This window comes from Onychomys torridus, chromosome 8 (genome assembly GCF_903995425.1).
Source record: "Onychomys torridus chromosome 8, mOncTor1.1, whole genome shotgun sequence".
Lineage (NCBI taxonomy): Eukaryota > Metazoa > Chordata > Mammalia > Rodentia > Cricetidae > Onychomys > Onychomys torridus.
In genome coordinates this window covers 32,105,650-32,249,828 of record NC_050450.1, presented here as the reverse complement: position 1 = coordinate 32,249,828, position 144,179 = coordinate 32,105,650, and the positions used below count along the sequence as shown (strand labels likewise).

Below are 144,179 nucleotides of genomic sequence, written 5' to 3'. Positions count from 1 at the left end.
ATGTATAAAGAGAAATAAGAAGAGAGGAAAGAGAACGATGGGGTGGGGGGGGGCATTCAGAGAGCAAGTCAGCCTGGATAAAGAGCCCATGAGATTATCGGCATGGCTCTAAAATCATATCCAAATGAAAGAGAAATGCATCATCACAATGTACACTTAAGGGTTCATGAAGAAGCGCTAAATTTGGAAACACTTGGTGGTTTCTGGTTCTGCAAGGTTGGACAGTTCTTGAGGAAGGAGTGCAATGCCACTTCTGTCACCAATAACACAGAGAACTGTTTCATTCTGTGAAACCGTGGGCATGTAACACTTAAATTAGGCTTGAGTTTTAAACATGGCATCTCACCTGTTAGGTTAACACGTATTTAAAAGGCTGTGGAAAGCTAGCAAATGCGAGCTAATGGAAATCAGCACTGTCATCCCACCACTGCTCTGGGTTAGTCCAGGAAATATTTAAGGGCAATTTCACAATATTGACAGAAACCAAAGACATCCATGGGTGGTGAACTAACATTACCTTACCTAGAGAACTATTATGTAAGAGGGAACACAAATATATTATCGTAGTTTTATAATTATCCACCACACAACACATGTAGAAGCAAAGCACATTTTTATAAACTTAAACTGCATTGTTCAAAATAAATAGCTCAATCTATTATCATGCATAATTTATATCTAATACAAAGGCAGTAAGCTCTATTGACTTGTTTGGAAATACCTCCATGATGTATTAAATAGAAAACTTAAAAGCATTAATAAAGGGGGCTGAAGATTTTGCTCATTGGAAAGAGTGCCTGCCTACCATGCAAGAGGCCCTGGGTTTGATACCCAGCACTGTATAAACCAGGCAGGGGGAGCAGGAGTAGCAGGTGTCCAAGGTAATCCTCAGCTATATAGCAAGTTTGAGACTGGGTTAGAAACTCAGCCTCCAAAAAGAAGCATTAATACAAAGATCAAACATCTACAAATCCCACATACATTTATATAAACATAGGAAAGTTACTGACTACTATATGTACCATGAATGCTTAACTCACCACTACTGTTGAATGGGCGTGGAAGATTACGAATGAATGACCAATAGGATGTTTTAATCACTGTTGATGGTCATATTTCAATGTACTAAAACATCTAACGGAACAGTAGTTTAAAAACACAACACTTTAAGGGCGAAGTATCAAAAGGCTTAGATATTTCTCCCACTAATGAATATAACTACATATTTGATCATGTAGAGGAATCAGAAAATGGGCACAAGGAAAGATGTTCTTTGTGTAACTTCTGGTTCTAAATCTACCAAAGATCCTCTGGAGGAAATTAGACCTGTGCAGGAGGCTAGGGGCTGGAACATTGTGTGCTGGAATCCCAATCTGGCCAATATCTACCCACTGTAACTACTTACTAGGGTACAGTTTAAGAATTAGCCATAGGTGCTGTTGCATGGCAAGAACACATTCCTCATTGCAACAATCTGGTCTGGAACTCTGGGGCCCTAGACCAAGCTTTCGGACTCCCAATACAAGATGACAGGTTGTGCTGTTTTCTGTTTCATGCACTGTCACCATGTCTGATTAGAGCCAAGATCAGTCTGAACTTGGAAAATATTAGCCTAAGAGATTAACTGGAGATATATGCATTTAACTTTGCCATTAGGAAATGAACTCCACTGCGTGTAACATAAATGGGTATTATTAAAAAGAACACAGGTCATACCTCAGAATCCAGCTGAAATGCAATAATAATAATACAGTGCGAAGAGACATGGGTTGTACTACAAATGTATAAGATATTTTTAAATCCATTAAATTTTCTGTTCGCTGCTTCCACCTTTAACTTGGGTTATCAACTAGGGTTGCCACACTTGAATGGAAAATGCCTTTTTCAACTGAGCCATCTCACTAGCCCCTATTAAATCATGTGTTGGTAAACCACATAGACTTTCAAAGAAAGGGATTATTGTATAATTGTAAAATACCTCTGGCTAGAGTGCTTATGGCTCATGTGTAACTCCAGTCCCAGGGGATCTGACTTTCTCCTCTGACTCCTTAGGCACCTGACGTGCACACACCCACATACTGATGATATACATGCATACTCACTTTCAAAACTCCTAGCAATTGTTTTAACTATTAACAGTTATTAAAACAAGTTGAGAAATGCAGATAGTAGTTAGCTGGTGAACAGTGTGGTTTACAGTCTAAAAATAGACAACTAATTATTTAAAACAAACAGGATGTTATATTGACTTCACTTAGTTTAAACATAAGTGAAAATCAGCATATTGTGGAATAAACTAAAATATCTTCTATACAATTTGATTTTTACTCTAACCTGAAAGAATAGTTGTTATTCCAATAAAATTATGATGACACTACACATTCTACAAGATAGCATCCCCTTGGCTCTCCTTATCAATGGAAGGGCAACACTTCTCTACATCCTCACAGATGCAATTGTTTCAGTGTCTAAATGTTGGAGTATTGGAGAAAAGGCAAATCACAGAGACTCCTATTCCTGCCCCAGACAGAAGTCAGTGATGTCAGTAAAACAGCAACCTGAGGATCTCCTCTAGATAATGCCACTGTGTAGGACCCTCCTCTTAGGGCCTGCCTAAAATCTGAGCCGCTTATTCAGAGCGGGGTAAAACTATCTCACAGATGATGACAAAACTGGCAGACAGGAAGATTCAATTAGTCAGAAAACATTGTTATCCTCGGAAGTATCACAAAAGAACCTCTGTGTGTGTGTTAATTATACTATCCACATATAAAAGGCTCTACCATTTGCAAAGTAAAACGTGAATAAAATTACAATGGGTCAAATGCAATATGGGAGTACTCAACATACTGAAAACAGAAATGCTGGAGATTCCAGGCAATTACTTGGCAAAAGCATGTCTTTTCTAGTTCTTGGAAGTCTTCTGCACAGTTGTGAGGAAATAAGGGTGGAATAAGACCCTAGAAAGAATAAGTAATAACTCTATTTGGAAGAAGCTGTGGACTAAACCTCTGCAGAGGGTACATTTGTTGCACTTTTCAAGATGGCCACCACCTGGAGCAGATGCTTGTTTGGTACTTGCTTTCGAAGAGGCCGTTTCTGTTGTTGACATGGGAAGAAGAGGTCCCAGTGTTGCCAAGCTGACCTCAGACTTGCACAGTCCTCCTGTGCTAGTCTCCTGAGTAGCTAGGACTACCGTTGTGCAACACTGTTCCTGGATTAAATATAAACCACATTCTTGAGGTTGTATAGGAAGACTCAGTTTTAAAGAAATCTATTCTCTCCTACCTAATCTGTTAAATGTGGTGCAAATGAAACTAAATGTGCATTTTTTTCCAACTTCACAAATAATTGTAAGCATCAGCTCTGTGGAAAAATGTGACAAGACACAGGGGCTATTTTATGAAAACCCTGAGATGAAGCCAATGTCACTTCCACCAGTCTATTTGTATCCATGTAGGAGTGTCCCCCAACACTCCATTTCCTGAGTTAGTCCAACAGCAGCCACAAAAAGGTCTTTATAAACATAAAATAATGTCTTCAAAGACGCCTTACAAACTATCACTTATTACTTTGTTCGTTTCATTTATTGATTGTAGAGATGTCTACCATATGTCTAGCCAGCAGACATATCGGAATCAATTTCCTAAAAGCACATCAGTTTTGTTTAGACCGCCACACAACCTCTGATGAAGTGATGATAGCCACTGATTTCAGGGTGTGCACCGATGCTCAAATGTCTCTTGCCAGTGATAGGTGAGAAGAAGCACATGGCCCAGCTCTGATCAGGGAGACACAGGAAGACATTTGTGTTTGGGATCCTATTTCCTATGAAATATTTCTTTATTCCAAATAGAGTCCTAAGGGAAACATCCTGCCTATCCCACTTCAGACTGATGTATCTAAAAGCCACACCCTGGACTCACGTGCACATCTTGATGCCAGCTAAGGGTGGGCAGCTGAAGCTCAGGATTACAAAATAGAAACAGAGGGGGGGCCAGGCTCCGTGTGTGTGTGTGTGTGTGTGTGTGTGTGTGTGTGTGTGTGTGTGCGCGCATGGCAGAGGGTAGGCATGCATGTGCCACAGCACACGTGTGATGCTCAGAGACTAGCCTCAGGAGTTTGTGTTCACCTTCTAATTTATTTAAAATTGATTTTCTTTGTTGTTGGCCACTGTGTATACCAGGCTAGCCGACCCGCAAGCATCCAGACATCTCTGGTCTTACTTCCTGTCTTGCTGTAGGAGTACTAGGACTGCAGCTACAATGACCCCACTGCACCAAGGTTTATATGGGTTGTGGAGATTTGAACTTGGGTCCTCTCAAGTACTTCATCCCTAAGCCATCGCTCCAACTCAGACTCAAGTTCTTAAGAACTTCACTGAGACACCAACTTAACCAACCCTAGAGACAGCTTCTTCTTCAGTCTCTGCTCACACAAAGTCGCCACACTTGCATTTTAAAGTCACTTTGAATAGGAGGTTTGACTGCAGCCAAAAGCAGCCTAAATTAGATGATGCTGGGTGGTGGTCACTGCACTTGGGACTCTACAGACATTCTTCCTTAACCTTTGTGACAATTGTGTGAGATTGGGAGCATGCTAGCCCCATTCTATATGGGGCAAATCTATAGTCACACTGCCCTGAGCATACCCCATCTCCTCTACACTTGGGGTTGGTGGGGAGGGGGGACACACAAAGCTTGAAGAGATTAAATAATTTGCTCTGAATCTACTGGGAAATTGTGGAAATGAGGTTGAAAACTGAAACAGAATGGCTCTAGGGCCTGCACCCTTAGCCTCCATCCTGTATTGTCCCCAAAAAGTAAAAAACCTTGTTCCAAAAAGCACTATAAGTCAATGTCATCTGAAAGCTGAAAAGAAGATGCAGTGTTCCTTTGATGCTCCTGTGACAATGATCTCAGCTTGTCACCCCCTGGGCCATAACCTAAGCATCCCTTCTCATGAGACACAGAGCTGGCCCTAACTGGTTCGGCCCATTCTGCAGTCACTGCCCTATGCCCTTCCTTTTTCTCTGTGCCCATCTTCCCACTACCATCTCTTCCATGTCTGCCTCTGCAGCTCATTCACTGACTTTGTGAAACTCGTTGACAGACATGTCACTCTTTCTGGAGAGCCCCCTGCAGGTTGAGCACTCTGCCAGTGGGAAGTTCTCACCAGCAAGAAAGTCAGACTGTCTGCTGGGGCCGGGAAGAGAAGCTGGCAGGTTTCCCATGCTAATTGGCTTTGGTCTTGACTCAGCAGGTCTCCTGAGCTGGCCAACAGACTGCCCAATGGTCTCAAACATAGAAAGAAGGCAAGTGGAGGCCTAGTTGCCAGAAGCTCCACCCTGGACACCTCACATGCCTTGGGGTGTGACTGAGTGAGGCGACAGACTGATGTTGGTACTATCACCATGCTAATACGACAAAAAGCATGGGGTGATCACCTTGCGTTGTGGGGTTCACAAGATAGGAAGAACGTTATGGGGGCTTATAATTGAGACATGGCTCATGTCTTCTTCCAGTCCAGCTATTTGCTAGACGATACATGCAGAACAGTGAATAACAAGGCCAAAGAGATGGCACCATTATGAAAACATGAGGACCTGAATTATATCCTCAGAACCTGTATAAAAATACCAGCATAGTAGTACATGGCTTGTAATCTCAGTGCTGGGGAGGCTGAGACAAACAGATCTAGGATTCTAGGCCCAAAAATCTCTCCTAAGTGGTGAGCTCCAGACCAGTGGCAGACCCTGTCTCAAAGGATATGGATAGCATTCCTAAAAATGACACCTAAAAGTGTCTTCTGGCCCACATGTATGTGTGTGCGCATGTGTGTGTGCGCGCACGCACGCGCGCGCACACACACACACACACACACACACACTCGGACTTCTCTAAATCTACTTCTTTCTCTGTAAGAGCGACGTGGGGATACAGCTCAGTTGGTAGATGGCATTCCTAGCATGTAGGAAGCCCGTCTGCATAAACCAGTGTAGTGGTGCATGTCTGCAATCCCTGCATTAAGAAAATGATGGCAGAAGGATCAGAAATTCAAGGTTGTCCTCAGCTATATAGTTAATTAGGGTCCAGCCTGGGGTATACGAGGCCCTGTCTCAAAAGAAAAGGAATAACAATTATAGGAGTAGTAAGATGGTAAATATTAACTGTGACAAACATACTAGACACAGCAATGTGCAGGGTCTTCAAAGACAACAGTGTTGACTGAATGATGAGAAAGACAAAGGTGTGGGGGGGTAGTAATGATGGTGATTGATGGTGGTAGTGGTCCTGATGGTGGTGGTGGTCATGGTGGTCATGGTGGTGGTAAATTTAATAGACAGAAAAACTTGTGATAGTTTTCACAGACCAAGTTTCTTTTTCGTAGCAACTCAGAGCAAGTCTCGGCCTCGTTAGAAGAGACTCTGTCTCTAATTTGTCCCTTGGCCCATGCTTCTTCCCTCCTTAATGAAAACAAAATTCAACACATAAACTTACCCCGAAAAATCAAATGTCCCCTCTGTGGTTGCCTGCAAAGATAATTCCCCATTGTGTCAAGCTGAGATAATGATGAATACCCACCACTGCTCAATGGGCCGATCAGTCAGCTGATGAGCCAACGCAGATATGGCTCATTTCAAGAGACCATGTTACTAACAGGCAAACCAAGCCAAGCATTCACAGGCTTTCTGAACCAAAGTGTTCAACGATATTCTGATGATGTTGTCAAGTTCATGGGGAAAAGATTTGGCCTATCTTCTTCAGACATTCTCCCCGCCAGGATTTCACAGATATGTGTCCCTGAGTTGGTATGGTCCTTAAAGGAAAAAAATATGTGTGTCTTATTTAACATGAATTTGAGAGAAATTTGCATGCAGATTTATAAGTCTACTGATAGATCGAAGTCCATGTTCCAACTATCATTTGAGCACTGTACATATTGAGTAGCTTTGATCCTCACTGTGTAGAACTGGGATGTTTAGAAAAAGCCATCTAGCATAGTTATCCCCATCCTCCAGGGAGCCCTCGGGGCTTGGCATAGGTACCAACAAGTATTTGGGAGCTCAGGAGCAGTGGGGCTAATTCTAACATTTCCACTCTTCACAGCAACAAGCATGTCTATTTCTATCTTCCAAACTGAACGTTCAAATCATTCTCCTTACAACTTTTAAAGGTTTGGAAATCACTGTCCTAATGAAACACACTAATTTCTTGGGAGAAGAGACTACACCCCAGAGGAATCAACTAATCTGCCCAAGATTACACAGCTAGACACAAATCAAGTCAGGGCTAGAACCTCAGATTTCAAGATCAGCACACTTGCCTAAGAAAAGCTACTGGAGGGTTGACAAGATGGCTCAGAGAGCAGAGATGCTTGCCACCAAGCCTGACTACCTGAGTTCGATCCCTGTAATCCACAGAGTGGAAAGAGAGCACTGATTCCCACAAGTTGTCCTCTGAACTCCACATATGGCCGTGATATGCATGCCCACATATAGACAGACAGACAGACATAAAAAATAAAAGGAAATGCTATTAAACTTTTCTCCTTTAACACATACACTTACAGCCTTCATCACTTCCCATTGTCAGTATGGGACACTGCATTTTACCCTTGAGGGTGAGAGCAGTATCAGAGAAAACTTCCTAGGACAACTGGTGTACCAGAAAGAATTTGTATGTGGCGTGTGTGAGTCCATCAGATAGAAGGGAGAAGACAAAAAATGGAGCAGTCTAGACACGAGAACTTTTTGCTGTTGAGAACTACAATGCAGATGGGTATTGTTTTTCACCAAATTAGGATGTATAGCAGCGTGTACTCAGGAAACTAGAACCATATGGGGAATTTCAAGTGGAGGGGACTTGTTCCAAGTAACTGGTTGCAAAGTCTTGAACATAAAGACGGGGGAGCAAGAACCAGAGACTAGGATGCCCAGAATGCAGCCACCCCTCAGGGCTGGAACAAACATAAGAAGATGCCATTATCCAAGCCCAGGGGCACAATGCATGTCAGAAGGGAAGACAGAGAAGCAAGTCAGGACAGAGCCCAACATGGGTGGTTTCTCAGACCAGCACCGAGTTCTTGTGGCTAACATTGAAATTATCAGTCAGTCACTCCCAGAGCCCACACAGGGGACAGCAGCACAGAAAGAGTGACTTCTCTCTCCATCCAGTCTTCTGCCTGCAGGGATCTGTGATTGATAGTAATCTGGGACTCAAGACAGCACAAAACATGGAAAGTAAGAAAGACACTGGAAATAAGTAAGCAGCTAGGCAACACATCCATATTTTCTAAATGAAATCTTCTTCCCTAGTTCATTCTCTGGAGTTTTCAGATTCAAGGCCTGATTTCCATTTCATCTCACAATTGCACATCAATATACAAAATGCCCATAATTACAAGTCCAGAACAACCCAGAAGTGAGCATGTGAAGTTTGCAGTCTGTCCAGTACTTAAAGCACTTGGGCATCTGGGGAGATTTTTCCACCATACAAAGATTACCTTCTGCAATAGTGGTTCCCAACCATCCTAATGCTGTGACCCTTTAATACAGGTCCTCATGCTGTGGTAACCCCCCAACCATAAAATTATTTTCTTTGCTACTTCATAGCTGTAATTTTGCTACTATTATTTATAATTATTTATGAATTATTTATAATTCATATCTGATATTCAAGATATTTGTTATGTGACCTCTGTGAAAGGGTCATCGACACCCCCAGAGTTGTGACCCACAGGTTGAGAACTTTTGCTCGGAGTCTTGCTTTCTTGAAGCCAGGAGATAGCACATCACCTATGTTCCACTAATCAGGCACATCTGTTCCTGGACTTGGAATCAGAATCTAGTTACCAAAAGAAGCAGAGACAGGGAAGTTCCATCCAAAGAGAGAAATCATACCCAGTTTCTTAGGACTTCAGTGATGGTCACTCCAGTGGCTCCATCTGGAGCTCAGCAATACACAAGTTCTAGGTCTATGAAAGTTTCACATGCTGGCTCTCTTTGTGAACTGGCTTTTGTTCTCTAATTTTCCCAGTGATAAGAATTTCAACAATCTCATCTTCTGTCTAAATCATGGAGAACTGTGTATTATTTACAACCAAGAGCCTTGGTGAGCATGAAATCTTTGTTTAAGACCACAGATCTTGCATCTTGAAGCTGAATTTGTTGTTACCTAAGGGATTATGAAGGTTCATCTCCAATCTAGCAAAGAGAAATAAGCAATAGAAGATAAATAGGTACTGCCACGGAAGTTCCAGAGGTTTTGAGATATGGGCATGGGCTGGTTTCTTAAAGCATCCAGGGGTCCAGGAGCATGCTGTTTCAGCTGTGACCATGTGGAAGGGTGCTTACTTATGACCTTGAGGGTCAACTCAAAACCTAATGGCACTCTGTCCAGTAGACACCAGGAATAAATAGGCAGCTAGGCAACACCTTCATATTTTGGCATTCTGAATTGTCTTCCTGTCTAGCTCACAAGGATTTGACCCACCTAGAAATTTCTTAGCTATACTCCTGCCTCTTCCAGACCCTATCTAGCCACAAACTAATCTTTGCAAACTCTGAACCCCAAACTCCTTCCAATATCAACCAGGGATTGTTTAAAGAACAAGAACCTTTCCCCACATTCCTGTTGCAAGCCATCATCTATTAAATAGATCCTTTGTAGCTGTACAACAAGTCACCCCAAAACTCAATGATGTACAGCAGTAGTTCTTTATCATTGCTGATGGTGTCTAGGGATCAGGAAGTCATCTATGGCCCTATGGAGATAATCTGTCTCCAACCCATATATGATACTTTGAGGTTTCAAGAAGAAACTCAAGGACTGGAGGCTGCACTCACATACAGCTCGTTCATTTATATGTCCAATAGTTGGAACTGTCTGTTAGCCAGAGGCCTGGCTGAACCCAGCCACTGAAACACCCACATATAACTCCCGGATTCTCTCTACAAGATGGCTACTGGCTTCCAGGAGCCAAGAGAAACTGTATTAACTTTCACAGTCTACCCTCAGAAGCCATGTAATGCCGCTTCTACAGTTAGTCAGATCAGGTGCAAAGATCTGCCCTACTAAAGAGAAGACAATGAAGATGCCTGCCTCTCTAGCAGAGTGCAATGTCAACATGATGAAAACCAAGCCTGTGGAGTGGGAGACATTCAATGCAACCACCTTGGATAGGTATTTCTGCCACAGTCACTTTTAGTAATCTCCAGGCTAAAGAGACCATTTTGGACTCACTGTCCTTGGGGGATGTGACAACTCTGTCTTACCTGCCCCTGCATATGCACCCCACTACCTGAGTACAGAATCCCTGACACCTACTCACCTTCCAAAGGGGTGTCTGCTTGGTGAAATTCAGATGGTCTCCTGGCTTCTTCTTCCAAAGAAAAACAAATAAATGTTATAAAGCAAATGTCATTTCAAAGGGCTCTCTGCTACAAGCATTAGCTCAACAATACTCATTTCAATAACCCTCTGAGCCATACACTGCTTTATAGTTCATACAGCACTTCAGCTTGTCTAGGCCCCTTCAATCAATAAGTGCCAAGATGGCTTTTCTGATGAAAAGGTAAATAAATAAAAATGCATGCAGTGTTAAGTACAACTAAGGCTCAATAATTGCTCACACTATATTTCCTCTGCTCAACTTCTGCCTTCCTGGGTTGAATTCATTAAGACCCAATCCCTCAGGAGCAGGCACCCCAGCATGAACAGTTCCAACAACTCTGCTGAGAAGAGAGGCGGGATCCAGGTGAAAAGGTGGCTTCTACCCTCACAAAGGGGTTTGGCCATACTGCAGTCAATGCTCCTGAGCTAAGAACCCTGCAGGAACTAGATAAGTTGAAGGTGGAAAAGCACCAGATAAACTGACTTCTCTGTTAGCCCTCAGGGGAACATCAGTGATTCATTGCTTAGGGTTTTCAGAACCCTCTCTTGCGGCCTTACACCCTCAGTCCTGAGGCTGCAGGCCAGGCCTGCCTCCCTGGGAGACGAGGGCAAAGCTGTGTTCAGGGCAACCAGAACTAGGTCCAAATGCCAGACTACCCACCCAGTGTAGACACACCAGGTCCCAATTATGTGAGGAAGAGCAGCTTTGGGTCTCGCTTACTTGCCTAAGAGCTTAAATATTTGAAGGAGATTTCTGTGGTAAACAAAAATAGTGTTCCTTGAGCACACTTGGGGCAGGTCCATCACTGAGCTCAAGGCTTCGCAAGCAAGCACTATTTGTTCTGAGAAAAATTAATTAAGCAAACACATGTCTTTGTATAACTACCAGGATGATTATTTGATGCAATTAGAGATCTGACTGAGAAGCAGCTGTGTGAGGTTCCAGAGGTAAGCACAGCCACAGAATCCCATGGTGGTGACCCTAGCATCTTCGGTGATGGTGCCAACTGTCCAAGGGTCGACATTTGCACTGCAGGATTCAGCAGGCCAAGCTAAGAGTTTAGTACGTGTCTTGGTAAACTGTGGATTAACTGGAAGGAGGAAAACGGGGAGGCTTGAATGGGTCCAAGCTATGCAGAGCCTCATCGGGCCTGGGCTTTGCATCCAGCTCTACTACTTCCTACCTGTGTGGCCTTGGGTGAGTTACTTCACCTCTCTGGAAAGAAGGAATAAAATGGTGAGTTCATGAGCTCACTTGAACTTCTGGCCCATGGGAAGTAGATACTCAATGCCTAATGAGGATGAAGAGGAGGAGGTTGGGAGGGGTTACTCCAAGGGGTGTCCGAACCTGGAAATTCAAAGTTGCTAACTGAAAGCAAACAGTACCTGTCTTTGTGTCTCTTCCTAGTGCTGTAATGAAACCCCCTGACAAAAGCAGCTAGGGGAGAAAGGCTCTTTTTAGTTCTTAGTCCCATGACAGTGGGGAAAATCGAGGCAGAAGAGGCTTGCAGCAGTTAGTCACACTACGTCTGCAGTCAGAAGAGAACAATGAATATAAGCTGCTGCCCAAGACCTTTCTCCATATAGACAGTTCAGGATCCCAGTCAGGGAATGACTTCACCCATAGTGGGCAGCTCTTCCCACAACAATTAACATAATCATGGTAACCCTCACAGGCATGCCCAGAGGTCCATCTTCCCGATGGTGCTAGGCCCTGTCAAGCTAACAATTCATACTAATTGTCACAGCCTCCAACTTCAGCAATGCTTTACTTTATAGGAGTATGGAACGAAACCAGCTCGGTAGAAACTGTGCTGACTTTTCTGACTTTTCATCATTTCCTGGGATGGTGATATGCAATCCAATAATCTCTTGGTGCTCTGCCGTTGAGTTAGCCAGAGCTTGGTTGCCATGTATCAAGAGGGGAAGCTACTGGTCTTCTACACATGTCCTGTTGCTAAGTGACGGTGGTCCATAGATTACATGTATCAGACACATTTCCACTTATGATGGTTGCAACTTAGAATTGGTTTCTCAGGATGCAACCCCACCATAAAATGTGGAGTATCTTTTTACTACAAAACAAAATGGGAATCGAGACACATGGGCCAACGCCTCACAAGTAGAGACTAAGCATTATACAAAGCCAGGAAAATTTGATATCAAATGTCAAGGAAGATGCAGTTCATCAATTCATTCATTCATCTATCCATCAATTTATTCAGTAAATATTTCCCAGGCCCTTGCTCTATACAAGAAGATGCCCCATTCTACTCAATAGAGGTCAGAGACATTGCTATCTAAGGAAAGTTGGCAGAGTGACAGTTAGCACAACTGCAATTCCAGAAGGAAGCTTCTGGGAATACCAGTCCAGAGATTTGGAGGCTGTTCTGATGGGTCTGAAAGCAGTCTAGGGACTAGCAAGTTCCTACAGTTCTAATACTACAGCATGCATCAAATCTGCACTTGGAAAAGGGACTTTAAGAGGCCACGTGGACTGGATTAGAAAGGGAACTCTGGATGACCTGTCCAAACTGTCCCAAATAAACCCAATCACTCTTGGACCCAATTATATGGGAATCATACCAGCCTTTCACATAGCATAAGCAGATAATATCCTATGACCACAATTGGCCAGCTGCACATTGCTGAGCTACCAGTGACCTCCTTACCACCACCAGACATCATACTCGATAGACACATGCCCATTGAATAGCTCTGCTCACAGATACAAAGTGCCTGCTTTGCTCCAGCTCTGATGCAGGACGCAAGATACAACCTTAAACCATCAAACAAGACCCCTGCTATCTGAGGTTCGTGCACTGGCCTGGGAAAACCAACAACTAAGAGCCTACAACCTTTCTTTCATCTGCAGGCCTTGTTGCCAGTTGTTTGGGAGAAGATAAAGTATTTTTTTCTGGTCTTAGAGAGATGCTGTCTGACATGTTCAACACTATATCCTGTGTGCCACCCTGCAGCACCTGGGCCAGCACTGCAGTGTCAGATGTGTTAACAGTTCTGTAGCTGTGCATGTAAATATTGACACCGCAAGAAGTAAATTAAGAAAGCAGAGAGTTTCACATCTATCAAGGTACAGATTTTGCTACAAAAAAAAAAAAAAAACTGCAAATAGATAGCTTGGAGAGATAGCTCAGTTGGTAAAGTGCTTGCCTTGCAAGTATGAGGATCTGAGTTCAAAACCCCAGAACACATGTAGAATCAAGTGAGGCAGATGGTAAGCAGAGACAGGATGATCTCTGGAAGTGCTTGAGCCCAATGGCCTGGCCTATGTGACAAAGTCCCTTTCCAATGAGAGACCCTGTCTCAAACTGAGAGTGAAGGGAGCCTGAGAAAAAACACCCAAGGTTGTCCTCTGACAATGTGTACACACCCATATCCACAGGTATGACACACACACATGAATGCACATGTGTACACATCCAAAACATGAAATTTTATATTCATGTTATATTCATATTTTTAACATCTTACTTTCAAGGTGTTTGGGATTTCTTGGAATTGTGGAGAGCAGCTGTAAACAAGATAATTTTAGATAGTGGTAAAAGGAGATAATATGAGAAGGTAACATGAAGTGGAACTAGAAGTATTCATTCAAAGCACCACGCAGCACCCTTCATACATGTGGTCCCCTCATGTCACCCTTCCAGATGCCTAGAAGCTAATGAGGTCACTGTCAACTTGCAAACTCAGAGACAGAGAGCTGGTACCACTCAGGATCTCATTCTGGGTCAGCATTCCTACGCCTCTATCAAACAAGTACCCCATGACACAATTATATGCAGCTCTTTGCTGGTCCCCAAAATTCCCCTTTACGATCTAAGGAGGGAAGAAAGAGAATTGAATAGAGTGGGGAAGGGATCTGCAGAGGGCGGTGGGGGAGAGAGGAACAACATACAACGACACATATGTGTGATGATGCTGTGACAAAACCCATTACTTTGTACCCTAAAATGTTTAACTCGCTTTTAAATTCAATCTTTTTTAACTTACATTCATTTTTAAAGGAAATATTATGAAAAGAAATGTCACAAACAGAAAGATAGCATCTTTGCAAAAACACACACACAAAATCTTGTAAAACTCTTCAGTCCCTCAGTCTGCACAGCCTCGGTGATATCTATGCACACCATGAGAACTCCAGGCACGGGCCCGAAAGTGGATTGAAGCCCATGAGTCACTCTTTTGGACCAACGTGAGTCTAATGTCACAAAGCCAGCCATGCTCCAAACCGTGCAACACCACACCATACCCTACGCTGCTTCCTTCCCATCCATCCTCTCCCCACACCAGCCTGGCTTGCTAAGCAGATCACAGACAGGGAAGCCCCAGGCAGGGCTGGTCCAAGGCATTCTTCTGCCTCTGCTTCTCACTTAAGGAAGCCAGTCATACAGGGGTCTCAGCAGCTGCTATATATGATTTTCTGCCTCTAAAGTTCTAGTGACAACTACTTGACACCCTGACACCACCATAACCCTATTAGCCACCTGGTATCCTGTGAACACAGACAGCAGAAAGGAAACCAAGGGTCAGAGACAGAAAAGAGACAAGGAGACTGTTGAGACAGCCATTAGTCTCTGCCGCATTCCCTCATACTGTTAAAAACTACAAGTACTGAATTTCAAAGGGCGTACATGTGTGTGTCTGTGTGTGTGTGTGTGTGTGTGTGTGTGTGTGTGTGTGTGTGTGTGTGTGTGTGTGTGAGAGAGAGAGAGAGAGAGAGAGAGAGAGAGAGAGAGAGAGCGCATCTAATTGCCAACAATACTCCCTAGTAATATTTTTGTAACTTAGGGAATAGACTGAGAATATAGAATGTGTGCAACTTCTAACAAAATGACTTTGAACATGTTGGGCTTTTTAGGTGTTTATTATTTTAAAATACTAATCATTGGTCATTGACAAGGTATTAGTCACTTTCTAAGGACTTTACTTGTATTATCCCATATCATCCTAGAGAGTAGGGTAGATACCCAGGAGAAGATCATTCTGAGGATTAAGGATAGCCTCAGTTTACACACCTAGAGCAATAAGGTGAATAGGTTTAGGCTCAAATGCCTGCTACAGTTAAAACTGGCAGGAAACTGGAGGGCTGAATGAGAAAGATGCCAAGACCAAGCCTGGACTAACAGGGAAAAGTGGTGTGATTGATGGGCCATGCCTGTCATAGTACTGCAGGCAAAAGTGTCACTACATGAAACAAGGATTTGCCATCTTAACCAAAGAACTGATCCATCTTCCAGACGCCTAGGGATGCCCACACAGGCTTTACTCTGCACAGTGTTAGTGGATACCATTCATACAGATCTTGACATCTATGGGAATTCCTGGACTTGCATAGCTGAATATCTACACAGCTGCACATGACAGTCCTACTTTCATGATACCTCGTGAAAATTAAACCTGGCCTAGGAGATGATGATAAACTGGGCTATAGAGATGAGCTCTTAAAGGAGTGTTTCCCAAGCTGTGGGTCAAGACCCCGTGGGGGTCCAATAACTCTTTCATGGGTGTTGCCTAAGACCATTGGAAAACAGACATTTACATTGTGATTTATAGCAGTAGCAAACCTACAGTTATGAAGTAGCAAGAAAAATGTTATGGTTTGGGGGTTGAAGCATTAGGAAGGTTGGTAACCATTGCCTTAAAGGGACATGCTCAGTGCAAAAAGCATCAAATGAAAACTGCAGAACCCTTGCCCCTGTTCAGTGTGTTCTCTGTCTTCTAGAAAGTTCCTTCCCCTTTATGGACCTCAATTTTATAGGCTGTGAAATTAGTTATTTAGAATGCGGTGTCCTCAGAGTTGCTGCCAAATATGTATGCAGTGAACTTTGATCTTGGGTTTGCAATTGCACATCCCTATCCGGTGGCATCATATGCCTCTGTGCTCGGGGATCTGACCTCTCCACCCTCAGCTTTTAAGCTTCCTCCCAGTGCTGACCATGTGACTGAGCTAGACCAAGCAGTGTGACTCACCCACCCTTGACCACAAAGACTCTCAGAGCCAGACCCACAGCCCAGTCAGGCCCACTGTGTATAAAGAAGTCTGGGGATTTTCTTAAAAGAAGGTTGGCTTGAGATCTTAGAGGATGTCACCCCCAAGAAGTGTGGGCAGTGCTTCAGGTGAGAGTGAAGGGAAAATTTAAAAATAGGACCCTTACCAAAAAGTTGTGACCCACAAATAGAGAGACCTTACCGTGGCCATGCCATGTGAGCTCTGTCCCCAGCTTCGCCTGCACCAGGCAGTCTCTAACATGAGCCTATTCAGTCAGCCCTTTCGCTTCATCAGTTTGGGATGCTATGTATGCAGGTATGATCTAAAGAGTGAATTTCTAACTCTGGATGAAATGTGACCTTGCTGTCACTGACAAGAGCCACACAGAGGAAAAGTCTGTGAGGTGTTTGCTCTGCGCCACCCCAGACACATCTCAGATCTTCTTGTGGCATGTAATGAGGCTGGGGATGAAATCCCTATATATCGAGACTTTCATTTCCAAATGCCATCAAAGTAGTCACTGGGAAGGGGACTATGAATTTCAATTTTCTTATCACACATGCTTCCAGTACTCTTTTGAAGGCCTTCAGACCTAGTCTGCAGAACCTGCCAATAAGACTCCAGATCAAAAGCCAAGCATGGTGATGCATGCTTATAATCCCAAGGCGGGGAGAGTAATGACTGGTGGATCCCTGGGGCTTCCTCGACAGCCAGTTTAGCCTAATTGCTGAACTCCAGACCATAGGGCGACCCTTCTCAAACACAAAGTGTGCAGCTCCTGAGGATCCAAGGTCACCTGCCCTCTAACACATGTGCACACTAGCATATACACACACTCACAGAGAAGTCCCTAAACCAGAATTACAGCCAACCCTTATGACTACCTTTTAGGTGAAAGGGGCTATTACAGACACCAGGAGCTGGGCAGGGAGAAGAGGTGCCCTCTGTCCACACAGTTGACTGGTCTATACAGCCATCCCTAGGTCCAACAGGCTTAGCCAATAAATACCTTGAGTTTGTACACAGACTTCCATGGGAATGTGGGAAAATGAGGTAGGCTTTTGGTGTCTCCTTCCATGCTGAGGTGTCCAAGTTGGGGCATTCTGTCATCTTCAATCTCAACACATGAACCAGGGAAGGTTTTATTCTGTACCATGAAACAAGAGACAGAGACAAAGAATGTATGTGAGGTTTACTAAGGGCCTGCCCAGAATCACAGGCCCCTATGATAAGGAAGCCCAGCTTTGTAATAGCCTTCAAAGTGCACATTATACTCAGTTGGCCTGGAATAAATTCTGACCTACAGGAAAGCATCAAGTCCTTTAGAACCCTACCTTACCTCCTCGAACATGATTTCAGTTGATACACTCACCCATGCATCACTTAGAGGTGCAAATTTGTTCTGATAAATGCACCATCTGATAACTTAGTTATCTGATAATTTAGTTATTGTGTGAGAATCATAGAGGTCTAGCCTGTTACCCCATATGGGCTATTTAGTGTTGTCTATTGCTCCTAGGCTACAAACCTGTACAGCATGTGGCTCCCTGAATACAATAATGTATTGTAACAAAATGATAAGTGTTTGTGTATCCAAATGTGCAGAAGAGAGTTTTTAAAAACACTCGACAGTAGAGTTTTTTAGTTCTCTGGTAACCCTATGGGACTGCTCTCCTCTATCACTGACCTAAAGAACACAAGAGGCAGGCAGATACTTTTATACAAACATGCATTTACATAAACGCCTCTTGAAAGCATCTAAATATTTATGTTTTATTTAGGTAGATTTTTAACTATTCATATGACTTAATATGTTTTTTTCTACTTTACATTATTTTATTTACACAATGACACTAAACATGAACTCTGGTGTGATTTTTTTTCATCATCAACTTAAATAAATAATGGATGGAATTCTCTGCAGGGATGTATGAGACTGGGTGTTTTAGGCAGTTCCCTACAAGTGAGCATGCTATGCAGCCTGCTGTCAGTTCTATTAGGAGTATAGAGTGCTGCAGTTCTTTTGTATCAAAACTCTGAGAAGTAACACTGTATACAGGTTTACATTTTTTTATTCATGTGATTTGGTGTTTTGCCTGCATGTATATCTGTATGAAGATGTCAGATCCACTGGAACTTGAGTTACAGACAGTTGTGAAGTGCCATGTAGGTGCTGGGAATTGAACCTGAGTCCTCTGGAAGAGAAGCCAGTGCTTTTAACCACTAACCATCTCTATAAGATTTGTTTTACATAATTGTGTGTGTGTGTGTGTGCATGTGTGTGTGCATGTGTATATATGTGTGCGTGCATGAGCATGTGTGTGTGTGTGTGTGTGTGTGTGTGTGTGTGTGTGTGTGTGTGTATGTGTACATGCGTGCAGACACCTGTGAGAGGCCTCAGCTCCCCTGGAGCTGCAGTTCGTGATGGTTGTAAGCTGCCCGACATGGATGCTGGCAACCAACCCAGATCTTCAGCAAGAGCAGTATGCACTCTGAACTGCAAAGCTGTCCCTCCAGCCTGTGCGTTTGCATTTTTGAGGACAAGTCCAAGAAGTTGGATTTCTGTATCAAAAGGGGTGTTTTGAGTCCTTTTCCTACTCTTTACAGATTACATCTCATCCCTTCTCTCTGCGTAGTGAGCTGAAAAGCCCAGGCATCTTTGGTGTGTGGTTGGCATCTGCTTTACTGCCTTACTGCTTTTATGTAACCATGGATATTTTTCACATTTTTGTTTGGGTGTTTATTCACTTTCTCATGATTGACCTCTAAGGATATTTCTAATATCATAATATTAGTTGTCTGTGACTCATGCATGCTCAAGATATACTTTATATATCCTTTGTGTTTTAACTTGGTAACATGGAAGTTTTGAAATAGGAGTTTTATATTTTATTCATATTTTTAAGTCTTATTTTATGTTTATGTGTGCATGTATGTCTGTGCACTACCTTCATGCAGAGCCCCCTGGAGGACAGAAGAGGGCATCTGATGCCTTGTAACTGGAATTACACTATTTTGACCCATGATACGGGTGCTGGGAACTGAACCTAGGTCCTCTTGCAAGCGCAAGCCCATACTCTTTAACTGTTGAGCCATCTCTCCAGCCACAATACATTTTTATTTATATTATCACTTGTTTTAATGGTTATTCCTGGTTGGTACCATTGTAAACACACACACACACACACACACACACACACACACACACACACAGACACACACGTAGATTTTTCTGAATTTTGAAAGCACTATACTTTCCTACTTTTATGATTTATATGCTTATATTTAAATCTAATTTATATGAATATGTATACAACTGTATATGGGGATTGAAGCCAGGATCATGTGCATGTTTGTTAAGCGTTATTACTGAAAAACACACATAGCCTAGGCATCATAGTTTGTGCAAAGTAGGAAGTAGGTAGGGCTTTGACTTTAGTCTTTTCAAACATCCAGAATCATTATTGCTGTAACAAATAGATGTTACCTGTATACCCACATTAAGTCTCACCAACAGCCAGACATTGAGATAGACAGTCCATTCCGGGCTAGCCTCAGTCAGTACTACTGTCTCATCCCAGTCACATAATCAAGATTCTAATCCAGTAGGATATTCCCTCTCTAGCCCCCTTTTTTTCAAATTTTATGATCTCTCTTTAAGCACTTATTGCAGAAGAATTTTAGAATCATTTTTCTAAGTTCCTTCCAAATCCTTCTGATATTTCCTAAGGAGCTGCAGTAAATGGATAAATTGAATTGTAGGCCATTGACATCTTCTCAATACTTCCAGAAGCGTAGTGTATCTTTTCATTTGTTCACGCCTTCTTTTATGCCTGTCAGTAAAGTTTTATCATACAGGTCCTTCGGGTCCATTATTAAGATTATTTCTGTATATTTTATATCTATAGCTACTATTGTGTTCAGTTTTATAGTGAATCCATGCCGGTATATATAGCAAGCCAATTGACACACACTGCTATATACATGTCTGGTGGGGCAAGAGTCATGGAGGTGATGAAGCTGGACCAGAATAGTCCAAGGCAGAGAAAGAAAGAGGAGGGGGAAGAGGAAAATGAGGATGAGGACTGGGACAAAGAAAGTTTCACATCTCTTGTTCCCCCACCCCATGTCCACTCCCCCTCACTCCCTGCTACACCTCCACTGAGAACCCAGCTGGAAGCTGATGAGGAGACAACAGAGTTATAGATAGCCTCAGAAATGTAAGCAAGGGCAGCCATGGAACAGACCTGGGACAGACACAGAGTCACCTCATGATGTCCTCAAGGCACCTGACACCTCTAAAGATCATGCTTTCTCTCCAAGCCCATGCTGTCGCCACCACAATATCTACTGGAATGTGCACCGATTTGAGAACATGAAAAGGTGCATAACTGAATGATGAAGGAAAGCTTATCATCTCCAACAGGAAACTTGCCTCTGGGTGCATTTATGATTCTTCTTAGGTAGAAACAGAAATGTAGAGTTATTTACTGTGTAAAGTGAATGTCACTCCAAGAGTCTCCCAAGGACCAGGATCCACAGATGCCTTATTCTGGAAGAACCCAGTGAATCTGACTTCCCTCCTCTCCACTCTAGAGTAACAGGGTCACATTCCTCAGAGGATAAAGTAGGGGGACTTCTCAACAGGAGCACCCCCATACACTCACCCTAGACATCCAGACAAACCACAAAAAACCCAGCAGGATCGATACTATTTTCAAAGTCTTTCTGAATACCATTGTAAACTGGTAAACTTCTAAGATGTAGTTTCAATACTATATGATGCAGCCACCTACATTACATTGACAAAGACCTCCCCCCATCAAAGCCTTCCAAAAGGCTTCATGGGAATTTCAAAATCAGCTCAGCTCTTCTTTGTATCAGAAATAAATACTCAAAGAATATGCATGGTGGCAGATAACACAGTTTCAAAATGAGAGAAATGATAGACATTTTCATCAAAGATGATATATAAATGACCAACATTGAAAAGATGCTCACTATCACTAATCATCAGGAAATGTGGATCAAAGCCATGAGATATTACTACACACCCATCAGAGAAGCCATCATAATGATGAAAAGGTAATTTTTCAATGCCAAAAAATTGATAAAGCACTTGCCATGCAAGCCTGAGGAGCTGAGTTCAGTCTCCAAAACCTAGATTAAAAAAAAAAAAATCTGAGTGCTGGGACTAGTGAGCTGACTCAGTGGTTAAGAGCACTTGCTCTTACCAAGGACCTAGGTTTAGCACCCACATGATGGTTCACAACTATCTGTAAACCCAGTTCCACAAGTCCAGCCTTCTTCTGACCTTTGTGGACACTGCACAACTGTGATTCACAAACACACATGCAAGTAAAACACCTATATACATAAAGTAAAATGAAAATGAATAAATGTTTTTCTTAATCTGAGTGTGCTGGCATACACTTGTGATGTCAGCACTGTGAAAGTAAAGAAAGACAAATCCCGGCGGTCACTGACCAGACATCCTAGCTAAATCAGTGAGTTCTAGGCTAGTGAGAAGCCATGTTGCAAATGACAATATGAACAGTATCCTCAGAAACAACAGGGTTGACTTTCTGGCCTCCAATAACATACACATACATGTGTACATGTACATCCCACACAAAAATAGATAGATAGATAGATAGATAGATAGATAGATAGATAGATAGATAGATAGAGATAGATGGATAGATGGATAGGTGGATAGGTGGATAGGTGGATAGGTGGATAGGTGGGTGGATGGGTGGATGGGTGGATGGGTGGATGGGTGGATGGGTGGATGGGTGGGTGGGTGGGTGGGAGGGTGGGTGGGTGGGTGGATGGATGGATGGATAGATGGATGGATAGATAGATAGATAGATAGGTAGGTAGGTAGATAAGCCCCCAGGGGGAATAAAACAGAAAATGACAGTGTCAGTGAGGATGTAGGAAGACAAGAATCCCTCTGCAGTGACAGTGGGGTTGTAACTAACAGCACCAATGCTGTTGAACACACCGTAGAAGTTCCTCAAAGAAGCTGAAATGATCATAAAAGCCAGCACCACATCCTCTGGGTACAACCCGGAAGAGCTGGAGGCAAGATCTCAGAGCGCTATTTACACTATCGTCTTTACAACAGCCAAGTCGTGGAAGCCACCCAAGTGTGTATCCATGCATAGATGGAGAAAGGCAAGCTCGTGCTTACCTACAATTGAATATTACTGGTCCTTTGGAAAGGAGATCCTGTTGGATGACATGAAGGGTATGAATCTCAAGAGTGTTGTGTTCAGTATATCATGCCACTGCAAAAAAAAAAAAAATGATAAATATCATATGATCTACTTACATGAGGCATTTAAAGCAGGTGAGGTCACAGACACAGGAATGGAAAATGGAGAATCCTGCTGACCGGTGGAAGAACATAGCAAAAATTGCTTAATAGGAGCAGCGTTTCCTTCAAGTCAGATGGGACATACAGGTCACAAGACTACTGGGCCCGTTGATAAATTAAGAGGGTAATTTTGTGCTATGAGCTTTTACTACAATGAAGAAGATGAGGTGGGGGTGAAAGAGTGTAGAGGAGGAAAGGGAGGCAGAGGAAGAGAAGGGAGGGAGAAGGAAGAATAATGTCTGTAGTAAAGTTGAAGTATTCAATCATGAACCACCAACAGGCCCACTATTGGGGCCTGCACCTTCCATGACAGTCCCCTGTGGACGCATCTTATTCCTTCCCACTCAGTCAGCAGCACTGTTGACGGTTCAGTCTGTGTTTTGCTTGTTGGTACCTGCCACGCAGTCTAACTCTGTACCTGGCACAAAGCCACTATTCCATCAATGTTGTTGAAACTAATAATAATAAAATAAAGGAGTTATTAGAATGGGGGCCTCAGCTTCTCCATCTATAGAAGGAGTCTAAAACACCTGCCTTTTTAAAAGTCTCTGTGCTGGAGACATCCCTTCAGGTCGCCTTTGATCATGGGAAGTGAGGATGTGGGGGATATCCTTCCTCCCACACCACCAGCTTCCATGTGTCTGCTTCCATCCTGATGAGTCACCTGGGACCAGACACTGTCTCTCTTGGACAGAGCACGTCAAATAGCTGCTGGGAGCAGCAGGCACATAAATCTCAACTATGCCCCCCCACACTGTTACCTAGGGAACACCCAGACACAGCCAAAAGGGAAGTTCTCAGACACAGCGGGCTCTGGCGAGTGTCTCAGCCCTCTCCCTGGACAGCTGGACAGTCGCTTCCTCCTTCCACACTAGTCAGAGTCCTGTCCCAGTGGAAGGCTTTTAAAAGAAGACCCCAGCCAAGAGGCCCTGAAAAGTGCCAAGGTCTCTATTCCAAAAGCTGAAAGAGGCAAAAAAAAAAACAATCAGCAAAATGATGGTACCAGGAATCAGGGCTGTCAGGGTCTTGTTCTACCTGTCCATCTTCCATCAGAACACAGAGGCAGGCACTCTCTCTTCCATACTTCATGGGTGTGGAAATTAAGTGGAACATTTATAAACTACTTGGCATAAGTCCTGACATATAGTAAGTAGTTAATAGACATAGCTATAAATTTAATTGTTTCAGTTGTTCATAGTCATAGCAATAATAGTAAACACATATTACCCTTTCTATACTCTCTCAAGCATTGTCCCATTTACAGATGAACTAGGATCAGAGAGGTTAAGCAATTTTCTCAAGGGCCTTCAGCTAAGAATAAGATCTAGTAATAAAAACCAGCTAGCTGCTTTAAAGGATTGAAGTTATTCTGATAACGCCCATGGGAATGAGTGGGAAAAAACAGCCAGAGTCTCCCAATGCGCTCAGTTCCACTCACCCAAATGGGCCCCCACCCTGTAGAACACCTCCAGACCCTGATTCCAACACACCTTTTTATTTTCAAATTCTTCATTAAAAGAGTCTTGGGTACTGGTGAGCTCGAGGTGGGCCATGTGTCCACCCCTGAGCCTAACAGAAAGGTCAGTGACCCAGAGAACAGCCCAAACAGTGTGTGTGTGTGTGTGTGTGTGTGTGTGTGTGTGTGTGTGTGTGAGAGAGAGAGAGAGAGAGAGAGAGTATGTGTGTCTATGTGTATATATGAGTGCGTGTGAGTTTATGAGTGAATGTGTGTACATTTGTGAGTGTGTGTAGGTGTATAAGTGTGTGGGAATGTGGGAGTATGGTTGTATATGAGTGTGTGTGAGTGTCTATATGAGTGTGTGTGTATGAGTGTGTGAGACTGTTGTGAATGAATGTGTGTGTGTGTGCGCGTGCGTGTGTGTGTGTGTGTGTGTGTGTGCGCGTGCGTGCGTGCGTGTGCGTGTGTGTGTGTGTGTGTGTGTGTGTGTAAAGCCTAGAAAACATCTTCTAAAAAATTAACAGTGGTATTGTCTGAGTGGAGGATGAAGTCTACCTATTGGCCTTCCATGACTTTCTACAGTCCACCATCTGCCTTATATGTGCCTTTGTATATGCCTTATACATGTCTTTCCACAGTTCACTATCTGCCACAGTACAATATGCCTTGATAAATCTGCTGTTATCCATTTAGTGTTTACATAATGAGAATAATATGTGGTTAATTTGAATACATTTATTTTCATGATTCCCAGAGGACATCAAAACCTCTGCCTCTGGGTGACCATGGTCAAGTTTCCTTGCCTGTGACATAAGGGAAGGACCACATGACTTCTGCACTCCTCACCAGCTGTGATTCTGAACACTTCTTGCCTATATACACTCAAGCAAAGTAAAAAGCATAGATAAGAAATCAGTCCTGAATGTAAATGGGCTCATTTGCGAGCCCAGAAGATTTCATCAGAAGTTGAATATGCTCCGCAGAACTCAGAGAGATTACTTCTCTGGAAGAACAGCTAACCATTCAATCCAGGAAATCTCTCCATTCCTTTTACAGGAAGGAAGAATTAACAATACTGAGCAGGCCTACTGTGTGTTAGGCCTGGCACAAGGGTCATTACCCACACTCTAACCTAATTTATAGCACTCACTATCACCGTTGTTTGGCATGGAATTCATGAGTAAAGTCTCTTGAAGTGTCCAGTACATATGTTCAGGTCACCAGAATCCTGAAATCATTGTTTCTTGAGCTCTATAGCCAAGGATTTGACACTCTTATGGGTGCACATAGCTAATTTAGGAAGAATAATTACAGTTCAAATTCAAAGGTAAGAAAGAGGAGCAACAGAAAAATGCTGTCTCTCACTGGCAAGAATCTTACCCTGTAAGGTGTTCCTGACACTTCCGAGCCTCGAGGAAACAGGATGTGAGGCTGGCCGACTTTGTCGGGGAGAAGGTGAGAAAGGGTCACTATCTAAGAGTTGCTAAAGACAGCAATGGGACCTTCGGGTTCACTGGGTTCTTGGAAATGACAGAAGAAAGGTTACAGAGGGCAAGCAAAACTGATTCCCAACACAAAATTTCCCCCACAGATACACAAATTTTATATAGAGTTGAGCTAAGCAAGCCTTCTCCTGCCCAACTTTACATTTAGCAAACGTTGGTTTTAGAAATGGGGTACACAGGTAGCAACAAAGTACTGGCCCAGAAAAAAGACCCACAACTTCAAAAAAATCTGTACATGGGGGCTGGAGAGATCACTCAGTGTTTAAAAGTCCTTGCTGCTCTTCCAGACAACCTGGGTTCAGTTCCCGGAAACTAAATGGCAGCTCACAACCATCTGTAACTCAAGTTCCAGGACACCCAAGAGAACCAGGCATATGCATGGTGCATAGACATACGTGCAGACACATATACAAACTCATAAAGTAAATCTTTAAAAATAGCCACACACAGCTGGGCATGGTGGCTCACATCCGTAGTCTCCTCAGTTAGGGGGCTGAGGGTTTGGGCAACATAAATTTGAGGCCAATCTTGGTTGTATTGTGAGATCTAGGACAGACTATGTTAGTTACAGTATGAGACAGTGCCTCCAGAGAAGTCCAAAAAGTGGACTGAGGATATCTCAGGAGATAGAGTGCTTGCCTGGGATACTGGAAACTCTGGAGTTTGATCCTCAGCATGGTATAAACCAGACGGTGGAAAACAATTGTAATCCCAGCATTCAGAAGGTGGAGGCAGGAAGGTCACAGGTTCAAGGTCATTCTCAGCAGCATCATGAGTTAGAAGAAGGCTAAGATACATGAGACCTTGCCTCAAAAAATAATTAATTAATTAAATAGGGGGGAATAAGAGCACCAACAAAATCACTTGTAAGTGGGATGCCACAGGAAGTCAAAGCTTTCACGCACCTCTCGATCATTTTGACTCTCAGTTAAGGCTGCTGTCAACCTCACTTGGAGCCTGAGTCTAGGAAGAAGGGTAGATGATGCACAAATAAACGCAGGGAAGTGTGTGGCTACAGAGCAAGGCCAGTGCCACAAGCTACAAGCTACGATAGATGCAGAAACCTCTCCTCTCCTGGAATCAGGAGGGAAAGCCAACCATAGGACTGTCATAGTTGGGGGCAGGGCATCATAAAACACAAGGTGAACTATTGGAGGGAGGGCAAGAACCAGGAGAGAGGACCACAGAAGTACGGAAGGGCCAGGAGAGATGGCTCCACAGGTAAAGATGATTGCTACCCAGTCTGACACCTGAGTTCAAGCTCCAGGTGGTGGATGGAGAGAACCAACTCCTGAAAGTTGTCCTCTGACCTACACACACACACACACACACACACACACACACACACACACACACACACACGCACACACACACACATACATACAATTAATTTTACAATGTTTAAAGTAATGGGTCAGTAAATATGAGCTAAGTACAATGATAAAAATGCATGACAATGGCATAGTGAAAACTAGTATTTCATGCGCTAACATTTTCAATTAAAATTTTTTTAAGTAGAAAACAAAAAGAAGTAGCCATGCCTGAGAAAGTGAACTGTAATCTGGGGTATGATGAAGGTGGGGTGTGTGGCAGGAGTAAAGCATAGCAAGTGGGGGGCAAGGCCATTGGTCATGAGCCCCACCAAGACAAGAAGACTGGGACTGTCAATCAGATAGCCTGGGTTGAAGACCTTGGTCCTTCAAAAAACCCTGTGTCTAAGACCCCCAGCTAAGTCATTTGTACTTTCTAGGCTCTTATTTGATTATCTGTGAAATGGGCACAATGAACTAAATGATGTGTCCCAAACATAGTCTGCCAGTCTATTGTAAAAAGAACCACTTAGGTTACCTGTGCAAAACACAAGCTCCTAGACCCACATCAGAGTCACAGTGTCAGCAGGCCCAGGAGTCTGAGTGTAGGCCTCACTGACGGTGACTTCCCCAGCTTGACCAGAGAATTCTACTCAGGCCCTGGAATTAAACTGAAAATGCATATCCTTCAGCATTTATCTCCTGCTTTCTGGGCCCTTCTCTTTGTTCCCTTCCATTTCAAGATCCTAGCCCTCTCAAGGTCTGGGATCAGGGAGGGTCTACATGGGCATCCTCTTCCCTTTCCTTCCTCATGCTCACAGGGTGTGAATGGTCTCCCTGACTGAAGGGTTATTATCTATCAGCCTTGTTGGCCTGATACACAAGGAAAATTCCTACTGACATAATTGTTCCAGTGGCCAAGAATCACAAGCCACGAGCTTGCTGCCCTGCTTGTGGAGTTCAGCTCTTTCTCTCTGCACAGCAAACTCCATTGGGCCAACTGCCCACCATACTCCACTCCCTGAGATCGCCAACACCCACACCAGCTTTGCCTCCAACCCAAGAAAGACAGAATGATGGCCATGTGAAAAGTCAAGGCAGATAGGTTGTTTCTGTGGACCTGGTAGGATTCTTGTGTTAAAATGAGAGAATGTGGGCTGGGAAGAGAGTTCAGCTGGTAATATATCTGCCTTGCAAAGCCTAGGACCTGAGTTCAATCCCCTATACCCACATAAAATATATGGTTGTGGTGGCACATGCCACCCAGTACTGGCAATCTAGACATGGACAGATACCTGGGGCTCACTGGCCAGACAGCCTTACCTAATCAGTGAACCCCCAGACCCCAGGAAGAGATCTTGTCTCAAAAAAAAAAAAAAGCAAAGCAAGGTTGGTGGTACCTAAAGAGGAATACTGTCAGAGATTGTCCTTGACAGACATACACACCATTGCACATGTGAATACGCACACATGCACTGACCTACACAACACATAAAGAGGGTAATCTTTGCAAAGCATGCAACATATGTATCCTGGGATACAACAAGTTCTCTACAAATGTTCTCTATTGCCTGTGTTCTTGTTTCTGCATGGAATTTATCACAGGGGAAAAAAATAAACAAAAGTAAAGAATCCATTGGTTATGTCAATTGTCAATCAAGAATTAGAAGGACAGATGAGAGGCTGGCTCAGCAAGCGTGTATTTAAATCATCCAGGACTGAGAAATCTGTTGTGTACTTTTAAGATTATACAAAAGTATCAACAACAACTAACATTTGTTGAGCGCTTTCTAGGTTCCAGGCAGAGTTCCATTTAATCCTCTCAACGACTTGATGTGGTAAATATTATTAAAAACCCCCATTTTGTAGACAAACAGATGGGAGGTTAAACAAATGAAGGAGCTTTTCCAGATCACAAAGCCCAGAAGAGGCAAGAGCGAAAATATGATCTGTCCAGATGAAACCACTCTGCTGTGTAGCCAGCTATTTCCTTAAGGCTAACTGGTGCCTCATGCTGTCACGGGGGTCCATATCTACGCCACCACCTGGCTCCTGCTCGCACACTCTCATCCACTCACTCTTGCTCTAGCAATGGCTCACTAGCAACATAGAACCAGCAACCTTTACAGTCCTTAAAAGGACAGTTGTTCAGTGCTGGAGAGATGGCTCAGAGGTTGAGAGCACCGACTGCTCTTCCAAAGGACCCAGGTTCAGTTCCCAGCACCACACATGGCAGCTCACAGCTATCTGTAACTCCAAGATCTGACACCCTCACACAGACATACATGCAAGGCAAAACATCAATGACATAAAATAAAAACAAACAAATAAATAAATGGCAATTATTTAGTTGGGTTTCTATATTAGTAAGAGTTCTTTGGATAAACAGCACTGATAGAATGAATATCTATATATGTATATAGATATATATTAAAGGGGCATTTGTTAGACTGACTTACAAAACAGGGCTTGGGTATTCCAACAATGGTTATCTCACATCAGAAAGTCTAATAAGCTGGTAGTTGGTCAGTCCACTAGGCTAGGTATCTCAGCAGTCCCAATCTGGTACAGAAGGCTTGGAGGATACTTGGAGAGTTGCTGGTCCTCAATCTATATTGGAAACCAGGAAAAGTTGGTTCTAATTCCAGTAGCAGCAACATGATAGATGAACTTGCCAGTAAGAGTGAGGGTAAGCAGGCAAAGGAAGTTTCCTACTTGTGGATCCTTTTGTCTAGGCTGCCACCAGAAGGTGCCACACACATTTAGGGTGGGTTTTCCCACATCAAATAATCTCATCAAGAGAGTCTCTCCCAGGGGTTCACAGTGGCTTCTGTTTGGGTTGATTCTAGATTCCTGTCAAGTTGACAACCAAAATTAGCCACCACAGCCTCCCATACTTCTTGAAGAAGTTGAGGTAGGGGCCTGATATAAGCTCACTTGAGATGCCCAGAAAGAGTAAAAGAATGTTTTTAAAGAAACAGATGATATTTGTGGGACACAATGTGATAATCTGTGGCAAATACACACATACATGACAGCTAGCATTTCTACCTCCTGGATCAGCTGTCTTATTCTGTGTTGGAAGACTCTCCTAGCTGTGTTCAAATAATCATATATTGGTAGCCGGACAAACTCTACTCTTCCCCTAGAATTACTTCCTCCTACTTCAGCTCCTGGTACCCAGACTCCCGTCGCCCTTCCTGGTCTCTAGTGACTTCTCTGCTGCTCTCCTCTCCCTCAAAATTGACATTTATAAATTCCACAGATGAGTGATATCATTGCTTTCCCTTTTTTATGCCTGGCTTAGTTTGCTTAACATGAAGTCATCCAGCTCTGTCTATATTACCCATAAAATGAGATTTCAAATTTCTTTATAATTGTTTTTTAATTACTTGTTTATTTTAATTCTGTTTGAGAGTTTTTCCTTTGTGTATGTGCACTGAGTGTGTGCCTACTTCCCACAGAGACCAAAAAAGGGGGGCAACAGATCCCCTGAAGTTTGTTACCCTCATATGCCACCACGTGGGTGCTGGGAACCAAACCCAGGCCCTCTACAAAAGCATCACGTACACTGAATGACTGAGCCATCTTTTCTATGCCAGATTTCAGATTTCAATTTTTTATTCACTTATCTTTGTTCTTGTTATTGTTTGTATTCCGGGCTGGCCTCTAACTTGCAATGTAGTAGAGGCAAGTCTTGAACTCCTCACCTTCTTACCTCCTCCTCCTGAGTGCTGGAATTACTGGCATGCATCACCACACTTGGCCCAAGATTTCAACTTTTATGGCCAAAAGCATTTCGTTTGTATATATAACACATTTTCTTTATAGGAAGAGAGATTTCAGCCTTGGGTCCTACAGAGCAGGGCCTACATTTGTACTTTACTGTAACACAACCCCAAACACTTCTGCTTCCATAGATCTGTGTTCCTGATCTACTGAGACTTGCCCAGAACTTTCTGTAGTGTTTTTGCTGTTGATGTTTTTGTTTTTTTTGTTGTTGTTGTTTTTTTGCAGCAGTAACAGCAGCAATATCAAACTATAGCCAAATGTAGGGTACCCAAGAGATGAAGAGTATCAGCTTTCTTATCAGATGACCTCTATTCCAATTCCATGTTTACATAATTCCAGGCAAGTTACCAAACCTTGCCCATCCTCAGTTTCCTTACCTATAAAACAGAGCCAACAATATCTGTCACACACACACACACACATAAAGTGTTGTTGGGGGGTTAGACTAGGTGACTCACGTGGGTGGCCTTGGCATATGCTGGTGCTTATATGAACAAAAAAATCATAGTTAAGTGTAAATGGAGCCAAAGGAAGAAGGCGAAGTCCACCACCAAGTACTTCACACTTCTGCAGGAGCAGGAGATAGACGAGGCCCTCCTGGGAATGTGCATCATGTATTTAACTTTCATTATCCCAGATTTCTCTTGTTTAGAAGTTTCCAAAACATTTTCTGCTCACCAGCACAGTCCCCATAAGAAGCAGAGAGACCAGGAAGCCTCCTCTTCCTCCCCTCACTTTTAAAGACTCCCTAGGCAAGCTTCCAAGTCTTTTAATTTGGTGTCCAGTAAACAGCTGAGAATCTCCGGGCACTTCCTGTCTCATCCTTACTCGGTGCTCTACTGAGATGAGCAGAGAACACTGCCTCTTCTCACCCTCCTCACCCTCCCTCACCAGGTCCCTGGTGTGCCCAAAGTGATGCCCCACACAACTGACAAGCTTGCCTGGATTCATCTCAGGACATTTCTGCCCAAGAATGAAGACAAGAAAGCAGAAACCAGTCTGGGCTCACTCCTCTGCCTTGCTCCCCTGGGGCCTGGTTTGTCCCCTCCAAAGTGAGGCACTTTGTCCAGATACAATTTTTAGATGCCCCCAAGGAAAAGACTCCCACCACTTCCTTCAGAACTCTTTGAACTCAGTGACCATCGCAAGTGAAAATCCCCCAAAAGGCTTGTGTGGTTTGGATCAGAAAGTGCAAAAGAGGAAGAAGAGAAGGGATAAGGAAACTGGAGCTTTGTATCTGGTATTTCCGCCTTTGCTTTTTTAACTCACATCCTTGTTCAGGGTGGGACCCAGTTCTCTGACTCCCCAATGTTTATTTCAGACCATGAAGTCCGAGAGGACCAGGGAGTCCCGCATCAATTCATCAAAGTAGAAGAGAGAGGGAGGGAGACAGAGAATAGGAGAGACTCAGACAGATGTAAGTAAGAGAATAGAAATAAATTGGTTAAGGGTTCTAACAAGAATTTGACCCTGAGGAAGCCACAAGGAATTAAGGAAAATCATAGGACAAAGCAATAGATACATACATACATATATATATACATGACAGGTAAATACATACATGCATAGACACATATACATGATAGATACACACATGATAGGTAATTGACAGATAAATGATAACTACATAGATGCATAGGTGACTATGATGATACACATACGTGCTGCATACCTAGGTTATAAATATAAAATTATTAATATAATAACAGTGGCAGCCCTTTGTTGAGAGTTTTTATAGCCAGCTTCCAGCCTAAGCATTAAAGACCAGAACGCCTACTACATGCATTGTCTCAAGGAATCGAAAGCGTTATCCCTAGAGTACAAGCAAGTTAAAGAACTGAAACAGCTTACATAGCTTGTCCAAAGGTCACACAGCCGAGCTACTAAAACCGTGTTCAAACTCAGAGCCTGTGGCATGATGCAGAAACGTGATACCCGTGGCAACTGAGTTCCGAGCATGGAGTCACATCTCTTGGCGACTAACACTGGCTCTGCCTCAGGCCAGCCCATCCTCTTCCAGGGCCTTTGTGTCCCCACATGTAAAACAGGAAAGTCAGACTCAATTAAGACTTTTCTACAACGTTTCAGATAGTAACTATTCTCGGCTGTATAGGCCAGATGACCCAGATGTTACAACTACTCGGCTTTGACACTCTAGGGTGAAAACTGCCATAGTATGTACATAAACAAAATGGGCATGGCTGTGTTTCAATGAAACTTTCTTTATTAAAAAATATAATAAATAATAAATAGGCACACAGGCTGATTTAATTCATAGGCTATAGTTTGAAAGCCCTGAACTAGATGATCTTTAGGGTTTGGGATATTGGTGTTGGTGGTATTGCTGCTGGTGATGATGATGATGATGGTGCTGCTGAAGCTGCTGTTGTTGCTGCTGCTGCTGCTGCTGCTGCTGATGATGATGATGATAATGATGCTGAAGCTGCTGATGCTGATGCTGATGCTGATGCTGTTGCTCCAACATGTTAGGAGTTCCTGGTCCTGGCTTGTAGTGGTAGAGCTCAGAGTAGCCAGGGCAGTGAAGAGGCAGCTGTAAGGAGCCTGTCGCCGTAAGCTTTGATGGCCACAGCATGTGTTGTTAGAGTGACTTTGGCATTGTTTTCTAGTACAGTGGCTAGCTGGCATAAAAGACTCGGTCTCCAAACCTATAGAGAGAACTGTCGGATTCTATGCACAGGCACCCTTGGGCCTGCACCCTGGGCTCCCAGGCTCTTCTCTAATGTGGGATGTGAATTCAGCCCCTGGATGACTTGGCAGTTAATCTTCATCAGCTTGCTGCAGAGGGATGTTGTGGAGCCTCTCTACTCACAGGATGGGGATCGTGCACCAGATTAGGAGAATCCAAGCTCATCAAAGTTTATCACAGACAAAAGCCATTCTGCACAGAGAGATTGGAGATTCCTCACTCTTGGGGGCCTCTGGCATGTATGCTGTCTTCAGAAGTAGCAGATATGTCTGCTGCAGTCAGCATCCCATGCCCAGAAGAAAGGACAGGCCCCTTCTTGTCCCTCTAACCTAGAGGTTCAGAGGAAAAATATTTCTCCTTTGAGAGCCCACAGGGTACCTCATGGAGTAGACATCTCACACCATCAGTGCTTTTTTTCTTTTTCACCTCATTTATGGGGTGCTTTGTACCCTGCTATACTCTCTGCCAGTCCTATTGCCTCAGGCAGGTCACTTAACACTGAACCTCAGTTTCCCTATCCACCCAAAGTCCACAATAGCAGCATCTACCTAATATCATTGTCACGATTAAATAAGATACATTATGTCAAGCATTTTGGCCCCGTGCCAAGTACTTACTGAATGCCTTGCAATCCCTGGCTGATAGATGTTACCATCATCTTGCATTGGCACTTTTTACCCAATGTCACACTCAGTCTTCAATGTGGCCTTGCAAAGCAGAAACTATGGAGATCTTCATCTCCCTGGCACAGAAGCTGGGAGTCCAAGGTGGTTATGTGATTTACCCAAGATCACCAATTTTGAAAGTGGGGCACAAACACAGTCAGCTAGATGCCAAGCTTCTGCCTCTCAATACTTTATTCTCCCCCCACCCAAAGCCACATTAGTTGCTCTTACAGGGTGGAGCAGGGTGACGATGAATCCAAGACAGCCTTCAACTTCCTTGGCAGATGGAGTACAGGGAGGGTGGGGCAGGCTGGCCTGAGGAAGGCCTCTGCAGACCCTTCTCTGGAAGATGGTTCTGCTGTCCTCCTCCCTGACCACTGCTCACAAGGGACCCTGGCTACACTAGGTTTTCTGCTGTCATTTCCTTTAGGCTGACATGGAGCCTTCAGCTGCATTTTTTTAAAATCTCAGTCTAGTGCAGAGAGAAGGTTGCATTGCAGCTTTGAAGGCAGATAAGGATGCTAGGAATACTGAGGCTGACTGCTCACTGTAGAGCCTGAGTCATGTCCAGAACCTTGTTGTGCCTCAGTGTCCTCATTTGTAAAATGGGCATAAGTTGAACTGTGGAACTGTTGTGAGAAGTGCCTGGTACATGGAAGGTTGTCTCTAAAAGGTGTTTTTCCATCATTCCTCATGCTTAGTGGATGGTGAGTGCTAGGGTACTATTTGCTTAGTTAACTCATCTTTGATTCACCAACAGCACTTAGTGTCATGCCTCGCTTTACAAAGCTTAAGTCAATATCCAATTGGATTGAAACTGGAGAGAGCAAGACAGAATAAACCATAGATAAAATAACTGTATGATTCCAGGAGGGAGATCACCTCCCATAAATGCTCTAAGTAAAACACTGCCAGCCTCAGTTTCCCCTCCATTCAGATTCAGTGACAGTTTCTCATAGAGGGCTCACAGAAATGAAAGTTTGCAACATCAGAGGTTTCTAATGTAATAAGATGGGTAATGAAAAGATTCTTCTGCCCCAAGCCCTCGAGTGAGTCAGAGCTCTGTGCTTGGCTTTGCCCCAGGGAGTACCGAGAAAATGAAATATCGCCTGTATCCTCATGATACCTAAACAATTCCATGGGTCAAAACTAAGCCAGAAGGGCGAAGAGGCATCTCCAGTGAGGCTGAGGACAGAGGAGACCAAAGAAGTGACCATCAGCAGGGCTTGATGAGTGGGGGCCCAGCCTCCTGTCTCCTATTAAGGCTGCTACCTGTTTGCTTGGTGATGGGACATGTTTGTTTTGCCTGTGTGAAACACAGTGGTAAATGACAGCATGTCAGAAATCTGCAAGGATATCTAACTTCCTTCTCTGCCTCAATAATCTCTTCCACATCCTGACATGTGAATAGAGACACAAGTCATCACCTAGACAATAAACTATTCTCTTTGGTAATAAAGATAAGCCAACTTTGAATCTCAGATTTGTTCTTTATGGGTGTGTGTGTGTGTGTGTGTGTGTGTGTGTGTGTGTGTGTACATGTGACACTGGGCTTGTACATTGCATTGTTTGTTGAGCCTATGTAGAAACAGCCTCAATGGATTCTGCCGTGTTCTGTTTACTGTTTAGTAGCTTCGAAAAGTAATGCCCCAGGAAGTGAGAAATGGACGACCACAGTCAAAATGTGGACTGGGACCTTGTTCTTCACTCTGCCTCTCCCTTCCTGTCCCCACATCCCTGACTTTGTACAAATCAGTTTTGCCCCAGCTCATCAGTATTCTCTTCCTACCCCACATCACCCTGAGAAGAAACAGCTCCAGGAAAGCTCTGTCCTCCCAACCCTCAGGATATGTAGGAAACTGGGATGATATCCCACTGCCACCTCCCAGAGGAGAGGCAATAAAGGGAGGGCAGAATGGTGGATTTGGGGGCTAGTCTGTTCAGCCAGCACACAGCATATCTCAAAAGGTCATCTGGACTAGGCCTCTGTCTCCATACACAATCATACCAGAGCCATCCAAAACCAAACATCCTCATTAAGATCCCTGGCAGATGGCTGCAGACATTGTCCTGGTCCACACCCCACTGTGGAAGTCAAGAGTGGCCGTTGGTGGCTTTTCTCTGCACCAGGAGAAGCCCCGTTCTGTGAACCAGAGAAAAGGGTCAATGCCCTGGCTACCTATGGGAACTGGCCAGTGCCCTTTGCCTCTACACCATCTCCATGATTGCAAAACGGGTGAGCTAAGGTCCTGGGAGCCTCTACAGATCCACATTACCACAAGCCTAGGCGTCTCATTATTTTTAATCTCTAAAGACAATTTAGGTCAGATAATTGAAATGGGGTGTCTATTTTCAAGAATGTCTGCATCACAATTGGATTTTTTGTTAGATAGATAGATAGATAGATAGATAGATAGATAGATAGATAGATAGATAAATTTTAACCTCAGAGAAACTCCTTGAAATTGTATATTTTGTGTAACTGGAGAGCCTGTGTGTTATCGTGGGAGAAGATTCAGACTTTAAATGTATAGTGATACATGCTGGTAACATCAGCCCTTAAGAAGCTGGGACAAAAGAAAGATTACGATGAATTTGTGGTCATCCTGGGCTAACAATGAGTTCTAGACCAGCCTGGGCCACAAGTAAGACCATCTCTCAAACAAACTATCAAGAGCTGAGAGGTGGCTTGTCAGTCAAGAGTGTTTGTTGCTCTTGCAGAGGACTCAGATTCAGCTCCCACCACCTACATGGTAACTCACAGCCATCCCAACTCTAGTTCCAGGGGATCCCATGCCTTCATGGGCACCAGGCATGAATGTAGTGTGTAGCACACAGATGTTCATGTGGGTAAAACATTCATACACACAAAATAATACAATAAACCACTGGGCAGCGGTGGCTCACACCTTTAATCCCAGCACTCGGGAGGCAGAGCCAGGTGGATCTCTGTGAGTTCGAGGCCAGCCTTGTCTCAAGAGCGAGATCCAGGACAGACACCAAAACTGCATGGAGAAACCCTGTCTCAAAAAATAATACAATAAATCTAAAAAGCACAAACGAGCAAATAAATAAAAACCTTAATCCTCTCCAAAAAGTACAAAAAGAAAGAGATGAGGAATCCAACTTCAGGTCGAAGAACTTGCATGTAAATCACCTTGAATCAGGCCTGCTTCCTCACTCCTTAATCAAAATGCAGTGATTATCAAAAGCAGAAATGAGAAGTTTGGGATGTAGCTTGTGGACTGGAGGAAAGAGGTATCAGGTGTCTCCTTTCAGTTCAACAGCCAGTACCCTGCACCCTGCTTTATGTCACCAGCATATGACTCTCTAGTCCACTGTTTTCTTATGTGTCCATGGAGAGCAGTTATGTTTCTCTCAAAGACCTGTTAAAGAAGAAAGAAAATAAAAGCAAGCTGGGTGTGGTGGCTCATGCCTGTAATTTTAACCCTGGGGAGGCTGAGGCCAGAGGATTTTGGAGTTTGGGGCCATCTTTGTCTACATAGTGAGTTCAAGGTCAGGGTGGGCTACACAGCAAGACCCAGTCAAAAAGAGCAAAGAAGAAAGAGGGGAGGGAAGTGGAGGGAAATAAGTCTATGTTTGACTATCAGCAGGAGCTCAACAAATGTGAGTCCCTTGCCAGCAGCAGAATCTTGGGCCCCAAAATGAGCCATTTAAAAAGAGTTCCATCTACAACACTGTCCCCTACTTTGCCTCTATAGGAACAGTGTGAATCTGCAGCTAAATGCTCGGCACTGAATTAGGGAGATCCAGCAATGGGGTTCAACTCCAACTCACAGCTCCTCTCCTCGATGGGTGTGTGTACTTGAACAGAGTTCAACTTCCCTAGGAGCTGGAGTCCCACCATCAAAACAGAAACCAGAATGAGATTAGCTCTTCTCCCGTTGGGTCATGAGAAAAGGCAGAATGAACGTAGCGCACAAGCTAGGACCTATGTGTTGAGTTAACCGACACTGGAAGATGGAGAGATAAGGAACTTGAGTTTAGAACCAACCTGGGGTATATAGGGAGAACTTGTTTCAAAAAAACTAACAAGGAAACGCTTCCTTGATTTGCCTTTATTTTTCCCTTGTTGTAATTACAGACCATTACCCACCTCTGAAAAGAGGCCTTGTAGCTTAATGTCCAACATGAATATAAGACATACAAGAAAAGAGCCAACAGAGAACCAAGGTCCCCCAAGCCCCTACCTCAGAGTTTGGCGGACATACTCCCACGGGGCAACTAGCTCCCTCCTTCCTTGCCCTCCACCCCCTGCTCAACCATCTCTTTAGTGACATTCCAAGCACCTACTTAAATGTCAAGTTCAGACTGCAGATGCTGCTCAGTTGGGAGAATGTGTGCTTGCCTAGTATGCCTGAGGCCCTAGGTCCTATCCCCAGTATTGCATAAACTGGCTGTGGTGGTGCATACCTGTAATTCCAGCCACCTCACCCCACCCCTCTGGGAGGTAGAGATAGGAAAACCAAGAGTTCAAAGCGATCCTTATGCTACAGAGTGAGCTGGAGGGCAACCTGACTGTCTTTAAAAAACAACGCCAACTTCCGATTCTTTTCCTCCACCCCCTGGTTGCATGTGCTAGTCTTAGGTTAGTCTTCTTCTTAACGCCTGCCATCAGATGGCATACCTCAAATTTTGCTTGTTTGTTTCTTTTGTCTGGTCTCACTAAAATGGAAGCTCTGGCCTACAGGTCAGGAATCTGGCTAACCCCTGCAGTTGTTGAAGAACAGTGCCCAGAACCAAACCATTGTCTGGAGGTGAACACTAACAACATTGTGCAGAAATAAATAAATGAATGAATGAATGAATGAATGAACAGAAGCCTCTAGGTTTTATCAAGGCCAAAGAGGTTACAAGGGGGGAATAAACTACATGGCTGGTCTCAGATGTGACTCAGGTCCCCACCACCTGGCTAACCCTAGGATTTTCTCCCTTTTGTAGAAGCCGGCCAAGTTGCACATCCCTCTGAGCCCATGGCTTGACTCCAGGAGCCCCCCTTGGAGGTAAGCATGCCCCCGCCCACCTTTTAACTGAAGCATGAACAGGAGGGAAAATATACCCAGCGGGCCCCCTGGGGTGTATGAACCGGGATGCCCACACCCGGATCCCTACCCCATCCCTACAGAGGGAACTGTGCCGGGCGCGACTGGTCTCCTGGCCGACCCGGTTGGCGGCGGCGTCGGGGCTGCGCGCCTTGGCTGGACCCGCATTGCCCCCTAGTGCCGCACAGAGTCAGGGCGCCCGGGCTTCCCCGCCTGATGTCACCGCCGTGCAGTCAGCCCAGAGGCGGCTCATTGAAAGCAGACCCTCCTCGCGATCGCTGGGCGGAGAAGGCACCGCGGTCCGCAGACCCGCCGCGGGCCGGGCACAGCCGGGCACCCCCGGCCCGGCGCCCGCTCCTCCCCACGCTCCCGCGCCAGCCCGGCCAGGCGCGCCTGACGTGGACCATTAAACTTGGAGCTGCCGCCTCGTCCCCTCTCTCCTCCTCCTCCTCCCTCTGACAGGCGAGCGAGCGGCTGGGTGCAGGCAGGCGACGTGCTGCCGGGCTGGGCTGCCCGGGGGAGATGACTTCTTGCCAGGAAGACGCCTCTGGAAAGAAGACCACAGAGGGAGCAAAGTTTCAGGGCAGCTGAGGAGCCTTGGTCGCAGCCCTTCCGAGCCCAATCTCCTCCCTGGCTATGGAGGGCGGACTCTAAAATGAATCCCGATCTGGACACCGGCCACAACACATCAGCACCTGCCCACTGGGGAGAGTTGAAAGATGCCAACTTCACTGGCCCCAACCAGACCTCGAGCAACTCCACACTGCCCCAGCTGGACGTCACCAGGGCCATCTCTGTGGGCCTGGTGCTGGGCGCCTTCATCCTCTTTGCCATCGTGGGCAACATCCTGGTCATCCTGTCAGTGGCCTGCAATCGGCACCTGCGGACGCCCACCAACTACTTCATTGTCAACCTGGCCATTGCTGACCTGCTCTTGAGTTTCACAGTTCTGCCCTTCTCCGCTACCCTGGAAGTGCTTGGCTACTGGGTGCTGGGACGCATCTTCTGTGACATCTGGGCAGCGGTGGATGTCCTGTGCTGCACGGCCTCCATCCTGAGCCTATGTGCCATCTCCATTGATCGCTACATTGGGGTGCGCTACTCTCTGCAGTACCCCACGCTGGTCACCCGCAGGAAGGCCATCTTGGCACTCCTCAGTGTGTGGGTCTTGTCCACGGTCATCTCCATCGGGCCTCTCCTCGGCTGGAAAGAACCTGCGCCCAATGATGACAAGGAATGCGGGGTCACCGAAGAACCCTTCTACGCCCTCTTTTCCTCTCTGGGCTCCTTCTACATCCCACTAGCGGTCATTCTGGTCATGTACTGCCGGGTCTACATTGTGGCCAAGAGGACCACCAAGAATCTGGAGGCGGGAGTCATGAAGGAGATGTCCAACTCCAAGGAGCTGACCCTGAGGATCCATTCCAAGAACTTTCATGAGGACACCCTCAGCAGTACCAAGGCCAAGGGCCATAACCCCAGGAGTTCCATCGCTGTCAAACTTTTTAAGTTCTCCAGGGAAAAGAAAGCAGCCAAAACCTTGGGCATTGTAGTCGGAATGTTCATCTTGTGTTGGCTCCCTTTCTTCATCGCTCTTCCACTTGGTAAGTTGGGGACTGGAAGAGGGGAGATCAACCTTTTCCTTGGGTTTCCTGATGGTCTCGCCCTAAAGTTTCTGTGTGGGTTTGGCTATTCTTATTCAATCAATGTGAGTCTGGGGATTGGATGATATTGTTTGTTCTGCAAGGGCTTTGCAGATTGGGGAATTGGCTAAGAACCAACTCAGGTGTTGGTGAAAAAAAGCTAAGGTACTAAACACTTGAAATAGAAGCATGGGAGGAGAATCTGGGATGTGGAGTGACTCACTTGCTGACCTCAGTTTAATAATTAAAAAGGACACTGGGCTCCAACATCACACCAGTGTTATTTCGGTAGTAACGATGTGTCTGAGAAGGCAGCGTCACTAACGCAGCATACCAAATAGTTTGTAGTTACTGCAGACGCGGCATTGGGGAAGCAGGGAGGCGGCTCCTACAGAGAGAGGCAGTGTTCATTCAATATTTGCAGGGACCACGTTTCTCAGCCTTGCAGTGGCTGCGGCCTCCCCCCTCCCCCTCACTGCTGCCTCGCCTCTTTCTGCACTGTCGTCCTTACCAGATATTACAGCATTTTACAGCCACACAGCTTTCAGGGGCCTTTAAGTTTCTGAAGCTTGGGATTTCAAAGAGAAACAGTCTCAGTTTTCACCTCCCAAAATGCTCCCAACTCTGGTGATTTATGAAATGTTCAGAATTTAATTATAGCTGCCCCTCACCTTTGGCTATAAGAAGTCAAAACTAAGCAAGATGGAATTCAGTGTGTCTATCATTTTTGGCTTGGTGGTCCTAGTAAGTAAATGGTTTAAAAAAAAAAAAAAAAAGCCGAGGTCTAGCTAAAATAAACAGAGAGGAGATGCCGTGGCATGCTGTCCACATGGCTTGGGAAATCCTTGCTCCTTCTCTGCTTTGATTTCTTCTCCTATCCCTGATGAGAAGTGGAGGAAATGGAATGGAAGGCATGCTCAGGGCATGGTACCAGAAGAGGGAACAGCTACTGCATGCTACAGACCTCATACACTAGTCATACCTGCAGGATCTCAAGGGTAACCAAACCCCTCCAGCAGCTATGACTCCAGAGTCACGCTGCTTCTGCAAGAAAAAGGTGAATGAAAAGCAAGTCAATGGTTACCAAGAGTTTCCTTTTTTTTTTTTTTTTTTTTTTAAGGAAAAAAATCTATGTAACATACTGTCTCTGTGATCTTTCCTAAGGAAGTCTGGCAGACTAATGCCGTTCCAAAATATTTCCCAATGGTGTTAAATAGAAAGAGCTTGAAATTCTGCCCCAGGAGTGATGGCATCCCACTGCAGAGGAGAATGATTCTCCTTCTCAAGGTCTTGGGACCTTTGGCAGGCTTGTTTGGTTAACAGTGGGTTAGCTTGAACTGCATTGGACCATCACTAAGATCGTGGTTCTGTGTTGGTGTGATTTGGTCTCATATCAGCCATATGACCTTGGAGTAATCACTGCACCTGTGTGAGCCTCAGTTTCTTCATCTACAAAATGGGACTAATTAGTATTTACTCCAAAGGGATTGTGTTGATATAAGGAAAAGACAGAATAGAATCTGAACCTCAACAAGAATTTAATCCAAGTTAGGTATCAGTACTCTAAACCAAGCCCCAGTCACTCTACTGGAGGTAGCAGTGGGTTTCCCCTGTACAGCTTTGCCAATCCAGTACCTGTTACTTCTTCCCGGATCTACCACCAACATACAGAGGCTATGACCAGGATAAGTAGAGTAGGACTCAGAAAATATCACCTGTGCAATCCTTGGCTCTGAGATTCAAGGGGAATGGGAGCTTCCAACAAGTTGAAATGGAAATAGTAGATTCAGGTGGTATAGGATGCTCGGATTCAATAAATCAGATGGATATAGAATCTACATGTTTAATCAGAGGCCCAGGAAATTCTGAAGGGGTGTATCACAGCTCAGACTTTGAAAGTCATTGGCCAGAGCATCTCTCAGTAACTTTTAGAGCCCAGCATCCTCAAGTGCTGCAAGCTTGGGCCTTCCCCAGCCACACAGTGGTATGAGATGACATGGCTTCTCTCTGATCCTATGCTTCAAGTTTCCAGGCTTTCATTTGGTGTTTTCCTTTGCTTTCTACTCATACCTACTGAGACCCTGTTTTTCTAATGTTTGGGGTCCTTAGTGTCCATGCAATAGCAGTGAAAGGTCATCCACTTCCCCAGCCTGTGGTGCCCTCAGAGCTTGTTCTCCTCTCCTGTCAGTAAAAACTCTGATTGTCCATGCCAATGATCACCTGGGAACCCTCCAATGTGTTGTCTCTGAGTGGGCCCAATGAGCATCCTTCATCCATGGAAACCCAACAGTTGAGGTCATCCATGTAGAGATGAGTTGTGGGTTTGTAATGGCTGCCAAAAAGTAGTCAAGAACTCAAACAGATGATTGCTTTCTTAATAATCTAAGAACATTACAACAAGATGGAGCTGTAGGTTCCTACTTCCTCCAGGTAGAACAACATCCAGTGAGAAGTAGCATGTTGGACAATAGGAGCAATTTTGGAATCTGAAGAAGGTTCCAAATTCTAAATTTTCCATCAAGGACATTTTCCTGAGAGGAGGCAGAAGCAGATGTGAGGAAGTCTCTACTTGACATGCAGGGAAGTACAGGTAGGAATAATTTCCAGTCCAGCTAGACTTGCAGGTGCCTGGAAGGCATGAGATTTCCATAGTTGTGTTTGTTTTCTCCATAGGAGAGAAGGATTGGGATTCCTTCTACAAGGAGGGAAAATAGACATGGCCCTACAGGACCCCGCTCTGGGGCCCCATTTGTTTTTCTTCCTCCCTTATTTTTATTTTTGGGATCAAGGTTGGGCCACCTGCAGGGAAGTCTCCTGTGGAGCCCCCCCCCCACCTGCCCTACCCCACTCATCTCTCCCCACCCTTTCCCTGTGGCCTCAGACCAAGTTGCATCAGGGACCAGTGCTCACTTATTCAGGATCAGGGATGCACTTCATCAAACAAGGACCTCTTTCTTTGGCCCCTGGAATTGGGCCAGGGAGTGACAGAGAATCTGGACTAGAATATAGTAGTATTTCTGTCCCATGGACCATGCACGATGTCCAAAAGAAGCTCCAGCTGCTTGATATGACAATGAAGTCCCACTCCCACCAGAGGGGAGCCAGCCTGGTCAAGGCCTGATGCAGTGGCAGGACTCTTGAGGGAGTGTATATTTCAGTATGGATGTGAGGGTGAGTGGTCAGGAGTGCCAGGCAGCCAACCAGCGGCCGGGTCTAGTGGGCTGTTTAGAAAACACTGGAAACTTGCCTTACTCCAAATCTTTCTTCTGCCTCTTAAAATGCTGAAAGGCACCGGGAAGCCATTATTGAGCTAACTGCTCTCCCCTCCAAATAAATGAAGGTCAATTTGAAAGAGACAGTTGTGCTCCATATAGTACTGGAACCGAATAGCAGCCCCTCCCCCACTGATTTGTCCCTCTTCTCATTCAAATGAGGGCTGAGGAGTTTATGAACTATCAGCACAAGTGAGAATGAGGGTCTCAGACATAACAGAGCCGCCCACAAGCATGTGTGTGAATCCTCCAGTTCAGCCTTTGAAAGTCCCCAAGTGAGGAGAAAAAAAAATTTATAAACAGGGAACCTTCTTAGAAGAGGGAGATGTTGCTGAGCTAAAATACATTTGGCCATTTATTAAATATTTAACCAAAAACTTCCTAAAGTGCCTCCTGTGTCCTTGGTTCTGTACTAGAAGTTGGATTGTTGAACCAAAACTAAGCATGGTCTCCCTGCCTACTCAACATATGGCTATTGAATACATACCTTGTACAGACATCCTACTGGGCTTCCTACAGTATTATCCCATGAACTCTCACAGAGATGCCCTGTGGGGTAACTGCTACCTCTTCATGGATGAATATACCAAAGCTCAACACAGTCAGACTCTTAACCAGGGTCACACAGCATGTCAGTGTTAGGACCAAGGACTGAGTCCAGCTCTGTCAGAACAGGTCACTACCTGTCCCACTGCACCTGGCCTTTCTGTCCACTGATGACAACCTGCTATCATAGCAAATGTTCTCCAGAAAACTGCAAACCACCGTGTCACCACCCTGTCAGAAGATAGGAAGGACACTGTCATTGTAAAATCCTGCCCAACCCCAAGGGAGGAAAAAAAAGACCAACTAATGAAGTGTCAGGGCATGTCCAAACTTAAAGCTAGATTTTCTCCAGAGCTCCTGCAATGTGGGTGCTTAAGCATCCACAAGGCTCTTGTCAGTCAGCCAGCCAAGCAGCAGGGGAAAGTGGGAGGGAACTTGCTTCCTCCTAGGAATGTGGGTCACATCTTCAATCATGCATTCGTTCACTGAGTTAATATGAATTTACCAAAGGGGTACTGCGTCCAGGAACTTTCCAAGAGAAACTATGGTAAGTAAAATAATGAAGTATCATAGAACTTACTTCTAGTGAGGTACACAGGTATTTGAAAAAAACACAAAAAGAAGCACAAAGGTATCTGTGAGGAGAGACCAAAAGTATTAAAAAGGGATAAGTGTATGACAAGCTCCCAGGGAAGTAACATGGAGGCATTAGACTGAACAGTTTAGAGCGGCTACTTCAATAATGTTTGTGGAAGAGAGATGCGTGCAGCAGGAAGGTCTCCTGGAGCAGGAAATGAGGGCAAGCTCCCAGAACTTAGGATAGGAACAAGCATGGGTAAGACCGCAGGCATGGGCAGAAGCCCAGTTATGCTGGGACTTTGGGGCCATATTCTGGAATTTAAAGAGATGGTTCCGCCGCTGCTTTTGCAAAGAACCACAGTATGGCTGCCAGCACCCACCTACATTGAGCAGCTCAGAACCACCTGTAACTAAATATTCATATTTGAGCTTGGGTTTTTCATTTTAGATGGTGGTGGTTTTGCTTTTTGTTTTTGCTTTTGTTTTTGTTTTTTGTTTTTGTTTTGTTTTGATACAGGGTCTCAGGTAGCCCATTCTGGCCAAAACCTGGCTATGTAGCCAAGGATGACTTCAAACTTCTGATCCTCCTGCTTTTACTTCCCAAGCACTGACATTGTACATATGCACCACAGTGCCTATTTATGCACAGCTTGGGGTGGAACTTGAGGATCTGTGAACATCAGGCAGACACCAAACTGAGCTACATCTCTAGCCCTAGATGTTTTTCTTAACTGTTATCTATGTTGGCCACTATGGAAAAAGTTGAAGCACACCAAAGAGTCTATCCAAATACTGTCTCTAAAATGGTGTGGGGCTGGAGAAATGGTTCAGCTGCTGTTCTTGCAGAGGACCACAGTTTGGTTCCCAGCACCCACCCACATGGGACAGTTCAGAACCACCTGTAACTCAGCCATGTAATCTGATATGCCCTCTTCTGGCCTCCAAGGACACCTACACTCATATGCACAGATACACACATACCATATACACACAAAGCTTTCAGAAAAGGTCACTCTGGCCAACATACAGAGTAGACTAGATATGGGAACAGTAAATGTGCTGTGAGAGGAAACAGTGACTTAGGCCATGCAGGTGACAATGGAAATAGCAAGAGGCAGACAGATTTGAGGACTTGGTGTGGGATGGCATAGGAAGGTTAGTGAAAGAAGTGTATCCAGAATAATCCTGATATTGGCAGAGAACCATCTGTGTATTACCTGTTGAGCTGAGGAAGACAGGATTTGGGACTGCCTGAGCACAGGCAAGGATTTCTTCCAGGGTCTTCTCCAGACATCCTCCAGGACTCATAAAACATCACAGTGGGCAGGATCTACTAGATGTTACTATGATTTGAGCAAAGAACATCTAACCTAAGGCCAAAAGCCCCCGGTGAGCATCTAACAGAAGCAGTTTTGACAGCCCAGGCCTTTGGGCCCCACCATAAACCTATTATACCAGAATCTCTTGTGAGACCAAGAACCTTCAGCCCTTACCAAGTTTTCCTGGGTGAATTCTCATGTGTCCAGCACAACTTAGTCTTCCTTACCCCTAGGCAGCCCTGGATGGGATGCCCCATGAAAATCCAAGAAAATGTAATCAAGCTTTTCACTGCACAGCCAAAAGTATCCTCAGCCTACCCAGGCCTTTGGTCCAGTCCATGGCGGGGGAAGCAGGAGGGATGATGGTGTCTTTGAACTCAAATTCCCCAAATACAAAAATAGAAGGAGCACCATGGAAGCATCCTCACCACACAAGACATACTGTGTAGAGTTGGGACCCTGCAGGCAAGTCACAACATCCCCCTCTCCTGAGATGAGGACACCAAGTTCAGAGAGACTCAATCACTTGCCCAAGGTCACACACCTAGTAAATGGTAAATCCATCAGACTTGGTACTCAATAAACATCCATTGTATTATCCCTATTGTTAGTATACTGCTTCCCCAAAATTGTCAGAGATCTGATGCCCAAAGTTTCCACTGGCTCATGACAAAATGAGGAAAACATTGTGTTCTTTTAAAAATGAAATGTATTCAATCTAAATGACTGTCCTTTCAAACTGAAGACTACATCCTTTCTATTTTAAGACACCAAAATAAGCATTTTAGATGGAACAATGATAATGAATAGTAACAGTTGTATGTAGTGTGTGTGTGTGTGTGTGTGTGTGTGTGTGTGTGTGTGTTGTAATGTCCTACTTGATAACATTAAAAAAAAAAAAAAAAAAAAAAAAACTGGCAACCATGTCAGTTGCCTTTAAAAATAGTCTGAAATTTGAGTTTCCTAAGGTCTTGAAATCACAGACAATACATAAAGATTAATAGGGAAAAGAAGGAAGGGAAGAAGAGAGAAAGAAAGAAGAGAGGGCTGGAGAAATGAGCCAGCCTCAGCCTTCTGGTGAAACCAAGTGGGATGGGTGGGACAGAGGAGCAGGAGGGAGGGTGGACTGTGCGGAAGGATGGGTCGCATACATAGGCCAGGAGCCAATGGTGGACGTGAACACATCTGCTGGGGCACAGAGGGCCACATGAGTACTGAGGGTCATCAGGGGCCCTATGAAGGCTTTTCTTATTTAGTATGTATCAAGCTGTAGAAATAATGGATGGCTGCCAACCTCCGTCTGGAAATTGCTTTCTCCCACATCTGCTGGCCTTGTCTGCAGCCACTGCAGCCTTGACCACCTCAGATAACGACTCCTATACATTATATCTTGCCACTTAGTGCTAAGGGTGAGGGCTACCCCCATAGCCCCTGACCTGTCCTCTCCTTGGGTTGGTAAGGTGGCCACTGAAATGATCCCTCGTGCGCAGTTATGGGTGTGACCTCAGCGGAGATGGGGAGCTTTGCCTAGAACCAGCTGATGAAGAGCTGACCATCAGTTCAAATCCAAGCCATCAGATGGGCTTGTCATTAAAGAAGTCTTGGGTGGAAATTTATGACAAAACTCAGGAAACCTCTATTCTTAGAAGGAGGCAAGGAAGGGCAGATGGCCACTGATCACAACCTCAAAAGGATATAAAGAACACAAATGTAACTATGTCATTCTGCTGGCAAGATGAACCAAAACCTCTCTTTTATTGTTGACACTTTTGGAAGACTTTTCAACTTCCTGGTCTATTGCTGCTAATGACGAGCACATTTGATCAGATTTCCATCAAACCAGGGGAAAGAAATATTTAGAAAGCTTTTCCCCGGTGCTGTTTCTAGCTTCCTTACATTTGAGACTGGATCTGCCTCCTCCACCAACCTCCAAATGATGCCAACACCACAGGACACTTTTCCATCACAGGTCATCCTATGTCCTTCCCTTGATGTCACAGGCCAGGCAGGCTGGCATTATGGAAGAGAGTATTTCTAGACACTGTGTTCCTCAGCGACTGGCTACTGATGACCTAGCTATGCAGAAAGAAAAGCCTATGAACTACATACACGGAGTGGAGAGAATTGCAATGGAACAGGATGTAGTTTAACTCCACTCACTTCCCCAGATTCTAATGGCCCCTGTAACAACACCTGCCAGGGGGAAGGGAAAGCGGGGAAAGCAATCACTCAGCAGGACAGAGTCATGGACGTAGAGAGGTGTCCCTGTTGACATTGGCTAACAGGCCTTACTCTGGAAAACTATGTCATGGCCTTGGACCCCTGGGGTTTCTTCCTGGGGTTTCGAAAATCCATGAAGAAAAGAGCCTGTCACCTGGGCAGATGGGTCTGTGGATAAGGCACTTGCTGTACAACCATGAGGACCTGAGATTGGGTCCACAGAACCCACAGTAAGTGGGACTCAGTTGCATTCATCTATAATCCAAGAAGGCAGAGGAGCAGGGATGCAGCTGACCATCTGTGGGTTTCATGGGAGGCAGAGGTTAGTTGAACCCTTGGTAGGAAATTTTCAAATCAAGCATCCCTCATTTAATTTGCTTGCTCCAACTCTACGAGTGAGTGCCTGAGCTAGGGCAGGGATGCACAATGGGCTTACTGGCCCTAAATACTTACAGACCAAGAGAGTGAATGGAAGAAATGGATCTCTTCCAGAAGCAGATGAAGAGAATGTTGCAAACAGTGAAAGCCTACAGATTATAGAAGGGATAGAGAAAAGGGTGGGCTGGAAGGAGAAAGAAATCTAGTTGTGTAATTAGGACCTTGTAGGGCTGGAGTGTCTGTTGGGGAGGGGTCCTCAGGCCATCTGTCAGCCTCACCTAGCCTCTGGCAAGGCACAGCATGAGTCAGGCCAGGTACTATAGGATCCAAGCCCCCTGGAAGCCTGTCCCCTTAAGGTGGTCAACATTCTCAGCCACACCCACCCACAAGATATCTGAGCTCTCCCTCACACATGGTGTTTAAAAGTTGCACAAGTGAGCAAGTCAAGCCACATCATTCAGAAACATAGTGAGTGTTCTAGCTCAAGCAGACCATTCTTCAAAGAACCTCCATTGCACTTTCCAATGGGGTATCTACCTACAGTCTCCCTTCCCTAAGCTTTCCCTCTGGCCTGAGGGGATGAATTGGGGCGGGGGGCGTGCTTGGCTTAACACTTTGCTGCAAGGCTAATGAGTGTGTTGGAGGCTGAGCCCCAGAAGGAGGTCAGAATGAGATCAATGGTGGGGGTGGGGCGCTCACTGTCACCCTGGAGTTCACAGGATCAGCATAGGGCAGCAGATGCAGGAAAGTGTCTGGGTGAGGAGGAAGATCCACCAATGAACAACAAAAATGTTGTAGAATATTATTTTAAGGTGTGTTACTTTTGTTTATGTTGCATTTGTCTAAATCTGTGAAGCTGTGTTACTGTGCCTGTCTAAAACACCTGATGGTCTAATAAAGAACTGGCCAATAGCAAGGCAGGAGACAGGGTAGGCGGGGCTGGCAGGCAGAGAGGGTATATAGAAGGAGAAAACGGGGAGGAGAGATCTAAGATCTAAGCAGCCAGAGAAGGAGAAGGACTTCAGGGGCCAGCTGCCCAGATACACAGCAAGCCAAGGAGTAAGAGTAAGATACAGAAGTAAGAGAACAGCAAAAGCTGAGAAGAAAAGGTAGATGGGATAATTTAAGATAAGGAAAGATGGCTAGAAACTAAGCCAAGCTAAGGCTGGATATTTCATAATTAAAAATAAGCCTCCATGTATGAATTTACTTGGGAGCTGGGTGGCGGGCCCCCAAAAGAGCAAAAATCCAACAACAACACAAAAGCTTAATATCTCTTCATATATTCAGACTATATGTAGTCCCCTAGCATGAGAGAAGACAGAAGGCCCTTTCTCCAAAAATCCATTTGCACCCAGCTCTTCAGAATTTACTTGAACACAAGTGTTCTCGGGAGGTGGGGAGGGTGCTACGGGGGGGGGGGGGGGGCAGGTATTGTTATACTTCCATAACTAGTTTGGCAATCAAATAAAGCCCCTCCTCAGAGTAAACACATAGAAGAGGCAAGAAGTCAAAGCTTACCAATTATACTAAAATGCAGTTATTATTATGTTGAAAAGCAAATTGATTGTAGAGCAGAAAAGGTGCTTCTTAGCATATTAAATGAACAAGGTCTGGCAGCCAGTCAAATAAGCAAGCACTGTAATTTTGAAGTGGTGATAAGAGGAAATGTTTCATGAGCTCTGCAACAAACGGAGCAGGTTAGTGTAGACCTGACTTCTTCTGGCAACAACCCCTGCACAGTCCTCTGTGACCCCTGGCCTGCATTCCCGTCGAGCAAAGGCAAACTGACAGCCAAAAGGTTAGTTTGGTTTGCTTTGCTTTGTTGAAATATTTTTCCTTCCCATTCAAATTCATAGACTCCTCAAACCCTAGGCTAAGGACCTCTCCTTAGGAATTCACAAGAATTGGATATGAGATTTCTAGACTCTGGTTTACAAAACAAAAACAAAATATATAAATAAATGTGTGTGTGTGTGTGTGTGTGTGTGTGTGTGTGTGTGTGTGTATCTTAAACTACTGTCTTAGGACCACAGCATGTTTAGTCTATGTCATTGAACTTTCTCTTTTGTATAAATGCTTTTAGCAATTGGTTTGTATAAACTGCTTTATGTTTTTAATTTTGACTAAGTCAGAAGAAAAAGAAAAATGGAACCTGCTTCTTCCAGGGCTAGAGTTCGCATACATCCAGTACACTATCTTTCCAGCAGTAAAGTCACTGGTAAATTACTACTAGTATTTAATTTCTGTTATGTTCAGTTTTAGTAAGCAATCAATTTAAGTATAGGAAAATGTAATGTGATGTTACAAACAAGTTGGTTAAATATAGGTCTATTAATCTATCAGGATTTAGGAATGTCCATGATATCTGCACAAGAAAGGCAAGCCTTTGGATAATATGCAGTCTTATTTTTATTTTAATTTTTATTACATTTTACTTATTTTGTGTGGTAGGACACATGTGACAGAGAGGAGAGGTTAGAGGACAATGACAGAAGTCAGTAGCTCTTGCCTTCCACCACTTGGGCCACAGGGATGGAACTCAAGCAGTTAGGCTTCCTGGAGACATCTCTACCCATTGAGCCATCTTGCCAACTAGCAATCCCACTTTCAAAAGCACTGAATTGGTCTTCAGAGAAAGCTCAGTGGACGAGGTACTTGCTGCAGATGTATGAGAGGCTGAGTTTGGAACCTGAGAACCATGTAGAGCCAGGTTCAGTAGCCCCTGCCTGTAATCCCAGGGTTAGTGCCTCAAGGTGGGAAGTGGAGACAAAGAAATCATGGACTAGCTAGTCTGGTGTACACAGTGCTTAACAAAGAGACTGTCTCAAACAAGACAGAGAGAGACCATACCTAAGGTTGTTTTCAGACCTACACACCACATACACACACACACACACACACACACACACACACACACATGAACATACACACACTTGTGCAAAACAAAAGTTAAAGCTTTAAGCTTACCCATTTTCAGGGTCAACTTTAATGAGTAGGAGTAGACTATTAGCTTTTTCTCCCCTCTTCTGAGTTCACATACTGCCAAAAGAAGCCGGGCGGTGGTGGCGCACGCCTGTAATCCCAGCACTCGGGAGGCAGAGCCAAGCGGATCTCTGTGAGTTCGAGGCCAGCCTGGTCTACTGAGCGAGTTCCAAGAAAGGCGCAAAGCTACACAGAGAAACCCTGTCTCGAAAAACCAAAAAGAAAAAAAAATACTGCCAAAAGAAAATACTCCATTTGTAATTAAAGATATGAAATTGAGAACATTAACAGAATCGAAAATGGGTTTTAACAGAGTTATTGTTTAGACTTCCATCCTGTTTAATGAATTCAGAGGAAAGACTGTCAAAAGAAGAAGTATCTATCCTTGGTCATTTAATCTATGTGCATGAGTGTGTTCACATTACACCTTGTTTGAGACCAGGTCGATCTTGTTGTTCACTTTGGTGTACTCAGGTTATCTGGCCCTCCAGTTTCCCAGGACTCACCTCTCTCCATCTCCTACCTTGCTGTGGGAGCGTTGTGATAGTAGCTGCCCCACTCAGCTTTGTATGGGTTCTGAGGATTTGAACTCAGCTCCTCCCACTTGGGCAGCAAACTTTAGCTCATAATTTCTACTGTAATTTTACCCATATCTTGATCTCTGCTCCTCAGCTGTGGGAACACTTACAAATTCTCCTGGTTCTCCCTGATTCTGCCACAGCCCTGGCCACTCTTCCATTCAAAAACACAGCAGGTAATTTGATTTTTTTTCCCTTTTGTGTTCTCTTCAAAATAAGAATCCTTCCTACTATTCTCAACAGCAAGAAGCCATTCATACATACATACTATCATAAATGAAAAAGACAGGAAAGGTAGACTCGCTCATAAAATGTCTCAGCCTGTGGTGATTAATAAGCAATGGGAATTTATTGCTCACAGTTCTGGGGGCTGGAGAGTCGAAGGTCAAGACTGTGACAGATTCACACCCAGCCCTCACAGACAGCACCTTCCATGAAGGACAGTACCAGTGAGCTCTGCCAAGCCTCTTCCATGAGGATACTAACCCCAGCTATAAAGGCTCTGTTCCTGTGACCTCCTCTTCCCAGACACCCCTCTCCCAATGCCACAGACAGGGATTTTTAACATGCAAATACAAGAATACAAATCTAGAGTACAGCACCATCTATAATATCATGCTTGGTTTTTTTCCTATGGACTATCCAGGGAGAGAGAGAGAGAGAGAGAGAGAGAGAGAGAGAGAGAGAGAATGAACTTAGATCACCCAGGCTTTTTTCAAAACTCATCAAACACAGACTTCTTGCTCTACCAATAAATCCTCAATCTTCTCATCTTCTTTCTTTTTGTTTTTCCATCTCTTCAGTGTGCTGTTGAATTCTATAATAAAAGATACAATAATGTGCCTAACCAACCCCATTATGTAAGCAGCCCATTTAAATAAGTAGGCAATGCACTCGTGAGGCCACCCACTCACAAGGTACAAGTTTACCCAAAAAGTATGTCCTTCTCATATTCTGGTCATCCCTTTCCTCCTTGGAGACAACAACTGTCACCAGTTCTTGGTATAACTTTTCAGAAATATTCTGTGTGTGTGTGTGTGTGTGTGTGTGTGTGTGTGTGTGTGTGTGTAGGTGTATGATTATATGTTAGTGTATTCATTTACTCCTTTCCATGGAAATAGCATACTATAAATAATATGTCACATTTGCATCCTCATTGTACAATGTATAAGGAAGACCTTTCTGCTCCAGTATAAATAGAACATCCTTGTTCATTTTCAGTGCTGCATAGTATTCCCTTTTCTCCAAATAGAATTCTGTGGAAGGGCATTTAGATACTTATAAAGTTTTTGTTTTTACTTGACAAGCAGCTGAGCTTCTGATCCTCACACCTCTACCTCCTGAGCACTGAGATTACAGGTGTGTGCCACCTGACAGGTTTATGCAGTGCTGGGGATGGAGCCTGGGGCTTTGTGCGTGAAGGGCACTCTACCACCTCAGCTGCATCCTGAGCCCAAAGCTGCTTTTTAACGGAGAGCTCCTTGCTACTCAGGGCTCAGGAAATTTCAGGTGTCAAATTAACAAGTCAGCTTCCTCCCTGGGGCTCCCAGACAGCTTGGGTACCTCAGTTCCTCCCAGCTAAGCCAGGTCAGCTTCCCAGAGTTCAAGCAGGGCTTAGTGCCGCCCTCTTGGAATGAAGCAGCCATCTGCCAGAGGAAGCAGAAGCCTGGAATGTGCATATCACCCAAAAGCTGGGAATGAAAAATAGCCGCCTATGGTGTAAACTAGATTCAATCTTTCACTTGGCAGCCAAGCCCATCATGGTCCACATTGGTGGCTCCAGGCTCCAGAAGTGATATCCCAGTTTTAAAACATGAAGAAATAAAAGAAAATGCTGGCACTAGGCTGGTGCTGTGCCTCAGTTGGTAGAGTGTTTGCCTAGCATACCCAGCACCCTGGGGTCCATCCCAGCAACAAATGAACCAAGAGAGGTGGTGCACGTCTATACTCCCAATACCAGTGAAGTGGCGGCAGGGGGACCAGATGTTCAAGATCATCCTCAGCTATATAGGGAGTCTGAAGTCAGCCTGGTCTGGAGACTTTGTCACAGAATAAGAAAATGTCGTATCTGTAGCCCCCAGCACCAAGGAGCTGTTAATAAGAAAAGACTCCTCAGGCATCCAAACCTAGTCCACCCCACTGTGAGGGCCTCGGTGGCTGGGATGCAGTGGACAATCTATATTTAGGCAGGAGGATGACATGCTCTCCACTTTTTGTTTTAGTATTCAAGCCATCCCCTGAAGAGCTCAGCCTCACATGCTGAGCACTCACTCGAACCCCACTCTGCACCTTGTAAGGGGGCTTTTCATCAAGCAGATGGGCTCTGGCTGGGCAAGGGTTGTAACTCAATCTTGACCTTGAACTGCTGATCTGGAAAGAGAGGCAGGGTTATTTTCAGACTGTACTAAATCTGGGGCTGTTGGGACCAGCCGCTAGACAGACGGAGAAGAGATAAACTTTGACACACTTCCACAAGACCCGGATTTCAAGGGGACAGTGCAAAGGCAAGACCTCAGCCAGCGGAGTCTCAGACCCAGACTGGGAAGGACTTCCTGTCATCTGCCATTATTGCTGCCTTGACATTCCTTATCTTGGTGGAGGGGGCAGTGCTCGGCACCTCAGAGATATTCTCGTGTGTTCTTCAGGGTTCCTGGCTTCCTAGAGTACTAGAAGGAATAGAGATGCTAAAGTCAAACAAATCCAGGTTTTTGGTTTTTGGTTGGTTGGTTTAGTTTAATGAGACAGGGTTTCTCTGTGTAGCTTTGGAGCCTTTCCAGGAACTACTCACTCTATAGCCCAGGCTGGCCTCGAACTCACAGAGATCCCCCTAGCTCTGCTTCCGGAGTGCTGGGATTAAAGGTGCGAGCCACGGCCGCCCGGCACTAATCCAGGTCTTTAGTCCCGGCTCCCCCCATCTCACTGAGAGCCTTAATTCGTTATCTATTAAGGGGGACTGAATCTTCCCCTAGTAGAAGTGTAGTGAAGAATTGGTAAGAAATACACAGGAAGGATTCAGCCAGGTCGCAAACACTAGAGAGTAGTCCATAGGCCTCAGTTACTAACACATGAAAACGAATTCAGCCTTGACCTAGGAACGATGATCACCACCTATCCATGTCGTCATGATCAGTTCATTGTCATGAACTCTAAGAAAGGAATACGTCTTTGAACAACGACAAAACAGTAATGTTTCAAGCCTGTAATTCCGGCACTAGAGGTCTGACAAGTAAAGGCACCAAGTTCCAACCAACCCCCGGACCTACATCGTGGAAAGAGAGGACCTGTAAGTTGCCCTCTGATCTCAACATGTGCATTTTGGCACATGCACACGCACACACACACATACACACACACACACACACACACACACACACACACACACACACACACAATTAACTCATTAATTTTTAAAAGAAACAAAGCCCTTAATGCCATGTTAGTCTAATCTGTCTGAAATACTTCACTCTTACTCTCTGGCTGATTGATCAGCCAGGGGATCCTTCTCAGCAAAGAAGGGCAGAAATCCAGCACTGTTTCTTCTACGTACTTAGGGTTTATTTTATTTGGTAAATCAAAGAAGCCTTGCCTAAAATCATCAGATTGCAGGCTAATAGAGTAACTGGAAGCTTTTCCTCAACGCCTGTCTGCTTCTGACTCTCTGGCAAGAGGAACTGTATCATCACTTTTAGCCTCAGAATTGGTTCATTGAAACCACAAGTATCCCTCCATCCCAAATGAGCCCAGGGTCTGGCATGGTCATATGTAAGTAAATAAGGCATCTTAATTAAGTCAACTTCTTGGCTCCTGCTCTCAGGGCCTGACTTCCAGTGGCTCGGGGAGCCTGATCAGTGAGGTAGAAAATGGGGAGGAGGAAAGAATGGACCCAGCTCCTCTAATTTACCCCAGGCTTTGGGGGACCTAGAATATTCTGCCTGTGACTGTCCTGGGAATACTAGCTCTGAACGATCCCCCCTGAGATTCAACAGCATCTCCAGTAACGTGTTCCAGTGGTGGTTACTGAGGCCCACCCCAGAGCAACTGAGTCAGGACAGCAGGTGCAGCCAAGGATATCTGGGTTCCCATCCTCTGGCTATGCTGATACAGGCTCCAGTTCAAGAATCAACAGAGGAGTGAGGTAGGACCACGCTCCCTGAATCAGTTCCTGTTCACACTAATCCAACACAGTTCAGAAGCTGAGGGACCATGTTCTTGGTGTTACAGCGGGCACATACCCCTTTACTGTCACAGCAAGAATATTAAGTTCTTTGGGAGGAGGGGAAACCACTGTTTAGCATTGAAACAGTGCTCCCAGAGCCATCCCTACAGAAAATGACTAGGAGCTGGGCCTGAGTTGGACCAGCCAGATACTAAATTCTGCCTTCTTAAGATTAATAGCCCCCTGCCCAGCAATATTGAAAAGATGAAAAGTGAGTGCCCTAGTTAGGGTTACTATTGCTATGATGAAACCATGACCAAAACCAAGTTGGGGAGGAAAGGATTTATTTGGCTTACACTTCCACATCATAGTCCATCATTGAAGGAAATCAGGACCAGAAATGAACCTGGAGGCAGGAGCTGATACTGAGGCCATCCAGGGTGCTGCAGTGGCTTGGTTGCTCAGCCTGCTTTCTTATGGAACCCAGGACACCAACCCAGAAGTGGCACCACCCACAATGGGATGGACCCTCCCACATCAATCACAAATTAAGAAAATTCTCTACAGACTTGCCTACAGTCCATTTTTATGGAGGTAGCATCTCAATTGAGGCTCTCTTCTTTCTGAGAACTCTACCATGTATCCAGTTGACATAAAACAAGCCAGCACAGTAAGCCAATGGGATGTCTCACTGGGTGATGGCACTTACCATCAATTTTGAGGACCTGAGTTCAATTCTCATGACCCACATGATAGAAGGAAAGAAGTGATTCTTGCAAGTTGCCCTCTGACCTCTACATATATATTATGGCACACACACACATGTTGGGGCACACTCATGTGTTTACACACACACACACACACACACACACACACACACACACACACACGGTGGGAGGAAGAACACAAATCAGCACTCCCCAAGGGCCAAACTGTGAGCCTCATCATCATTTAGTGTTCCTTGGTCACTTGTCCTGAGATTTTCCTGGGGTCCCATTTCTCATCTATAAGCCAATAATAATAATGCATTCATATCAAGCTTATTGTGAGAGTTAATCAGGATACCAATACAAACAGCTCTGACCCGGTCCCTGCAGCACAGTAAAGACTAATGGGCTGTTGGTTTTCTTCTTTCTCCTCCACTATCAAAACCACCCCATCCAGGACTGATTCTCTGCAAGTCTTGTTTATTGACCAATTAGCTAATATGATGAGTTAATCCTTGCGGAGGTGTGAATTTATGATAATGGTTTTCTGTGTTAGCCTCCAAAATACCATTTGCCTCACAACCTGGGGCCTTGTAGTTTCACCCTTAAGGTATGATTAGGATGGAAATAAAGGGGGAGGGGCCAATGCTGAGAGATTCACACACACACACACACACACACACAGCCTTTCTCCACTTCTTATCACTAACCATCATATCACCAGAGCCAGAGTGAGAGGACCCTAAGGAATTAGCAACCAGACAAGAAAGGGAATGTGCCTTTAAAGCTGCAAGTGGCTGTTAGAAAAAGGAGGAGGAGGAGGAGGAGGAGGAGGAGGAGGAGGAGGAGGAGGAGGAGGAGGAGGAGGAAAGAAAGGAACCTCAGGCATCTGAATCTCAGGATAGGATAGGTGTGAACAACACCAGATAGAAATCAAAGACTGATGGGTCATCTGCCAACATTTAATACAATTGCTTGGGATCTGTGGAGTTGAATGTAATAAAGCTTCATTAAAAAGTAGTTATAACAACTAATAAGACCCTAATTAAATTAGCTTTCACTGGGCAAGCTGCTTGTGCGGTCCTAATTAGGTTATTTGCTGCCATTGGCTGTGCCTGAAGACAAAGGATGACTGTGTTGTGCCTTCAGTGATGCTTGGAAAGCTGGGCCTCAGGCCGTGCAAGACACAGTAAGAAAGCCAACATTGGCTGGGAATATGGCTCAGTTTGTAGAGGGCTTGCTTAGCATGCATGAAGTCCTGGGCTTTATCCCCAGTACTACATAAACCTGGCATGGTGATGCATACCTATAATCCCAGCACTCCAGAGGCAAAGGCAAGAAAGATCAGAAGTTCATGGCCATCCTCAGCTATGTAAGGAGTTTGAAGCCAGCTTGAGCTACATGAGGCCCTCTTCCAAAATGGATGAATAAATAAAGACACATAAAGAAGCTATGTGTTTGGGGACAACCAAGCCTCATCATCTAGCCTTAGCTCCCCCCAAATTGTGATGCTCGGCTGGAGTGAACCTTAATAGGTCTCATTACTCTGAGAGCCAATTATAAAGAAGGAAGGTGTAGTTACAGGAAAATGCCAGGAATTCATGCCTAGATAAGGAAAGTAAGCTTGTGTGAGATGAGAATCTCCTTCTGTCCTGTCTTCTGGAACTAGAACAGAGTTCAGGACTTCCATGCTGATTTCCAGTTGGGAAATGAGAAAGAAGAAAGAAGGGCTAGACTCTCAGAGGCCCTGGCTGGTTGGTTGGATGGATGGATGGGTGGGTGAGTGGGTGGGTGGGTGGATGGATGGATGGATGGATGGATGGATGGATGGATGGATGGATGGATGGATGGGCAGATGGATAGATAGTTGGCTGGATGGCTGGTTCATTGGCTGGTTGGTTGGTTGGTTGGTTGGTTGGTTGGTTGGTTGGTTTTAAATAGAATAGTGTGTGTGTGTGTGTGTGTGTGTGTGTGTGTGTGTGTGTGTGTGTGTGTGAGTTGTAGGTCAGTAAAAGATAAATTACTGAGTTGCTTAAAAGCAGTCTACTCACTGCTGCCACAGCACCTTTCCTAGGACATAACTCGGGCCAAGCTGGCACCCTGAGGAGCTCCTGCAGTTGGCTGCTAAAGTTCTGCAAGTGCAGAACTAGCTCTCCACATTTGTGGTCTAACCTACTCTATCACTTACTTTTCTTATTGCTATGATTCACACACACACACACACACACACACACACACACACACACACACACACACTGAGAAAATTGGCTTAAAGAAGGTTTGTTTGACTTGCAGTTTGAGGATGCATCCATTGTGGTGGGAAAGGCATGGCAGTGGAAGCTTGAGATACCCACAGCTAGAAAACAGCAGTGAACACTGGTGCTCAGCTTGCTTTTTCCCCATTCAGCTAGGACTCCAGGCCACTGGATCACCCACATGGACAGTGCATCTTCCAAGCTCAGCTAATCTAGCCTAGAAAACCTCTCACATAGCTGCCCAAAGACATATCTTCTAGGTGATACAAGAGCTTGTCCAGCTGACTGACAAAATGAACCATCACACCTACTTCATCTCCCCAGATTTTGTGCTTTATCCCTCCTGAGCCGTGCAACCTTGGGCACATTACTTAATCTCTCTCAGCTTTCACTTGCTGCCTATCAAAAGGGTAGCACTTTATTTTCACACTGTGTCAATAAGAATTTAAGATTTGAAGTCAGGTAACCTATGAGTGGCCCACACTTATACTCTTCCAGACAGAGTAGCAATGACCTCCCCTGATCAGACATACCCTAAGCCTATATACCTGGGGCCCATAATACTCTTCCCCCTCTATAGCATACATTCTACTTTTATTTACTTGTGATTTTTGAAGGCACATGGTATCATGTATCCCAGGCTTACTTCAAATGTGCTATGTAGCCAAGGTTGGCCTGGAACTCAAAATTCTCCTACCTCCACCTCCTGCAAGCTGGCATCACGAGCATGCACCTCCACACCCAGCTCTGCACTGTGAGTTCTTCCAGCTCAAATGTGGATTCTCCTTTGCAAATCTGCCTCAGTGCCCCAAGGAGGAGCCATTACCTCTCTTGTGCTTTCTCTGTTCAATGCCATCTCTACTTTGTCACTAAGGACTCAGATGAGCTTAGATGTCTATCTGCCTCAGGAGACAGGGTCTCACCTCACAGAGGCCTGGCCCACAGTAAGGACTCATAACATGAAAAAGAATGAAATCAAAGGAACTGTAAGGAAGGGGTGAGATTGGTCCCAACAGCTGTCCTGTAGCACGAACCTTAAAAGGTCTTATTAATAAAAATAAACCCAGAGCCAGGTATTGGGGTGAACACTGAATGATCAGAGAAACAGAACAAGCCACAGCCAACCTCACCTTGCCAATCCCTCAGCTGATCTTGTTTCCTCAGACTGGAAGCCTCCGAATCCTCATCCAAATGGATCTCAGCTGAGCAGCTGCTAAAAGCTAAAAGCTTGAAAAGGCTCTAGTTCCTGGTCCTCACTCCTTATGTACTGTTCTGCTTCCTGCCATCATTTCCTGGGATTAAAGGCATGTGTCACCATGTCTGGCTTTGAACTCATAGAGATCCAGATGGATCCCTGCCTTCTGAATGCTAGGATTAAAGGCATGTGCTACCACTGCCTAAACCTATGTTTAATATAGTGGCCGTTCTGTTCTCTGACCCCCAGATAAGTTTACTAGGGTGCACAATATATTGGGGGACACAATGTCACCACACTGTCCAGCTTTGGAGCCAGCTGCAGTATAGACACAGGGTATTTTGAGAGATCCTTATGGATCAAATTTCAGTCAGTCTCCTAGACCTTCTCTTAGATTGACCTTGGCACTTCCTTGTGCAGTCCAGTTTTAGCAAGAATCGGGTTAATCTGGGTAGAAGTAAACTCCACCCCACTCTCAGTCTTTGCCTAATCAGGCATCCATCCCCCACCAGCCCCCAAGGACTATGGTCTGTCTTCAACAGGCATCCTATATAGATGAGTGCAGCACCACCCCCTCCACCTGTCATTTCCTCCTGATACTTTTCTCCCACTGACCCCTCCCCCCTTCACCTTGGCCATATATTCCCACTTGTTCATACTGAATTTGGAAGTATGCCATCTCTCTCCTCACTGCAAAATCTCATTGCTACCATTTCTGCTCCTGTCAAGATGGTCCTGGGTGAAGATGGTCCTGGATAAAGTCTCCTGTACCATGCTTTAACAATGTCATTGGATTTTTTTTCCTTTAATGATGAAATAATATATACAAGAATACATAGCACATGTGGTAGCCTCTATGGTGGTTTTTATTCTCCTCTCATGCTTCTCAGTCAATCATGTGTATTGATTTTATAGTAAGAAACAAAACAGCAAAAACAGTCATTTAAGCAGGTGAGCTAGGGCTGGCAGGATGGCTCGGCCAGTAAAGGCCATGAAAGCCTTGTGACCTGAGTTTGATCCTGGAACCCATCTAAACGGTGAAAGGAGAAAATTGACTCCACAGAGCTGTCCTCTGACTTGCACATGTATACTGTGGCATGCACATACCCCCCCACACACACACACACCATAACACGCATACAATAGTAGTAGTCGTAGTAGTAGTAGTAGTAGTAGTAGTAGTAGTAGTAGTAGTAGTAACAATAATAGTAATTAATGCCTTAAAGGAGAATAGACAGGCAAGTTCCCGGGAGCTACACAGCATGCCAAATTTGCCAGACATATCTGTGCTGAATCTCACACAGTGTGGCTCCAGTTGGAGGCCTGACAGCCTCTGGATTTCTCTCACATGACATCAGCAGTCAAAGCTTCTTTTCAGCTGCAAAGTTCATGTGGCAAAGCTGGCTGTTATCTTCATGGTGACCTCTTTGGTAGCTGCAAGTGTTACAAACATGTGAGAGTCGGCAATGTGTCACCTAAAACACAAGCTACTGCCATGGAATTAAAGGACACAGGTCAAGGAATGCCATCTTCATTTAAAAAAATCGATTGATTACATGTATAATTAACACCTCAAGGCTTTTTTACTAGAGTAAAAATATTAGTTGGATCACCTCTGGGGCAGGAATATAATACAGAAATTTTAAAGAACTAAGCTGACCGGCAGGGAGAGGTAAAGCGTGGGCCTGACCAGAGGAGCAACCGGGAACAGAAGCACTGCATTTCAGCTCAGTTACTTAGGGCTTCCCCTAATTGCTTCCCTCTCTTGGGGACAAATCCTTAACCTGTAAGGATTGTCAAGCATGGCCAGGAGGCAGGCGGGCTTGGGGTTGGAGAGAAATGGGAACTGAGTGTTCTCCTGGGGTACAGCCTGCAGATGTAAAGGAAGTCACTGAGAAGGATGTACAGCCTCTTGTGATTGGCAGAGGAATGAGTGAGGCCTTGAAGGTGTCTCCATCCACTGTGGAATACCTCCAGAAACCAGGCATTGATGTGCGGGTCCTCCGGACAAAGCAGGCAGTGAAGGAGTAAGAATAGGAGGTGTCTTCCACTCCATCTGCTGATGGGACCCACAGGGGAGAATAAAGCACTAAGCAACAACAAAAAAGAAAAAGAAAAAAGTACCTAAGCAATCTCAGTTACTTCCATTGGTTAGCTGAGGATTTCCCTCAAAAAAAAAAAAAAACAAAAAACAAAAACAAAAACATAGCCCAAGCTGGCCTTGAACTCACTATGTAGCCCAGATTGACTCAGAAGTGGCAACCCTCTGCCTCTGCTTCCCAACTGCTGGGACCTCGGATGCGAACCACTGTGCCTGGTTTCAAACTGAACTCTCTAGACCTGAGAACACACCCACAGGGAGATTGCTCTGGTTAAGACTTTGCAGGAGGAGCCCTGACACAAACAGCTCTAATTCCCCAACTCCAGGTACGCAAGGTATTGAGTTAGGCTTTGATTTCCTGCCCATGATGTCCAACATCACCTTTCCCTAACCAGATTGCCTTGTAGCCCCTGTCTCCAGATTTTTTGCTTGTTTGTTTCTGGTATCCTGAACTCTGTGAGAGGATTAGGGCTTTCTCTTTTTTGTGGCTGCAGAGAGGAAGAGACCTGCTTGTCATTTGATTTGTCATCTGTTTTTCCCCCCAATCTTTTCTTCTATCATAAGAAGAAAAAAGAATATTTCCACAGGAACACAGTGGACGACTTGCTTGTGTAGCTAAAACCCCGCTGCGGTTTTCTTGCAGCATGGACAGCTAACTGACTACCACAGCTGACCCTCATCCGTATCCCCTCTCTTTCCTCCACTCCTCTTCTCCTTGATTCTCATTCCTTCTTTGATCCCGCAGCTTCTCTCCTCCTTTCAAGTCAATCACTCTCTGTTTTTGCTAACCTTTTTCAGGTTCACATGGGCTGTTTGTTCCTGGAGCTTCCTAAGTAACTAACATCCTAACTGATATGAGACACGGTGTGAGTTACTTCTCACAGGAAGACACAACTTATGGGACGGAGGGCTTGCTTTGGCTTATGGTTTGAGGGGACCATTGGTCATGGAGAGGAAGACATAGGGACAGGAGGCTCCATGGCGAGTGTGTGCTACTGTGTGTGTGTGTGTGTGTGTGTGTGTGTGTGTGTGTGTGTGAGAGAGAGAGAGAGAGAGAGAGAGAGAGAGAGAGAGAGAGAGAGAGAGTTAGAGTTGGGGGTGTACAAGCATGCCACAGCATGCATGAGTCAGAGGACAACTTTCAGGACTCAGTTCTCTTCCTCCACCATATGTGTTCCAGGATTGAACTCAGGTCTTCAGGCTTGGTGGCGAGCTCCCTTACCACTGAGCCAGTTCTAAGGCCCTTGAGTCTTTACCCAAGACTTCCTGGTTTACTTCAACATCTTTCAATGTGCACTTTTACCTTTGCAAACTCACATTTGTGTAGGAGTCAGGTCCTGTCCATTTCTGACTCTCTCAAGCAAATTTTGTTTTGTTTTGTTTTTTTGTTAATAGAACATTTCTATAGACACCAACTTACTTAAGATGTCCCAGAACAAAAAGCCCTGTTCATTCCAGCTTTGTCTCTGAACTACCTTATGGTTGCCATCTCTTAGACAGGGGGTCGTGCCTCCATTGCATCTCCTAGACAGAAGGTGCTTCTGTTGTTACATGCATGACCACAGTAAGACATGCTGGGCTACTTATCCTTCCACATCCAGATCCCCTGTCTTCTGAACAATGATCCCAAGTAGCAGAAGGCCTCTATTCATCAACTATTATACATCACACAGTACCACATTGTGCCTAACACCTAGCCAAGGAAACATCAGAATAATGCTGAGAAATCTAGTCTCTCCACAGGCCATGTTACCATTTTGTCAAAATGCCCTTAATAACACATGATTTCAAGCTTGTGATAGCTGAATTAGAAAGTGCCTGGCAGATGTAAGTCTACCAAAGGCTCACAGTTAGCACCACAGGCACATGGCCCCACTCTGTGCCTAGGAGCTCATCCACATTATCGCCTTTAATCTTCATAAGAACCCTGGGGGTGTGGGAGAGACTTGTCATCAGCCTTGTTTTCCAGATGTGGAAGGTGAAGTTCAGAGAGTGAGAGGCGTGTGAGGATCTCACAGTCAGATCTTCCAGGCACCATCTATGTACCAGATGTTAAGAGGTGCTGCAGATATGGGAATGAGCAAAGCCCCCCAACACACACACACACACACACACACACACACACACACACACACACACACTTTGATTTAGTAACATCTCAGACAGACAAATATTAGTGCTTATAAGCCTACATGAGGAAACTAAGTGAACTGGTGAGCTAGAGGAGACGTGTGGGGGAAGCACTCCATGTCCATAGACTGATATTCAGTCCGTAGACTGACTTGGAGCTGCCCTGCAGTGATCTCGGAGACCACTAATGCAAAGGTCCTAAGGTGAATTTGTATTTCAGGTGGCTGTCACATAAAATGGCAGCAGAGTGGAAAGAAGGAGAGGTGACAGATGGTGTCAGATAGGGTATCTTGTAATGTTCAATGCCATGATGAAGAGGTTTGAGTTTTCTCTACGGGAAGGAAAAAAGTTGCTGGAGGGCTCTGAGAAGGGAAAATAATGTGATCTGGCTTCTGTTCATAAAGACCTCATTGGACTAGGCATGGCTATTGCCTATGATCCCAGTATTTGGGATATGGAGGCAGGAGGCTCCAGGCCCACCCATATTAACCCATTTCCTCTAATAAGCCTCCACTTCCTAAAGTTTCCACAAGCATACAAAACAATAACACTAGATGGGTGTTCAAACACATGTGCTTTTGAGGGGCATTTTACATTCAAGCCACAATAGACCTGTTATAAAAAAAAAAAAAAATTAAAATGTGGGAACCAGAGATGAAGCTCAGTTGGTGGTGAAGTGTTTGTGTAGCACAGACAAAGCCTTGGGTTTGATCCTCAACCTACATAAACCAGATGTGTTGGTGCACATCTGTGATTCTAGCACCCAAGAGATAGAAGCAGGAATATAAGAAACTGAAGATCATCTTTGACTACATAGTGTGTTGTTTTGGTTTTTTGTTTTGTTTTGTTTTGTTTTGCTCTTTTGAGAGGCCTACCACCTGGCTCCCAAATAAATCACACAGAGAGACTTATTCTTACTTATACATGTCCGGCCTTAGCTTGGCTTGTTTCTTGCCAGCTTTTCTTGAATTAGCCCATCTATCTTTGGCCTCAGGACTTTTTAATCTTTCTCTATTCCTTTTTCTTTCCTTCTTACTCTGTGTCTGGCTATGTGACTGGGTGGCTGGCCCCTGAAGTTGAAGGCCAGACTCACCTACCTGATGAGACAAAATTCTGGAGATCCAGTAGGAAGCCTTGTCTAGAAGAATAACCAATAACCAGGAACTCCAACAGCATGGGAAGTGAGCCTGAGATCCATGAGCTTGTAATGCAGAATGAGGATAGGATTTCAGAACTCTCTAAAGATGACAAGATGTGGGTAGGAAACTAATATTTACAGAGCCCTTATTACATCTTCAGAACTGTTTATCTGTGTTATCTAATTGTCACAGCCCTTTGAGGCTGATCCATTGGACCACTAAGAAAACCATGGTTTGGAAAGGAAAAATCATGGCCCTGAGTTCTTGGGTCTCGCAAACAGCAAAGCTTGCAACTGGCTTTGTGGGTCCCACAAATCATTCATCCCCAAATCAAGCCACCTCTTGTGTGTTTTGTCCTTTGATCTGCACTATACAGACTGGAAATGTGGGTCTCAATATTCAGTGGCCGCAATGAGCTCCATTTTCTCCAATGGTTTTCATTTTCACTCTTTTTCATACATTGACTTTCCAATTAACAGCAGAGCCATTCACAAATGCAGTAGGGAACCCTGGCTGTGACTTTGCTTCCTTTGAGAGAGCAATGGCTCTTTAAGGCTGATGAAGTCTAATGCTTGCCATAAATCCAGGAAAGAAATGAATGAGCACTATTTAAATTGCCCAAGCCTGGACTCAGATCATGGGAGAGACGCAGGAGCTACCTAGACAGTATCATAATATCTGTCACTGACAAGGGAGCCAGCAGTTAGCCAGGCAATCTAGACTGACCACAGTACCATCTCAGAGAGAAGGAGTCATGATGATTTTTGGTTACCTGGAAGCTGGTGCAAGCTGTTGCTGAATTCTTTGGTTTTGTGTCATGAAAGAAACTGATTTGATCAACGACACTGCTGTCAAATTAGCAAGCATAGCCACCCTCCTGCATCAGTTCCACAGAGATTAAACTTGAAATCCTGGCTGCAGACCAGTGTTTGGTGCCAAATGCTGCAGTCCCTAATATCCTCATTCCATACCAAGTTCCCTAGGGTCAACCACAATGGACAATGGCTCTGTAGCCCAGAGCTGGAGGTGACTTTTCAAATATCCAACTAGTTGGGCAATTGCTTGGATTCTAATGGCTCCCTCAGGGGAGGGAGGGAGAAGGTGTGGTGTCAACGACACAGACACTGGGAGTTGGTTGAAGGCAAATAAAAAACTCATTTATTCAATAACAGGGAAGGCCTTATATATCCTCCCAGCACCCAGTCTGTGTGTCCATCTCTCATTGACTGGGCATGATCAGGAACTCCAGCAGTGACAGCGACTAGGAAGTCTGACAGTGACCGTTGCTAGGTCCTCGGGTAGACTCTGCATAATAAGGAACTCTGACAGCGACCAGGAACTCTGACAGCTCCTTTTGCTAGGCCCTCAGGTAGACTGCAGGTTGGCTCTTAAGAAGTATGTTATGTGCAAGCCTTGGCAACTGGTCTGAGGCAATTTCCTCAACCCTATGGGCCTGTTCTACTACATTGGGCCTCTAGAATACATGGCTCACAAACCAGATGGCTTTGTGACAGCCCTGAAGGTGAAGGAGTCTCCCTTCCCCATAAGTGCCACCTACCACCTGAACATTTTTGCCCTTCTTGTTTGTAACCCCAGCACTCTGGAGGTTGAGGCTCCAGAGAATTGAGAATTGAGGGTTCAATTGCCCATCCTAGGCAATCAGCAAAACAGTGTCTCAAGAACATAATACAAAATAACAAAATTCATTTGTATTTCCCACATTCTCAACAAGAAAAGAAGGCACAGCTCTCATTTTGTTTGTTTGTTTGCTTGCATGCGTGCGTGCGTGCGTGCGTGTGTGTGCACCCACATGCACATGCTTACACATGTGTGAGTATGAAAGTGAAGAACCTTGGGGGTTGTTCCTCAGGGCACCATCCACTTTTTTTCCCCTTCTGACAGGATTTCTCCTTGGCCTCTAACTTACCGAGCAAGCTAAAATGGCTGGCCGGTAAGCCCATGGATTCTAGTTGCAAGCGTACATCACCATGCCTAGATATATTTTACATAAGTTCTAAGGATTAAACTTGCTTTGGGGCTTGCAAAGCAAGAATATTACTGATTGAGCTATCTCCTCCAGCTCCTTAGTTTTGGTTACTTGTTAATCATGTGTGCATACATGCAGGCATGTGTGTGGAGGTCAGAGGACAACCTTGGGTGCTGGTCCTCACCTTCATCCTTGTCTGGTGTCTTTCTTTTGTTGTGTGATATTTTGTTTGTGTTCTAACAAATAAAGCTTGCTTGGAGTCAGAGGTGGAGCTAGCCACTAGTTAACCATAAAGGTTTGGAAGACTGTAGAAAGGGACAGGAAGTTATAAGGCAGAGCTGATACAAGATCTCAGCCCCTTTGGACTGGAGGAATGGAAGAGGAAGGAAGCGACTGTGGCTGCTCTCCTGCTTCTCTAATCTTTCAGATTTTTACTCCAATATCTGACTAATAGTTTTTATTGATAAGGCTAATTAGATTTACACTTCATTCTTTTCTTTTTGGAGGATGCTAAGTATTTAAACCACGGCCTCAAGTCTGCTAGGCAAGCACTCTAACCACTGAGCCCTGGACAAAAATCATCTACTGTTTGAGAGAGTCTCTTATTACTTGCTGCTTTATATATTAGGCTAGCTAGACCAAGAGCTTGGAGGATTCTTCTGTGTCAACCTCCAATCTCACATAGGAGCACTACTATTACAGATCATCATGCCCTATGCCCAGCTTTTATGTGAGTTTGGGGGATTCGAAGTCAGGTGCTCAGATTGAACAAAAAGCACTTCTGCCCACTGAACATGGCTGTGGTTTCTTGAGACAGGCTCTTATTGAGTCCAGGTTGAACTCAAACTTGCATGACCTTGAGTTCCTGGATCCTCCTGTCTCCCCTCCTGAGTACTGGAATTATAGGCATGTGCCATTCTGCCTGGCTACAAATTTTCAATTTCCAGCTAGGCATGGCTTCACACACATTGTATTCCAACATTCAGGATGCAGAGACAGGAAGATCTCTGTGAGTTCTGGGCCATTCAGAACTATGCAATGAGACCCTCTCTCAAAAGCAAACAGACAACAAACAAAAAAACTTTCATTTTCTTCATAAAAAAGGAATCTGTCCCAAAGTGGTCAAAGTCACAGCACATTTCTCAACAGTGATTCATCATTGTTTTTTCACGAAATGATTTTATTAAGTTAGCTTATTGCAAAAAGCTACATGTGTTCATTGAAAAAAATTTAGAAGATACAGGAAAGCAGAAAGATTATAAAAACCCATGCCCCGGGCTGGAGAGATGGCTCGGAGGATAAGAGCACCGACTGCTCTACCAGAGGTCTTGAGTTCAATTCCCAGCACCCACATGGTGGCTCACAACCATCTGTAATGAGATCTGGCACCCTCTTCTATGTACATAATAAATAAATAAATCTTTAAAAAAACAAAAACAAAAACTCATGCCCCAAGCAAAGCCACTGAGAAGCCTAGAACATTTACTGAGCCATTTTTCTGTGGGATATCATACGTGCTGCCTTCTAATCTCTCCAGTGTCTTTCCATACCACAAACATTTTAATATAATATTTTATTAATGCAATTAACTGAGAATTTCATACAAGGTATTTTTATCATATTCACCTGTGACTCCTTCCCCTAACTCCTCTCAGATCAGCCCCTCCCAATTTCATTGTCTTTTTAAATTTTATTTTTTAATAACACACCAGTTCTAACTTGTGGTGCTCATATATTCATAAATGTAGGGTCCACCGGTGTGTGGTTGACCTAAGGTGACCACACCCTTCAAGAAAACCGAATCTCCCTCCTCCAGAGGCTATCTGTTACCAATAGCTCCTCACAGAGGGGTGAGGACTCATGAGCCCCTCCACCTCTGTGCTAGAATATTGACTGGCTGAATCTTATTCGAGTCATATGCAAGCAACCACACTGTTGAATTCATCAATACAGTAGTCCTGTCATGTACAGAAGACACTGTTGAACTATAGTCCTCTCTGGCCGCTGGTTCTTACCATCTGTCTTCTCTCTCTTATTGAGCCTTTGTGGTGGAGGATGTCCCATTTGAGGTTGAGTGTGCCACTGACACACAGTCTCTACACTTTGATTAGCAGTGAGTTCCTGCACTGCTCACCTCCCACTGAACAAAGAATCTTCTCTAATGAGATCTGAGAGGTGCACTGATTGGGGAGTATAGAGCTATAACTATAAAAGGTTGTACATTTAGTAAAATAATAGAAGGTTCACCTCTGGCACCTATAAGTTCCCCGACCGTGACTTCTTGGCCAGATTTGCAGTACCAGGCACAGATTTCCTCCTGTGTAATGGACTTTCATTCAGAAAGCATCTGATTCCCTTTGGAACTTGTATGTCATGGTTACACCCATGGCACGTCTTGACACACTGGTCATTATTGCAATACACGGGGTTCATAGATAGAGAAGACTGTTGATAACTTTTCCCCCAGCTGCCTACATAGAACCTTCTAGCACTGTGATAACTAGCCAGTGAATAGGAAACTTCCTAGTAAATATCAACTCAATTGTTTTCCATGCCAAGTGAGCCATGTATGTGGTGTCTTCAGCAACAAGATTTTATCAAATTCTGGTTGGCAACTAAGACCAGTGGTGAATACCTATATTGTTTGGAGGGTCTCCAGGATATCCTGAGCAACAATTTGAGGTGAGACTGGGCTTTTGCTTAGCAACCTATGGCTTCCGTGAGAAGGATTATTTATTGTATGAATAAATATACATATGCATATGTGTGTATATGTATGTGTGTATACATATATAGAAAACTTATAAATTATATACATACTTTTTTGATCATACTCACTTTATTAATCTTAACTGGTTAAATGCCATATATCATTAGGCCAATTACTTATGTCACAGTTTTGAAGTTGGTTCCAATTTTAATCATTATAAATAATATGGCTATCAAATTTTTTGCATACAAATAGTAACCAATATTTATTGATTCTCTCCCTCCACTGTGTGGGTCCCAGGTATTGAACTCAGGTCATCGGCCTTGGCAACAAGTGCTTTTACCCATACTTGCTGAGTTTTGATGCTTTGGATGACATACTACATGTTTCCCATGTATGTTTTCACTTAACCCTCCAAAGAGCTTCATGGATAAATAATATCTCCATTTCATAGATGAGGAATATGTAGCTTACAGAGATAGACTCCCCCACAGAGATAAAGACAATAACTCTAAATTTTAACCTGTCAGTCTAACTCCAGAGTTAACAACAGTAGCTGCTAAGATACATTCTCAGAACTGCAATTCCAGAGAAGTCGAATACATAATACTTTAAAGCTTTTCAGTCATCTCTCTCAATTTCCCTCCAGAAATCATGAACCAATTTATACTCCCACAATCAGTGCATGCTATTCTGTTCCACTTGCATCCTCACCAACACTATTAGCTTCGAATTGTTCGTTAGAGAGATGGAGCCCATTCTTCTTAGTGCTTGGTCCTGCGTGTGGACAAGCCAGCTCTTGATTGAAATCGTGATTTTCTTTAAATCAATGGTCCTTATCCCTTTTTTTAGTACAGAGCTCTTTAGAAAACCTGATGGAAGCTAGGAAACAGTTATAAAGAAATTGTACATCCAAGCATCAGGCAACCCTTTCTTCTCAGTGGTTCACAGACACCATTTTTAGAGGCTTGATGCATTAACAACATTGAAAGTAAAACAGAAAGTGGAACTAATAAACCCTGACTTCAAATGCTGGTTTTACCAGATTGTCCCTTTTCTTTGAACAAATCCATAGGGGAAGGATGCAGATCAAGAGAGACTAGGATAAAGCACCCAGCTCGACAAAGGGAGCTGACTAGCCACGCAGAGGCAGGTGGCCAGGTCAAGACTATCTCCTAAGGTTACTCTGTCCTCTCCTAAGCCAGCAAGAGCTCAGAGCAGATGGGCTAGCCTGCCTCCATTCATGCATGTCAGCAACCTCGGAAGAAGGAGTCTGAGATGTTTTTGCCAAATGTGTGTATTCACATGCTGGACTTGCACATGGCCTCTCCTTGCATCCTACCCTTTTGGTATTCGCAAAACCCAGAGTGGTCAGAGACTGCATCAGCTCTCCTGATGCCCTCCTGGAACATCAGTGGGTTAGAGCAAGGGGAAAGGCACAAAGGAAGATGAAGACCAGAGTCCAGCTGGTCACCTCTTCTCACTGCTACTGAACCAGGTGGATTTTTCTTTATTCCCTCATTCTAAGCATGCGCCTCTGGGAGAAATAGGGCGATTTGTCAGAATGAGCCACTGAGGCTCAATGCCATTGTCAGCTTTAGGGTTGAACATCAGATTGAGACTACAAGGAAGGAAGTAGACGAAAGTATTAGCAAGCCTGAGGAATCCCTTTGGGGCGACCCAGAGCAGAACTGTGTTACATTGGAACAGGAAGGCCACCAGGAAACAGAAAAAATATAGCAGCTTCTCAGACTAGAATCCAAACTGCCCTGGCCTGACCACCCAATCACAGCCACCGTTAGGGTCTTATTGTGCACAAGCCCCTTTCATCCTAGTCAAAGATAAGAGAAGGTGACAGGAGCAAGGATTTGGGGGTCCTTTTAACACTGGCTTAATTCTGTTTTCACCTTTCTTTGCTTTCTCCATTCTCTGGACACCCCTTTTACTGTCCTCTGGTTCTTTCTAGGTATTGCCCATCTACAGATCGCAGGAAGATCTGTGACTTAAGATCGCTCCTCACTCCACCTTCTTATGAGCCTTGGTCTGGGAGGTCTGGATATAGGGAAAGATGATTTTTCAATTCTAAATAGTTTCTTTCAATTTCCCTGAGAAGAAAGGTCATCTAAAACCTAATGCTTTCATATTCCTAACGTGCTTTTTCCTCTCTTCTTTAGATGTGTTCCCTTGTGAATTCTGTTCTACGTTTGATTTGGTTCTAGTTTGCTTTTGTTTGAGATAGGGTCATGTAGCCTAAGCTTACCTCAAACTCCTGATCCTCCTGCCTCCACCTCCAAAATGCCGACAATTCCATGTTCACCTTGCTCTACTTTCTTTTTGTTTTGTTTTCTCCATGTTCTAAGTGTGTGGTGTCTTCAACAATACACTTTTACCAAAAAGTTCCAGTGGACAGCCCAGAGCAGTGGTTGTCTTGGGGAATCTACAGGGCACTCCTGACCAACTCAAGAGGAGGCATACCACATCTGACACGGGACTTTTTCTTTGGCATCCTTTGTCTCTGGAAGGAGTATTCTCCTCTGGGTAGAGTACCTCCATTTCAACTCTTTTATGCAAATATGAATTTGTGGAAAGGAAGGGAGAGGGTGAGCTTATACAATAGGCAACTTCCATTTGGCTTTTTCAGACATCCTTAGTGTGAGTTATCCCTCCCCTGGTCCCTTCCTCTACACTCCTCTCCCATCCTTCCCCCCCACTTAAACCTCCCTCTGCATTATTCCCCTTTTCCTCCATGTCACAAGTGTTCTACCACACCCCTCCCTTAAGCTCATTTGTCCTCATCTCCACCAGTGGCCCCTTTGTTACTTCCTTTGATTCAACACACACTCCAGGTAAACACACAAACCCAAAGATTCCATGCTAGAATCCTCACATGAGGGACAGCATGCAATGTTTGTCTTTCTGGATCTGGGGGGCCTCATTCAGTACAATGTTTTCTAGTTCTATCCATTTACCTACACATTTCACAATTTTATTTTTCTAGGCTGCTGAATATGATTTCACTGTGTATAGGTAGCACATTTCAATTACCTGTTCCTCAGCTGATGGGCAACCATGCTGTTTCCATGTCCTAGATATTGTGAAAATGGCTATGAACATGTGTCTCTATCAGAAAGTAGAGTCCTTTGGGTCTATGCCCCGGAAAGGTATAGCTTAGTTACCAGGCGGTGGTGGTGCATGCCTTTAATCCCAGCACTCAGGAAGCAGAGGCAGGTGGATCTCTGTGAGTTCGGGGCCAGCATGGTCTACAGAGCAAGATCCAGGACAGGCACCAAAACTACACAGAGAAACCCTGTCTCAAAAAAACAAAAAAAAAAAAGGGGGGGGGGGGTATAGCTTAGTCATACAATTCACCTATTTCTAGTGTTCTGAGGAAATTCCACACTGATTTCCACAGTGTTTGCACCTATTTACACTGCTTTTTTAAACTTCTTTGGGGAACCTGCTATTTTGGTTTTTGCATATTATTAAAACCACAGAAGATAGTAACCCAAGAACTCCCAGTTGGCTCTGAGAAATTACTTCTCTACTAAATCTCCACTTTAACATCTGTGAACCGTGCTGAACCTGGTGACATAGGTGTAGCATCCTTGCTAGCCAGGAAGCTGAGGCTTGGGGGTTGCAAATTCGAGGGCAGCCTGGACAACTTGGTAAGACCTTGTCTCAAACTAAAAGGTGAAACTAGGGCTGGGGATATAGCCGAGTGGTAGAATGTCTACCTAGCATGCATGAAGCCCTAAGTTCAAACCCTGATACTACAAACAAACAACAAAAAAAAAAAAAAAATCTGTGAAATAGGGACAATGGTAGCTCCTACATATAACTGTTGGGTTCTGAACAGAATGGTGCATGCACCATAGGGGTTAGCTAGTTGATGGTAACTGATCTTATTGTTTGTTAATTATGTCAGATCGCCATCTTCACATCCCAAAGACTGTATCAGTTACTCATCTCATTACCCCGACAGGAGCAATTGAAGGAAGGAGCCATTTGTTTGGGCTCACAGTTCCAGCACAGTTGATTATGACACCAATGGCCCCAGGAGCTTGAGGCAGCTTCATCGGCCACATCCACAGTAAGGAAGCAGAGAGTGATGGATGCTATGCTCAGCTGCTTTCTCTGTTTTATTCAGTCCAGAACTCAAGGGTAATGTTGCCCCCAGTGAGGGAAGGTCTTCCCACGAGTGGACATAATCTAGGTAACCCCTCATGGGCATGCCCAGAGGCTGATTTCCTCTGTGATTCTAAGTCCTATCGAGTGGATAATCATCAATATTAACCATCACAAAGGCTGAGTCCCTTTCTAACTACAGTGAGAGTCTGAACCTGTTCTCTACCTCTGAAGTCAGAAAGTTGGACACCCTTCAGGAGCTAAATAGCATCCCCACTCTAGGCTTTTCTGAAACATTTATTCGGTTGCTCTCATACCCACCATTCCAATCTATCTCCTCAATGTTTTCAAAGATGGGACATTTTCTTAAAGCAATAATGTCAAATAATGCTTCCTTCTTAAACAATCTCCTACAAGTCTCTCCCTCCCTGTATATAACCAGCACCTCTGGTCTTCTTCCAGACACCCCCATACCAAATGATCCACGGGGCGTACAAGTCTCTAGGCTAAGAGTCAGCAGTAGAAAGGAGATCAGCTTTGGGGGGCAGGCCTAGAACTGAATCTCATTTTTGCCACTGTGCAGTTTTGAACAATTTGCTTAATAACTGAGCTGTTGTTTTCTGTTGTTGTTGTTGTTGAACATATAAATGGCACATTATTATTCTACTCACCTCCTAAGCTTGGGGATGCTGAACAAAATAATCAGTGAAATCTCCTTGATTCCAGGATCAATATTAATCTGCTTGATTAAATGCTCAACCAGCTGCAGGCATCTGGAGATGTTCGACTGAGGCTCACTGCAAAGTGGAGCAAGGCTTGGGGACTTCCTGCTGACACCAACAATCTAAAACCCTGTATCCAGAAAGCCCATTTAGGATAGAATCCCAGTGCTTATAGGGGTGGAGGCAGGAAGATCAGAAGTTCAAGGCAATCCTTAGCCACCAAAGAGAGTTTGAGGCTAGCCTGGGCTACATGGCTCAAAAATCATAATAATTCAGATCTCCCAGAGTCACCAAAAGAACAGAGATGAGAGGGGATGAGCAGGAGGTCAGGGAGCCCAGCATCCAGCATTTTCTCTCCACATTTGATGTCTTAGTCACCTCAGACTGCTCCAAGAAAGAGCAGCTACTAGGTTGCTCTATTTTCAGTGCAGATGGGCTTTTGTTTCTCTTCTTAATTATTAATTTTATTGTATGAGTGTTTGTATGTACACATGTGTATCACATGTGTGCCTGGTGCCTGTCGGGGTCAGAAAAGGGCATCAGATCCCTTGGACCTGAAGTTATAGAAAGTTATAAGCCACCCTGTGAATACTGAGAACTGAACCTGGGTCCTCTGCAAAAGCAACAAGCGCTCCTAACCACTGCGCCATCTCCCCAACCAGTGCTTTTTAGTTTATCAGCACAGTTCGGTTCTTTTGATAGCCTCTTCCAGATTTCAGGCTGACCTGTCTTCATGTGGAGGACAAAGAGTAAGAGAGCTTTGAGACTCCACGTTGTTGTTTTGCTGGGGATGGAAGCCAGGATGTTATACATACTAAGCAAGGACTCTCCTACCCCTCTAGAGCCCCATTGATAAGGGCACTAGTCTTATTTTTGAGGATTCCACCCTCAAGACTGAATCCCCAAAGGCCCCACCTCTCCATTCCATTACATCGGAAGTTTGGGTTCTAAGCTATGAAGTTCAGGACTCATACACTGCACACGGTGTGACAGGTTGTTCTCTCATAGGACTATTGCTACATGGGATGCAAGCACAGGGATCATCAAGGGACTGGAAAACAAGAGGCAGGAGAGGCCACACTGAGGTCAGACACCCCCCAGGAATCCAGACACTCCAAGGGAGGGCTTTGAATTTGAAAGGCTGTGGGGAAGTGACTAGGAGACATCTCACCTACTTTCTGGAAGAGCACCCCACCCCCATCATGTCTGAGTAGCACATACATAAGTGACACAGGGACAAATACATTCAGAATTTCTCATGTGCCCACAGCGAACCCACCCATCTCTGTATCTGTCCTACAGCGGTCTGCCAGCTGATCAAGGAATCGTTTCCCAGACCCTTCCTTCCAAACACTCCCTCCTATGAGCAGTTTTTAAGCTGTGACAAAAAGCAGGAATTTCAGGGGCTCTTTAAATGATTTTTTTCAATGATACATAAAAACATAAAGTACATAGTAATGGAATACCATGTGATGTTTTGATACAGTTATACATTACATAATCTCTAAATTGAAGTGAACATATATAGCTCCTCAGACACTAAATTGATCATTTCTCTCTCCTTCCTCTCTTGCATATTTTATATTACTTTTTTTTAAAGATTTATTTATTTAGTATGTATACAGAAGAGGGCGCCAGATCTCATTACAGATGGTTGTGAGCCACCATGTGGTTGCTGGGAATTGAACTCAGGACCTCTTGAAGAGCAGTCGGTGCTCTTAACCTCTGAGCCATCTCTCCAGCCCTACTTTTATTTTTTAGATATCAGTGTTTTGCTAAAGTATATTACATGCACTACATGCATGCCTGGTACCCATGGATACCAAATATGCTGTATCTCTTGGAACTGGATTTACAAATGGTTGTGAGCCACCTTGTGGGTGCTGGAAACAGAATCTAGGTCCTTTGAAGGAGCAGCAAGTGCTCTGCACTGATGAGCCATCTCTCCGTATCTCAATCTCTTCCTACTTTTGAGATAGAGTCTCAGTAAGTATGCCTGCTGATCTAGAATTCAGAAGTCCACATGCTTGCTTCTGCCCCCAGACTAGTGGAATTACAAACATAAGACACCATGTATGATTTTGATCATTTCTTTATGGTTAAAAAAAAAAAAAAAAAAAAAAAAAAAACTTTTGAAAACTCCTTTCTTCCAGCTTTTTGAAGTGCACCATGCCTTCTTATTGTCCACAGTCATGACTCGGTGGAGCAGCACCCAAAATTTCTTGCTCCTATCTGACTGTCGCAGCACCCAGGGTCATTTTAGGGCATGCTCACAGACGTAGCCTAAGAGCTAGGATGAACGCCATGTTTCTAGAACCTAGAGAATGACTGCCAGTCAGCAGCAAAGAACAGTCATTTCATCATACCAAATTTCCCAATGCCAGGCAATGTGGTTGGCTCTCGGGACACAAGAAGGCAAGAGGGGGCCTCTGGTGAGGAGACAGGATACCCAGGAGCTGGCGACTGGCATCATTCACACTGCAGTCAAGGACCATGAAGGGCTCCAGATGACAAAGACAGCCTCTGAGGGAACATTGTGTCCCAGATGGGACCAAACAGGTGGAAGGGAGGAGATACACAGAGCCATCCGGGGGTCCAGAGCCAAGCTAAACATGGAAGACTAGTTTGGAGATAGGAAAAGTTTGATTCCCACCAGTCAAAGGATGGAACAAAGGGATGAGTCAGAAAGAAAACTCAAATGAGCCAACAGCTGCTAGGAGACAGGATGAAAGGAATCTTGTGGAGCCTAATGGCCTAAGTGGTCCAATCTGGCTGGTTTCCCATCTGGCTCCCCGAGGCCGGTAATTGTCCCTGCTCTGTCGTGGAGTCTTTCATCTGAGACACCTAGGCCTTTCTGCCCGCTGACAGGCTCATCTACCACCTTGGAAGGAAGAAGGCCTGGGCTCAAAGAAACTCAGGCCAAAGAGACCACGTCCTCTCCTCTAACTTCAGGCCCATTTCAAAATGGTGAGCACAAGGCTTAGGGCCAGAGGGAGAAGAGACCCTGAGAGTTCTTTGGTCCCTTGCTTCAGACCCTATCTGCTTGGACTGGAAAGGCCAAGGCCAGGCCTCAGTGTCCACCAGATAGTCTGTGTAGACTTCCCCCTGACCCTGTATTGTCAACCTACCCCTCCCATACACACTCCAGCTGGTTTATTACACACACACACACACAAAAAAAAAAAAAAAAAAAAAAAATAGATGCAAAGTGAAAATTTTCATACAACCCATCCTTTAGAAGAGGTAAACACTGTCAACACTTCAGTCTTTACTCATTCAGACTGCTTTTGCTATTAATATAATAGTCTACACAGAGAGAAAGAGTGTTATAAAAACCAGATTGTTGGGCCTCTAGACAGCCATGAAGAAGACTGGTTTTTCTTGCAGCGGATCCGAGTTCCATTCCCAGCACCCACATGGCTGCTTGTGAGCCTCTGTAACTCCAGTTCCAGGGGATCCAGTGCCATCTTTGGGGCTCAATGGGCAGCAGGCATGCACGCAGTATACACACATAGAGGCAAAACGTTTATTTATTGATAAAATAAAATCGATAAATCCTTTACAAAGTAGGATGTAGTCATGAGCTCCTGAAATTTGCTCTTTCTTTTTAATACTGTTACATAAGTCACTGTAGACCAAACTTACCATCTTAGTAAATACATGGTTTTTTCACGGCATGAATGCTGCATGGTTTATTTTACAATCCCCTATTGTTGGCAATCTAGGTTATTTCTCAGTTTGGGGGAGCACTGCTTTGGTTCCCTACTCTTTTCATCTTGCTCTCTTTCAAGAACACTTCTAGAGGACAAGTTCCTGGGTGTCATACATAAATGGAAAACCTTGCTCATTTTGATCTTATTAGAGAATACCACTTTGCCATCCCAAACTCTCACCCTCCATGAAAGCACACAAAAATGTCTTCTCTCCTGTTCCCTTGGCAAACAGAACATCAGCACTTTTTCCCTCTAAGGTGTGCGTGTATGTGTGTGTGTGTGTGTGTGTGTGTGTGTGTGTGTGTGTGTACCTAATGAGTCCAGAAGAGGGTATTAGATTTCCCTGGAGCTGGAGTTTCAGCTGATTGTCAGCCACCCTGTTGCTCTGGTCCTCTGTATGAACAGCAAACACTCAGGTCTGCTAATCATCTCTCCAAGCCTCACAGCACTTGTTAAGCTGTCTTCTCAACTGTTAGCTCTCCAATGCTTTGTGCTCTTATTTTGCGTTGTTTATTTGTAGAAGAATTTTACTTTTCACCAAGTCTGTTGTTGACCACTGTCCTTACCTTACTTGCTTATCCAGCTGATTTGCTTGGTTTCTCTACTGACTTGTTTTTCTCTGGTTGATTTCAAAAAGAGATTTGCTGCATCAGAGATGCCATTCCTTTTACTCTCTTGGGCTGGAGATGTAGCTCAATGGTAGAGTGTTTGTCTCACATTCACAAAGCCCTGGGTTCAACCCCAACACCTCAAAACAAATTAGTATTTCCCTCAATTCTTCTTACATCTTTGCTTTCAAGTTTGCAGTCTTTGGGATAGAGATGTAGTTCAGTTAGTAGAGTGTTTGTCCAGCAAGCATGAAGTCCCAGTTCAATGCCACTTAAACCCTATGTGGTTATGTATGTGTAGTGGGTAGCCATCCCAGCATTGGCCTGGAAGTTCCAACCCCCATTGAGGCTTTGGTAATGGTCACGGCCACAAGGCGGGGCGGGGGAAGGAAACGAAGACCCAGGATCCAGAGGAGGTCTCTCTTGGTTCTGGAACCCTGGACGCTGGAGGCAGACTGAGAGAGTTCTCCAGAGAACACCGCCGGACTGCGCCATACCTTTGCCAGACCCTACCACCTATCCTTTCATTTGTAAGTTACCCCACAAAATAAACCTCCCTTTTAACTACGTGAAGTGGCCTTAATAATTTCACCAATATGTATGCCTGTGATCTAAGAACTCAAAGAGATGGAAGCAGGGGGATCAGAAGTTCAAAGCCATCCTTGGCTATGTAGAAAGTTCAAGGCCCTATCTTGTCCCCCAAAATAAGTAAATAAATAAACAAATAAAATCTGAGGCCTTACAGACATATCTCAACAAGTTCATCTATATTTCTTCCTTACCAGTCCTGAAATTCTGCCACACATTAAAATACTCCTTTTATCAAAACCATAAAAATATTTATGTATATTCTCTTCTGATTTATTTTTTCAATACTGAGGACTGAACTAGGGCCTCATGAACCCTAGGCAAGCACTCTGCCTCTGAGTTATATCTCCAGTCCTATGATGACTTTTTCTTTTTGTTGTTGATGTTTTCCTTTTTGAGACAGGGTCTCCCTAAATTACCTAGGCTGGAATTGGACTCTCGGTCTCTCGGTAAGCCCGGGTAGACCTACAACTTGTGACCCTACTCCTTAGTGCCCAAGATTACAGATCTTAGCCACTAGGCCCTCAGCTCTCATCTAATATTTTAATGGGGTTTTTGAATATTTAAAATATTGAATTGTTACAAGTCTATTTCTGTATAAGAAGTAGATAAAGAGCCAGGCGTGGTGGCACATGCTTTTAATCCCAGCACTCGGGAGGCAGAGGTAGGCAGATCTCTGTGAGTTTGAGGCCAGCCTGGTCTACAGAGCAAGTTTCAGGATGGCCAGGGCTACACAGAGAAGCTCTGTCTTGAGAAGCCAAAAATAAAAAAATTTAAAAAAATAAATAGATGAAATAAGAATCCAGCCTCATTCTTTTCTAATTGTCCCAACATCGGTTATAAATAATCTATTTTTCCCAAAAGCATTGAACTGACACATAAAACTTCATGGGCATTTGGTTTGTCATCTAAACCATATAACTTTATGGATTTTTCTACCTTTTCCCGTATTTCCTGCCCTAATATTTTATTACAGAGTTAATATACACAGAAATGAGCTAGCTCATTTTCCCCCTATTCACCCCATCATTCCTCTTCATTTTTTTTTTCAAATTTCCTGGACATTTTCTCATAATTACCCTTCTATATTTCATAGTCATGCATAGGCTTGATTTTGGATTTAAAAAAAAAAAAAAAAAAACCTACTCCAAAATACTTGTTGGGGTTTTAATAAGGTGATTTTGAACTTTCAGAGGAATCTGGGGAGAAACGGATTTATGTTGGATAGGAACTTCTGTACAACAGCAAGCTATATCTCTCCATTTATGCATGTCTTCTTTTTATGCCCCTTTATAAAATTCTGTAGCTGCCTTCCCATAAGTTTCACCAATGCTCAGTTTGTGAAAACCTTCCTACAGGGAAAATCGCTATTTCCCACACGGTCAAAGCGCAGAAGCTTGCAAAATGCCTTTCCTCCTCACTTTGGGCTGATGCCAGCAGGTGGATCTTAGTTCCATCAATTAGTCAACAGTTAATTAATAGGTGTTGTCTGTATGTCCAAACCCATGCTAGCAGTATGAAACATAGACCCCATCTAAAAAGAGTTTCTATGCCCAAAGCTATAGCAATGGAGTCCTTTGTGGACCTGTGTGCTATGGGCTCTGCTTGGTGAGAAACGAGAAAGTTGCCTGGAGCAGTCAGGGAAGGTCTCAAGGCAGAGGTGAGAACTGAGCTGGGTAAGGTAAAAAAAAGAGTAAAGCTAAGAGGAAGGAAGCCAGATGTGATGGCGCATGCCTGTGACTCCAGTACTCAGGAGGCTGAGGCAGGCAAACTGTCATGAGTTCAAGAACAACCTGGACTATATAGTAATAGCCAAGACATCCTGGAGCTATAGAGGGAGATCGTGTCTCAAAAGAACAGAGAGGTGGGTCTAGAGAGGTGTCTTAGTGTTTAACAGCATTTGTTGCTCTTCCAGAGGACCCAAGTTCAATTCCCAGATGTACATGGCAGCTCCCAGCAATCTGTAACTCCAGCTCCAGGGCATCTGATGCCTCTGGCCTCCAAGAATACTTGCAGTCAAGTGTATGTGCCCACATACGGAAACAGCAGATAGTCTTAATTGGGAGACTCAGTGTTTCCTGGGTAATCAAAGAGGAGACTCAGTGGGCCTGTGGGTCCCTAAAACCATATGATGTGAAGTTATCTGCTTAACCAGTATTGCTAACTGAAAAGAATCCACAGAACTCTTGGCTTCTAGATATATGCACAGGTTTTAATGGCTAAATAAATAACTATAATAAATAAATAAATAATAAAAACTATAATGACCACATCATTAAAGAGACATAAGTAAACAATGCTGCCTTTCCCTCATCCCAGAAATGTGCTAAAGTAGAGAAATGATTACTGTGTGTTATGGAAGCTGGTCCAGCTTTGAGGCCAGAGATATGTGAGTTTGAGTTTTAGCTTTATCACTTAAGAGCTGTTTGTGATATCAGACGAGTCCCATATGCACAGTGTACCAGTGTAAATTGAGACTACCGAGCCCATCCCTCCTGCCTGACTGCGGCCAGCACCACCCAGATTTTAGCAGAGCCTCTCTGTGTGTTTGTTCCTTGCTCTGTTTTCACACCCCAGAGGAAAGAAGTTGTAAGAAGGAGGACGCTGAGCCAGGTCTGGAAAGGAGAGGGAGGAAGGGAGACCCATCTCAGGCCAGTGGACAGTGAGCACTCAGAGAAGGAAAGCGGCCAGAAAAGCCAGCGCGTGTTGCTGAGGATCAGCTCACTGCAGCCAAGTTCAATGGGTCTGAAATTCCAGCCCCAGCAGTTTGAACTTTATCCTACTAACTATTGGAGCCACATGAGAACTGAGGACAAGGGAACCAATCCTGTGCTTTTCCCTGAGTACCAAGAAATACAAGAAAACAAATATTAAGAATAAATGTGTGTGCCTGGGGCTGGAGCCCAGTTGGTAGAGTGCTTGTCTAGTATGCGTGAAAACCATCTCAGTAGACACAAACAGGTGTGGTCTGCCTACCTATAATCCAGGACTCAGGAGGTGGAGGAAGAGGGGTCAAAAGTTCAAGGTAATCTTCAGCTACATACTAAAGGGGGGAGGGATTGTTGTTGCTGCTGCTGTTGAAATAATGGTTTTTAATTATCTGTCGGTTTCATACATTTATACAATATATATTGATCGTATCTATCCACTGCCACCTCCCTCCAACTTCCTCTAGGCACCTCCCACCCAATCTTCCTCGCAGTTTCATGTTCTTCTTTAATTTTTTGTTTACATATTGAGTTCAAAGCCAGCCTGGACTACACGAGGCTCTGCCTTAAAAATGAAAAAACTGGGTGCAGAGGAAATGGCTCAGTCAGTAAAGCACTCGCCGTGCAAGCATAAGATCCTTAGTTTGATTCCTAGCACCCACATTAGAACATCAGGTGTGGTGGCATGTGCTTGCTGGGGGAGGCAGAGAGAGAGAGAGGACCCCTGGAGCTTGCTGCCCGGGCAGTCTAGTCTAAAAGCAGGTCCCAGTGAGAGATCTCACCTCAAAACATTGAGTGGATGACTCCTGTGAGTGACACCTGGAACTGACCTTGAGTCTCCACAATTGAATGTACATGTGTACTCTCACACACGAGTTCAAACAAATAAGTACAACAGTGTGGCATGGGATAATATGTTTCACCTCAGAGTCCTGTTCAGAAGCAGATCTGATGCACTGGATCAAAGATTCTGTGTTCCTTTTTATTCCTCTATATGTGTGTGTGTGTGTGTGTGTGTGTCTGTCTGTCTGTCTGTCTGTCTGCTGTCAGTCAGTCTGTGTGTTGCATATGGGCATGGGCACACATATGTGTGGTTAAGCATGCATGTGTGTACAAGGACATGTAGAGATATAAGGCTGGTGCTGGGAATCATCCTCCATTGCTCTTCTGCCTTATTCATTGAGGCGATGTGCCTTAATCAAGCCCTTAGCTCACCTGTGGCTAGTCTCACAGGCCAGTTTACTCTAAGCATACCCTCTCCCCATCTTCCAGGCAGGTCACAATGCCCACCCAGCATGTATGTGGATTTCGGGATTAGAACTCCCATCCTCACGGCTGCACGAGCATTTCAACTACTGAGGCGTCTCCCAGCCCAGCTATCACATTTCTAACACAGGCCTAGATATTACTTACCCGGAAGTTTCACTTTGAATGACTATTCACATATTCCTATTTTAGTACTTTTATCTCTACTATTATTTGCGTAATGTCGGTTAGTTAAGAGCCCATCATAACCTGCCAGGCCCTTTGCTAGGCTCTGGACAGAGAGAGAAGAGTCAAGCCTAAACTCTTTTCTAGACGTTCACAGTCTAATCAGAGATGAGGCATAGACCAAAGAACTGAAATGCAAGGCAAAGAGTGACAGAGGACACATTTTGGGGGTACAGAAAAAGCACTTGGAACGCTCTGGGTGGTGAGAAACTCTTAGATAAGGGGGTGGGGACTACCTGGTGTTTAAGGACATGATCGGGAGCACTCTTCTCTTCTTACCAGTCAATGAGCAAGAACTCAGGCATCAGAGATGGGTTTTCAGTCCTAGCCCATCCTTCCTGGGCATGGCACCCTGTTGGCCACTTACACCTCTGTGTCCTCCTTTATGGTGGAATGCTGAGTCACCAGGAGGATGGCCATAGAGGATGTCTGCAAACATGCTGTTGGCGATTACTTTAGGAACCACTTACTGTAAACAGCTACTCTGCCGACGATTATTTCCAGTTTGTTTTACAGCTTAACATGGATCTGTGGGCCCTGAAGACATTTCATTTGTCAGACAAGTTTATGATCTCGTTCCAGGGTTAAACAGCAAATGAAAATGGAAAAACCTCGAAGGGAGTTTCCAAATCCAGGAAGGCTTCCTTTCACAGAGCCAACGCTGAAAGAATTAGCAAGTGTTTTATATTTTTCTAGTTTTTATTGGGCCAGACTGTTTCAGCTAGGGAGACACGGCTTGGCTGAAGGTGTAGCCAAATACTGCTAACAAGAGCATTGGGGAAAAAAAATAAAAAATAAAGCCCCACTCAATTTAGAAGTTGATCAAGACGGTTTCACCTCCCAATGGCTCCCCTGAGATCATGGGTTTGCCTGGTGCTAACTGTGAAATAAGTCAAATAAGTTATAATCCAGAGCCCCTGAATGCCAGAGCCCAGAGGGATACCCGATATTGGTGCTCTGCACACCAGATAAACAATGCCACCAGCTCTGGTGCCTCCCCATGGCAGTGTGCAAGCATGCTCACTGGTCCAGTCCGTGTGCCACTGTTAGGTGACAGCCTCTGGGTATGCACAGCAAGGAGTGTGTGAAAACTAAAGAGATTCCCCATTTGTCCCTGCGGTGAGAGAATAAGGTCAGAGGGGTACAGGCACACTGGGGACTAACAGAGTTCCTGGGGCTAGCACTGAAAGGTTCCCTTCAAGGTCTCTGTCCCTCCTGTTCAGGGGCCTTGGTAGAGCATTTTATCTGTGACACTGTGGCCTCATCTTTAACACAGGGACAGTCCTATCTTGGTCATCAAGCTGTTGTGGGAATTACATAAAATAGATCATTTTTTTTAAAAAAAAATGTCTAACCTTAACAAGGAGGTGATTAAACATCGTATCTTTTGGCTTATTTTGATTTTTTTTTTTTTTTTTTTTTTTTTTTTTTTTTTTTTTTTAGTTTTTAAGTGATATTCACTGAGTTTTAACTGATTTCATAATTAGTTGGTATGGAGGCAGGGTTTGGAAAACACCAAAAAGAACCAAAAGGAAAATTCACCTATAATTCCCCCCACTAGGGGGGTAAGCAGTGTTGATAGATTTCATTGTCCGTTCTTCCAGTCCGTATATCTATCAGCACATATATTCTGTTCCCTCTGCGCTGTTCTGCTGGTTAAGAGCTTTCGTTTGAGACTGCCTGGATTCAAAGACTCAAATTCTAAACTCAACTTCCCACCTACTCTCTGACCTCTGGGAACTTATTTGTGGAATCCAGACTTGTTTATGTCAGCACGGAATAACCATGGCCTATATTTCCAGAAATGCAGGCTGGGGTATACACAGTACCCGAGTGGGGCTGTCCTGAGAATAAGGATGGTAAAATGAGATATCTAGTCTAGTTTTTTTACCCAGTTGTTGTATATGCTGACAAAAGTGACTTAGTGGGGAAGCGGGGGAGTTGTTTCAGTTCACAGTTCTGGGCTCCAGTCCATCAGTCAAGAAGTCAAAGTATCAGGAACAGTCAAGAGCAGCGGGAGAATGAATGCATGCATGCTTGTGCTCAGCTGCTTTCTCCACGCTTGCACAGTTCAGAAGCCCCTACCAAGGGAACTGTGACACCCACCGGGGACCCATCTCAACTAACGTAATCAAGACAATCCTGCAGCGATAGGCTCATAGACCAACCTGCTCTAGACAAGCCCTCATTGAGGCTCTCTTCCTGACTGCATCAAGTTGACAATGAAAACTAACTGCCACACTGGCCAAAAGCGGCCCTGCTTTTAGCCCAGGGCTAAGTGCTAACAGAGAATTTTGTTAAATCCGTGCTATAACTCTACAAACGTGCACTATGGCCACAACAAGTGTTCACTCACAGGAGGTTGAGAGCATGGTTGTTCAGTGTTTACTCTTCCAAGCTGTGGAATAGACCCTTCAGGATGACCTCCTTGGAACACGTCCAACCAACAAATGCTTCTCTCTGTCCAGGTCCAGTTGGGTGTTAGCCTTTGATCCTTCCACTTTACAATCCCCATAAACCACTCAGGCTCCTAAGAGCCAATTGACGTAGGTGGGCTTGCAAGAACATCTGTTCCCCGACTTTATCCCTCCTCATCCAAGTCTTACCTCCTTCTCCTCCTCCTAGTGCCTAATAGAAGGTAGAGGAAAATAAAAGAAATGTCTTAGGCAAGTGGTGAGGTCTCACCCCTCAGCCCTTTCAGAAGGGCTGTCTCATTAGATCCACTTAATAAGCCTGATCCCAAAGCTGCCAAGTAAATCAGTGTGGGGCCATGGGGCCACCAGCACAGTGCTTCCCAGGGATATCTCAGCTGCTGGTCAAAACAGATCCAATATATGTTTGAGTGGTCTATTCGATGGCTTCAAATGACAGCTATCAATGGCAGAGGAACTTCTCAATTACATACTCAGTCACTGATCAAATATTTACATACCATCCACTATGTGGCAGGAACTGAGCTCCTAAAGGAGAAAGGGATTCTCAGGTCACATCTTTCAATACTTTAGGTCCCTCAAAAAGGAATACCTTTCACCTTAGGATCAAAATGTCAACTCATCTCTACTTGCCCTAACCTCTCTTCTCTGAGGAAGAGAGATCAGGCCCAAAGGCCTGCCAGTCTGGAACAATCCAAAAGGTACTGAAAGTGTTGTATTTCAATCTTACACTTCTTAACCAGGGCTTTTCATTAATAGCAAGTGATATAGCTTTTCAACTAGTAATGAAAGCTTCTCTCAAGACCCTTGATTCCTTTTTGAGGGACCTTGAGTCCAGAATACAGTTCTGGGCTGGGGAGATGGTTCAGTAGGTAAGAGTGCTTGTGCATGAAGACCTGAGTTCAAATCCCCAGCAGCCACATAAAAAGTCAGACCTGGTCCCACACACCTGTAAACCCACCCCTTGAAGGGCTGGGCAAAGAAAGTAAGAGGTGACCAGGGCTGGGGCTCTCTGGTCACCAGCCTCATCCCGAGTTCACTGAGAAATGCTGACTTGGTGGAATAAGGTAGAAAGTGACCAAACAGGACACCAGATAGCCTTGACATACATTCACGCTGATGTACATACACCATACACAATACACACACAAGAGCATGCTTTATGGATTTATGATCATTAAAGTAATGATTAAACACAAATGTTTAATCGGACATATCTTTTGTATGCATCTATCAGACAGTATATTTTTAATTATCCTACAAAGGAATAGGTTTCATTGTAGAAATTTTGTACAATTTGTTTTCATTAATCTTCCTCCCTCCTCCTTCTCCATCTCCCTGCCCCTCCACCTTGAACTCTATAGTTTAGGTACCAAATGTGAATGGATTTAAAGGAAAGCATCAAATAAATGGTGTCTCAGCTGACAGTAATAAGCTCAGTCTTGAGGGCAAGAGTCTTGGCCTTTGGAGGACTCCTGCTCTGTTTACAACCATGGCGACAACTATAGACTGTTTCCTAAGGGGGGCTGGGGGGGGGGGACGACACAAGAAGGTTTCATGCAGTTCCGGTAGCTCAGAGACCACTTGGACCCAGCTTTGAGCCCAAATAGAAAAAAAGCATTAGAGTGAGAGCCCTTGCCTGTCGACAGTGGCCACTGTCGCCTTTCTGGTGGCAGCCCCACTGCTGCCAGAGCAGAGCAGAAGCTGTGTCTCAATGTGCTCACAGCAGCCATGAGAGCCGAACGTACAGAGAGCCTTCAGTATGCCCAGCCTTCATCCCTGCAGAAGAGAACACTCAGTTTCCAGGCTTCTGAGCCCCACACTCCCAAGATGCCTTTCCCATACCCCATCCCTGAGAATGCAGATCTGCCTACCTTTGACTTTCCCCAACTCCACTCCTCCATAAACACGTTGGATCCAATCTACAGAAACAGGGACAGGTCCTAATGACTATCTGCTATTCACCAGGCTGAGTGACCTTGAATGAGTCACTCTCCTCCACTTAGCAGACATACTTAGGAGACTTGCCAAGGCCCAGCAATCTAAGGTGCAGGGCCTGAAGCACTGGGATTGTTTCACTAGCCAGAAAAAACGGAGCCAGGCACAGAGACCAGGGATGTTCACATCGAGTTAGTTACATTGCCAAGAGCCCTCTGCAGCCTGACGCCCAGAACAGATCACCTGCCTTCCAGGAACCCACTTTTCCTGTTGCCTTTATTCCTATCTCCTGGCAGCCAACAGGATCTGTTTGAGTGCCCAGGGGAAAAGATTAGCATGGCCCATCTTCTATCATGCCAAAGAGGCTTAGCACCTTCTCCAGTTAACTATGGCTTTCTGGATCCTACCAGGGAATGGGCTGGTCCGGCAAGTAGAGCCTTAATCCTCCTGTGCTGGGGTGGAGGTGGAGAGTGGGACTTGGGGGCGGAGAGCGTGAGGGAAGAAGCCAAAATATTCCTGGAATCTGTACCGGAGGACCAAACAGTCCCTGGCTCACAGTGCCCCCGTGTGGTGGGCTAAGGGAAGCTCATCTCCACTCCACCCGCAACAAGGAGACGGATGTGCCTTTACAGACACTGAACTCAGCTGAAAAGTACTCAGCTCAAGCTACTAAATCAAAGAAGGGAAACTGAGGCCCCAGATGGGAAAGTAATTAACCCAAGATGATATGTAAAGTTATCAAACACAGGTCCCAAGTGTTTTTTTAAATGACATTCCCTGACCCATCAGTACAGGAATAATTACTATGTGGTAAATGTCTATTACTTTGGAGGTTGATTGTAGGGCAGAGACCTGGTTCACAGAGCTCACCTACAGACTTAGCAGGTTGCATTTTGCTTAATCCTAAACAACAGTGGGTGTGGTGGCTGCTACTTACTCCATCTGACTCCATCAGGAGAACCTGAACTTCCGAAGGACAGTATGAAATTTGCCCCACCACAAGGCTGCAGGCAGGATATTCAGGGGTCTGCTCATGAACAACTCCAACCCAACTCCTCAGAAGTCTCAGAGGATGCCGGGTGTGGTGGCACCCGCCTGGAATCCCAGCCCGCACAAGGTAAACATAGGAGGATCCCAAATTCAAGGTCACCCTCAGTTACATAATGAGCTTGTGCTCCATGAGACTCTGTCTTTAAAACATTAACAAACAGTAAATGAAATCACTGAAGGACCCCAGCATGCTGGCAAATGCCTGTAAAGTCTCCACTGTGGATCCTGAAAAATCTTGAATTTAAAGCTAGTCTATATGCTTCCTAGCAAGTTGGAAGACAGCCAGGGTCGAATAGTGAACATGCTGTCACAGAAGTGTTTACTGGAGAGCAGGGCGGGGTCACGCTAAGGTCTGAAGGACTAGCAAATAAAACGGCACACAAAAGGGACAAGAAAGATCAAAAAGCCTATAGCCAATCCGGCTAGCTGTCAGTGCTGAAGGTGCAGTTGCCCCGTGATTCTTCACAGGGGAATTCAGCCTACAGAAACAAACGTGGGCAGAGTAAGTACCTGAGGCTTTCTATCGCGAGGTTTGTAACAGCTTGATATTGGAAATCAATCACCCGCTTGACTGGCATTAGGGAACGTGTTAAATAAATTACTATGCATCCAGATCAAAATATGATGTGGCATTGGAGCAGGTGGCATAGCTGTGTAGACCCAGGCAAGGGGAAATATCTGAGCAAAGCAATTTAGGAAAAGGTACATGTAGTATGACCCCATTTTTAAAAATCCCAGAAGAAAAACACAGCTGTTAACTCTAGTTCTCTGCACTTGACTGGAGAAAAAATTTTATTTGTTTATAGTTTGTTTTTGTTTTTGTTTTTTGTTTTTTGGTAACAGGTAACCTTTAACTCAGCATATCATTTTTATAATAAAATATATTTCATCTGGGATGAAAATAACGTTTCCTATCCAGAAGGAATTTACAATCTAGGTAGTGAAGAAGGACTCAGCCAGACCTGGGACACAGCGTGACGATATGAACAAACAAGCAATGAAATGGTGACATGAAATCCGCCTGGCTGTGTTCAGAGGTGTGCAGAATAAAGAAATCACACTAACTTAGCTGGGGAGTTCCGAGCAGAGTTGCTGGTGCAGGCTGAAGGCTGGACAGGATGTTTTGGTCCTCTGTATCCTCTAGTTCTGCATCCAAGAGGTTAACCAACTTGGTTCAGTGGGTGAAGGGGCTTGCCACTGAGCCTGATGACCTGAGTTCAGTGCCCCAGATCCACATGGAAGATAGCTAACTCCACAAAGATGTCTTATGAGATCTATGCCCACTCCATGGCATGTGTCCGCCTAACACAAAGTTAAATAAATAAATAAATAATTGACATATATTTGAGGGTAAAAATTGCAATTGTACTCAAGACGTACAGCCTTCTTTTTTTCTTGCTATTCCACAAACACTGTAGTATAACAGACACTTGTATGTCATTTGTATTGTACTGGGTGTCATTAGTTGTTGATTTCTGACCATTCTCTGAAGGATAACGCAAAGTGCAAGGAGACTGGAGGGAGGTCACATGCAAATCTTGCAACATTTTACAAAAGCAACCTGAGCAGCCACCAAATTTTATGTTTATAGGAGGTCCTGGAACCACACTGGTGCTGATGCAGAGGCATGTGTGCATTTCAAAATAACCCTCATTTGTTATTATTTTTAAGGTGCCAGATCATTTGTCAAGGATTTAATGTGAATATTTTCTTTCTTTCTCTTTTCTCCTTTATTTCTTCCTCTTTCTTCATTTTTTTTCATTTCTGTTTTGTTTTGGTTTTGGTTTTGGTTTTTGGGGTGTTTTGTTTTGTTTTGTTTTGTTTTGTTTTGTTTTGTTTTGTTTTCTGTGTTTTGTTTTGTTTTGTTTTGTTTTGTTTGTTTTGGTTTGGTTTTGGTTTTGGTTTGGTTTTTCCAGACAGGGTTTCTGTGTGTAGCTTTGAGCCTTTCCTGGATCTCACTCTGTAGACCAGGCTGGCCTCGAACTCACAGAGATCCGCCTGGCTCTGCCTCCTGAGTGCTGGGATTAAAGGCGTGCACCACCACTGCCTGGAATGTTTTTGTTTTTTGAGACCGAGATTCTTGTGGTCCAGGCTGACCTTGAGACTGAATTCATAGTCGACAATAACCTTGAGCTCCTAATCCACCTCTCAAGTGCTTGAAGTTTAGATGCGTGTCACCACGCCCCATGTGCATAGATAGTTTCATGGACTCAAAAAATTCTATGACACAATTATTGTTCCTACTTTAAAGATGAGAAACTGAGAGGACTAATTGACACTTCTAAAGTCCAGCAGTCAACTCCCCACACTGGGCTGGGTCATTTGAATTCTGCGTTCAGTCACCCCTCACTCTGCCCAAACTGTCAGAGAGCAAAGAATGCCTTCTACTCACAGGACTGAATAGCGTAAAGCTACAGATTCTCATGAGGAAAACAGCCATCAGCCCTCTGCCTGGACTTTGCCAGGCCATGGCCGTAGAAGGGCACTTTGTAAGAAGGTTTTAGCACAGGCCTCGAACACAACACACAGTGCAGATGGTGGCTTGGATGAACACTAGCCATTGGCATTGTTGTGATTTGGGTAGTTATTCAATTCACTGCCATGCTCAACAAGTTGGACACCAGGCCAAGTTACAAAGTTTATCCTCAGCAAATGGGCTGGCTCTCTTGCTCCAGATCCTTCCCACCACTGGTCACATCGTGTCCAGAGCCACCATACTGGTTCCCATAGGCCCCCATGCAAAGGAGTAGACTGGCTGGCTTTGTGCTCATCAGCATGTACCTCCCATGGTGGTGCATAAGGCTTCCAAGATTCATCATTCTTGTTCCTTTTTCTATTCTGTCAAAACCTTTTTCCTGGACCCTCAGACTCTGTTACGGAAGCAAGCCCATAGCCTATGACATACAGCACAGTCCCATCACAGGACACTGTATGTTCACATACTCTAAGCTATATTTCAGTAGGGGTCTTCTGTACAGTGTCTCAATCCAAAGATGTGTCTTTGGATTAAGCAATGTGACCACAAGCCTTTTGCTGTAGTATTTGTCAGAATTAGAACATGAAGCAGCACCCTTGTCTGTCTCCACTCCACAAACCTGGACTGCAGCCCACTTCCATGTTCCCCTGAGTTTACAGACAAGGTCCCTTAATAGACACACAGGTAGCACTCTTTCCAGGTATAAACTCCTGGCCGGCTTAGGCCTGCTCCAGGAGCCCAACCAGTCACACAAGAGCCACCACCCCTGGACCGCCACACGGAGAAGAATTGGAACTCTCCAGTACAATAAGACAAACCTCAAATGACCAAGAAGGTGAAGTGTCCCCATAGAGGAATGCAAGGGTAACCCAGGATCAAAGACGGGGATTCTTTTTAAATGCATTGTGTTTATTTGTTCGTTTGGGTAGGGGCACATAGCATGCAAGTGGAAGCCATAGGCCAGCTTTCAGGACAGGGATTCTAGAAGCATCCACACCACTTGGAAATGCTCTATCCATTCATCGAGTTAGATTTAACAATCTACAGGTCAGGCTCATATGTGTGACAGGGTACATGAGACAGAACATGAAAATCTATATACCACAGGTAGAGTAAGAGCGTGGTTTGAAAGTACAAAATGTGTAAAGTATAGTCCTGCTGTTTTAAATATGTAAATAAGTAAATACAACAGGAAAACCTGGAAATGGATCATAAAGAGGATTGCAATCCAGCCTGCTACATACCTAGATCTTATCTCAAAAATAATGTTTAAATGTGATCTTTCTGCATTATAAGGTTTTGCTTGTTTTTAAAGTAGGTATCTTTTCATTGCTTTTTTTTTCATATCTCTTCTTTTTCTAAAAAGAACATTTATGGTCGAATCTTTTTATTTAAAAACATATTTTATATTCAGATAGAATTTAGTTTCAGGGCCTGCTAAATTACAGACATGTTGTGTAACCAGGGGCAAACCACTTAACCACTCCAGGTCTCAGTTACCTCATATTTAAAATAGAAATTGTTTTTAATTTGACATTGACGTAAAATGATTTAGGGTCTCAAATTCTGAGAGTAAGCTAACCATGTTTGTGAATCATAGCATCTCCTCATCATCAGTCTGTGCCAAGCTCTCTCTTATTTTATTGATTTATTGCCTTTTATCCCCATTTCCTAGTCCATGTCCATCTGCCTCCACCCCTAGGCAAACATTAAGTGTTTCATATGGTTTTGTGATGTGTTTTTTTAATTTGAAAATGTTTCTGCAAAACACATATGGTTGTTTGGTGAATTACTTAAAATGAAATCATTCATAAATCTCACCCGGATTTACACTTTTTACCCCCTGAAGAGTGGTGTAGTTAGACTCTTCCCATATTGCCATAAGGTATGTCATCCTGGGTCCTAAGTGCTACACCACATTATCCAGGTTTACATGCTCCCCCGGTTTTCTCCTATTCTCTGTCACCACAAACAACACTATCGAAATATTCTCCTATGTGCTGCCTTATGGTCCTGTGCTGTGGCCTGAAACAAAAATGGCCCAGACCAAAGTGTGTGCAACCAAGTAAAGCCAGCATCTTCTCCCACATGTATGCACAACCTGTGCCTTTAGCAACCAAAGTCAGGGGCGCCCATGTCCCCATAGCCTTACTTGGCAACTTTCTAATGTTTTCTATCATGTTAAAAGACATGTTTTTATCCCTTTGTGGCTTCTATTTTAATGTTTTTAACTGCCTGATACTTGGAGCATCTTGTCTGCATTCATGTGAAGTATCTGTTTTCTTTACCCGCTTTTTTTTTTCCTTTGAGTACGCTGCTGCTGGGAAGAACCCTGTCTTCTGGATTTCTTATTTTGTCTTGGTTTTGTGTTGGGGTGCTTTGTGTCTCTGGCTGGTTAGTTGGTTGGTTGAAAGATTTTTGTTGTTAATTTTTGGTTTTTCAGTGTTTTTGTTGGTTGGTTTTTAGACAGAATCGTTTGTACTGCAGACTAACCTGATTCTGTAGCCCAAGCTGGCCTAGAAATATGTATTCCAGATGACCTCACATTCCCAGAAATCCTCCTGCCACAGCCTCCTGCGCACTGGGATTACAGGCATTAGCCAGCATATAGACTTTTAAATTTAATTTATTTTTTAACGTTTATTTGAGGTGGTGAAGATGAGGGGGTCAGAGGCCAAACTGCAGGAATCAGTTGCCTCTTCTCACCATATTGATTCCAGGACTCGAAATCATTGCTTGGTTTAGTAGCAACCACCTTTACCCACTGAGTCTCTCCAGCAGACAAGGAGGGAGGCTGTTTGGTGTTTGTTTTTGCAGTCCTTGGAATTGAACCTGAAGCCTTGCACACAAGAACTCTACCACTAAGATGCATCCTCAGCTCTTTTTCTGTATTGGAGGGTTTCTTATATTCTAAATATCAACCTTTTAGCTGTTTGAGAGACTATAAATAACTTCTTCTATTCTTGCCTTGTGAATTATCCTTTTGAAGCACTATGTCATTTTTCTTCATTCCAAAATTTTCTTAAAGTCTTTCCAGTTGTCTTCTTTTATAGTTAAGAGTCAATGTCGTGCATTTTTGGTTTTCAACGTGGCTCCTATTTTCTATGGGAACAAATTGGTACATATTTTCTAGCCTTTTGGGAAGGATAAAATTATATAGGTAAAGCACCTTGCATAGGCAAAAGAGGTGTGCCATTACAGGTAATCGTTAAAAAAGTGTGGGTAAAGGAGTAAGTGCTGACCTAAGACACCTAATAGTTGGGACTGTAGAATCCGTTTACCCAAACCAGGGGAGGGTTCATAGACAGAGGGGAAGTTACTGTGTTGAAATTCAGTCTTCTTTCTTTCTTTCTTTCTTTTTCCTTGTCTTTCTTTCTTATTTCTTTGTCTTTTTTTTTTTTTTTAACCTGGAACTCACTGGAGAACCAGGCTCGCCTTGAAATGACAGAGATCCACATACTTCTGTCTCCCAAGTGCTAGGATTAAAAGTGAACGGCACCATACCTGGCTTATCTTTTTTGTTTGTTTGTTTGTGGTTTTGTTTTGTTTTATTGAGATAGAGTTTCTCTGTGTAATTGCCCTGTCTATCCTGGAACTCACCCTGAAGACCAGGCTGGCCTCAAACTCAAAGAGATTCACCTGTCTCTGCCTCCAGAGTGCTGGGTTTAAAAGTGTGCACCACCACCACCCAGCTCTTTTTTTTTTTTTTTTTAATGTGTGTATCTGTGCAAGTGCATATGCGCGTGTGTGTAGTGTTCCTAGAAGCCAGAAGAGGGAGTCAGATGAATTGGATCTGGAGTTATAAGATGTTGGGAATTTCTCCGTGTGGTTGCTGATATCCAAACTCTGGTCTTCGTAATAAAGCAGCAAGCCCTCTTGACCAATGAGCATCTGTCCCAGCTCCAAAGTAATTCATTCATTTCAAAACGGTAAAGGCTAGCCTGCAGGGGTAGAAAATCATCTGGGACAAGGCATGAGGGTGGGAAAGCTGCCATCAAACACAGCTTAGGAGAAAGTGTACTGACCAACTGCTGTCTTTCTGTCTGCACCCCTGCAGGCTCCCTGTTCTCCACCCTAAAGCCCCCGGACGCCGTGTTCAAGGTGGTGTTCTGGCTGGGCTACTTCAACAGCTGCCTCAACCCCATCATCTACCCGTGCTCCAGCAAGGAGTTCAAGCGCGCCTTCATGCGTATCCTTGGGTGCCAGTGCCGCGGTGGCCGCCGCCGCCGCCGCCGTCGCCGTCTGGGCGGCTGCGCTTACACCTATCGGCCGTGGACGCGCGGCGGCTCGCTGGACCGATCGCAGTCGCGGAAGGACTCTCTAGACGACAGCGGCAGCTGCATGAGTGGCAGCCAGAGGACCCTGCCCTCGGCGTCGCCCAGCCCAGGCTACCTGGGTCGCGGAGCGCAGCCACCGGTGGAGCTGTGCGCCTTCCCCGAGTGGAAACCGGGGGCGCTGCTCAGCCTGCCGGAGCCTCCGGGCCGCCGCGGCCGCCTCGACTCCGGGCCCCTCTTTACCTTCAAGCTCCTGGGTGAGCCGGAGAGCCCGGGCACCGAGGGCGACGCCAGCAACGGGAGCTGCGACGCCACAACCGACCTGGCCAATGGGCAGCCCGGCTTCAAGAGCAACATGCCGCTAGCACCCGGGCACTTTTAGGGTCCCTTTCCTTCCCCCACCCCCCATACACACCCCAGGGGGGAGGACACCATCGTGGGGGGCGGGAGGGCGCGGGGGTGGGAGAAGTGTCAGCCCCGGGTAGACACAGGGTCGCAAGGGGACAAAGGGGGAGGGGGGCGGGGAGAGGGGCAGCTGCTTTTCTGGCAGGGGCATGGGTGCCAGGTACAGCGGAGAGCTGGGCTGAGCATGCTGAGAGCCTGGGGGCCCCCTGACGCCGGCCGGGACTTAAGTCTCTCTCTCTTCTCTCTCTGTATATATATATAAAAAGAGTCCCTCTGTATGTATTTATCTGTGGGTACACGTGCGTGTGTCTGTGCGGTGTACCTGTGGGCTGCATGGGTGCGTGTGGGGGGCCTGCCCACCTGTGCGTGCTGGGGCGGAGCAAGTGTGCGCCCTGGCGATATCAGGTTTGTTGTTCGTCTCTTGACTTTGTACTTCTCAAGCCCCTCCTTGTTCTCTGGTCAATGCTGGCACTTTGATGGGGTTGGAAACCAAGTCAGATATTAAAAATCATTCCTCCTGTGTGACTTTGAGTGATTTGTGAAGAAAGAGACAAGGAGGGCCTTGCATTTCCTCTTTCCTTCAGGTCTGTCTGACCAAAGCCAAAGTCATTTCTTTTGGGGCAGACCAGGGTGAGAGGGGCTAGACTATCATTACAAGTGGTACTGTTGTTGTTATCACTATCATATTTATTATTATAATTATATTTGTTATTGTATTTAGTTGTAAGGGGTGAGCAGTCGCCACGGCAGGCATGGAGGCTCGAGGACAATTTGCAAGAGTCAATACCCCAGAAACTACAGACAATGTCATCCCCAAAAGTATATACACTTTTAAAAACATATATCATGTATCCTCCATCTAGGAGCCCATGAATTAAATCATGACCTCCAGATATACAGGTGTCATAAACTGAGCCAGAATTAACTCAGCCAAGTCCCTGTTTTTATAGATGGGGAACTGAGGTTAAGAATTTGGCAGGGGTCGGCTAGATGGCTGAGCAGGTAACAGTGTTCACTGCCAAGACTAATGACCTGAACTGGATCCCTGGGACCCACGTGCTGAAAGCAGGGAACTGAATCTGGCCAACGTATCCTCTGACCTCCTCTAAGGCACTATGCCATGTGCCATACACACACACACACACACACCACACACACACACACACACACACACACACCACACACACACACACACACACACACACACACCACTAAAATGCAATAGCAATAATTTTTTAAAGAGCTTGGCAAAGTGTCACCGAAGTTACAAGAACCCATTCACTTTTCTTGTGTGCCCAGGACTGTGTCATCATACACCAACTGAGCACATCCTCCCAAAGGACTCTTCTTGTTCCTACATAGACTAAGGGACCTAACGGGGGAGAAGTGAGGGATAGACCTTTTCCCAGGGAAGAAGAAACAACTCGGGTCCTCCTCCTCAGCTTCCTTCTCCCTCGGTTCCTTTTCCCGGGCCTGTCCCAATCACCCTGGAGCCTCACAGGTCTGGGAGAGTGAAAGCAATTTGCAACAGCAGAGTCTGGGACCAAGCCCTGGCTCTGCACAGCCTCAGGCATGTCATCTTGCTATCTCTGACCTCCTTTCCCACCTCACCACCAAGCATGATCCTACAGCCTACCAGGAAGTACCAAGGTTCACTGAGGTTGTTCCCTGGCGTAAACACTGACATGCAACTGTCTGGACAGATTGGAGTGACAAATCTGGATCTTGGAAATCTGAAACCACAGGCACCAAAGGCATTTCCTGCGCTGCCTGGATACAGTTAGTTCATCAGTTTCTGGTACCTGGAGGTCACCCAGCATGGGGGGGGGGGGAGCTAAACGGGGAGGGGGGGTTGTAGAGTGGTGTCAGCTGCCCGCCTCCTTCCAGAGTGAACACTGGCCAAGTAGTAGCTAGCACCCCCCAGAGAGTCCTGGGCTCCAGATCAGCCTCAAGCCAAGCCAGCATGATGCTGGCCTCTCCACATCCCTCACTGTGTCCAGGCCCAGGAAGGGCAGTTTACCAGAAGCTGTAGGGATGGGCAGGTCCTCTCTGATCTGGACTCCAGCCTCACACAAAGCAGCACCACTCTACGCTCTCCAGCCGGCTAGATGTATTGCTTCATTTGTCACTGCTCAGACATGCGTCAGAGTAAATCTGCCAACCCAAGTAACAAAGCAAGTGGCTTGGCAAGCTGGATTGACAGATCTCCCTCCAGACCCCGGATCAAATCCCACCTCTGCCATTCAGCAGCTTGTCACGTTCAGCAGCTTATGTCATGAGTCTAAGATCAATTTTATTTACTGTGAAAAAGTGGGCAATAAATAATGGTGAGTACTTTTAACCCTGAGAAGATCGAAGCAGATGGGGAGGCTAGAGCAGCCAGGGCCATGCCAGACACTTGGCAAACATTCAGTAAAGGGCAGCTATGAACAGAGGTATTCCTTATTCGGTTGTCTACATGGATATATGAAATTTAGAAAAGTTGAATATACAGACCAAAATAAGAGAAAAGATCTTCAAGTTGTTCACAGATTTCAGAGCTTTAGACCTCAAGGTTCACTTCTTGGCAGGGTTCTCTCTGCTCGTTCCTTCCTTGAGACAAGTCTTGGTATATGTCCAGGATCATCCTCCTGCCTCAACCTCCCACATGTTGGGCATATAGGTGTGTGCCACCATGCCTTGCCAGAGTTCATCTTTAAAAAGAAAAAGTTCATCACAGACTTAAAGAATGTTGTAGGCCAGAGCTGGTGCCTTACTTCTGCAACCTCAGGAAGTTGAGGCTAGCCTGAGGCCAGCCTGGACTACATAGTTTCAGGCCAGCCTGAGCTGCCAAGTGAGACACTGTCTTAAGACAAACAAATGTAATGGGTGTGTGTGTGTGTGTGTGTGTGTGTGTGTGTGTGTGTGTGCGCGTGTGGTTTCCTGAAACCTGAAGAAACATTACTCAAAGAGACCAGGCCAAAATAAAAGTAAAAATAAAACTTTAAAACATTAATAAAAGTTGGACTAGTATAGCATGCCTGTAATCCCAGTACTTGGGAGGTGAGTCAGGACAAGGAGTTCAAGGCCACCCTCTGCAACTCTGAGACACATGAAACCCTTCCTCAAGAAAAAATGATTTTAAGTTAATAAAGTATTGCAGGCGGGGTGAGGAGGTGTCTCAGTGGTGGTCTCTAGAGTGCTTCTTGCACAAGCATGGGGATCTGGGCTTGAATTTCCAGCACCCATAGAAAAAGCAGGTCACCAGCCCCCAATCTACATCTGCAATGCAAGCCCTGTACTTATGGCTCAGGGGACATGGAGAAAAAGGATGTAGAGGACCGTAAGAGCCAGAGGACCAGGATGTCTGCTGCTACATCATGTCTTCTAAACTAGACAGGGATGCCATACCCATGAACTCTCAACAGTATGGCTATCTAAATAAGATCTGCCTAAAGACAACCCTAGTCTACATGCCAACTCAGGGGAAGAGAGTTCACAAGGTCCCACCCCCAGATAAAGAGCTACAGGCAATCAATGGCTGCTGAGAGGGGAGCAATCAATCTTCTCTAGTGATGAACCCCCTGATAGATTATCTAAGCCCAAGTCGTCAGCCCTGAACACATGTATATAAGAGCAATACTAAATGGGCTCAATAGGGTGTGTGTGTGTGTGTGTGTGTGTGTGTGTGTGTGTGTGTGTGTGTGTGTAACAACAATAATTATTGAAGAGGTCATGAATCTGAGAGTGAGTAAGGGAAGAGAACACTGGAAGGGTGAAAGTGGGGAGAGAGATGGGTGGAAGTGATATAAATACACACAAGATTCTCCAAACGAAAGTTTCCTAATTAAAAAGAAATTAAGCCAGGCACCATAGTGTGCATCTCTAACCCTGGGGACTGGGGAGCTGGAGACAGGTAGATATTGGGATTTGCTGGCCAGTCAATCCAGACAAAATGGCAAGCTTTGGGTTTAGTGAGAGCTCCTACCTCAAAAAATAAAAGCTTGAGGAAGACAGCGACGTTGACCTCTGGCCTCCACATAAACATGCATCAGGTGAGCACAGCTGCTGGTGCATATGTGGGTGAGGAGCTGAACAAGAAGGGTGCACAGGACAGCAGCAAGTATACACTGGGGTTCGGGTCAGTGTTCCTATCCAGACCAGGCACCTATGTGCTGAGCCTGAAAGTCCTGCATGTAAGCTGGGGATCTTTTAGCACCCACCCCACAAGGTTAGGATGGGGAATAAATAAGACAAAAGATGAAAGAGTCTGCACAGATCAGCACTATCTCACTTGGTTTGGTTTGGTTTGGTTTGGTTTGGTTTGGTTTGGTTTGGTTTGGTTTGGTTTGGAGACTGGGTTTTACCACATATCCACATTGCCTTGAACTTACTGTGTAGCTGAAGTGGGCCTCAAATTCACAGTTCCTTTGCCTCAGTCTCTCCCAAGTGCTGGGATTACAGGCATGTACCCCCATGCCCTCCATCCAGCCATTTTCAATATTTCCAGCATCAGCAGCTTCTTTAACTATCTGATTACACAGGCATGGTAGCACAGGCCTGGGATCCTAACACTTGAGACATGTAGACAGGAAGATTGGGAGTTCAAGACCAGCCTGAGCTACATGGGATCTTGTCTCAAAAGATGGACCAGCAGGTACATGTGCTTTCCATAGAAACCTGATGGTATGAACTCAGTCTCCGGAGTCCACAGTGGAAGGCGAGAACTTCACTGATCTTCACACATGGGCATGGCACACACGCACTGATAATAATAAATAATAAGTAACATTCACTCTTAAAATAATCTGATGGGGCTGGAGAGGTGGTTCAGGGTGAAGAGCGCTTGTTGCTCTTTCAGAGGACCTGGTTCAGTTCCCAGACTCTACACCGTGGCTCTCAGCCATCCCAAACTCTTACCTGTAGGATGTGACACTCTCTTCTGACTTCCAATAGCACCAGGCACATATGTGATGCGCACACATACATGATGCACATACACACACACACGCAAGCAAAACATTCATACACATAAAATAAATAAATCTAAAAAATTTTAAGTTTTAAGTAGTCTCATGATAGCTAATGAAAAATAAGCATAGTGAGCCTAGTTTCATGTTTTATTCATATGCCTTAAATCTCCTGATGACCGCATGAAAATCAGCTTATAGATTTCTCAACAAATCTAATTCCATCAAAATACAGGAGAATCTAAATCCACAGAGGAGAGCAATAAGAATGATGGACCTGACCTGTGTCCGATTTGAAAATGTAATGTAGAACAAGACCCAGATCCAGGCTCAGGGAAATCAGTGTAGCTAGAACATACTGGGTCAGCAATTGCCACATCAAAGTGTGTCACAGGGGTAGACGGACCACTCTCATCCTCAGTGGGTTAGGCCTCAGCATCAAGCATCATCTTCCACTGAGGATGGGATAGTATAAGTCTCTGGGCTCTGAGGAAGGAGTTGACTCATGGTGTGGGGAGCATTGGGTTTGGAAGAGTTTGCACTTTTATACAGTGTGGCAGAAAAGCAGACTAAGAAACAGGAGATTAGCAGACACACCTCTGGCTGTGTGTGGGAGGCCATTCCAGGAGACAATTAGACCATAAGGGTTCTGGTTTAATCCCTTGATGGATTCTGTGTGTGTGTGTGTGTGTGTGTGTGTGTGTGTGTGTGTGTGTGTGTGTGTGTGTGTGGTTTTTCCAGACAGGATTTCTCTGTGTAGTTTTGGTATCTGTCCTGGAACTCACAGAGATCCGCCTGGTTCTGCCTCCCGAGTGCTGGGATAAAAGGCCTACACCACCACCGCCAGGCTCCCTTGATGGATTCTTAATGTATGCCATTATTAGGGGTGGTGAATGGAAGGAGGCAGGCCCTGAAACACTGGGATCATGTGAGGAGGGGCTGCATCTTGACCGAGATTCTTCCTGTTTCTCCCTTTTTTCTACTTTGCATCTGTCAGGGAGTGAATAACTACCTCATTCCACACTTACACCACAGTGGTCCTCTGAGTGGGTATAAGAGGGCATGCAGCCATGACCATAAGATCTGAAATCATAAGCCAAAAAAAAAAAAAAAAAAAAATCCTCCCTCCATTAAGCTGTTTCCAGGAAGCATGGTCACGGTGATGAGAAAGGTGACTGGGAGATTTCCCATGCTATACCTGCACCCGTCCTTTGAAACTTTTAAAAGTCACAAATTTAGCTCGTTTTGGTTGGACACGTTTCCCAGGCCTCGGTGGTTTTTGCTGTGGTTGGTTAGTTGATTTTGGTTTTGGTTTTTATTGAGGTCTGGTACTCCTGAGCCTGAAGCTTCCCATAAAAACTGGAGTAACTATATAGTCTTCCATACACCATTACAATGAGAGATCAATGAACCAGTTTGGGAAATGGGGAGATATGAAACATACAAGAAACACACAGCTAATTAATATTCAATGGTATTAATGATAAGTCAGCACTACCAATAGCACCAAAGAGGGAGGGTGCTGAGAGAGGTTCTCATGTAACCTAAGCTGGCCTGGTACTCTCTGTGTAATGGAAAATTACCTGGGACTGCTGATTTTCCTGCCTCCACCTTACAAAGATTTCAGGAATGTACCACCATGTCTGGTTAATGCAGGGCTAAGAACCCAGGGCTTCACCGGGTGGTGGTGGCACATGCCTTTAATTCCAGCACTCAAGAGGCAGAGCTAGGTGGATCTCTATGAGTTCAAGGCCAGCCTGGTCTACAGAGCAAGATTCAGGACAGGCACCAAAACAACATAGAGAAACCCTGTCTTGAAAAAGAAAAAAAGAACCCAGGACTCCATACATGCTAGGAAACTCTCTATTAACTTAGCCATGCTCCTGGCCCTGTTTTGTTTTCATTGTTTATTTGTGATTTTTTACATTTATTTATTTATTTATTTATTTATTTATTTATTTATTTACTATATATGTGGGAGTAGCCCACATGCCATTATGAGTAGATGGAGGCCAGAGGACAATCTGTAGGAATTCTTCTCTCTCATCCTCCACCATTTGGGTCCCAGAGATCAAACTTAAATTTTCAAGCTCGGTGGTTAGCATCTTTACCAGCTGAGTCATCTTACAAGAAGGTCTAGTACTTACTATATAGCCTAGGTTAGCCTCCAAATCACCAGGTCCTTCTGCTTCATCCTCCCAAGAGCTGGGATGACAGGGCCACATCTGATGGAGTAGAGAATCAACTTTGGAAGGAGGTGTGTACTCAGAAGGTGGCTCTTTTGTCTAAACTACCAAAGGTCTATAGTTCTCAGACTCAGAGTGTTTCCAAGTGTGGTAGTGCAGATCTGCAATCTCAGCCCTTGGGAGATGGAGACAGGAGAATCTGAAGTTCGAGGCCAGCCTGGGCTACATACTGAGTTCCAGATCAGTTGAGCTACACAGCAAGACCCTGTCTCAAACAAAACAATAAAACAAACAAAAACAGGGAGAGTAGAAGCATTATTCAGAAAGCTTATTTAAAAAAAAAAAAAAAAGACATATCCCATTTCCCATTCTTTCCAACTGCTTTAGCAAATGGAAGATCCAGGCACCTGATCTTCTGTCTATCACAGTTGATCCATGACCAGACTACTGCTACTGCTGCTACTACTACTACTACTATTATTATTCCAAAAACAGGGCATCACATATTAGCCTAGGGGGTCTGGAACTCACCCAAGCTGGACTTGAAGTCCGGATAATCCTTCTGCCTCAGCCTCCCCAGCGCTGGAATCACAGGTGTTTGCTACCATGCCTGCTGAAAAGCGTTGCTCTAAAGCATCATTGCCTTAGGAACAGGGCTAGGTTGCACCCCCCATGAAAACAACTGCTGTTTGGTTTTTGGAAACCCTGAGTCTCTTACAAAATACTGTTTTGCCTGCATATCAGACACCTTCATCCTTGTAAGGAAGGATATACATGTCAACTAATTGGATAGCCTGACAATGCCTACTGTCTTCTAAGACCCATTTCCCCAGCACTATGTTGGAAGAGTCTCTCCTTCCCTCCGCGGGCTGAGCGTCGCTGCTTTCCAGATTTTAACTTCTGTCCTCCAGCTTTTTAGAACCCGGGATAGTCCCACGCCTGACCAGTCCAGCTTCCTGGTTGGTTTACATGTACACCCTTCCCCACAATGAGGAAGAAGGCTGGTGTGCAGGCGAAAGACAGTTTTGTAAGAGAATCGGGGTTTCCAGAAAGCAAACCATAGTCGTTTTGATGCGTTTCGGTTTTTGTTTCATTTTATTCTAATTTTGCGGTACAAGGGATTTGAACCTAAAACCTCCTCACTCACACAAGCTAGGCAAGAGTCAACCACTGAGCTACATCTCCAGCTTTCGTGGCATTTAAACAATGCAGAAAGGTTCCAGTGTCCTCCTTTACTATTGGAAGTATTTGCAGTCGGGCTTCTGTGTTTTATGCTCTTGCCAGAAGCTCTGCTGGCACACCACATGGGAACGCCCGGAGCACCCAGCGGCGCGCGCCTCTCCACCGCGCTTAGCAGGCCGGTTACGCCAAGTCTACAGCCCACTGCTAGGAAGGAATAAGGCCCCCGAGACTGCCCCTCACCGCCTACCACCAGGCATCCTTCCTGCATGCGTACGACATTGGGAAGCAGTTCCTTAGGGAAGACAGTGACCAGCACTGCACCACGCCCCCTCGCGCACCAACAGGTTCTTGGAATGCGACTTCCGGCCGTTGAGGCAGGCGGGCGCGCCACCTGCTGTCCAAGGCGAATAAGGGAAGCGAATGAAAAACGTTGCTTGGCAATTCAGCTTGGATCTTCTCTGCAGCCCTTCCCCTGGCTCCCAGTTGAGGGAATGTTCTGGAACTCTAGGTTAAGATTACTTAACCTGGGATCTGTGTGTTGGCTTCAAACGACTCAAGGAACCCCCCAAATATTGTTCAGGGTTGACCATTTTTCTGGAAAAGAAGTAGTTTTCCTAAGTCTGACTAATAATGCTATGGACTGTGTACAAACTCACACACACACACACACACACACACACACACACACACACACTTTCTGTTGGGTAAATACCTAAGAGCGGTATTGCTAGGGTGTGTGGTAAATGCATATTTAACTTTACAAAATTTGCCTGGCTGTTTCTAACATTGCTGGGCCAATTTGCATTCCTGCCAACAAGGCATGAGATAGTTTAACTCAGCCTCCTGGCCAGCACCAGGCACATTAGTCTCCTTTAGTTGAAGTCATTCTGATAGGCCGCTGGTACTCTCCAAGGGCTTCCATTTGCATTTCCCTAATGACTAATAATGCCAAACGTCATTTTATGTGCTTATTTGCCCTCCATACATTTTTTATGGTGTATCCAAGACTGCTCATTTTTATGAGATATTTTCATCTTAGTAAGATGTACCATTTCAAGCTGGGGTGCAGTATCTATTTATGGAGCTGGAGAAATATTTCAGCTGCTAGGAGCACTGACTGCTCTTCCAGAGGACCCAGATCCAATTCCAAGCACCCAAGTTCGACATGCTCTCTTGGTCTTTGCAAGTATCCACACTCAAGGACACATATCCACACATAAGTAAAAATAAAAATGTGAGTTCGAGACCAGCCTGGGCTACTGAGTTCCAGGAAAGGCGCAAAGCTATACAGAGAAATCCTGTCTCAAAAAAAAAAAACAAAACACACACACACACACACACAAACAAAAAAAATATTCCTTATTTATATATTGTATGCAGTTCCATATATATGTTTCTGTGTGTGTATGTGTGTGTGTGCATGTGCATGCTTTACCATGTATTTGACCTCCTTAATCATGTTCTTTGAAATGCAGGCATATTTAATTTTGTCAAAGTATAATTTATTAATATCTTTATTTTGGGCTCATGCTTTTTTTTTTTTTTGGTTTTTCAAGACAGGGTTTCTCTGTGTAGTTTTGATGCCTGTCCTTGAACTCACTCTGTAGCTGGCCTTGAACTCACTGAGATCTACCTGCCTAGTGCTGGAATTAAAGGTGTGCGCCGCCACTGCCCAGCTGGCTCATGCTTTTTAATGTCATATAAGTACCTTTTCTATTTAAAAAGAAAGCAGAGCTTTTCCCTTTAGCTTCCATCAGTGGAGCAGTGGCTGCCAAAATGTTCAATCCCTTTGTGGCTTCTGATCACAGCAAGAACCACAAACGGCATTTCAATGCACTTTCTCACATACTGAGGAAGATTGTGGCTTCCTCTCCTTCTAAAAAGCTGAGCCAGAAGTACAATGTTCAGTCTGTGCACCTTCCAGTGGATGGTGAAGTTCATGTTGTACGTGGTCACTGCAAAGGTCAGCAGACTGGCGGTAGTCCAGGTGTACAGGAAGAAAGATGTCAACTATATTGATCAGGCGCACTGAGAAAGGCTAACAGCACAACTGCCCCTGTGTTTATCCACTACACCCCAAGAAGGTGCTCATCACCGAAGCTGGGGATGTATGTGCCACAGGAGTGAAGTACCAAAGAGGCAGAAGAGGGTATGGGATTGCCTATAATCCTAGTATTTTGGAGACTGAGGTAAGAGAATCGCCACAAATCCAAGGCCAACTTGGGCTATGAGGTGAGTTCGAGTCCAGCCGGACTGTATAGCTAGACCTAACTTCAGAACTCAAGAAGAGAAAGGAAATCAGCTGTATTGAGTGGGAAGTGATAAAATGAACTTTACTTAAGTAGTAGAGAACTGTAGAGACAGCACAGATCCTGCTGTGGGCACCCTAACTGCTGAGGGTTCAGAAACAGCACACGCCCCAATAACTGATGTTAGGTCTCAGGAATTGAAAACAGGAGCTACAGCCCTCAAGATTGTAAAATTATATTCTGTGGATAAAGTTTTGGGTAAAACTCAGGCTGTTACCAGTGGTGTCCAATCCTAGCCCTGTCCCTATGCCACTGTCACAGTGATCCAGAAGGAAGTCTGTGGTCTGGAAATTATCACTGATGCAGAGGAGCTGGCCTCTGGTCCAAGACCTTTAATGCGCTGATCTTGAGGAAAAATGGGGACTTTGACGTGACTTTGTCACAGAATCCCTCAAAGGGGATTGGGAGAAAGTGAATGCCACAGCCTCCCAGCTTCCGCTTCACCCTCCTAAGGTGAGAGAATGTTCCAGAAACTGTCTTTCATAATATCTACTCACACTCTTCCAGGAGGATGCTGCAGATGGAGTCAGTTCCTCTGAAAACCGAGTGTGGCAGAAATGACCCAAGGGTCCTCAGCTTTCTTCTTATTGTATCCAGAAGCCCCTCAAAGCAGTGATTTCCAAGAAATTCATCCTCAAACATAGGTCTAAGGATCTAAAGGGTTGGGCTGGTGAGGTGACTCAGCAGGTAGAGGTGTTTGCCAGCAGCCCTGATGATATGAAGTCAACCCCCAGGACCTTCATGGCAGGAGAGAACTAGTATCTCCAAAGTTGTCCTCTTTTCTACACACCCTCACAGTGGCATGCACAAGTACACACATACACACACACACACACACACACACACACACACACACACACGTGATAACAAAAAATTAGCCTACAGGGCTATTACTTATAAAGAATAACAAAAACAATTTGTTGTAGTTAGCCCTTTGCAAAATTTCCCGAGATGAGAAAATAGAGAGCTGGGAAATGACTCATTGTGTAAGATGCTTGCTGCACAAACACCACCAGAGTTTGCATCCCCAGAACTGATGTGAAAATGGATGTGATAGCACATGGCTGTGATCCCAGCCCCTGCCCCAAGATGGGAAGTAGAAACAGAACCCCTGAAAGCTCCCAGGCCAGCTACCCTGATCTATAGCAGCAGCAAACAAGAAGACATGTCTCCAACAAAGTAGAAATCGAAGATGGATACCCGAGGTTGTGCTGTGGCCTCCCCATGTGCACAGTGGTACAGGCACACGTCTAATTAGAAATCTGAGAGAGCTTTTAGTATCTTTTAAGCTAATGCCCTGAAAACTCCCACGTTGGGCATAGATGGCTGAATTATTAGCAAACTAGACCATGTGGTAAAAAAGGTTGAGGATGATGACAGGGCAGGGAATTTATAGGAAATGCTAGCCAGGTATAGTGCTACATGTCTATAATTTTATCACTCAAGAGGTAGAGGCAGGCAGATCAGGAGTTCAATGTCGTCCTGACCTACACAGCAACTTCGAGGCAGTCTGGAGTACGAAAGAAAGAAAGAAAGAAAGAAAGAAAGAAAGAAAGAAAGAAAGAAAGAAAGAAAGGAAGGAAGGAAGGAAGGAAGAAAGAAAGGGGTGGAGGAGAGAAGGGAGAAAAAGAGGAGAAAGGAGTGAAGGAAAGAGGGAGGGAAGGGAAAGGAAGAAGGGAGGGAGGGAGGAAGGGAGGGAGGGAGAGAGGGAGGGAGGGAGGGAGAGAGGAAAGGAAGGAAGGCCATTTTAAACCAATAGAAAAGTTCACTGGCATAATTGTTGCTAATACCCTTTCTGGGAAAGGTACTACTGCTCAGTCTTACTCCTCTTGAACTTGGTTTGAAAAACAAACAAACAAGTGCTTGTTATCTTAGCTGGTTGTGGTAGCTCGCACACCTATGGAGCCCATCACATGGAGCCTGAAGCAGGAGAATTACCACAAGGTCAAGACCACCCTGGGCTATTTAGTGAGTTGTACAACAGTGAGACTCCAGCTCAAAAAAAGTGGGAAAGTCTTACTTTAATAAAAGTGATTATGACAGGGATGTTTTAATTAGAAAGGACACTAAATTTTTACCTTTCTTGTATTCTTCCAGGGACCCAAACAGAACTAAAGAAGGCTCCTTTGCCATGAGCATCCTAAGTGGTGCTGAGGTCAGCAGTCCTATGATGCCAGAGGGAGGAAATGGACTGGGTAGAGATAGCCCCACATGCCCAGTGTGCTGGCGCACACCTGGCTCCCCTACAGGGGGTAAGATTAGAAATTCAAAGCCAGCCCAGGCCATCTTCACAGTTTGCTATGGCATAGATAAGTGACTTGAAAGACACCTGCTACCCCTTCTAAAGCTTCTAGGAGGGGGAGGAAATGGAATCTCTAGGAGATGAGACCTGATGGAAGGAAATCAATTCACCGAGTGTCCTTAAGAGAGTGCCCTTCCTTGAAGTGAATATCAGGACCCCAAGCAAAGATGGGCTGAAATCTCCAAAGCTAGGAGCTGAAATAAACCCTTCCACTCTTTAAGTGATCTCAAGTATTCTGTTACAGAAACAGAAAGCTAATCAATCTTGGGCCTTTTCAAAGGCCTGTGGCCTTACACACAGCCTGCATGACTCATGTCCCTCTAGTTCTGATGGCAGAAGACCCACCAGAGCAGGGGCTGGAATAGGGAGTGTCTGGGGACTGAAGAGTGTCAAGGCCTCTACTATTTCTCCGCTCTTTATCCCCTCTATGAAAAGCACCACTGCTGGCAGAAAGAATGCATCAGGGCTCATACAGGAAATCTGAGGAAGGAATGCAAACCCCTGAATGGATACAAGCCTCCTAATTGCCTCCCTGTCTGCGGTCATTAGCCACTAATTATTAGATGCTTGGAGTCTGTCAGCATTTTCATAACTGTTCCTTCCTGTGGGATATCATTAGCATTTAACAGAAGCTGAATGTGAGGTGTTTGTGGCAGAAATGAAGTGGGGGATATGGGGAAAAGGGCTGCAGGGATTGTGAATGTGTGTGTGGTTTTAAAACTGACTCAATTCAGTAAAAAGAGATTTGGACTAAGATTGACCAAAACAGTAATAATAACTATCTGCCTTTCACTATGCTGAGTGTTTCGTGAATCTTTAAGAGGGGAGACCTAATGGAAATAAGTCAGGTCACTGAGGCCAGTGTCTTGAAGTGAATATTGGGATCCCATCCCCTAACCCCTCATTTGCTTTCTCATTCTCATCTAAGAAATCTCAAGGAATGCAGCCCAGGGTATGATATTTTAGTCTGTTTTTGTTGCTGTGACCAAATGCCGAAGATTGATTAATTGATAAAGAACTGAAGTTTATCTAGTTCATGCTCTAAAGCCGAGACTTTGGAGAGGTGGCAAATCCTCTGGAGAGGGCTTCTTATTCCATCATGGTGGAATGCATCTGGAAAGTTCCCCATAGCTTATTGCTTTGAATCCTCAGTTACCATCTTAGGGTCTTATTTTGAAGGCTATGGAGCCTTTAAAAGCTTGGCCCTGGTGGATGGAAGTAAATCGCTAGGGTAAGGCCTTTGGAGCGGATACCCACACTTGGTTTCAGCCTGCTTTCCCCGTTTCCTGGTCTGCTCTCGGGGACAGACCCACTCCATCATGCCCTCACAACCAGAACAGACTGAAAAAACTCTGGAACCCTGAGAAGACACAGAACTTCCCTACTGCCTGCTGTTGTCGTCATGATTTTAGTCGCGGGGACAAAACAGCAGCTGTAGGAGCTTGAATGAGAACGTCCCCACAGGCTCAGATGTTTGCATACTTGGCCCCCAGTCGGTGGTGATGTTCAGACAGGCTTAGGAGGTGTGGAGGTTTGAAAGAAAATGGCCTCCGAAGGGAGTGGCTCTGTTAGGAGGTGGTCCTTGCTGGAGTAGGTGTGGCCTTGTTGGAGGAAGTGTGTCACTCTGGGGGCGGGCTTTGAGGTCTCTTAAGCTTCAGTCAGGGTGACAGTCAGTGACTTCCTGTTGCCTCTGAGTCAAGGTGATGTAGGACTCTCAGCTCTAGCACCACATCTGCCTGCACGCTGCCATGCTCCCCTTCATGATCATAATGGACTGAACCTCTGTAATTGGAAGCTGAGCCACCCTCAATTAAATGTTTGTTTGTTGTTTGTTTGTTTGTTTGTATAAGAGTTGCCGTGGTCATGGTGTCTCTTCACAGCAATAGGAAACCCTAACCAAGACAGGAGGTAAGTGTAAGCATTGCCGCTCTGGTGGAAAGGGATCCTGGCAGTCCGGAGCCAAGGAATACCACGAACTCACCAATAAGCCTAGCGGCTTACAACCCTGCTCCAGGGAAAGGTTTCCCCAATGTAACAACTCTGCTGGCTAAGGGAAGGTTTCCCCAATGTAACAACTCTGCTGGCTAAGGGAAGGTTTCCCCAATGTAACAACTCTGCTCGCTAAGGGAAGGTTTCCCCAGGGAAAGGGTTGCAGTTCTGCTCTGCTCCACTCCACCCTGGTCGAGTGTCTCACCCAAACCTCATTCAAGAGATTTATTGGGAGGGAAAAATCCAGAAGGGTGGTGGCCTCTGCCATGGTGGAAAAAGGCAGCAGCAAACTGACCAGACACAGGCCTTATATAGGGCTTCTTAGGGATGGAGTTTTTCCAGGGTGAAGAGTTTCAGGGTGGGAATTGGTCAGATTTCAATCCCTGAGCTTGGAGAAGCTCAGAGATTGGTTTGTTTTCCTGCTCAGGGATTGGTTGGTTTCCATGCTGGTTTGGTCAGGGGCAGAGTATGCTTCTTTGGATCTGGTTTCAGGGCCAGGGTGCATTTCTTCGGCTAGCCCTTTTACCCTCCAGTAAGGCCTTTCTGGAGGAGGTATGTCACTGGAGGTAGGTTTTGAGGTTACAAAGGGTGGCACCATTCCCAGTATGTGGTTCAAGGTATGAGCCCTTCGGCTTCTGCTGTGAGCATCCAGTTCTTGCCCCTCACACCCTTGCTCCATCATCGACTCTAACCCTCGAGAACTGTCAGTCTAAATGAATTCTTTCTACTGTAAGTTGCCTTGGTCATGGTGCTTTATCACAGCAGTGTAAAAGTAACTAATAATTAAAAGTGCCTAAAAGAAGCTGGTGTTCTCAATCATTTCCCCAGTGATTCATAGAAACTGTGAGGTGTTTATGTTGAGGGAAGAAGTCCGGTTTATACAATGCATACTGCCCTTTTCTCCTGGCTTCAAGAGTTCAGAGGTTAATGCCGTAGTGTGGGTGAGGTACCTCCCATGTTTTAAAGGTTCAGCCACCGGATTGTGGCACTATTGGGAGGTGATGGAAGTTTTAGGAGGTACAGTCTAGCTGGGAATGAATGGTGGCACATGCCCATGATCCTAACACTTGGAGGTGAGAGATCTTCCACCATGTGGGTTCCAGGGATCACGCTTTTTGGTGATTAGGCTTAGCGGCAAGCACCTTTACCTGCTGAGTCACTTCATCAGCCTCTGGTGCCTATTTCTGTAATAAAGCTTTATTGAGACACAGACATTCTTACTCATTTATCAGGTTGTTGAGTTACCTTTTCAGGACAATAGCAGATGAGTGGCTGCGTCAGAGACGAGGTGACCCATAAAATCTGAACTACTGATGGCCAGGCCCTTTGTAGGAATGTTTCTAATCCTCACTGGAAAATTCTACTATATTTTTCCTCTAGTAGAGAAGACTATGAAAGAGTTAGATTAAAACATTAGGCATGTGCACATCCTTTATTTAATCCCAGCATTTGGGAGGCAGATCTCTGTGAGTTCAAGGCTATCCTGGGCCACATAGTAAGTTCCAAGCCAACTCCAACTACATAGTGAGATCTTATCTCAAAATTAAAAAAAAAAAAAAAAGAAAGAAAGAAAGAAAGAAAGAAAGAATTGGCTTCCCGCCTGAACTTACAGAGTACAAAATGCACACAATGCATTATGCTTTAACATAGGCATCAATATTTAATATAAGAGGCTGAAATATGTTTCATAACTCAGAATAAATTATTTGTTCCGGCTGATGAAACCCTAGGGGAAGGCAAATGTGCAAGCTCACTGTTCTGTTTATAATGGCTGTTCTAACATCTCTTTTTTTGGCCAAATGACCAAGGTTGAGGGCAAATGGGGGCTGGGCAGCTGGGAGCAGGATGCCGACCTTCCTGGGTAACTCCTTCCAAGACTGCCAGTCTCCATTACATATGGCATCATCATCCATCCATCACCAGCCACAAAGATCTCATTTGCAACCAGGCTCTGAGCCATTTGCCTAAAACTGAACAATTACAAGATTTTCCTGCCAAATATACCCCCACAAATATTACTGTGGATATAAATGACTTTCAAAGTCTCTTCTTATTTTTTCAGTTAAAGTTACTCTATCTGTCCAGTGTCTTAGTCCTTTAGAAGAACATATATTGGCTAGATCAGACTTTAAATGCACACTCTTTTGCCAGCTGTCTGTAACTGAGGAGTGAGTAGGGGTGAGGACGGACTTTGAAATTCTCTGAGCCTCTGTCTTAACATTGTGATCATAGTACCTACTGATTCTATATGTTTACACATGAATATTTGCGTTCTGGAGTTGGGGATATGGCTCATAGAGTGCTTGCCTCCAATATTTAAAAACCTGGGTTAGCCATGCGATGGTGGCGCACGCCTTTAATCCCAGCTCTCGGGAGGCAGAGGCAGGCGGATCTCTGTGAGTTCAAGGCCAGCCTGGTCTCCAAATCGAGTTCCAGGAAAGGCACAAAGCCGCACAGATAAACCCTGTCTCTAAAAACCAAAAAAAAAAAAAACAAAAACAAAAAAACAAAAAAAACCTGGGTTAATCCCCAGCCCTGAATAAAGACAGGTGTGGTGTACAAGCCTGTAATCCCAGCACTGAGGAGGCTGAGACAAGAGGATCAGAAGTTCAGGGTCAGCTAGACTTTGAGTTCTAGGTCAGACTAGGAAAAATGAGAACCTGTCTTAGATAAGTGAATTAATGAATGACTGAAGTAGGTTAAAAATCCATATTTGGTCAGGTGTGGTAGCACTCACCTTTAATCCTAGCATTTGAGAGGCAGAGGCAAGGGATCTCCAGGTTCAAGGCCAGCCTGGTCTACAGAGTAAGTTCCAGAACAACCAGGGCTACACAGGAAACCCTGTACCAAAAAAAAAATTTAATTAAAAAGCCATATTTGAGTTTCTATTTTGTCCTGGATACCAGGAAAATCTGGAAATCGGGATACTGCTCAGGAAATGAAGCTGACATGTCCTCATGGATCTTGACGTCCTGGGGAAGGGAGGCATACTAATAACTAAGTAAATAGTCAAGACTCTTTCAGATGGAGATAGAAATATAGGAGGCCATGTGATGGAATAATACACTTAAGAGGCCTTAAGGGAAGAGCTGAAGAAAAGGTGTGAGCCAGACAGGGAGCACTGTCACCAGTGCCACAGAGGAAACTGTGACAAAAGCCTGGAGAAGGGAAAAGGTAGTCAGGACTAGTGAGTGACTAAGAGGAAAGGGACACCAACACAGGTCAGAGACCGAGGAGGAGGAGGCCGAATCACAGGGGTCTAGGGAGTCACAGTATGGAATTTCAGGTTTTATTCTAGCCAAGACGGACAGGAAGTTATGTAAAAATTTTTTTGCAGTAAAATGGTTAAAATTTGTATGTGATTCGTGTCAAGGTTTGGTTTTATTGGTTAGAGTTCTGCGGTTTTTTTTAACTTTTATTTAGTATGGTAGTGTACTGGTGGTGGTGGTGGTGGTGTGTGTGTGTGTGTGTGTGTGTGTGTGTGTGTGTGTGTTCTCGTGCATTCGCGCGTGCATGCATGCATGTGCACACTCGCACAACACATGCTTTGATGTGTATATGGAAACCAGAAGACAACTTGGGGGAGTTGATTCTGTCCTACAGTGTGAATCCTGGGGGTTGGACCCAGGTTGTCAGCTGTGGCAGCAAGGGCCTTCACCCACTGAGCCATCTCACTGGCCCCTGATGTTTTGTTTCGTTTTGTTTTGTTTTGTTTTGTTTTGTTTTGTTTTGAGACTGAGGCATCTCTCCAGCCCCTGGAAGCTGAATTCTTATCTTGTTCCTCAAAAGAGAATTTTAGAGTGAGACACTATGAAACATAATGGGCACTTTTTAAAAAAAAAAAAAATGTTTTTGGATATGGTTTCACCTGTAGTCCAAGCAGTGTCCAGTTTAGGACAAGTGTCCTGCAAATACTGGGGTCTCAGCAAGAGTTAGCACGTCTGGATTAATTTGTTTTTAAGTATGGGCATTAAGAGGGAAGGCTGGACCAGGCATGGTGGCATACGCCTTTAATCCAAGCACTCTAAAGGCAGAGACAAGCAGACCTGCATGGGTTTGAGATCAGCTTGGTCTACACAGCAAGTTCCAGGCCAGCAAGGGCTGCATAGTGAGAACCTGTCTCAAAGGAAAGAAACCAAAGGTGGGGTGCCTAAAAAAAGACAGGCACATGTGCCATATTGTTGAGTTGGGCTTCTGAAGAAGTCTTGCTTAAACATCTAAATCACACTTTCTCTTTCTCCCCCTCCTTTCTTCCCCCCTTCCCCTCTCTCTTCCTCCCTCACACTCCCTCTCTTTTCAGTGACGGAAATTAAACCTAGGACCTCATGCATGCTTGGCAAGTACTATTCAGTTCAGTCCACTTCTAACGTTTTGTTTTGTGCACACATGGTCTCACTAAGATGCCCAGGCAGGCTCACCTGAAACTTCTGACCTTTCTGTCTCTGCCTTCAAGGAAGTAGCTGAGATTACAGCAGATGTAGCAAAATATCTCAATAGCTAATGTACAAATACATTTTTGCCAGCTAGCACTTTTTTTTTTCAGACAGATATTCACTCTGTAGCTATGGCTGACCTCAAACTCACTACATAGCCCAGGCTGGCCTCGAACTTCTGTGATCTTCCTCCCAAACACAGGGATTATACCATGAGCCACCTCATCTAGCTGTTTTGATGGATTTTAAAGTTACATTGTTTAAAGAATTTGAAAGACTAAATAAAAGTTATGTGGTGACTTTTTAAATTTTTTATCATATAGTAAATATTTACTCAGAAAAACAAAATTTTTTTGAGAGACAGGGTTTCTCTGTATAGCTTTGGAGCCTGTCCTGGAACTCACTCTGTAGCCCAGGCTGGCCTCGAACTCACAGAGATCCACATGCCTCTGCCTCCCGAGTGCTGGGATTAAAGATGTGCGTTACCACTGCCCCGCTTTACTCAGAAAAATTTAAGCTAAGCTAGTAACATTAGTACATCATACAAAGTGCACCAGAGTATGTAAACAACTCTGGAAAACCCACCACTAGACTAGCATACTTTTATTTTATTTAGTATTTGAGGGAGCTAGAAAAGGTAAGAAAGAGAGTGAGAGGTGAGTACAGGAGTTTGAATGCATGGCATACTGGTGTGGATCAGAGGACAGCTTTCAGGAGTTGGTTCTCTCCTTCTACCATGTGGGTCCTGGGGATCAAACTCTGGCCATCAAACTTATTGCTAAGTGTCTTATCCCACTGAATCATCTCATCAGCCCCTCACAATCTCATTTGTCAGAAAACTACAGGTTAGAGCCAGAGATATGGTTCATGTACCATTGAGTATAATTAAACCTTAAGCCTGTTTCATTTTTAATCCTTAAAGTATCTACATTTTAAAAAATAAATAAATAAAAGGAACAGTGTTTCTGTCTGTGAAATTTTGTATAGCTCTGGGGAAATTCTTTATTATTATTTTGTGTGTATGAGTGTTCATGTGTGTCTGTGCAAACATGTGTGTGCATGGTGCCCATGGAGACCAGAAGAAGGTATCAAATCTGGAACTGAAGTTACAGACAGTTGTGAGCTGCCACGTAGGTGTTTGGAATTGAACCCTGGTGCTCCTGAAGTGCAACCACTGCTTTTAACCGCTGAGCCACATTTCTAGCCCCTTGTGGAAATTCTTGACTCAGCCTAGGAGAGACTTCAACCAGACTTGATGAGAGGCTCCTTTCTCTCCCCACATCTCTTTAATTTTCTTCATCTTTGCTATCCTGTCTCAAGAAAAGTGGCATTGTTTCAATTTTTACAAATCCCTGGCTTAATACAGGACAGTTGGAGGTCTAAAAGTCTTATCTCGCAAAAAGAGCGGCTTACCTAGCAGCCTAACTCCACCTATGTTTTTGCATGCCTTCTGTAGCACTATATCATAAGACTGCCTCTGGAAAACACTGTACAACCATGAGAAAATGAGTGAAAAACGTACGTAATATTGAGTGTTATGTTGCTCTCCACCCAGGCAGGGGGATTGGGATCTGTCCCTGGTCTACGGACAGGCTTCTGGAATCCGGTGCCTGTGGTGTGACGCCTTGCACAGCCTCTGTGCAGAGGGAAGGGGCTTGGACCTGCCTAGGCTCAGTGTGCTGGGCTCTGCCGACTCCCCACGGGAGACCTCGATTTGGGAGATGTGGGGATGCTGGGTGGCTTGGGAGAGAGAGCTGGGGAGTGGGAGGAGGAGGGGATCTGTGAGTGATATGTGGAGTGAGTAGAAATTTTCTTAGTAAAGAAAAAAAAATGTTGCTCTCCTAACAGACCTCTTGAAAGGCACTTGGGAACGACTGCAGAGAAATGTTTATTTGGGGATAAAGTTTGTTCTCGGATTCCTCTACTCATTCTTAGCACAAGGAACGCCAGAGTGACTTTTTAAAACAAGCACTCACTTTTAAAAAAATAAATAAATAAATAAATAAAGATGTGCTGAATAGGTTTTGATATAACGCAGGATTGGCCGCTGTGGTTCACAGTACTGAGCCGTACCGTGACGTCACAGACCTACTTCCTCTCACTCTTCGGGTTGGCCACTACATTTCCCAGAGTGCTTTGCCAACGACGACGCCATCGGTCAGCGCGGCCGGAAGTGCACCTGACTGATGGGAAGTAGAAGGTCTGGGAGGCCCGAGTGGTGGAGAGAGCGGAGCTGTGAGTTTGTCAAGAACGTCGTGGGTTTCGCGGCGTGGGGTGAGGAGTGTGGTCGGGGGACAGGCGCGGGCGCGCGGGGAGGCGCTTTCCTTGACTCAGATCCGGGAGGGGAGCGACATCCGCGTCGCGGCCAAGCCTACTCATTCCTGACCCTCCGTTTTAACTTTTCTTGCAACGGGCTAGGACGGAGTCGGACTTTAACGCACCACTGGGTCATTGGCGTGGTTTTGCGGCGACCAGAGGTGTGGCACCGCGGAGGTTCTGACTCAGCTTCTCGAGCAGCGTTGGTTAACAGGCTGCAGGTTAAAATCAGTCAGGTCACTTAAAAACAAACAAACAAAAAGAATAATTCAGGTGCCCTGGCCCGGACTGCAGACCAATTATGTCAGCAGAGTTTCGCGGCGAGGGATGAGAACCAGCCCTTCCAGTGCCTGGTTCTGACCCCCTCGAGCATCCCTGTAAGAACTCCTACGCAAAGGCTCCCCCTTCCAGAATTCGCTACCTAGGCTGTACCGCTTGCGTTTCGGTGAAGTTGATGGGCAGGTTTGGGGCACAGAATCCATCTTGGGCTCCACGAGAAACTTCTTCGGCTTCTGGTGGTGATGATAGCCCAGATGGACTTCATTGTTTCCAACTGACGACTTGGTCATTTATTCTGAACAAGGATTAGAACATTTTTTTTTCTTCCTGCCACTGTATTTGGCTGCTGCCTAATTTTTGCTACCCAGCAAACAGCAGGATGTGGAAGAGTCACATTAAAATCAGCCTTTTAATTTAGGGTATGGGTTGAGAGTGTGGTTCAGTGGTTAAAACGATGGATTACAAGCATCACAAAGGTCTGAGATTCCGTCTCCAGTCTCCAGCACCGGTGGGAAGTGGTTATATCCGTCTCATTATAAGACTGATACCGTATTTGACTAGGAAAAGCTATCAGATAAAATGATAGTATTGAGTATGATTTATTATTATAATCTATTCTGGGGTGGGGGAGGGGCTAATGCAGGGTCTCATGTAGCCTAGGCTAGCCTCAAACTTGCTGTGTAGCCAAGAATGACCTTGAACTTCTGAACTTCCTGCCTCCATCTCCCAAATGATAACTGTCGGTATGGGCCACCACCACACTTGGTGATATCCTGTTTTTAAAAATAATGACTCCCAGTCAAAGAGAGTTAAGTTGTGTTTGGGGATTGAATGCAGAGGTTTAGATGTGAGACAGAATTTAAGACTGCATAGATAAATATATAACCATCATTACATAACACTTTTTTTTTTTCTTTTCCCAGACATTTAGCCTCTCCTCCCTCCCTGAACTCAGCATGGGTGAAAAGTCAGGAGACTGTAAGGTTCCTGAAGATCTGTTCAATGGTTTGAAAGTTACAGATCCTCAGGAAGCAGAGTCAGCCAGCCCCCAGGGTTCTGATCTCAAGGATCAGAATTCCCAGAGCAAGCTGCTAAAGGATGATGGAGCCCATCCCCAGGAGGACCGTGGAGAAGAGGAATGTTTTCATGACTGCAGTGCCTCTTTCGAGGAGGGGCAGCCAGGGGCACCTGTGGCAGGGGACAGAGCCACCGGTGACGCTAGTTCTTCTGAACTAGATGAGGAGTACCTAATTGAACTGGAGAAAGACATGCCAGAAGAAGAGAAACAGGTAAATGCAGTGCATAATCTGCCTCCTAAGCCACGTTTTGTTGTTGCTTTGGGGGAATATGATCTCCCAGCATCATCCTGGCTAGACTGAAACTCAGTCTATAGAATGAACTTGCACAGTCCTCCTGACTCTACTCCTTAAATGCTGAGGCTATGTGCCTGAACCACCGTGCCTACCTAGCTTAAAACTCTTTTAGAATTTTAATTCATTATTATTGTTTGTTTTCTGAGATAGAGTGTGACCACATAGCCCAGGCTGAACTTGAACTCTCAGTCTTCCTGCCTTCACTTCCCTGGTGCTGTGATGACAGGCATGCACAACCAAAGCCTGGTTCAAACCACCTTAAATATAAGTAAATACAGTAGTGGCATGGTAGCACATGATTGCAGTCTCAGTGTTCCAGGAATTTGAGACGAACCTGGGAAACATATGGAGACCCTTGACTTTAAAAAATGTGGTTGAGGAAGGAAGTGTGTAATAGCCCACCTGATCTGTAAGGATTGTGTCCTAACTGCTTTCACAGTGACAGATCTAAGATAAGCCAGTAGCACAGGAAAGCATTGAGCATTAGCTTAACAAAGAAGTCGCTGGGTTTTCCCTCTGTATTTAGAACTCTGTCTTCTACCTTAGGGGTCTATAACATGCTTATAACATGTATCTACACGTAGATGTATAGATATTGGGATATTTTTGTGGCATTAGGGATCAAATCCAAGTCCTTTTCAATGTCAGGCAGGTGCTCTATTACTAAACTACATCTTCATTGCTACCTTCTACTTTGTCCTTTAAATGATTACTCCTAAAGTAAGTTGCTGAAATTTCTGTGATGAACTTTTTGTAAGCTTATTTAGAACTGTGTTATGAGTTGTTCTCGCTAATCACTTACTAACAAATAAGACTTGTTAATCCTGAATACCTTGTTAGCATTGTGACTACAGAGCACAGTAAATGTCAAGGAACACATTGTGAAGGAAACCTACCGCTTGCCAGCCACTAAGCCAGAATGTGTGTGGGCAGGTGGTCAGACCAAGACCACACACCTAATAAATGGCAAAACAGATTCTTCCAACTCAGATCTCCTTGACCCAAATTCAAAGTATGATGTAGCATTTAATAATAAAACATCATTCTCAGCTTCCTTGCCCTTGGGCCATCTGGGCAAGGTTTTCTTTTGGAGACAGCCGCCCTCCTGGTGCCCTCCTTTCTTATTTGACAAGCCAGGTAGTCAGACAAGTTACCATGGTGTCTGAGTTTTCTGCAAAGAGCTTGAATGAAGATTGTAGTTTATGCCACCCAAGAGCTACTTAGTAAAGTGTTTGGGACAGAACACCAAAGGAATAGGTTGATGTGACTCATGTGGCAGATTCAAGTTCCATAAAGATCCATAAAGCACTAAAATGGATTTCACATGATGTATCATTCAGCAAAGGTGAGAAGAGGTCCAGCAGCAACACACAAAACAAGGAAATTCCTTACTTTTATGTGCTTTTAAAAGTGAGGGGTATCTGACTAGTATGGCCTTACTACAAGATGAGCATGCCTTGATACTACCATGTGCTGTGAACTTAGCAGGACTCTAATCCTCTTGCCCCCTCCCCCACCTCAGAGCTTCTGGGTTCTCACAGCCACAGCTGGAAGAGCAGCAAAGGGGTCTGACTAATTCCATTACTGCAGCATCATTTGTGATCTTTAAGAAGCACCCTTAGTTTATCTCTTACTCATTTCTCCCCCTTCTTGAGGTGGTCTGCTTATTTTGAAATGGGATCTTAAGATGCAGCCCTGGCTGGCTTCAAATTATGGCAGTCCTGCTGATCCCTGGGCCTCAGCTTCCCAAGCACTGAGATTTCAGGCATAAGCTACTGTACTCTAGCTTGCTCTTGAGACAAGACCTTGGAATCTAGCCCAGGACTTGAACTCATCACCCCTATGCCTCAACCTCCTGCATGCATCTAGATGTATCTCACAGACACTTCACTATGAAATAAATTGGTTTTAACATGAAAGTTATCTTTGAGGGGTAGGGTAGAGAGGATTTTGAGATGCGGTCTCATGTAGGTAGCCATGGCTAGCTTCAAACATCAGACACTGTAGCTTGTACTTCTAGTCGTTCACCAGGTCCAGCTTAAGGTGTTACATTTCCTGCTAGTGTGTTTTAGCAGAAAAGAACTAAGGAGCAAAAATAACCAAGTTCATGAACTACCTAAACAAAAATGACTCAGCAAATTAAATCAATTACTAGCTAACATTATAGAAACAAATTTCCAGAAAGTCAGCTTAGGGTTCAATTTATATCAGTAGTGCAGGCTTTTTAAACTGGGGTTGGGGATTTAGCTCAGTGGTAGAGAGCTTGCCTAGCAAGCACAAGGCCCTGGGTTCGATCCTCAGCTCTGGCAAAAAAAGAAAGAGAGAGAGAGAGAGAGAGAGAGAGAGAGAGAGAGAGAGAGAGAGAGAGAAACATTAAACTAACATCTGTATCAAAACAGTTAGTAGCCAAGCCAGTCTTTTAGTCCCAGCACTCAGAAGATAGAGGCAGGCAGATCTCTTGAGTTTGAAGCCAGCCTGATCTACAAATGGAGTTCCAGGACAGCTACACAGAGAAACCTTGTCTTAAAATACAAAACAAAAAACAAAGCAGTTAGTAGACAAGACACAGTGGTATGTGCCTGTAAACCCAGGACCTTACACACGCTAAGCCAGTGTTCTCCCACTGAGTTACACCCCAACTCTCCATTAGCTTCTGTTTATTTCATGCTAGTGTTATAAGAATTTTTATGAAATTCTCATTAACAGCTATTTTGCCGGAAGAAATGTTTTCAGTGCATGTATGGTTGATTTTTGTAGATTATTGGGAACAGGAGAACATCATACCTGATTTAAGGAGATCATGTAACTGGGGGGAAAAAACTGTGATGAGCCAAAAAGTGAAAATGTCAGCCTTAACCTAATTATTTTAAAATGCAAATGAAAACATGTCTATAGTCATTTGTGCTAGTCCATGCTTGTAATCACAACACAAGAGAGGCTGAGGCAGGAGAGTTGTGCTGAGTTTTGTTTTCTTAAAACAAAAACTTTAGGCCATTTGAGAAGTTTCAGCTATAAAAGCATTTACTACCGATGACTTGAGTGGATCCTACCTGATGGAAAGAGAGAACCAACTCCCCACCTTGTCCTCTGATGGTCACATACCCATGCATGACACACATATGTTCCCATAGTAAATAAATAGATAAATGTAATAAAAGATTACAATCTCAGAAAAGATTAAAGTATGGGTGGTAAGAAGATGACAGAAATTTGTACTGATACTGGGAATTTAAATTGCTATATCATTTCAATGGAATACAAATACTCAAATATTTTATGTATGTGGTATGCATGTGTAGAGGACAGCAAGATCTGGTCCTCCTTACTTGCCTTATCTTTAAAGACAGAATCTCACCAAACTTGGAGCTCCCTATTCCCTGAGCTGGCTTAGCCATCAAGCCCCATGAATCTGTCAGGATCTTCCTGTCTTCTCCTTGGCACTGGGATTTCAGATGTACACCACTGCACCCAGGTTTTTATGTGGGTGCTAGGGATCTGAAGTCAGGTTTTTTTTGTTTTAGGTTTGTTTTGTTTTTTAGTGTTTATAAGTGTTTTGCCTGCATGTATGGACCACTTGCATATCCTGGTGTCTAGGAAGCTAGAGGAGTGTGTTGGATCCCAGGAACTCGAGTTACAGGTGGTTGTGAGCTGCCATGTGGGTGCTTAGAATTGAACCAGGGTCCTCTAAAAGAGCAGTGAGCACTCTTAACTACTAATCCATCTCTCTAGGCTCAGGAACAGAGGTAGAAAAGATGAAATGGCATTCCATATTGATTGGGTCCTGTCCTTGAATGAGTGTTTATGCTGTGTATTCTGTAGCAGTTACTTAATGAAGCCGCAGCGGGAGGCAGAGCACCTCTGATAGAATGATGATATGGAAACTAACTTGTTGAATGAAGCTCTGAACTCCAAGGGCACAAGGCTCATGTGTGGTACACAGACATATATCCAAGCAAAGCACTCATACACATAAAAATGCAAATAAAAATATTAAATTTTATTACATTTATGTTTTTATTTACAGTCAAGTAGAAGGTGGGTAGCTGTGCTTAGCTCCTGTTCCCTTTTTATTCAGTCAGTGATCCTATGACTGGAGAACGTTCCCCCCCACATTAAGATGAGTACGCCCACATTAGCTAATGTGATAAAGATAATTCATTTTGTCAGGCAGTGATGGTGCACACTGTAAAAATAAATAAACAAATCTTTTGTGTGCACATGCGAAAAGATAGAAACTTGATCCACAATCAGAAAAAAAGCAGTCAATAAAAACCATCTCTCAGGTGGGGGTATAACTGTCTAGGGCTCTGGTTTGATTCTCAACAGACACAGGAGTGTACACATAGACACACACCACATGCTCACACACCTAAAATCTGTCTCTCTCAGTATTTTCAGACATTAGATCTAGCAGAACATACCCAAAGGTGTGATGGCTAATATTAAGTGTAAATTTGACAGAATCTAGAATCACCTAGGAGTTGGGGGTCTCCAGGCATGCCTTGGAGAATTGAATTATCTTTTTTGTTTTTTTGAGACAAGGTCTCTCTGTGTAGGCCTGGTTGTCCTGGAACTTGCTGTGTACTCCAGGCTGGCCTCAAACTCGAGAGATCTGCCTACCTCTGCCTCCCCAGTGCTGGGATTAGAATGTGCCACTAATCCATTGAGACTTTGACTTCATATTCCTCATTTAACCACCTTCCAAGAAGCTGAAATTACAGGTTTGTACAACCAGCCCCAGCAAAAACGAGAGATTTCTGAATCTTGACTGTAAAAATCTATAAAATCTATAAAAATCTGTAAAAAGAACTCCATGCTCACCTCTCATCTTGGGAGCACAAATGAGCTGATGTGTGTGGCAGAAAACAGAAGCAGCAACGTGCTATATTAGTAAAATGGGCTGAGTTTTTAGTACTCTAGTGAAGGGTGCAGCTTGGAACCAGGTATGATGTTCAGCCTATAATCCTAGCACACTGTGGTGCTAGGGCATGAGGTTGCTGTGAGTTAGAGGGCAATTCTGTTCTGAGCAGGGGCAGAATATAATTGTTAAAAATTTGATCACCACCAGGCGGTGATGGTGCACACTCCTTTAATCCCAGCACTCAGGAGGCAGAGGCAGGTGGATCTCTGAGTTCAAGGCCAGCCTGGTCTACAGAGTAAGTTCCAGGACTGTTAAACAGAAACCCTGCCTTGAAAAGTCAAAAAGAAAGAAAATTTGATCACTCATCAAGTTTTGGGGTTTTCCTTGCCAGTTTCTCTGATGGCTTTATAGTACAAAGCAATGTCACTGTTTCCCCTAAATTCTCTGTGCTCACACTAAGTAAAAGATTTCTTGGTTCCAATTTCTGCAAAAATAGAATTCAAGAGCAGATGTTGCCCTGTGAGGCGTCTCTAAAACATATTAAAGGGAATTGTGGAGGTGTGTGAGAGGGCTCCTATACACATAGGAAACGTCTATTCATTAAACAGGACCTGGGAAGATTGTACCTGGAGTGTTACTGTGTGAGTATGAGAGACTTCCCGGTGCCAGCCTGTTGATGACATCTGTCCTTGAGTTTCAGGAACATCACAGGGTTCATTAACTGTCCTTTGAAGAAAGTGTGCTCAAGTCACAGAATAAACCCCTGTCTTTGTTTTGGGATAAAGTCCTCTTGGCACAACTGGGAGATAGTTTGGCTTTCTCCACCAAGTGCTGTTTTTAGTTGTTTTCATAGAGACAGTCAACATGGTATTGATAATTGCATTAATCCTTCCTCCACCATCAGTGGAGTAGGTAATGGTGACTCTTTCCACTGTGCTATAGAGTAGATCATTGGGTTACAATTTATCAGCCAGAATAGAGTAATTGACCTTATAATGACCTCATAAGGATATTCCAGAGCTCTTGTCTTTGGTAGTTTAACTTACTGTTCTCCTAGTTAGAAAGAACTGGTAAAAACTTTTCAGACTGACCCCGATTATCTATCCCTTTGTAGACATGTCAAGGCTCTCATCTTTGCCCATTGAAATTGAATGTTAAATTTACCAAGGAATGAGTGGTCTCCTGTGTCTTTCTCCCTCTCTGTTCAAGAGTTTCATCTGGTTGGCTGCTTAATCTGAACCTGTAGAACCACCCTTAGGAGATGCCTCTGGAGAACAGACATGAAAGGAGGTTGAGATTAGAGTTAGAAGGAGGAAACTGAAAGACCCTAAAAGCTGGATGGAAGCTGACAGATTTCTGTAGTAAAATGACTTACGTGCATTTCTTTGGAGGTTTTCATGGCTTCAGCATCCAACCTGCATTCCTGTTTGCAGGCTTCTCTTAGGTTGCTGTCAAGTTGAGTGGCTACAACCTGTGTCTATATTCCCCTTCCTAACAAGCGAGGCAGGGAACCTGTGTGTGGCTCATTGAATACTTCCGATCAAGACCTTGATCTAGATCAAGTGAGGCAAAGACAGGAGGTAACTAGAACTTTCTGTTTTCTGCTCTGACAGCCTGTCTTGGCTAGACTCAGTATTTTCTGCCTTGGTCATCAGGAGAGTCGCTTTGTACTCTGTCTCTTTGGCCTGTACTTGAAGCTAATATTTGAGTTCCTAGGATCTTTCCATAAATCCACTCCCTAATATATTTTGCTTAGGATTGTGCTTTTCTGGTGTTCTAAACCTGTGGCCAGTGCACTAGAGAACTTTACAATCTAATCATCTCTCATGAGTATTGGGAAAATGGATCTTAGTGTTACAGGTTTTTTTCTTTTGTCGTCACCGCCACCCATTTAGCTGCATACTCTTGGAACATGTGGTTTCCTATGGAGAGGGGTGTTTGCTTTTTCACTTTCGGTGCTGGCAGTTAGATCGGAGCCTCAAGTGTGCAGGCAAATGCTCTACTACTGGCAGCTGGATCCCAAAATGAATTACTGTTGTACACATACTGATATTTGGGTCTGACACACAGCAGCTGCCATAAAGAGTGGTGTCAGTTTACCCCTACCTTTTAGCATCCTTAACGAGATTCAAGTGTTCTGTTTCATCCAGCATCTAACAATACATGACCTCAGTAATACATTAACAGTCTTCTCCAGAGAGGTATGATTTTTATCTTATTTTCTAATCTTTTCATCAAGACAGGGTTTCTCTCTAGCCCTGGATGTCCTGGAACTTGCTCTGTAGACCAGACTGGTCTCCAGCTTGGGGATCTGCCTGCCTCTGCCTCCAAGGTGCTGGTATTAAAGGTGTGTGCCACCACCACCAGGAATGGCTCCTAATCTTGAGAGTACCCATTATTGGGCTGGAGAGATGGCTCAGAGGTTAAGAGCACTGACTGTTCTTCCAAAGGTCTTGAGTTCAATTCCCAGCAACCACATGGTGGCTCACAACCATCTGTAATGAGATCTGGCGCCCCCTTCTGTATACAAAATAAATAAATAAATCTAAAAAAAAAAAAAAGAGAGAGAGTACCCATTATTTAGGTTTTAAGGTTCTTTTGTACATGAAATGCTTGCTTCCAGTATTCTTTCCCTTTGAAGTTTTTATTTAATCAGGTTTCAGGATTAAACAGAGATGGGGGAGGGCTTCTGTGGGTGGTTTTGCTTGCTTGCTTGCTTGCTTGCTTGCTTGCTTTTGGAGGGGAGTTGGACAGAACACTGTCCAGAGGTGGGAAGCAGGCCTCCAGGTGGTTCTTCCAGTTGGCCTTGGAGCAACTACGGTGTCAGGTTGTCCCTTGAAGGAAGCAGACACAGCATGTCCCATCTTTGCTCTGCAGGCCAGCATTTGTTCTGCCTTTGTGGCTGATAAATTTGAAGTGAAGCCATCTGTATAAGTTGCTGAAGTTATTAGAGACCAAGAGGAGAGACACTCAAGTTTAAGTTTTGACTTTTGACACAGGGTCTAAATTATGACCCAGGCTAGCCTCAGTTTCTCATCATCCTCCTGCCTTAGCCTCCTGAATGCTGGGATTTCCACATGAGCACACTTCATTTATACTATTATGAGAAACTGAACTTCTTTGATCTCTTTCAGAAAAGAAGAGAAGAGAGTGCTAAACTGAAGGAGGAGGGGAATGAGCAGTTTAAAAGAGGAGGTGAGGTCTGCCCCGAGCTGGGGTCTGCGCACCAACCCTCGTCCTTTCACGTCCCAACACCAGAGCAAAGGCTCTTGCACCGCATAGTCTCTCTTTTCTGTGATTTAGCTTTTAATCCGGAAATCAGGGGGAAAGCACTGTAGCTCCTGCTTTGGAAAACCCTAGCCTTAATGTATTGCTGTAAAAGGAGCATCCCAGTCCCCACTTGCTACCTTCCAGCAAGAGGGAATTTATGAAGTTTTTGTTGTGTTTGTTTGTTTGTGTAGTTTTTTCTTTCTCGTCTTTTGGTTGGTTGGTTGGTTTCGGTTTTTTCTTATGATTTCCTTTTTGGTTTTTTTGTTTGTTTGTTTTTACCCCTAAGAGAAGGTCTTGCTATCTAACCTTGGCTGGGCTAGAACTAATTATGCAGACCAGGCTGGCCTTGAACTCTCAGTGATCTACCTGTCTCTCCTGGTATTAAAAGTATGTGCCAGGTGGGCGATGGTGGTGCATGCCTTTAATCCCAGCACTTGGTGAGTTCGAGGCCAGCCTGGGCTACCAAGTGAGTTCCAGGAAAGGCGCAAAGCTACACAGAGAAACCCTGTCTCAAAAAAGGATGTGCCAGGGATTGGAGAGATGGCCCAGTGGTTAAGAGCATTGACTGTTCTTCTACAGGACCCAGGTTCAATTCCCAGCACCCACATGGCAGTTAACTGCCATGATCTGACACCTTCATACAGATGTGCAGGCAAAATACCAATGCAAATAAAAGTAAAGAAAAGAGAAATATGTGCCACCACACCCAGCTGGTTTACTTTTTGGGGTTTTGTTTTGTTTTTTTTTTTGGGAGGGGGTTGGTTTTTGGTGAGTTTTGTTGTTGTTTTGTTTTTGTTTTTTGAGACTATAGCCCTGGTTGTCCTGAAACTCACTCTGTAGACCAGGCTGGCCTTGAACTCACAGATCCACCTGCTTCTACCTCCCTTGTGCTGGGATTAAAGGCGTGCACCACCATGCCTGGCCCTGGTTTACTTTTTTAGTTTCCTCCTTCCCACCCCCAGTGCTAGGGACTGGGCCAAGGCTCCTTGCATACTGGTTAAACATTCCATCACTGAACTGTGCCCCACACCTTAGAATTGTCTTCTGCACGTTGAATCATGGACCTTGAATTTTAGTCTTTCACCTATCCAGTTCCTTAAACCCCTTTGGAAATTCTTTTCTAAGTTGTTGAACTAAATGAAAGCTGAACAACTAGGGCATATGGCTGCTCTGAGCATTGAGGACTCTTGACTGACAGCGTGTTCAGTAGTTTACCGAACACGTGCTTGGTGCCATTGGAAGGAGCAGGCACTATTTCCTTACAGAGAGAAGAAAGGGGGAGATGATGTTTAAAACCTAATAACCTAGGGCCATCTTTTCGTTAGAAACTCTGGCCTTGTGAGTAGGAAACTGCACTGAGATCTGACAAAAAAATCATAATGACTGTTCCATCTTACGGTATTATCCTCAGATTACATAGAAGCTGAGAGTTCTTACAGTCAAGCCCTTCAGAGGTGCCCATCCTGTTTCCAGAAAGATCGGTCTGTTCTGTTTTCAAATAGAGCTGCTGCAAGGATGAAACAGGTATGAGCTGTTGGCCCTTTTCCTCTGTGCATGATCCCCAGTGTTTGTAGGCTCGATCTTCTAGTGTCCCTAGGGTCGTTTCTTTCCAAAACTAGTGCAGGGCCTTCAAGTTGCTATTCTTTTTCTACCGTGAATTTCCCTGGTGAAGCGGGAGCCAAGTAGTGCATATCCCAGAATAGCTGCAGGAATGCAAACATGGAGCCCAGAATAGTGCAACAGCCCAAGAGCTCAGCATGTCAGAAGCAGGATGACAGCAGTTATTCAGGAACTCCAAGTCTGCAAAAGAAGATATGCTGAACTAGCTTTTTCCATTTAAAGCAATAGTTCTTCCAACCTTAAGACTTTCTCTTCATTCACAGGTGTTTTAAGCTTGTCAGTGTTAAGTTGCAGCTTAAGTTCTACAATTTTCATATACTGTTACCCCTTACCAAAATATCTGACCATTTAAAAATAGAATAGCATTGTTGATGGGGGCGGGGGGCTGGGAAAAAACCAGCCAGCCAGAGTCTTTCTTTGTAGCCCAGAGTGGCTTCAAACTCAAGATTCTCCTTCCTCAGCCTAGGATAAAAGATGTGCTCAAACACACCTGGTTTTATGTGAAGCTGGGACTGCAACCCAGGCCATTTGTACATGTTTATACATTTACTGATTTCAGTATACAATTAAAGATTTCACAGTGTTATACAACCATCATGACTGTCTAGTTCCAGAACTTCCATGACTCTAAAAGAATACTTCATACTTAACTACCAGTCACTCAGCCATCCTAGAACACAGTTTAGATGCTGCTCTAGAATGTTCTATAAAATATTCAATATTTGCTAACGTGGTCATTACAGTTGTACAACAGTTATGTAAACCATCCTCTCTCCATGGTATTATACTACTAATTGGACAAAGAAACATTTAAAGTTGAAGGCATGTTATGCAGCATTCAGTTCAGCCTGCTAGTAATTGACATGAGAAACTGAGCCCTACAGAAGGAAAGTAACATGGCCACATCAGAGCTGGGACCAGAATCTATTTCCCTTGACATAGCTGTGTGTTTCTAGATTCAGAAGCTAAATCAGGTGCATTGTTAGACTTGATATTTTTGTTATCAGTCGGTAAGTTAAAGTTTGTAACAGACATGGTGCCCCTGTAGATGGGCCTGATGGTTCCACTTTAGATGTAATAGAGTAGCAGCTAGCTACTGAAGAGGACTGGTTCATTAGTCTGTCAGCCTTGTTTATTGACTATTACAAAGTATTCTGTTGACATTCTAGTGTAAGTTGTCTTGCTGACATCTTAGGTGAGCAAAGAAAGCACTTGTTTACATTTGTTACCAAGAGGCTTGCAGAGACAAGCTCACATGAACTTTGAATTTTATATTGTAAATAACATGTATTTTCATGTGATTTCCTTGAACAGCATTCTTTTTTGGTTTTTTGAGACAGGGTATCTCTGTGTAGCTTTGCGCCTTTCCTGGATCTTGCTCTGTAGCCCAGGCTGGCCTCAAACTCACAGAGATCCGTCTGGCTCTGCCTCTCGAGTGCTGGGATTAAAGGCATACGCCACCAGCACCCGGCCGGCATTCTTTTTTAATATCTGTTTTTACTTTGTGTGTAGAGTGCTTGCATGTATGCCATATGCACGCCTGATGCTCTCAGAGGTTAGAAGAGGGTGTCTGATCTGGAACTCTAATTACAGGCAGAGCTGCCATGTAGTGGTAACCAAACTCGGGTCCTCTGCAAGAACAGCAAGTGTTCTTATCTTCACCACTGAGCTATCTTTCCAAGCCCACATTCTTTATCTTCATACTCAACCCTGATGATCAGATCATAGTAATGGGCATGTGAGCCCTTGAGATGAAAATTGAGCAATATAATATGTTAATGTCATCCTTCCTTATAGGACAAGAAAGAAATGGCCATCAATGACTGCAGCAAAGGTAAAACTTGTGTTGACTAAAAAGAGCATTGCCTCAGCTAGACAGACAGGTTTGCATGTGTACTCAGGCGAGTGTCCCCTCACACTGGGGCTTTTTAAGAAGGAGCTTTATGGGATGGCATTTTCAGAGGCACCGTGTTGGCATCCTCTTAGAGTAAGCATGCTTTCAAGTAGATTTTCAACCTGTTACAGTAATAAATATGAGGAAACATTTGAAGCTACCTTGGCAGCAGAGCTCAAGTGTGGAACAGAATTTACCTCCTGTAGCCTTCAAATTACCTGCCTTTGTGACTCATGAGGATCTTAGTTGCTGAACTCACAACTCACAGCTGTTTAGATATCTACATGTATGCATCATAGGCTAGAATCTACGTATAGGGAGAACGTGCAGTTTGTTTTTTTCTTTCTGAGTTTGAATCACTTCACTTAATATTATACTTTTAAATTCCATTCATTTTCCTAAAATTATTCTTTACAGATGAATAATAGTCCACTTTGTATCTGTACCACATTTTTAATACTCATTCATCCATTGATGGGCCTCTAGCTTGGTTCAATGTCTATGCTTTCATAAATAGAGAAGCAATAAATATTGATGTGCCTGTCTCTATGGTAGCATATGGAGCTCTCTGGGTATATGCCTGGAAGTGGAATAGCTGAGTTATATGGTAGTTCTAGTTTTAATGTTTTGGAGGAATCTCCAAACTGAGTTCCATAGTGGCTGTATTAATTTGCACCACCAGCAGCAATGAATGAGAGCTCTCCAGAGGTACTCAGGACCCTTTCTTATGATAACAGTTTCTTTTCTTTTAGCAATTCAGTTAAACCCCAGCTACATCCGTGCAATACTGAGGAGAGCAGAGTTGTATGAGAAAACAGACAAACTAGATGAAGCACTGGAAGATTATAAATTGATATTAGAAAAAGATCCATCGGTACATCAAGCAAGAGAAGCTTGTATGGTAAAACAAATTTTAAAGTACTTTCTTGGGCTGGGTATGGTGGTGCATTCCTTTAATCCAAGTACTCAGGAGGCAGAGGCATGTGGGTCTCTGCCAGTTCAAAGCCAGCCTGGACTATATAGCAGTTACAGGTCAGCCAGAGCTATGTAATAGAAATAGCCCCCCTCCCAAACTTTTTTTTTTTTTTTTTCCTCCTGTTTCTTTTGCTTTGTACTCAGTGACTTTTTAGTCTTTTGGATTACGGCTAAGTTTTGTTTTTATGATTACCAAAATGTATAGGAGATGGACCTTTGTGATGGTTGCTTACTCACTGGGACCATGTGCCATCTAATCTCCCTCTGAAAGTGACATGAGCCAGCATGACAGCACACTCCTGGAATCCCAGCACAGGGGCGAAAGAGGCATAAATGTGGGACTGCCTGGACTATAGAGAAAGACCTTATCTCAACAAATTAAATAATGAAATAAGTGCCCTGTATAAGCTTTTTGTTACATCAGGGATATTTTGTTCCCTTTAGTTACACAGTTTAGTGAGTGTATCTCCTAAAATTGTATTTATTTTGTGTGTTTTGCCTGCATGTAAGTATGTGTATCCCGCTCAGTGCCTGTGGAGGTCAAAAGAAAGCATCAACGCCCCTAGAAATGGAGTTATTGGGTAATAACTAACTACCCTTTTGTGTTTGAGATAGTGTCTCACTCTAGCACAGGTTGACCTCAAACTCATCATCTTGCCACCCCTTATTTTGGGGTTTTTGAAACAAAGTCTTAATATGTAGCTCTGGTTAGATGGTAACTCTTTGCATAAACCAGACTGGCCTCCAGCTCTCAGTGATCCTTCTGCTTATGTCTCACAAGGGCTGGGATTACAGGTGCATGCACCAGCTGGCTTATCACTAAACTTTTATTGAGGTCTTCCTTTGGTCTAGACACTGTTAGGAACTGAGAATGTGATAAGACCACTCAGCAGTTAAAGGTGCTTGAGGCCAAGCCTGGTGCCCTGAGATGAACTCTAGGGAATGATCCTTAGAACCCACATATGACTCCAGAAAGTTGTTTTCTGATACACACACACACACACACACACACACACAATTTTAAAGGACTGAGAGCTAAAGAGATCACTAGGTGGTTATGAGTACTTCCTGTTCTTTCAGAAGACCCAGTTCAGATCCCAGAACCCACAGCAGGTGGCTCCCAATCACTTAAACCTCCAGCTAGAGGATCCCACACTCTCTTCTGGCCTCCTGGCATAGACACACATGAAAATAAATCTTTATTATTTTTTTTTTAAGAGAACTGAGAATATGGGAGGTGAGTGGGAATGAGGCTTATGATAATGGACTCATTCATTCTATTATTAAGCTACTACTCTTATTTACCAACACATGAGAAAATGAGGAAAGGGTAATTGAATGTGAATATGGTCAAAGTATATGATATACTTTAAAATGCAATCCATTAGTTTGTCTAACTAACCTACCCTAATAAAACATTCCCAATATTCTGGCACACACACGCCTGAGGTCCTAGAAGTTGGGAGTCTGAATCAGGAAGAATGCCATAAATTCAAGTCCAGCCTTGAGCAACAAACACCTTGTCTGAAAAGAAAACTCTTAAAGAATGAACTGAGAATACAGTGGTAACCCCGACCAGACTTCCTCTCTTGGAGTCATTTGCAACAGCAGTGCTTTTTTTTCCTTTTTTCTTTAACTTACTCTTGTTTTCATATCATATTTTTAAACGCTTCTCAGATTTAAATAAGAATTTTTTACCAAACACTTATTTCTCCTTCTCTCCTCAGAGATTACCTAAGCAAATTGAAGAACGCAATGAAAGATTAAAAGAAGAGATGTTAGGTAAGTTGCTTCCTCTCCTTTTTCTTGATCCTAACAGCTAGGAGAACTAGCGTAGGTTCATCAGTGTTTTTATTGGCTTAGAGAACACGGGTGTTCTCGGAGGTGTGTGCTCATATGTGCATGTATGTCACTGAGCCCCTATGTGTGGGTGTGCGCTCCTTTACAGCAGTCCTAGGAATGAGGCCCTGCTGAGCTGTTTTTTATTTCAGGAAGTGCAATACGGCTTTGAGAAAGGATCAGCTTTTTCAGGAACAAAACTTCTTCCAAATTTCTTCCTTGCCTTTCACGTTATAATTTCATCAAACAGTTGAATTCTCCATTGCATAATCTCCTCTTAAGGTTTTAGGTTCATTTAATGTGTAGTCATTACAGCCGGTAATGTCAGAATAAAGGGGTTTTTGTTTAAAAATAAATACACTAACTACCCCTTTAGTGCTTGAGAAGACATGAGAAGTAAGTGAAATAAATAGTAAGGGGAGGCTGAGGAGAGTACTCAGAGACCCCGAGTTCAGAGCCCCACTACCCATATTAAAAACTACCAGGCAGAGTGGTACCCACCTGTAATCCTAACACTGGGGAGACAGAGACAGGGGGTCCCTTGACCTCAACGGCCAGCTGCTCTTTATGAGTTAGAGGGCTTCAGGCTTGATGAGAGAATGTGTCTGGAAAAGTAGTAGGAATAGGAGATACGCAGGGTTGACCTCTGGGCTCTGCTTGCACAGCTGTGCACATGCACACACAAAAGTGGGCCAAGGGTAGAGTGGCAGTTGGGGCGGTGGACTCATTTATCCCATTATTTAGTTACTTCTCATATTGTCAGAAACATATCCCAGCTGGAATCAGAGCCTCCTGCATTCTGCTTTACTAAAGACCTGGGGAGTTCTAGACCAACCTTACAGTGTCTGCTTAACCTTTCTCATGCATCCTGCTCAAGAGCTGCCACATCTTCCTTATGAATAACTTTCTGAATCTTTGATGTGCATTGCAAGGGAATCGGCCTAAAAGAAAATATAAAATACATTGGTTTAGCCCTAGATGGTTTATCATCAATATCTAGAGAATTGAAACAGGCTTTCCAGTAGATCACTAAGGTAGGTCAATTAATGGACTTTTTCCATTCTTTTTGGTTTTTTTGAGACAGGGTTTCTCTATGTAACAGCCCTGGCTGTCCTGAAATTTACTTTGTAGACCAGTACCCTCTAACTCACAGAGATCCACCTGCCTCTGCCTCTGGAGCATTGGGATTAAAGGTGTGAGCCACCACTGCTCAGCTGACTTTTTCCACTCTTAACCTCCTTTTGCCCACGAAATTTTTACATGATCCTGTGTATACAGGTATATCAAACATTCATTGAAAATAAATCATGAACTTCATTTAAAATAACTCTTTAAGGGGCAAGAGAGATGGCTCAGCAGTTAAGAGCATTTATTGCTCTTGTAAAGAGCCAGGCCTGGCTCTCAGAACCCACATGACAGCTCACAACCATCTGTAATTCCAACTTCAAAGGATCCATGCTTCTTCTGACCTCCTCAGACTTCTCCATGCATATGGTGCATATACATACACTCGAACACACATACACATAAAATAAAATTAATATTCAAAATGATTAGTCTTTAACATAATTTACCATGTCTTTTTTTATACTTTTATTAAGAAATTTTCTATTCATTTTACATACCAATCACAGATTCCCCTCTCCCTCTTCCCGCCCCCCCAGTCTCCCTCCCCAAGCCACCCCCCATTCCTAACTTAAATACAGGAGCGGATTTGCATGGTAATGAGAAATTATTTTTACATGATTAAATCTAGGTAGAATATCTGATGCTGTAGGACATAGAGTTTGTTTTTTCAGAGTTGCTTAATATTTTGGTTTTATAATTATTAATTCTGAGAACGCCACTTGACATAAACACATGCTGCAAAGCTGCAGTATATTTAGGGCCATTTGGGAAATTCTACCCTAATATCAAACCAAAAATCACATAATTTTTTTAAAATAAAAAGTCAACAATACAGTTTTTAAAACAAAACTAAACCTACAGAGGAGTGATGGTAGGAAAATTGTTTTTTTCTAGTAATTAACCATTGTTTCAGAAAACAGAAAGTGGGGCTGGAGAGATGGCTCAGTGGTTAAGAACACTGGCTGTTCTTCTGGAAGACGCATTTAATATCCAGCAACCACATGGTGGCTCACAACTGTCTGTAATGAGATCTGGTGCCCTCTTCTAGCATGAAGGAACACATGCAGACAGCATTGTATACATCATAAATAAATAAATCTTGCCGGGCGGTGGTGGCACACGCCTTTAATCCCAACACTCAGGAGGCAGAGCCAGGTGGATCTCTGTGAGTTCGAGGACAGCCTGGGCTACCAAGTGAGTTCCAGGAAAGGCACAAAACTACATGAAGAAACCCTGTCTCAAAAAAACAAAAACAAACAAACAAAAAAAAAAATCATTAAATAAATAAATCTTTAAAAAAAGACAGATAGATAGATAGATAGATAGATAGATAGATAGATACATACATACATACATACATACATACATAGGGATGATAGATAGATAGAAAGAGAGCTTTCATATGTGCAATAAACTACTGCAGTTCCTAACATACAGTAGTCTTGAATCTGAGTCTGTTCATGCACTTGTGAACACATAATCTAAAATAAATAAATAAAAGTGAAACTGGTCAGCTGTTTTCAGGATGCCTGAAGCTCAACTGTAGGAGACCAAGGATAAAAGCCTAGCATTACTGCCCAGCTTTAGGTAGCTGCTTGGTGAGCAAGGCTGTCATACCTCATAGGAGCACTTGCTTTGAGGTTGCTTTGACCTGCAGAATTGCATGATGTGAGCCATTCTTGGCACCTTACTGGGAGAGTAAGAAAAAGATTTGTACTTAGTGGCCAGACAAAGATGCTGATGTAAGTCTCAGAACTATCTGATACAAATAGACACTTGTCATCATTTGCTGTTCCAGCCAGGAAACCTTTCAGACAAGTAGAGTTGTGAAAACACTGAGCTAGTCATTCTTCCAGAATCATAGAGTCATTCATTACCTGTGGTAATAGGCTCCTCGGCTGGTTTTCACAGCCAGGGCAACTGTTCAGTCTGCTGTATTCATTCCCCTTGGCACTAGAGATGGGAGATTACAGTTACTTTTTCATCAGTGTTTCAAGATTTCAATAACTAATTGCAAAAAGAAGTTGCCTTTGGGGACTGTTTCTCAAAATGTAATAAACAGACCATCGTCCTGCAGATTGACCAAAATGCTTCAGTCCACTCCAGACATGCTGAAGTGAAATTGAAGTGGAGCCCAGCAGTCCAAGTGTTGACAGCTGATGTTTAGTGATCCCTGTTTGGGAATAGGATTGCACAGTCGGGGGGGGGGGGGGGGTGTGCTAGAGGCAGCTCAGGTGAAGCTTATGGGCCAGAGTAGGATATGGCCATACACAGAAGTGCCAGAAATTTGGCTCGGCTGAGAGGCATCTCCTGAACAGCAGCAGGTCAGTCACTAGGTTTCATCTCTTCCCTCTTTGTGCTTTGGCCACAGCAAAACAAAGCATTCCTGTTTATCCTGGGGGTAAACTTCCTCATACAGTCAGGCTCTTCAAAGGGATGTTTATAGAATGAATCACTTGGGGTGTTGTGATAGAATGTTGCTTTGAGTCAGAGAAACTAAGATTAATCAGCTGGATCTCTAGTACTAAACAGCCTTGTCAGTACAAGCAGGTTTGAACTCTTCACTGCCATAAGATCCTAGTAAATAGGTTCCAGCTTACAAGGGACATGTTGGCATGTTCAGGTTGCAGGTGCCAAGTTTGCTACAGGAGGGAATAAGGAAATCTTACTGCTGCCAGGGTAAGAGAGAATAACATTAGCAGCCAGGGACAATTATGGCAGATAGGCTGCCTTGGGGACAAGGAGGCTGCTTTTAGCCTCTGAATATTGACAGTGGTCTAAATAGCAACAGGAAAGTATGTGTGGTTGGGTGTATTAAACAGTCTTCATGGATAGTATGTGTGATTGGGTGTATTAAACAGTCTTCATGGAAGTGCCTGCTTCTCTGCCACCATCACGGACAGCAAAAGGTGACTTTTTCAGACACTAAAAACTTGAGTCCACTATGTATGTTGTGTTCCTTGGAGTCACCCTGCTGGGTTCTAGCTTCAGACTCTTTACCAAATATCATAGAGCTGTTTGTTCCATGACTACATTAGCTTCCAGAGCACCCTTAAGCTTTCCTCTTTGGGTTACTTTGCCACCAGAAGTGTCAAACTTTGGAACTGTGTTTCAAGCTGTCAGTGGACTCCTGTGGTCTAACAGCCACTGGCCACCAGGCCTGGCTCAGAACCTGAATACAGAATACAGCTTCCTATCTTCTTCCTCACCCATTGGATGCATGGCTCACCATCTCTGCCTATGTCTTACTTCCACCAAATTCCTAAGTCACTGTGTAGATCACATTGTGCACATGTTCACTTCATCTATGCTACAGACGGAGCTGCATACATGCACATTGCACATGTTAAGTGGATTAATCCATCAGAAGGCCCTGTTCTGTTCTGTGTCTCTACCTGTCAGATCAAGAGGGTCTTCCACTGCAGCATCAGCAAAGCCCCCAGGAGCCTGAGTAGCCTCCACCTGCTCTGTCCCTACATGCCTAAGCAGCCCATAGGAGGGCTGGCATTGGTTTGAGCATGCTGATAGATTTTAGTTTCTTCGGCATTTGGAGAAGCATGGGGTTCAAAGGCCCTCATGCAGGCAGGTCCTTCAGCCAGCTGGGCAAAATGAGGACCTAGAGAAGTTTGAATACTTCACTCTTAGCTTGGGATAGTCTTTGTGCACTCAAAGAACACATTTCCTTCAGTCCAGACCCACCTGAAAACAAATCATTGGTGCTAAGAACACTGCACTATGAGCATGATGGCTTGCCATTGGCTCACTTTATAGCCCAGGCTAGCTTGAACTCATGGCAGTTCTTCTGCCTCAGCCTTCTTAGTGCTGGAGTTACAGGCCATCATACCTGTCCTACTAGTGACCTTTTTTTGTGTTTAGGTGGCTTTTTCCTCCTTGCCACTTTTAACAGCCTCAGAATGGGCTGCTGGAGTTCTGGAGGGCTGTTGGTGGTTCAGTTTTCCCTGAGGAGACCTAGCTTGATTTTTGTATGCTGTGGTGCCCCACCCAAATGTCTGTCCCTGTAGCTGCACTCCTCACCTTCTGGCTGCTTGGGGGTGTAGGGACCCAGGTGTGTGTCAGTAATGCTCAAAGATAGCAGCATTGAGCATGTGTGCTCCAGATTTCAGTTTGAGTCACCCGCAAGACAGTGATCATCCTAGGTTCTGGGAGCTGTCTCCAAGAGTAGATTAACTCTTCTTCAAACATGTTAAGTCTCTGTAGACCAGCTCTGCGGATGAAGTCCAGAAGTTCCCACTGTGAAGAGACTTCACAAGTTCCTCACATGGTCTTTACTCTGGTTGGGGCCTCTAGGTAGAGAAGCATGTAGCTCTGAGGATTAAGCTGTCTCTCCCCATCTACCCTCATCCTTATCTCCATTGGAAAAAGACCTGGAAATTGTTACTACCGTTTAGAAAGCTGTTGTTTTTGTTTTTGTTTTTGTTTTGTTTTGGGTGCATTGGTGTTTGACCTGCATGTCTTTGTGGGAGAATTGAATACACTGGAACCTGAGTTACAGAAAGTTGTGAGCTGCCATGTGGGCACTGGGAATTGAACTTGGGTCCTCTGGAAGGGCAGCCTGTGCCCTTACTTGCTGAGTTCAAAGATAGCAGCATTGAAATTGAACTCAGGTCCTCTGGAAGGGCAGCTTGGGCTCTTAACTGCTGAGTTCAAAGATAGCAGCATTGAGCGTGTGTGCTCCAGATTTCAGTTTGAGACACCCGCAAGACAGTGATCATCTCCAGCCCCCAACACTCATGGTTTTAAAAATTCTATCCATGGGTTGGGGATTTAGCTCAGTGGTAGAGCACCCTGGGTTCGATCATCAGCTCAAAAAATAAAATAAAATAAAAAATAAATAAAAAATTCTATCCACTACTCCATAAATCCCCAAGATCTCCTGGAACTTCCACTTTAACACACAAGCTCCATAGGTCTCTTCTGTCTTAGGGCAGCATGAGAATCCTTATTTATGGTACATCTTTATTACCTAAGTGATAAATGAGTAAAGTATAATGCTGGGGCAGTTGACACTGAACTATTGAGGTTGATGGGGCTATACAAATCAACAGATCTCATCCCCCCCAAGAAATACCAGGAGCCTTATGAAGGCTGAGTAGGAGGCTAAGAGGGTGCTTGGAAATGCGGAAGGCTCAGTAGAAACGTGCCATATAGGATTGAATTCAGCAGATGGCTATTGCCATTTCCTGAGAGCAGATAGGTGAGTTTGAGGGCTGCTGTCCTCACAGCCTAGAAGGCCAGGCTTGGCCAGCACCTTCACCCAGCACTCAGGATGGAAGTCCCTGCCCTTTGGGAATTGTAGCTAGCTTGACAGGAGCCTGAAGGACCTGGAGCTCCAGTGTTACTCAGGCCGTGGAGTGACAGCATCCCTGAGAAAAGGCTCCCACAAATGTCAGGTTCCTGAAAGCACACATAGCTCTAACTTGTGACAGAGGCAAGTCAACTGATAGCTTCATGCTTGTTCGCTCCGGCATTCATCTGCGTGGTTTTTATATTGCAGGTAAACTGAAAGATCTTGGCAACTTGGTTCTGCGACCTTTTGGGCTCTCTACAGAAAATTTCCAGATCAAGCAGGATTCTTCTACTGGCTCCTACTCCATCAATTTTGTTCAAAATCCCAATAATAATAGATAACAGAAATAACAGTAGTCATAAAGGCTGACTGGGAGGCCATGAACTGTTCACAAGGGGCAAGCCCCTGCAGGTGTTTAATGTTTAAAAGCATCCTATCTAAGAAAGGCTGTGTAGTAGAGCCTGAGCCACCTTCTCGCTCTTGTTTTATGATCAGGGTGGAATGTGCCTCCTGATGTAATGAGCCTCATTATTTCCATTTTAAGAAGGTGTCTGTGCAGCTGCTCTCCTGGGTTTGGGCTGGTGGTTTTTTTGTTTTGTTTTGGTCTGGGAGAAGCCTGCTTGTCAAGGCTGACCTCTTAGAGCCACACAAATGTGTTTGCCAGCAAAATCCTCTTCCTAACCATGCAAGCTTGTCAGTTGGGTGATAACCTTACATGCTGGACACGGTCCCTGCTGCTGCCTCTCCCTGCTCATACTCTTTCAGAGGCTGCACTGTAGGGGTTCAGCATTCCTGGGTTCCTCTGTGAATAAAAGCTTTCTGTGACAGTTGGGGGCTACAGTGTTAATTTTGTTCCCATAACAGCAGCTGAAACAGATTCTATGACAGTCGGAACCAATCCTAGTTTCAGTCAAGGTCACTGATTCTGAACCCACAAGTCTAATGAAAGTTTTGCTGTTTGACTCTATCTTGAGTAAATGACCTAGTGTGCCAGAATTCAGGAATCCTGCCTCAAAAGCCATCTGGGGCAACCTTCGGCTCTGGAAGGTTGTGAAATTAGTGGTTCTGAGCAAGCATCAGTGCTAAACTCAGCTTGAAGAGCTTCGCTGAGAATGGTCTGTGTGTGTACCCAAACAGAACCTGTCAGACCTTTTGTTGTCCGTTTGGCTTTTGTCTTGTTTTGTTTTCCCTGGGCACCTGTTGATGCTAATGAGCTTTTAGTTCTCAGTTGAGTGTCACAGCGACATGTGCACTTCATTGTGGAGATGAGCTGCCGTGTATTCTGTGAGCTGTGTAGGACAACTGCCTTAGAACTGGCGCTATAACCTAGATTGGCCAAAAGCACCTAACACCAAATACCTTTTGGCCAGGGTTTCTGTACAACTTGTATGATTTTTTTTTTCACGCATACCCTTTTGGGGAAACTGGATGCCAGATTTAGCATGTAGACAGCAAAGCTAAGTGTAGGAGTTAATACTTGTAAACCCAGCACTTGGAAGGCTAAGGCACAATGATCACCACAAGTTCCAGGCTGATGAAGTCTCGGTCTGGAAGACAGGCTTGGCAAATCAAGTCGACACTGCACACCTTCCCCTCACTTAAGTTCCTAGGCTTTCCAGAAGAGACCCAGGACCTCGAGTCCCATGTGTGTTTGTGTGAGTTTATGTACACCAGGTGCATGCAGGGCCCACAGGACAGAAGAGCCCCAGAAAGGAGTTGCAGATGGTCGTGAGGCACTACATGGTGCTAGGAACCAAAGCTGGGTCCTCTTCGAGAGCAACACGTACTCTAACTTCTGCGTCATCGCTCCAGGGATTCTACCTGCCTGGCCTGGAACTCACAGAGATCTGACTGCCTCTGCCTTCTGATTGCTGTGACTAAAGGGGTTCACCACCACTGCTCGGCTGCTTTTGTTTTTCGAGACAGGGTTTCTCTGTAGCTTTGCTCCTTTCCTGGATCTTGCTCTGTAGACCAGGCTGGCCTCGAACTCACAGAGATCCACCTGGCTCTGCCTCCCGAGTGCTGGATTAAAGGCGTGCGCCACCAGCACCCGGCCAGATTCTGTATGTGGCCAAAGATGGTCTTGAACTTCTGATCCTCCAGCCTCCACCTCTTAAATGCCAGGATGACAGATGTGCCACTACACCCATCTTCAAGAGCTAGAAAGTAATCCTGGTGTCAGTCTAGAAGGTGTGTATGCTTTTTGTCATGTTCCACAGACATCAAGGGGAGGTAGTGAAAGGCCATCG

General features: G+C 44.5%; 2 protein-coding genes across 3 annotated transcripts; both read left to right on the top strand.

Moving 5' to 3' along the window:
* Positions 1-39,474: 39,474 nt before the first annotated feature.
* On the top strand, positions 39,475-98,239 carry Adra1b (adrenoceptor alpha 1B). Its single transcript, XM_036196325.1, has 2 exons — positions 39,475-40,891; positions 97,096-98,239. Exons 1-2 carry the CDS (start codon positions 39,943-39,945, stop codon positions 97,692-97,694), a joined length of 1,548 nt encoding a protein of 515 aa, XP_036052218.1. The 5' UTR covers positions 39,475-39,942; the 3' UTR covers positions 97,695-98,239.
* Positions 98,240-119,220: 20,981 nt separating this feature from the next.
* On the top strand, positions 119,221-142,757 carry Ttc1 (tetratricopeptide repeat domain 1). 2 transcript variants are annotated; one of them, XM_036196355.1, is made up of 8 exons: positions 119,221-119,302; positions 120,586-120,951; positions 129,031-129,091; positions 130,578-130,690; positions 132,584-132,620; positions 133,433-133,581; positions 135,383-135,437; positions 142,138-142,757. In XM_036196355.1, exons 2-8 carry the CDS (start codon positions 120,619-120,621, stop codon positions 142,269-142,271), a joined length of 882 nt encoding a protein of 293 aa, XP_036052248.1. In that variant the 5' UTR covers positions 119,221-119,302; positions 120,586-120,618; the 3' UTR covers positions 142,272-142,757. The 2 variants fall into 2 exon arrangements, with proteins under 2 accessions (XP_036052248.1, XP_036052247.1); XM_036196354.1 differs by having other exon boundaries at positions 119,226-119,341.
* Positions 142,758-144,179: the final 1,422 nt, after the last annotated feature.

Bases quoted from the DNA above. Each gene is read 5' to 3' on its own strand.
- Adra1b (XM_036196325.1), top strand. From the start codon at position 39,943: ATGAATCCCGATCTGGACACCGGCCACAACACATCAGCACCTGCCCAC. The intron at 40,892-97,095 runs GTAAGTTGGGGA...GCACCCCTGCAG, and splicing joins CTTCATCGCTCTTCCACTTG to GCTCCCTGTTCTCCACCCTA.
- Ttc1 (XM_036196355.1), top strand. From the start codon at position 120,619: ATGGGTGAAAAGTCAGGAGACTGTAAGGTTCCTGAAGATCTGTTCAAT. The intron at 129,092-130,577 runs GTGAGGTCTGCC...TATTATCCTCAG, and splicing joins TGAGCAGTTTAAAAGAGGAG to ATTACATAGAAGCTGAGAGT. The intron at 135,438-142,137 runs GTAAGTTGCTTC...TTTATATTGCAG, and splicing joins ATTAAAAGAAGAGATGTTAG to GTAAACTGAAAGATCTTGGC.